Raw genomic sequence first — 116263 nt, forward strand, 5'->3', positions numbered from 1 at the left:
AGGCCCATGGAATAACATGGAGAAAGATGGAGTGAAATAAGGAAAAAAATCCAGCTGCAGAGAAAAGAGTAGATTGTTTACCCATTTGTCTGTGAGTCAGGCTAATTTAACATTATCAATTAAAGAGCCAGAGAGGAAGAAAATGAAAAGCCTCATCAGCATCCCCTGACATGATATTTTCAGTCCTCATTTCAGTAGCTTCTGTATTTGCTGGGAGTCAGAGTAAGGTGCCTCTCCAAAGCCTCATTTCAAAGTTCTATCTGCTTGCTGCATTACAGCTAATTATTGAATGATAACCCAAATACTGAAATAACAGGTGAGAGTGGGCCTGAAGTAATTTCTCCACTGTTAGCACGTTCTTCTATTTTAAGATTTTTTGTGCATTTTATGGTATGCAGCAAGTGCTGCCACATTAACATTTAAATACTTAACTTTCTATCTCTGTACTTTAATCTCATTCTTACATCCTTCAGCCTTTCATTACATTACCATTACCTGATAAATGCACAGTTCTCTGTGTCCTTTGAAGTAGTGAATTATTATACAGTATAGACTAGATTATCCATAGATTATTTTCCATGCAGCACAGTCAGGAGATTCTCAAGAGCTGGGGCAAACACTCTGCATCAAGCTGCAAGGTCTGGCTTTGCACTTGCTCCAGGATTAGGGAACTGAATTTTCCTTGTCTGGCTTTAAGAAGCAGCTGTAGCCACAGGCACCTGAAGACAGTGTGTCAGCTAAAATCTTCACAACAAGCAGCACTTAATTTATTTTCTCTGAAGTGAGATTTCCTAATCTAAAAGCAAAAATTGTCCCTGCTCTAAGCATAGTCAGTTAGTACTAGAAAGAAGTTCCAAATTCCAAAATTCTGATTTTTCAGTCCACTGTTTGATGCTTATTTTCAATTTTAGTGATAGTATTAAGGAAGAGGTAAATGTCCCAACATCCTTGAAATCATGAGGTCATTTAAGGACCTTTAGCCTTTAGTCTAAGAAAGGAAGTTTCCATCTTGTAGTTGTAAAAAAAGGGTAAAGTCTACAGAAAACTAAAGCAAGTAACCAGAGGAGTATTGATTTCTGCTGCATAAATCCTCCTGCAAACAGCAGTATGTGATAATTTAATGCCTCATGATTCTTAAGACAGCTCTGATGCATCTGGTTTGACATGAAAAGCCAGAGTTGGGACTGGAATGGTGCCTTGGTCTCTGCACTCTGGTGACATGGACATCTGAACAGTGAGATGTGCTCTAAATCTGTGCCTGAGTAGCCCCAGGATCACACACAAGTGAAATTTCCTTGCTTTTATGCTCAAGACTACAAAATCCAAACAGTGTGAAAATTGTTGCTTATAACATCTCAGACCCAAATATCTTAAAATAAAGGAACAAGAAGAGGGAAGATATTTTGTCAGCCTAAATGAAGAAAGGTGTCTGAAGCTTCATGAGCTCTGTAGTTCTGTGTGTGGCTCCCATTACACTTCTTTGCTCACAGGGCATCATCAAACTCTGTGTGATTCACAGGAGTTGCAGTGAAAGTAGCTCAGAATCAAATGGCAATACCTGCACAGCACCCCTCAGTTTCTGTTTGGAGAAAATATTCATCAGCACATAATTGTTTAGTAGAAGTGGATAACTCCAGAGACTGAGCCATTCTTTGTGCTGGACAATTGTTTAGAAGCTTATGGTCCATGCATAGTTCCTAATAACTTTTTCCACTCCACAGAAAGTCAAATGGTGCCCTTAGGAAATGTGTGATTCAGTATTCCAATTCTCTTTTAATTATTAATTTCTAGTCTTCATTTATATTTCATTGTACTGCAGAAAATCTCCACTCACCACAGTGCCACTTGCATCTCTTAACAGCCTGAAATATTTATTAAACTCATTAAGCTCCAGTCTTGGTAGCTAATTACAACAAACTTATGTTTGTGGAAGGAAATCTAGCTGTGAAGATTAAATTTAAATGAGGGCCAAAAGCTCCTTGCCTTTGGAGATTTTTGTTTTTCCTCTTTTTAATTTGTCATGCTGATTTGTAAAGCTTCCTAGTTATTCTGGTAACACTAGCACTGCTGATAACAACAGACACTGCTTGTCTTGGAGAAGTGCCAGTATTCTAAGTACATGTCTAATTTGTCCAGACAGTTTTAAAGTCTCTTGAATTAAAATTATAAGTTTATTCTGAAGAGTTACAACAGACAATTACAGATGGAAATTAGAAATGAGAAATTTAAAAATAAAATGAACTACCAGAATTCTTTGAGGTTAAAGGCACTGAAAAAGTTCAACCCCTTTAGTACAGTGAATGTCACCAACCCATGTATTCAAGCAGGGCTCTCTGAGGGTTCAGCATGTGGGCTTGATGCTATTTAAAGGTTTCAACAGACTATTGTCTAGCTGATTTTGAGGCCACTGCTAGATTTAAACCTCTGTGTGTGCATTTACTGGGACAGACAAAGTTAGTTTTTGGCTTCTGAAATGTTGTTCAAATTAAAGCTCCTTTGAAGCACCCCTGGAGGATCATCTTCCTCTCCAGAAGTGTGGATGGCTACTGGGATGAGAACTTCAGGCTTTGATAGGAGGCATTCCAGAGTAGTCTTCAATTTAGGGGCATTCCAGAGTAGTCCTCCATCTAGAAGTCTTCCACAACAAAAAAATCATGGAATGCTAAGGGTTGGAGGGTTCATAAAGATCATCTAGTCCCAATGAACCTTGTTATTTTTTCATCAGTGTCTTCCCATGAAGTTAGAAAAGTGAGTTTAGGTAGCTGCAGCAGACCTTGTAGCTGCTTGGATATGAACTCTGACTGGCTAAGAGTAATTGCCTTTGCTTCTATTTGTGAGCCTTTCTGGAAGCTTTCCCCAAAAGCATCACTGTACTTTTGTACCACAGTGACTCCCCAGGAACCACTGGAATCAGCCTGTGAGCATCAGGTGTCCAGAGCTTTCTGTGAGAGCACTCTCCTCTCTCCAACAGAAGGGAGCAAGTTGAAATTATCATTTTTAAATAGCATCTTTCAATTTGAGTGGAGCAAGCTGAAATGGTAGTTTTTAAATAGCATCTTTCAGTTTGAGAGTCAACAGAAGACAGAGATTTTTAAGAAGGCAAAAGGCCTCTCACACAATGACCTCTGTAAAGGAAATATTCACTCATCTTTTTAATACAAAACTGTATTAAAAAGATGTATTCCTGTATTCCTTCTTGATTCATATGTCAATGACTTTGTCTTCACATTTTTGTATAAATTGGATTCAGTAAATGCCCTGAAAGGAACAACAGCAGAGTGTGTAACCTGAGGATGGGTGTGCGAGTCTCGCTGCTGACATCTGCTGAGGGGAATTTCAGGTTTCCTGGCAAAGGTAATTTTGTCTTGACTTGCTCCTTGGCTGCAGTGGAGTCAGGATGTAAAATGTGATGGTGGTGCAGAGCAGAGACATTCCTTTATGCACACAGTAGGTGTAGCATAACCTTCGGATGCGCTGGGTCCCACCATTCCAACACCGACTGCTGTTCAGGCTTAGCACTATTTTCACACTGTTCAAAGAATACTTGTGGGAATGCTTTGAGTTAGATTATGTAGATAGGCTTCAAGTTGAACAGGATGCATTCCTCTGGCAGTGTATGCTGTAACGAGGCAGACTTTTAGGTAAAGTTGCCTTTTTTTAATCCAAAGAAATAGGAGTTAGATAAGACACTGTAACATCATGGCCATCAGTGCACATTGGAATTGAATGGAATTGAAATCAGATTATGTCTTAGAGTGCTTCTGTAGCTGCCAGTCAATCAATATGTGCAGAACTTGGGTCCCGGCCCAAGAAAGAGGTGACAGAATGTGTCTGCTTGGGTTGTGCTCAGCCACCCTGGAGCATGCTGCACTGCTGCTCCTCATCCTGTTCTTGCCTTTCCTCTATTGAAATACTAGTGATACATTGCTGAGGATATAATTACTTCTTCATTCAACTTCCAAGTTTTGTAGTTCAGTTCAGGGAATGTGGAGATATGCAGCAAGTGCACATTGTGGAGCTCCAAAAACTTCTGAATATGAAGGACTGTCTCTACCTGAGGACTGCAGAGCCTCTTCAAAATACAAATACTTCAAAGTGTATTTCCAAAAAGCACAGAAAGCCCTTAAAATCTATGGTTAAGATTGTTAGTGTATATTAACAATACACATATATTAGGCTGGAAGGAAAATGGCTTATTAGACTTTTAATGTTTCAAGGAGGATCCCTCTGTCTTGAACAGCAGCACTTATTTCTGTCCCATTGTAAACAAGAGTTGACAATAACATATTTTTCTCATCTCACTCTGTGGACACTCAGGACAATAAAATTTCCAGTATCTGTGAATACCATTCTTTTTACAAAAATTCTGATACTAATGATATCTTCAAATGTTTCTCTAAAGATACCGTTAAGCGCATTAAATGAAACTTCTACTTATGCAGTTTACCTAGGACTGCATCTGACTTTTTCCAGGAACGTTGTCCTTTTCTACTTAGATATTTTGTCTAGGAAAAGCCAAGGTTTAGTCACCTGATGAGCAGATCAAGGCCATTTGCAGACACCTCCATTGCACAGGGTCAGATCTGTTCTGTGGCATATGGACAATGGATCTCCTGCATTTGGGATGCAATGGGATCTAACGTGTGTGCACTGAGTAGGTGATCTGTGTGAGCACAGTAAATCCAATTCACCCTGAGCTTACTGTATGGGTATAAATCAAGGATGCATCCCAGACACATTAGTCTCACTGCATTTCATTTTGTCTGGGAAAACCTGGACAGAAATATGGTAGCCCTAAGCTTCCCACATTCCACACTCCACACACACACATAATAGGTTCATGTCTTGAACCCTTGGTCTCTCTCGGGCTTTCCATTATTGTTGATACAACACATAAATCTCAGGTTAAGTGTTCTCCTGACTTTGCAGTTATTTTCCTTTTTCCTATAGGCCCAACAGTCTTTAAATCCTTCTGAGTTGCTTATTAGAGTTTTAGGTGGGACATAACAGACGAACCTTGGTTCAGCTCTCAGGCTGATTCAGGAGAAATCTCTTCTCTGTGTTATGCCCTGGTCTCTAACAAACCACTCCCAGTGATTTTTGCAGACGTGGGCATTGTTCTTTTTGTTTCATGTTCTGTGTTGTTTTCTTAGCCAAGTTGCTTTGGTATTTATTAATTGAGAGTTGTAAGTAATTCACTTAATCTAACACTTGATCAGCAATTTCAAATCAACATTTGAGAGGGAACATACCCTCAGGCAGTTGTTATTTATTCTGGTCAGGTAATTCCTTTCTGGGCTGTTTAAACAGCAACATGTTTTTTGTTACAGGGAGACTGCCTAACTTAGGAAAAGAGTTTGCAAAAGTCTGCTTTTCTGTTTCTTTCAAAGTTTAACTAAGTAGACTGCTCAGTGTGATAATGATAACCAAGTACTGAGGTGGGCAGATAGTAGCATAATTAAGAATATGCAACACTGCAGTATAAAGTCCAGGCATCTGGTAAGGATTAGATTTGCTGGTTATACAAAATCATGAAGACACAAACCATTCTGACAGATCTGATAGAAAGAAGAAAGATGAACACATTACCATCTAAGCTGCCCTTGTAGCACTGAGAAATCCTGTAGTGCTGTCCACCTAAAATATTTCAACATCAAAAGCTAAACATTTGACTCTCAGGGAGAAGTTCTATCACCCATTGCTAAATTTTCCCTTAAGTATTTTAAGCATTTTATTCCTCTGTGGAGGAAATATTGACTATGCAAATCACATTTGGGTTTTAGGCAACTTTTCTTCTCCTTTTGGAGTTTTGGAGTATGAGTAATCCTGACTTTGTATTCCAGAGAAGTCCAATTGTTATGAAGCTCCACAGCAGAGTTCCTTCTGGCAGCCCATGAAGAAGAAGTCAGAAGAATCTCACTGAAATATGGAAGACTGAGCTTTAGTAAGAGCAATGTGATAATTCAGGGGCTAGCATCTACAAACCATATTAGTAGTTAACAAGTCACCAAGCTTCAATCATTGCAAGGAGATGGATCCCTTTAAATCTATTAAAAAGTGCTTTAAAAGTTGCACAGGCACTCAGTGACAACTTTGGCCTTACAAAAGCTATCCCTCATCATAGTTATCAACAAGGTAAAGGCATAACACAGGCCTCCATTCCCCCTTTCCTTCCTCCTCCCAAAAAACAACAACCAGCAGCTACCAAAGCATTAAGGTCTATTTAGGGAATCCTTAGAGCAGGTTTGTCCTGGACCCAATAAGGCAAGTGTCTGCAGCTCCAGAATAAAGTGGGAAACTGAAGAAAGCTTTGAATTTCAAACATCTTTCAGTGAGGAATTAGTTTTAAAAGACGTACAACAATAAGCCATGAAATAAGTCCAGACACCATAATTCAGGGATAGAATATGCTATGAAACTGGCAGGCATCCAGGCCAGAGCCAGGTGCCTGTTTTGGATTAGATTCAAGTGGCCTTAGGCCACCTACAGAGCTTTCAGGTAGAATCTGGAATCCGCTCACCTCAATAGTACCTTGCTTCTATTTCAGGTACTTGTGAAGGATTCCCAGATGGCTGGCACTCATCCAGACCCATCTGCTTTCACCTCTCCTTGTCTCTATGCTGTCATGAGACAGGCTGCAGAAAAAAATGTATCTGGAAAACAGAGACTTAATAATTAACTGCCCATTTTCCTCAGTTTGCAGTGAGAAAATTCGACTCATGAGAGCTGCATTTATGTCTTGACACCCTGAGTGTGGGATTACAGATGAACAAGGCACAAGTGTGTATATATATAATCAAGGGGAAACAAAAGATAGATATTGAAAAAAAAATCTTCAAGCTTAAACTATTATAGGCCATAAAAAATAAAACTGCTTTGTCAATCTAATGAATATTTTACCTGTCACATTCTTCTATTTACTTTTAATTCTATTTTATACTGGGCTATGAAAATAGGCCAAGATAACTCAAGTCCTGAATGTCAGTTGTAGAATTCTGACTGTAAATGGTTTTTGCCTTGATGTGCTGCCTTCCATGTTTCTCTGGAAGATCCTGTGCATGTCCTGCCATGGGACTCCAGTTTCATTCCATGAGGGTGGCTGGCTGGAAGGGCAGAGCTGGAGCCAGCAAGGTTCTTCCTGCTAGATTCAGTACAATTATCCTGGAAGCATGGGGGAAAACTGATCAAGCTACCCTCAAACAGACTAATCAGTCTGAGTTTCTGTTATGAAGCTCTAGTACAATGTTACTGTGTCTGCCCTGCCAAGGAGGTTTAAATCTCATTTAAATTCAAGCTAAAATACTCCTTCTCTCATTAAAAGTAAAATGATTGAAATGGCCATGAAATCACTTTTATTAATGTTACAGTCTTAAAGAGTTCATCCATGGAGCAAAACAAGATCACTGTCACAGTATCTGCTATTCCTTAAAGGGGAGCAAGGGAAGGATTTTGATTATGAGGCACCTCCCAGCAAACATAAACATACCTGGAATTAGACTTGTACATAAGGGCTTGCCGAGGAAAGCCTCAACCTTCAGGACTCCAATTTTCATGAATATTCTATTCCACATTTCTCTTATTGTAATAGGACTAGAAATCACCCTCACAGCCAGCTTTCATCCATGCTCCACTGCAGCACTTTTCCTAAAATGCTACTATAAAGGCCCAACTGTTGCCTTACTAAATTCAGTTTAATAAGAGCTGCTGATTTCAGTGTTACAGGCATACAACATAAAATGATCTAATTCCTTTTTTTCCCAACATCCTGCTCTATTGAAAACAGGCAAAAATCAAACACTTTCCACTCAGTACACACACAGAGTAAGATATTATTAAATGTTGTCACAGCAACTGGTGCAACACTGAGTTTGTAAAACAGCTGTTTGATTCCTCAACATGCTGAAATCACTTTGGAAATCAACACCACAGTCGGGGAATAGTTTTGTTTGCAAATTAGGAATGCAAAGAAGGTTGTGGTAAATTAAAAACAGTAAGCTGAGCTCTTGGGATAGGGACCAGTTTTCTGTTCTGCATGTGTTCGGCACCTAGCTCAAGGAATCCTCTACAGCTACTGCTACATATTCTTCATCTGTTCTCATAATCTTTTGGCATAAAAATCAGTGGTAAAAAATAAATCTCTTTGCAGAAAAATAAAAGGTAGGTCACGAAGGCCTTGTTTTCCTGATGAAAGAGTATAAAGCAATCGGAAGGAAATTAATGCCCTTATCCAAAGCTGTGATTGCTCACTGCCATTGTGGTGCAGTGCAGTCCTCAAGTAATGAGCTCTGGTCCTCAAAAGACACCATGTTCCAGTGTCTGACAAAAATCCCACCCTTGTTATGGAACAAGAGTTTAGAGTCTTTCAGTGCACAGCAAACAGAGTATCTGTGCAGATCTTTTAGACAACACCTTCTTTGTACAGTATTGCATGGTGCTGCAAGCCCTTTCTTATAGAAGCAAATATGGAACAGCTCCATAATTCTGTGGGAGACCTTTTCCTGTTTGTTTGCCAAGCCGTGGTTAAAATTCCCCCAGGGAAGTCCAGTTCGGGTGAGAAGGACATGAAGGTGGTGGGTCTGGGCAGACACCTACCAAGGGAAGATGAACAAACACTGTACCAGAAGCAAAACCACCTAATTTTCATAGGAAATGGGCTGATACTTAATTGAGAATGGTAAAACTAAGGATTTGTGAGTACGCCTCAACTGTTCCACAGAAGGGACTGAAAAGGCTCCTGAGCTCCTTTGCAATCTGTGTTCCCAGCAAGAAGGCTGAAGAAACAAAGGCTCATTGATGTGAGAAGGGAGGGAAGTTTTTAATAGAGGAATCCCAGGAGCCAGCCAAAGAAGCATTATCTTGTATTAAAAAAATCTGCAAATAATGAATTTCAGAGAAAAGAGAAGCCAATTTTCTTTGCCTGGCCCATGAAATGAGCAGCAAATAAAAGAAAAAACACATTTACAAAGGACTGGAGACGAAATCTTCCCAGCAACATTCTTCTTGGGGTATGTTGCTCAAAAGCATACAGGGATCCATGTTCAGAAATGCTCAGGAGGTTCAGTTCCTCTTGAGGCCAACTGGAGCTGTGAATTCTTGTTACTGTGGAAAATTAAGTCCCAAAATTTTCATCCCAGAACTCAGACTCCCAACCTGAAACTAACTGGGTACAAGCAGGAGAATTGTTATCAGAGATCTTATCTTCAAACTGATGCCAGGACTTGTGGGAACTAGTCACATCAGCAGAAGTTACCTTTCCAGTCCAGTAATAAAATGAAAAAGCAAGATAATATTGGCTTGGGTGTGATGAAGCAACACTACCAGCAATGGGGGAGAAAAGCACAACTTTTAGTCTCTGTTGGATGAAATAAATATAAGTTGTTTACGGACATGAAAAGAAGAACTACTATGAAATGAATGAGGAACCATTGCATCCCAATGCCATTTGTTTTGGGGGTGGAATAATCTCATACATTCCTAACATGGAAGACAGAGGTGGAAACTTCCATGTGGATTTTGTTTCTTGGCCTGGTTTATCCTTTTCTGGGGTGCAGATGCTGGCTGACTGTAACAGGGACTGAGCTTTCCTTCCTGCACGTGATGCCAGAGTACGTCTGAAACCAATCCTAGTGTCTTAGAAGTAATTTGCAGGGGTTTTAACTGTGTCTTTGTGACTCTGAAGGCTGCCCAGCCTTCCGGGTAGAGTGCAAATCACTATTTATAAAAAGCATTTTCAAAGTGGATCTTTGAACCTGCTGGACTGCACAGTTTCTCCCGTGCCATTTTTGATCCATTGTATAAATACAAATTTTGGCACGTGCACAACATTATAAACTGCATAATTGTTTTTATTAGAGTTCTGTGAGTTTGGAGGTACCTGTGCTTTAATTACCCCTGGCATGCTTCCAGGAAAACTCTTCTAAAATGTAGTGCTTGCAAAGCCTTTGTTGGGCCACCCACAATGACAGCTTTTATTTTTCCTCTATTAGTGATGGACATTTTCATTTAATTTCAGTCTGGGTGTGTGACAGAGCCCCCGTGCACTGAGCTGCAGCCTCCCCCTGTTCACTTTCCAGCCACAGAGTGGTCGGGACACCGTGGCAGCCACTTGTGACGTTTGGATCCGAGCCAAGCGAATGCTGTTTGCAAAGTTTTTTAGGTTGTCTGTCTTGCTTCCTTGGTCTCCCCTCCCCCTTCCAAAAATTGCTGGTGACACTAGAAATGCAAGTCAGTTAATCTGTTCTAAAATCTAAGCACCAGCCTACAGCAGAGACGGCTGGAGAAATGCAGAACATTGCTTGGAAGGTGGGTTTAGTTCCGCTCCTGAGCCCAAATCTCCTGTGTCGCAGGACAGAGCAAGGACAATGGCAACAAGTCAGCAGGATAGCTGGAACTTCATACTCCATGCCAGAAAATGGGATGTCCAGCTAGCACAAATAAATGTGTAGAACTAATCAAATTAGGATGGACATGCTGTGCAATACAGAGAAATGCATGTAAGCAGAAAATTGTGTTTAATATTTGTAATCAAAAGCATTTATTTGGGACTATAACAGCCCAGTGCTACGTGCAAATTGGGTGAGGAAAAAATGTAAACATTGTTTTTTTGATTTCACGGAGTTAGGGTGCAACAGGAATGTTGGATGGAGCTCCTTTTCCAGGGGCTGTGATTAAAAAGCTATGGAGGCTTATTGACAGAAAATATTACTGTAAATGGTGGTGGAAACCTATTCCACAATGATTACTCTTTATTGCAAGGCATTTGCCAGACTTTATAGGATGCAAACTGAAAACTGTGGGTTTAGGGACAAGCTGAGGTTATGACTTCCACCCTAACACCATGTTTTAAGGCAGCTGCAGAGAGCAGAATTTAATAGAGAAGCTGGTGAGACAGTGGAATTTTATTCTGTGAACTTTCATGTCCTTAAGGATCAGGAATTAATGGAGGAACTACACTAAGGTAACCAGTATGTGTTTTTGTTACTTATGAGTTTTAATGTCAGCTGAAATATAGTTACCCATAAACAGAATAACCAGTGGCATGGTATAGCCTGTGCCACGTGTCACTGAAAAATGCAATTAACTATCAGGCAAAAGCAACTCTATTCCAGTGGCTCATATGGTAAACTGAATACTGGTTAGAAATGCAAAAACATGCTTTTGGGAACATGCTAAACTAGCATTTTCCATTCCTCAGAACACTGTAGTCAGCTTCAGATTTTGTGGAAGTAGACAAAGGAGTCCTCGGAGTTTCTATTTATGAGAGTAGCCTTTTAAAATTTGGGGTGGAGGGGGGAAGAGGACAGTGCAGGAGTGGATCTGCTGTCAGCTGCCATTCCGGTGCTCTCTGGTACTTTATAACCCTGCTCTGTGGAAGTCAGAGCAGTGCAGGAGGTTCTGCAGCTGTGGGGAAGCTGAGCTGTGTCCCCAGACCATCAGTGTGTCAGGATGTGCCCTCACCCCAAACCTGAGGGGCACCAACTCTCTCTGTTCACAGCCTCCTGTCTACACAAAGGATCTTTCTAGCAGGGAGGGCACAAAGATTATCTTCTCAGGTTCTCTAACCCACCCAGAGAAAGGAGCTGTGGTCAGTCATGCCAGCTGGCTGATTTGGCCTCAAATTGTACAGTATTGCATGGGTTTAGATAATGTACAGAGAGACCAATGGGATTTGATACCAGCTGAGCACATCCCTGCAACTCCACTGAATCTAAAAAGACCTTCCCCAAGGTCTTTTTTAAGTTGTTCATATTTTGCTCAACCAGCCATCTCATCCTGCTACAACTGAGTAACAGCTGCTGAACTCTTTAGACAAATTATATAAATTCACAAAATGCCTTGAGGTTATTGAATGAAAAATGTAATGAGAAAGAAAAGCCTCCTTAGCTGTTGTGTTGAGTGTGGAACACAACCAACTTTGGAGCATAATTTCACTATGGGGCCTCTTCAACTTGTGACAAAGATGAAACTGATGGGTTTTAAACACTACCAGCTCATTCTATAGAGGGTCATTTGTAAAGGGGATTCTAAGAAGACTTTTATGCAAAGAGTTTCACCCAGCATGTGGTTAATCATCCCTCACTAGAATTGAAGGCAAAAAGCTTCTGTGCCTCCCAAGAGGGAAACTTCATCGTGAGGATAAACATAGAGAGGGTAAAGATGGAGCTGGACAAATCCTATGGAGTGCTTATATGTATCCTGAGTAACCCAACAAGTATGTAATTTGGCAAGAAATGGTCCCAGAAATGGTCATGCAGGAATGGACAGTTGCAGAAACTGAATGCTGAGTTAGCAAAAGAAAATTCTGCTCTGATTCTACTATGCATATTCACTGAATATCCATTAAAATGAGCCCTCCCTGCACCATTTCCCATCAAAAGCACTCTGCCTCCAGTCATCCAACCATACGTGGTTTAACTCTAGTATAAATTATATAAATTAATTTTAAACACAAATAAATCTGGAAGATAATCTAGATTGACAGCTCTCTGTCTTCTGTGAATTGTTCACTCAGGTCAGTGGTCACAAATGTCCCACATGATGAAGAGCTGCTCTAACAAAGATGGCAAAACAAACATGGTGGGGTTTTAGTCCAGGGCTTGTTTCTCCTGCGTGCCTGTCAGTCATGTTAGCAGGAAGCGCAGAATCATAGAACCATGGAATGGTTTGGATGGGAAGGGATCTCTCCTTCCAACACCCCTGCCATGGGCAGGGATACTTTCTTTCAGATAAGGTTGATTCAAGCCCCATCCAACCTGGCCTTGGGTAATTCCAGAAATGGGGCAGCCACAGCTGTGTGAGTTCTGTGTGCAGTTTGACTCTATCATGATGGCCATGACAGCATCATTCTTGGGGAAAAAAAAAAAAAAAACTAGGAAAGTTTATTGGAAAAGAAGGATTCAGAATTAGAAAGAATAGACTCCTGAAAAATAGTAATCAGTTTTCTATGATTTGCTCACAGGTCGAAACAAGAACATCTACCATCTTTGCATGCAGCCATCAGGACAGTGGACAGACACTTTGCTTTCAGGTGTGGTCTGTCTAGAGAGGGGGTGAGACATCCTGGTGAAACTTGGGCTCTGCTCTTGGACCTTGGTGTGGGGAAAGCGAAGCAGTAACTCACTGCTGCTGTGGAGCAGCAACATCCTCCTCTGCCTTGCAGCTCTGGGAGCAATCCTGACCTCCCCACTGGGGTTTGGAGCTGATCTCTTCAGGCTGGAGATCCCTCCCCAAGAAGGTTATTGCTACCTGTAGGGCAATGCTGCTCCAGAGTGACAACATTTGCTGGTTGCACAGTTCCTTTGCACAATTCCTTGTATTCCTAGGCAATAAAGGAGATTCTCACACGGGTGAAAACAATTAGAACAGGTGGATGCAAACTATGCAGGTAAAATAATGAACTTTTGAGAACCTGATAAAACTGATCAGCATAAAAAATTGGTGGGAGCATCCATCCTGGGAGCTTAGGCAGGATAGAGCCCAATGAGACTGCAGTGTAGTAATGGCTCTCTCTGAGGAAATCTGTGTTTGTGGTCATCTGAGGTGGGACTTGCTAGGGAGAGGGGGGAGGAAAGCCCCCCTCTGACTGCATTGTTTACTCCACTGCTGGCTGAGGAGCTTTAGCTTTCTCTGATGTTTTGCATGGTGTGTTTGCACATGGAACGAGCTGCCTTGCAGGATTCTCTGATGTTTATGACCATCACTGCTGGGATCTTGATTGACTTGGGGAGCAAAGGATGATGTTGTCTGAGCATGTTAACTGATCAATGTTGCTGCCTACAGGCCAGGAAAGGTTGGAGTCCCCTGCCTAATGCCAACTCAAATTTAGATGCATGTCATTTATAGTCATGCAAAGCAGTGTCACATTTTTTTCTTCTTCTTTGATCATACCCAGAAACTATAAATCCCCAGGGTGAAATCTTAGCTCTACAGAAACCCAGAGCAAACCTCCTTTCAGTGATGCACAGTTCATGGTGGAAGTTGTTTTTATTTCTTAAATGATTCTTGTAATTGCGGGAGAATTGTATTTATTTCTCTCCCCTCACAGCAAATGAAATGTCAAATTTCGTTGTCAAGTAGCCTGCTGAAAACAGTCAGGTCTGTCAATTCAGAGTGCTGAGGACTGATAATAAAATTACAGCCCAGTAATTTTATATTTTTCTCCTATTATCTGCCATGCACAGTATTTTTTATGTGTTCTACTCCACTGGGACCATTGTAAACCTGTGGCTAGCTCTTTCATTTGAATATACTCAGTGGGAGGTGGCAGGTGTACTGTTACAAAAAGATTTTGAAACTTTATCATAATATATTCAGAAGGTGATAATGTAAAAGCTGCTGGAAAATGGAGGGAGATGAAGGAGAAATTCCACGCCTGGGAATTTATTTAATGTTTAAACACAGGAAATGCTTTAAAAGCAAAAATATCTCAGATCTGTCTAATAATCCACTGCCCCAGACTAGTCACCACGATACCCCTGGCGAAGGGGGCAGGTAGAGGAGATGACCTCTGTCTCACCTCAGCTTCCATAGGTGCTCTCCAGCTCCTGTGCCAACTGGGGCAAAGAGGCACCTTAAGCTGACACAGTTACTGTTTATTTTCTCTGTGTGACTGTTGGACAAGGGAGATTTTGAGTGAGATTAGACTGAGACACACACTGGAAAACTCTCTGGCAGAAAAGAGAGATCATGAGGTGAGGGACACTTCTCCCAAGTGCCAAAATCATCAGAAACAAGTTCTGTGTTGATTTCCAGCCTGGACCAGTCCCATCCACTTCAATACTTGTTTGCTATTAGATTATTTGGATCTTTGATCCTTTCCTGAAGTTTTCTGCAGAAAGGAGTGTGCAATAGCACAACTACATTGGTTGGGACCAGAATCTGGTGCTGTGTTTGGCTCAGTTTGTGTGAACCACTGTGTGAAAATCAGCTCCTTGATGGACATCAGTGTCCAGTACCTGTCACAGCTGTGTTCACTTCCCAGGCACCTTCATCTTTGTGTGATTTGTTTCTTTGTTTTCAAATGATGCAGCTTTTAAAAATAATAGAAAATAACAGCACATTGTCTCCAAGTGAGTATTGGAAGCTGCATGGCTTGTCCTGGACTGTGCTCCCCCAGCATGCTTACAGAACTATCTTTGTAAAGAGAGGGAATCTTTGTGAATAGAGAGGATCTCATCAATGTATGAGGACATAGTGCCAAGCACCTGAAGTGTCTGAAGGAGGAGTGCCAAAGGGATGGAGCCAGGTGCAACTTGGAGGTGCCCAGAGATGGGACAAGAGGCGCTGAGCAGAAACTGATGCCTAGGAAGTTCCACCTGGTCATGAAGAAGGACTTCTTCCCTGTGCAGCGGCTGAACACTGGAAGAGATTATCCAGAGAGGATGTGGAGTCTCCATCAATGGGGACATTCCAAAACTGCCTGGAGACAACCCTGTACTGGTGCTTGGGATGACCGTGGCTGCACCAGCTGATCCACCGTGATCCCTCCCAGCCTGACCATCCTGTGCCCGGTGCTTGGGATGACTGTGGCTGGATCCACCATGATCCCTTCCAGCCTGACCATCCTGTGCCCGGTGCTTGGGATGACCGTGGCTGGATCCACCATGATCCCTTCCAGCCTGACCATCCTGTGCCCGGTGCTTGGGATGACTGTGGCTGGATCCACCATGATCCCTTCCAGCCTGATCATCCTGTGCCCGATGCTTGGGATGACCGTGGCTGGATCCACCATGATCCCTCCAGCCTGACCATCCTGTGCCCACTCCCGCGGGCCGGGCCCCATTGTGCCCCTCACCGCAGGTCCCCCGCTGTCTGCACATCCCCTCAGGTGCGCCCTGCCGTGCCGTGCCGTGCCGTGCGCGGCTCCCCCCGCCCGCCGCTCCTCTCCGCTCCGCCGTGCCCGGCCCCAGGTGCCTCCCGCCCGCTGTCCCGCCCGGCCCGGCCCCGCTCCGCCCCGCGGGTCCCGCCCGCCCCGCTCGCCCCCCGGGTGCGGCCGCTCCAGACGCGGCGCCGGAGGCAGCGCTGCCCCGCGGCGGCGGCGGCGGCGGCGGCGGCGGCGGCGGCGGCGGCGGCGGGGCTTAAAGCGCTCGGGCGGCCGGGGCCGCGCTCACCTGGGCGCCGCTCCCCGCGCTCCGCCGGCCGCCGCAGCGGCTGCGGGGCAGCGCCCAGGTGACCATGCGGGGCAGGCGGCCGCACGCCCCGGGCAGCAGGTAGCACTCGCCAGGTGCGCGGCGGAACATGGACTGTCTCCTGCTGGCCGTCTGGACTTTACCTGCTGCGATCCTCGGCGGCAGCTCCATGCAATTCCAGACTCTCCCGTGGCTCGGAAGCGCTGTAAAGGCAGGTCGAGAGCACTTTCTTTTGCAGTCGCCTAGTGTACTTTCATACCAGGTTACTGCGGTTTCTGGTGCCTTGTCTTTCTGCCTTGCCTTGTCAAGGAAACTTCACCCAATGCTCCTTTTCTCTCTCTCTCTTTTAATTTTTCTTTCTCTTGCAGACCCTTCAGCTGTGTTGCCTCTGTTGCATGTCTCATGCGGCAACTTTAACCAGTGACAGCATCAGTGAATTGACTCATGGTTTGTATAGCTCTTTCTGTGTCTGTATGTGAACATTTGCATGGATTTTTTTTCTTTTTTTTTTTTCGTGGAGTGAATATTTAGAGGGGAGAAGTCACAGTGTTTAGGGAGCATAAAGTGCAAGCACTCTGGCTACTGCGGGATGGTGAACCATGGGCAGGGATTAACTTGTTAAGCCCTGTGTGCTAAAGCTGAAAGGAACAATATGTAGCAGCAAAGCAAATGAATTAGATGGTAAATACATCCACGTTTCCATGTGCGATTAGAAAGATGAATGTGTGTGTGTGTAGCCACAACAGCAAAACCTCATGTGTCTGTTGAGGAAGCAGTGAGACAAAAGTAATGAAAAGATTTGTGAGGGGGAGCAGGAGAAGCTGTGCAATGCAGGCTAAGGGGGGGAAAAACCTGGAGAGAAAGGGCTCGTGTGAGTGGGAGCTCAGGAGCCGTTTGTTCCCAGGTTGGAGTGACTAGCACGTAGATGCTGATGGCTTTGGGACTTTTGAAGTGCAGTATATGCTTTGTATTGTGTGTGAGCAGAAACAAAGTGCAACAGAGAACCACACCAGGGTGCAGAAAGGAAACCCCTCCTGCACCCTGTGCTCTGCTCACTGGGGGATTCCCTCTCTCCAGCAGCTGCTTGCATTTTTTGGCCACCAGCCTGCTTAGCGCCCTCAGCTTCTGCCGTTGATTAACACCACTCGAGGAAAGTGAAAGCTCTTGATGTATTGTTTCCACTGTCTAAGGAAAAGCAACCTGTCAGTGGTTACGTTTTCAGCCTAATGTGTGTCCAATAAAGTCTATTCAGGCAAAGAGATTGATTGAGAGATTTTGCAACATCTGTTACAACACAAAAAGGAGGGGGTTTTCTTCTTTTTTGATGGTGTTATTTCAATTTAGGAAGAGAAATTAATTGCTTGTCAAGTGCATGGACAACTCTAAGTGTCCGCAGAGAAACACAGCTCACAAATTAAATTAAATGAGGTTGGGAAGCAGTTTTTTCAGCATAATTTCTTAGGCTACCAGGAATGGGTGCAAAGATCTTAGTTCAGGAAACAGCTGAAACTCAGACCCTGGTTCCAGGACACAGGTAACCCCTGCATGGCTAGGTCAACACCAGTGGTAATGTACTGCAAGTGAGGCACCTGCTTGTACAGCCAGCTGAATTATGGCCTCTTTCACCCTCCTTTTTTTGGGTGATTCTGAGTAGATCAGAGTGTTCTCCTCAAAAACAGTTTTGTAATTTTTTGCATATTTTATCCAAAACAATAAACTTCTTTGACATGCAATTAGCAATGGCTGACAAAAGGTTATTAGGTAGGATGTAATCTCTTTCTGCTGGAGGTCAGTTACAATTTGAAACCCAGTCTAATCAAGTCACTACAAAGAGATGAGGTCTCACTCAGTTAAGGCATTAATAAATTAATCCTTTAATCCACTTGAACAAGTGGTAGAGTTCTGCAAGGTCTCAGTCATGGCTACCCCTACAGTGATACAACATTTGCTGCATTCTTAGGGAAGGGAAAAGCCTCTCAAACCAGAGTGGCCTTCACATTTGACAACAATTAATATAGGGGGAGGGGAAAACCTCCAGATCTGCTGGTGATGACAAATGTCTTCAGAGGAGCAGTTGTGGGAATGTTCACAGCTATGCTAGTTAGTCTGTGCCTCTCAGTGGGGCACAAAGGAAACAAACACAGGCTGAGAGCCTTTGTGACTTACGGGGGTGAATTTATGCAGGCGAGACAGCACACACAGAGCCTGCAGGCCAGCCCCAAAGTGAGGGAATGCTCCATGCCATAGGAAATGCCTGATATTGTGTCAGAGTGCCTTGTTTGTGGGATGCCAGAGCTGATGGCCAACTCTTTATCGTTACAGATTATGTGTTTGTGACACCTGTCAGAGTGGATGCCAGCGGATCGTACATTTCACATGATGTTTTGCACAGTACTAGGAGAAAGAGATCAACTCAGAGTTCAAAGAGTTCCTTGCACTACAAATTTTCAGCATTTGGACAGGAACTTCACTTAGAGCTTAAACCTTCAACCATTTTAAGCAACAGTTTTATTGTCCAGGTATTCGGGAAAGATGGACTGTCAAATTCTCAGGACCATGAAATTGAGCAGTGTTTCTACCAGGGATTTATAAGGAATGATAGCACCTCTTCAGTAGCAATATCTACGTGTGTAGGCTTGGTAAGTGTCTATTTAAAACAAATCAGCATTAAAAGTATTTTTGTGTGTGCAATAGTAGCTGAAGGTATGTAGTTCACGTAATAGTCAAGACACCATAAACCCTTTTGTGATTTTTCTAGTATCACTAGTTGCTATTGTATTTAACAGAAGAGACTTCATTATAGCCAATGAACAGCATCAAACCTTTGTAATTTTTTATGACAGTCTTTCAGGAAAAAAAAAACAAGACTAGCTGGTAGTCCTAGTAATCATCCCATAGCAATTTGTTACAGTTTGTGATAGTTTATACATTTCTGCTCACTCTTAAGTAAAAGTTTTTCCTGCTTTTGTGAAATGTGGTGAATAAAGGAAAAAAGCCAGTCCAGAAGCTTGTGAAAAACAATATTATATCTAGGTTTGTCAACTAATTTAAGGAAGGGTGAATTTCCTAGCTTGGCAGGGCTTATGAACAAATTTCCCTTTGTTTCCTTTGATAATTCAAGCATTATTTGGGTTTACTGGTCTTCATGAGTTGATCTCTTATGAATGTGTTAAATAATATCATTGTGTATTTTCCATTTATGGCTGTCAGCCAAGTTCATGAAAATCATTATTCACAGGTGATTTTTTCTAAATAGATTTGACAGTGCTCCTTGCCTGCAGAGAAGGCTTTACTGATGTAATTTAGGAGAATTGTTTACAGAATTGATAGCTAAGGATGTTTTTTAAGGCTTAATCACTTGCACTTGCAAAGCAGTCTGCTGTGGCTGCAGAGGAAGGCAGTGACATTGAGTGGGAAGTCTATGAAGTCATCTGTGTGCTTTGTGGTTGACTAAAGGTCCAGAGGATATGTTGGGTCACCCTCTTGAAATCTGTTTTGCAAAGGTACTTGTCTCTGAGGGCTATTAAACTGTGTGACAGGACCAGAAAGGAGCACTTGAGACATCCAGTGTTTCCTTTGAAACTGGAATCAGTGACTTGAGAAGCCTGTTCATTAGGAAGGGATGTTGATAACTGGTTGAAGTGGTCTGGGTTATATTTTGAATGCTGTGTCCTTTTATTTTTTTTTTCCTCCCATCAGGTTAGAGGAATCTTAACAGTTCATTTGAACAGTTGCAAATGTGAGTTTGGAGCAGGTGCCAGGAACTGGGTTGAAGCTTTCCTTTCTTTTGCTTTTAAAGCTGTGTTTGTGATGCTGAACTGTTAATACCAAATGTGTTCAGTTGTTTTAATGGAAGCTTCATGTCCACAACTGCCACCTTTTATCAGATTTACTCAGAAAAATACCCTGTTTTCACTCATTGCAGTATTTTGTCTTTTTACTATGGGAAGTGCTCTACCTACACACAGCAGGTACAGTTCGGGAGATCTCCCCCGTTTGCCCACGTTTTGATTTTTAACATGCTTTCTGAGCTAAGTGAAGTTGAGCTTGTCAAGTCTTGTCTGGAGAAGGAAGGTTCAAGCCTGCCTCAGGTCACAGAGGAACAGAATGTGGTGATCTTAACTGAGAATGAAATGGATCTTTTACCACTGTCTCGACACAGAGGTTGTTATGACTGGTAAGCTTCACTTAGAAAAGATCCAGAAAGTGATCAAAAGAGAATAAATATTGTGGTATGAACAAACTTATTATGGAAGTACCTAAATTATCAACAAATAGAATCTCTGTTTAAAATTAATTTCAAGGTTCAATAGATTTTGCCTTCAATTGTTGTTTTAAACTGGCAAATGAAGTAAACCTTTACTTACAATAATCTCCTGTAGGGTAGGTATCCCAAAGCATAATTGTTCCTTTCTCTCCCTATCCATCTATTAATTTCAGTGCACCTAATGAATCCCAGGCAAATTACCAACAGGATTCTGAGTCTTTCAGTTTACAAGGCTGTCCTCCTAAAGATGTCGTCAGCTGTCTGTAATGACACCCACGTCACTTTTCCCTGGGATCCAAATTCAGTAATCATATGTTAAGTCTGGACGCTGTGCTCTGATCAAGAGAACCTTGTGAATAGCTTCTATATCCTTTTGCACCAACTACTTTTGTCACTTGGTTGCCCTTCTTTCCTATTTGCTTTGTTCACTGCAATTAAACCGAAAGTGGTGTTTCTTCTATATGGTTGGTAGCACTAATCTTTCCATTGTTCCTTTCATTAGCAATAGCTTCTCTACAATAAAGCTGCAGTGACCCATTCTTTCAAGCCTGGAACACCACAATGTGATTTGGAAGCAATTGCATTTCAATAGACTACGGGGACTCTTTGATCTAATTTTTTGGATGACCTAGAGTATTCAGTCATTCAGCTGTCTGTTATCTGCCAGTGCTGCAGAGGACACTTTGGGGAGAGGCTGTATGAAATGGCTTGTTAGGCAGGATGACCTTAACTTAACACTGGAAAGGAGCAAGAATTTGTTGCTTTGGTCTAGATCTGTTAAGAGATGTGTGTATATTACATTTTAATGGCTTAGTTGACAGGAAGGCCCCACGTTTTTATGCTGATTTGTTGATTTGAGACCAAATGTTTCCATCAGTCAACACGATTTTCTTGGTGTGTCAGAAGGCAGAACTGGATCTTTATCTGAACAAGTCTCTAATAGAGTAAGTGAGCATTTCAGGAGAATATGCACAAGTTTACTGTGAGTACTACTACTTTTCATCATCAAAGTGCTTCAATTTTCAAATGGAAACTTGTTTTTTCTGTCTTCTGCCCTTTTTCTGCTTCAGTCAGCATCCTTTGCTTGCTGGAGCATTGTTATACAGCAAAAACCCAGTGCTTTTACTTGTTTTGTAAACGAAAACTCTGCTCTGGACCTTCTGTGGAGAACATAATATATTTCTTCCACAGAAGTTATCATTTTTTCACATATTATTTGATGCATTCTCACTCCCTGGGATCATTTTTTCACTCTTGCAACTTTGGGACAATGAGTTTATGTTAGTAAATGCAAGGCTAGTTTCTCTCTTTAGCGCATCTTAATGTGTCCCAAATAAAAATTAATGCAATTTTTTTTTAAATTTTCTTCACTGATTTTTCATGATTCATTTAATAAACCTCTTGTTTTATTCCTGCATGACTTTTTGGAGTTTCCTTCAGTGCTTTGTGCTCTCCCAGTTGGTATATCCAGGCTACTGGTTTGTCTTGCTGTTTCATCCTGTTTGCATTCTCCAATTCAAACTGTTTGTTCTTTCCACACTCAATCTTTTTTCCCAAAATCCTGATTTGAACTAATTCTTACTTACTTACTGTAATCGTATTTTTATTACAATTATTATTTAGCAATTTTTTATTACTTATAATTGCCTGTAGGTGGCTCATTGAGAGGCAGACTATACCAAATCCACAGACTACTGTGGTTTTTCAGGTTTTTCTGAAAGAGATTATGCTGGCCACTCTTTGAATAAGAAATTGGTTTTTTAGGACCCACGCAGTATGGTTGTGTATATTCCAACCTCTTTCCCCCTTTCCCATTCTCATCCACTTTGTGCTATTTAAACTGCATTAAAAAGGAGATCTGTTGTATGTTCACCATCTTTAACTCCACTTCCATGATGGCATCTAAAAGATTTACTGCTGCCTTCCTAGTCTGTATCACAGTGTGTTGTTTGCCTCTCTTTATAGGCCAGTTTTTGTCTCCTTACCTTAGGTTTATGTGGACAGAATCTCCTGTATAAAGTGAGTTGTTTGCAGTCACACAGTAAATCAGGGCAGAACACAAGAGAACCTCAGAGATCTCCAGTTGTATTGTAGAGACATTCTCAAAAGTAATTTATAACTGTGCTTTTGGGAGCAGAAGTCGCGTTCCCCTTGTGAACATGAACTCTGGCAAAGTCAAACAAGTTTATAATCCAGTACACAACCTAGGGCTTGGTGGGCCTAATGAATGAGGAGTTTGTTATCCAGCATTTGTGGGCTCCAGGACACAGGGGAAGGGTCTAGAGCAAGTACAAAATACATGCCCAGAGGAAAGACCTGTTTATCCAACATAAGGAACTCTCCCGCCATTCCATCCCAGGGAAGATGTGTGTGTATTTTGGGTCAGAAAAAGGAAGTTCAGTTCAATGGAACAGTTCAGGTCCTTCATATGATGCACAGTGTTATCTCCCAGGATAAATTTATCAGTGGCACGGAGGCCTGGGAGGCTGCATCTGCTCACACCAGAGGTGGGTTTGGGCTGTTTTCTCCCTTTGGTTTGTGTACCTCAGTCAGAAGTAGTGGTGCCCCCCTCTGGTTTTGGCAAGATGTGTTGGAATCTGTCATTATAAAGAGCCTCTTGTCTCAAGCTGTGTTATGTTTATTAGTGTCTAGTCAAAGGAGGAGAATGAGTGCAACATGATTCATCCCTCCCTCCTCTTTGAGCTGTCAGAGGATTCTAGACAAGGGTTATAGACTGAGAGATAAACAGGAGATGTATTAATTCAATGGAGGGAGGCGTATATGTGTCTGAGGGCAGGGCTTTGCTCAAAGTATCAAAGAAGCCACAAAATTAAAGCTTCTTGATGCAGTCTGACCACCTAAGAGGCAAGCAGGCCAGGCAGCTCATGTACCCACTCTTTGTAGTCATTTAATTGCACCTGGTATTAGCATTATTTAAGTTGATGCTAACAGCAGCCTCCTATTCCTCCTAGAGCTCACACTTTAAGTCCAATTAAATATGTTGAGACAATTCCCAAGTTTCTTAGGCAGACAAACTGCCATTAAACTCATTGAGCCAGACTGCTGGTGAAAGTACAGAATAATTGCTGTTTGCAATGAGGGTCCTTTAGCAATTGACAGCTGTAAAAATACAACAAAATTTGGCCCAGTGGGACCTTGAGGAGAAGATAAGTACAGAGCTGCTGGTTTTTCTCATTCTTAAAGGTGTTTTTAGTCCACCCAGGAACCAATACACAAATCCTATATTTTCTGCCATTGTACCAGCACAACAAGAACAGCTTCTTTCATGGGAGTTCTATGATTTTCTTTGTATTCACACACTATTGCATCTCCATCCTTTATAAAACATAAACTGTGTTTTACAGGATCATACTTTTGTCCACTATTTTGGTGAGGGTTTTTCCACTATTGTTCCATTACTCCATATTATGGTAAATATGAAAATAAGAAAAATCTCTACAGGAAAATGAGATGACAATGGAAATAGTCATATTCTTGAGGATATTTTAGGTTATACTGGAAAAATACAAGGCAGTGTTTCTGGTCTCAGCATTGACCTGACTGGTGATGAATTGTGTGATTAGGTTATTGATCAACCTTTTCCATATCTGTCTGATAAGCTTTCTGTTTAACCCTGCCTTTAGCTCTGCAAGACAAAGGCTGTGTTATCCCAGGTGTTTTGGCACTACTGATTCCTGATAGATAAGAAGTGGAATTAAAGAGGATTAATGATGAGAAAGAATCTGCTTCTGCTTGGTAGAAAAAGCAATAGAAGTTGTATTTCTTCCTGTTTTATGTTAAAAAACCTGGAATGTACATAGAGGAAACTGAGCACAGTAGGCTGTGGCTGCTCAACTGCTCTTGAGTGTCTACAGGAGCTGGTCCTCTGTCACTTGTGCCTGCTCTGTCATTGCTCAGCTGGCAGCAGTGTGAAAATAAATGGTTCATTGCTGTATTTCCAACCAAACTTCAGGCTTCTGTGGGCACCATTGCTTGAACTCTTTGAGTGGTTTTCCAGAAAAAGGGATTATCCATTTGTACAGAGATAGGGCCAGGATGAACTTCTTGTTAATCAGCAGTCTTATCATCACTTCCAAAGGAATCAGCGGTCGCTATCTGTGCTTGAAACATCAGTGTTTTTCTTGCTGTAGCAAAGCCTTTCCACTAAACCCAGTTCCCACACTTTGCCTAGTCCATTATAGACAAATGTCCTTGTGAGGGTCAGGAGTGGATGACCTGCCTGCACAGACGTGACCCCTTCATAACAGGATGTCTTTGATGTCGTGAGGATTTTTATTTTCAGCGCCACTATTTTCATGTGGGCCAAACCATCTCTGCTGCTGAGAGGCAGTGTATTCTCTTCTGCACAGCTGGGAACTGCTGGATATCACAAATAGTTCTCTTTTTGGAGGCAGATTTTAATAACTAATAGAAGCTTCTAGTCACTAATTAACCTAAACAGGAGTTAATTTCTGTCTTTCCCCTTTTCTTCCTCCGCTTTGGAAGTGTTTGAGGAGGATACCAGGTTGGCAGAGCTGGTGTGTAAAGGCTTTTGTTTACCCAAAACACAATGACAGTCTGTGAAACTGCAGCTCAAGCCCAGCTCAAGCAGCCCACTCCTGGAGATCTGTACCTGACACAGGGCACGGGAGTGGGAAGCACAGAGGTGTCTTGGTTGTGCCCTGACCCGACACAATTCACCTAATTTGAGCAAATGCTGCCATCAAAACTCTTCTTAAAGAGTGCTGCTTTCCCAAGCTTACTCTCTGCTCACCCTGTGCAGAAGCATGGCCCTGATCATGATGACAGCTCTGTGACACACTTGCACCCCCTTGGGAGTTGACTTCAAGTCGCTGTAGGCTGCTCAGTTGTAACTGCTCTGGGTGCTCACTGGGAGTCCTGTCACCAGCTCCAGAAGTCCCTCATGTGTCTTGGCTCCTCAAATTTTTGTTTGTTACAGTATTGTGCTTAAGTCCACAAGATATTTATGATAATTCTTTTAATTTGCAGCTTCTTAGGGAGGGGTTTGTCTTCCTGATGTACAGCAGGTTCTCTACTCTTTGAAAGAGAGGATCACTGGGACTGCTGTCCAGTACTGCAACAGGAGGGAAGATTGGAGGTCTAAGACCTGTGCTTTGGAAATGTGCAGCACATGGATCAAAATAAAAGCTGGAACTATGCTAAATAAAGGCATCCACGGTGGTGATGCCCATGATGTATCAGTCAGTTCCTCAAGGTCATTTTAGAGCTCTTTGCATCTGATTAGCACTGTTGTTGACTTACAGAGATAGAGCCTGCTAGGGATTTTCTAGAAAATATCTGCTTTCCAGGATCTCTGTGTGCCTCACTTTGACATGGTCTTCTCCCAGTGAGCTGGCAGGGGAGGGGTTAAACTTAATTATCTCTGCAAGGAGAGCTGGCAGTGGACCTACAGTGAGTTTTAGCAGCTGAAACCCAGACTTGAATTTTTTTTCCCCAAAAAACACTTATTTTGTCTTTGAAAGGCTCTGACTAGCCCTTAAGTGGTATCTGAATTGAATTTTAACAGATAATTCCATTGCAAACAAGTTTTTCTTCTGTCTTTTTGATCATGTCACTAGGAGCAGAAATGTTGGTTCTTTCTTGCCTTTTCTTATCCCATTTTAATCCCAATTCTGTTGCTGCAGGTCTACCATAAATTACTGTATGCTAAAGGAATTTCCTATTGATTTGCTCTGACAGTGATTTGACCAGCTATGTGAATAGCTGATGGAAGCAGAACTTATCTTGGGTTCAGACAGTGGAGCACTGACTAAAGCTCTGAGGTAAACATTTACAGAAGAAACCTGAAATTATAAAGCCTTGCAGCTCAGCACAATTTACAAACATGTATTAATTAAGCTTCAGGGCTGGCTCTGCTCTGTGTTTGATGAGAACAACATCCTGGCACACAATGGGTTGACATCAGTAACCTTTTATTGTTTATCGTGCTCGGAAGTCACCAAGAATGAGGGTGAAGAAATGTCAAATAATCAGGGCAGATGGGAGGGAATGAGTCTTGATGGTTGAAGCTTGGTACCGTGGGAACCATTATTGTCCAGAGTGATTTCTGGAACATGCAAGTTAATTTCTTTTTTTACAATGTTAGTTCATAAGCTGGGGAAATCTGCAAACAACTTCTACAGTCAGATGAAAACCCTTTTCCTGAATCTCATATGTGGCTGCCCAGCTAGTGACTGCCAAAAAATGGGAAAAGACAAAAGCTGGATGACAAAGATAATAGGTCTTGAAGTTATTCCTACTGCAATAACAAGGCCCAGCACAAACCTGCTTAAGAGAAGAGGAAGCTGAGGCAATAAAGTGATATTTGCTTGCAGAGACAATGGGGTGTTGCCTTTTCACTCCCCTGGGCATTTGCATTTCAGGCTGCCCCACTCTGTACACAGCACACTTGGGGCTTTATTCTTTGAGGGCTGGATTCTTGCTGTTCACAGTGGGATCACTTGAATGCTTGTGCCTGCCTGCCTAATATATGTTAATTGAGAGACTTTTGTGTCTCAACATCTTTATTAATATTAATGGAATGAGATTTTTAATGGACTTATACAAAATATGCTTGACCTAGCTTGAGCCCTCACTTTTGTTTTCATACTCTGCAGCACAGTGTGGCTTCTGACTAATTTCAGAACGTAATATTATATTCTGTGGCAGAGTACACAAACTAATGAAACATGGATTACTCTTCAGACCTACATTTTCCTTGCCATGAGATATAGGATTTATAGAACACCAGATTGTAATCAGTTCTAAGTCATGAATTTAAAAAGAGGTTTTCTTTATCTTTGTGTGATTTTTAAAAGATTTTTAAAATAATTCTTTCTTGACCAGACCTCTCTTATGCTATGCACTCTTTTTTTTTTTTTTTTTTTTTTTTTTTAGCAAGAAGTTATCAAACTAGTAGGCCTTCAAATTAGGCTAGACTAAACCTCAAGAAATATTTCAAATTAATATTGCTGTTAAAGTACCAGCTGGTCATGGTGAGGGATAGCTATAAATGCTGTAATGCAGCATCAGACAGGAAAGTTTAAACTTCTCTAATAAAGTAGCTACCCAGTGCCATTTCTGTTAGCACTTGACAGAAACCTATGTTACTTGTTTTGTTAGATGCAGATATTAATTAAATGTTAAAATAACAGTCTTGGACTAGGGCAGAGATTATTTTTGTTTTGCAGTCTGCTGTGGATGATTATGGCATATACAAGAAAAATGCTTCTGTCACATTTTCACTTTTTTGTTACATTTTCTGATAAACAATAATTCCTTTTAGGCTGCTCTACATTTCATTGTTTGTAATAAACATCTCTGCAACCACTGTGGAGACCAGTCTGCCACAACAGGAGCTCTGGGCTCACTCTGTCAGCTGGTTCTCTCCATGCTGGAGGCCATATGGATATTTTTTTACACTACATCACATACTGGTGGTGGGATTGTTATCCTACCCCAAGCAGCAAAAGCTTGAGCAAAGGGGCAGGAAAAAAGAGTTTCCAAGCTGAGAGAGCAGTGAGCTGCTGATGTCTGCTGATTGCTGCAGCCCTGTCCCTCTCATTGACAGGTGCTTGCTGGTTGATGGGCTTCATCTAAACCTTCTTGTGGTGAATAAAAACTTTTCTGCTGACTGCTTTAGATCTGAACCTGGCTTTGGGAAATGTCTTTAATTCCTTCCTACATCATCTTGGCCCTTGAGTCAGTAGGTGTACCAGTTTTTTGGGATACACTGCTGCAATTGCTGTTTGGTTTAGCAAGATATTTTGAAAAGGGGAGGCACCACTGGCTCATCAGGAAAGTGAAACGTGTCTGTTGCTCCTGGCGGACCCCGAAATGCTTGTTGGACATACTCCAGGGTGGTGCTGTATAATCAGATTTCACTGAATCAGGAGTTAGATGGAGGCAAACCCCATCTGCAGGCTGAGCCTTGCTGCTCTCATGGACTGCTCACACCAGAGCAGCCAGCAGTGAGACGTAGCAGGAGCTCAGGCACTTTCCAGAGAGTCAGATGCTGCTACTACTGCTAGAAAGTGCACCCAAGTGCTTGGGATGTAGTTGCCAGATAGGTTTCAGTGCCCTGGTGCCAAGTGCTGTCATTCCACTCTGCTGCCAGAGCATCCCCACAATGAGGAGCGAAGGAAGCACAATGGCCACCAGAAAATGCAAAGCCACAAGGAAATGTAAAGAGTTTATTTGGCCTAACCCAAATCCCGTCCTGATAAAGTCAAGTCTGGTGATGGGAATAAAAGAGGATGGTGCCTTTTGAGGCCTGTTGAGGTGCCTTTTGAGGTCTTTGTTAGACAGGGGATGGACTTGGCAGGTTTTGAGCTGTGAAATTGTGAGGGAGTATTATCAGATATCATCACCTGTAGGGGACAAGACCTCATTCATCTCCTGCTCATGGTAGGAAAGCTGAGTAATTGCAGAGAGGGAAGCATGCTACAGAAATGGTTAATTGATCCCTGTGTTTACCAGAGAGAGCTGGGTGGTCATTTGAGCTGCCTGAGGCACAGAGCCCTGCAGGTCTGGGTAATGAAGACCATGCCTGATCCCAGGGACAGACCAGGGTGCAGGTGGTGCCATGGCTGTGAGCATCAGGATAATGCTGTGGTGACAAAGGTTTGTGTTTTCCATCAATGGGATAGATGAAATACCAAGGAAAGGACAATTTGGGCCAGCAGCTGAATCAGAGAGGGCTGATATATTACCATATATTACCGGTTAAAGCTACGAACAAAAATGTGCCAGACTGTGCTCTTGGCCTCTGAGTACTGCACTGATTCTGTTTACAGGTTCCCAGCTTTTGGGTTATAGTGCCATCAGAAGTTTATTTTTGTTTTAATTTTCCAAGCATTTCTTGAAAATTAGCTTTCTGGTGCTCAGAACAGCACCACAACACTAAATTAGTTGCAAATAGCTCGAGGGCTGAGGGAATAGTATATTTTTTTGTTGTAGCTGTTCACATGATTTATTTAGTCATTTGAAAGACCACAGTTTGGGAAAGTCAGGAACCCACTCTAATGTGAGAAACAAAACAGAAAGAAATGTTATTCATACAGAATGAAGGTCAGTCTTCTGCAAGCCAGCATTTGTGCAAAGCCAAGGTCCTTCTGCCTCCACAGCCCTATTCCTGTGTTAGCATTAGCAGAAGATGGGGAGTATTTCCCATTGGGAATGTTCCCTGCCCACCATCAGCCTGCTCAGAACAGTGCCCATATGCTCCAAAATATCTCCATGGATATTCCACATCCTTTAATGACAGCCTGGCCTTTGGACCTAACTGGCAATAAAGAGGAAGAAGAATTTATGTACTGATTCATTCTTTTCTATACCAATGCACTGAAACTGGTGCCTATTCTTTATTAAATCTTTATCTTGCAACAGTCAGTGCAATTCAGTGTCCACTGCATCTGAAATATGAATATATCTGTTTTTCTATAAGGGTGCACATGACAATGCTGTTTGTGGCTGTAGTCTTTTCTGCTGTTCAATAATTTGTTCAATCATTATTATTATGATTTAAAGCAACACTGTTGTGCTTCTTGCAGGAAAGGAATTGCATTTTAAAGAGAAGGTTGTTGTAGTTTGCCTTTAATTTTTGTAGTAAATGGAGGGTATAGGTTTATTGCAAAAGTTTATAATGTGGAGGATGTATGTGAATGAGTCTCACATGATTTCCTTTATTATTTGTTAAAATATGTTAAAGGAATAAGTCACTGTAAATCTGTAAAGTATTTTATAAAATTTATTTGCTATTGAAAACAAAACCAATTTTATTTCAGATTGGAGAATCTTGTCAGAATTACTGTAAATAATCTGAAAAATTATGATCAGTGTCCTATTTTAGTCCTTTTGAGGGGCTCAGTGGAGGTGCATAAAGAGAAGCCCTGGAGAGGGGTGATCAAATGTGAAATCTTGGGCTGAAACTATTCTGACAGGATGGGGAGTGTAGCTTAAACCCTCTGTTATCTTGCGAGTGTTCTTGTGTGTGCTACCTCTCCCCAGCAAGATGCCTGACCGATTCACAGCAACTGATGGGCAGTTTAAAATTACAAAGCTTTCAGTTTCCTTGCTCCTAACAGATAAAGAGGGTGGGCATTTCCTGATTATATGGTGTACACTCAAAATATTTAAGTTCCCCATGGTGCTATTTGTGCCTAATTTACTTCTCTAGCACATTAACACTGCTGGTTTTCTGCAGGGGGAGGAGTGTGTGGTGTAACATGCTGTGAAGAGAGGAAATGTTTCACAAGAGCTCCTTCTGGCTTTTCCTCTGTTTGCCTTACCACCTGGAAAGAAGAAAAGGTGGAGGGACTGACTGATGATCCAGATGGATTGCAGGAGCAGTCAGGTCTGTGGTCAGATGTGTTAAGCCGGGCAAATCCACACGGGGAAGTGGCAGGATTGCACTGCAGCTCCTAAAGCACAGGGAACTTCCATAGGGAAGTGTGCAGGCATGAGGAGGGCTGAGCTACCATCAGCCAGCAACCCTGGGGCAGGCTGGGCCCCTTCAGAGGCCGCTGAGCAGCCAGATTATTTTGGGGAAAAGTTGGGGATACACCACTGTGAGGGATGGGGCTTGAGGACAGGCTGCAGCAGAGCAGACACGATCTGAGAGTAATAAATCAGGGGCTGTGCAGGTCACACGGAGCTTCAGAGAGACTTGGAGTGGGAGGACCACACATTTATCACTCTTCATGTTCACTTTTCTAGTTCTTGCCTATGAAAGCAGACAAATTATCTCCTGTTTATGGGAGTTGGGTGCTTTGATGTACTAATTATTCCACTCATGCGGGACCTCTCAGCAGAGCAAGCTGTCCTGATGCCTGTTCGGGGCTCAGATGCAGGAGCAGCTGAGCTGTGCAGCACCTCTGCCACTGCTGGCTGGGCTGGGCAGCCAGCTCAGGTCCCTGTGCTGCCAGGATGGAGCAGAGAGCACTCCCAGGCCCTGGGAGCAGGAGCTGCATGGAGACTGGAGTGTCTGTGACTCTCACACACTCCCCGATGTCCCAGAGCCTCTGTGACCCCAGCAGCACATTCCTCTTCTTGGAGCTTTTCTCTTAACCTGTGCTTAACCTGACCTTTGCTTAACCTACTGTTCAGTAGATTCATTGCAGAAACAAGGTCAGGCTGCTTAGGAAATTTTGCCTCCTAAATCTTCTGCTGATGCAATTTTTTTAACCATCCCTTTGTAACTCCGCAGCATTCTGAGCTGTCAACAAATATCTCCCTTGTCTTCACTGTATCTTTATTTCAGTCAGGAGGCCTGTCGTGTTTAACATAGTGGCAACATCTGTTCAATTGATATTTTGTTATCTAGGACCAATTTCATGCAAAGAATATCACATAGAATACAAAGTTGCTTTCAGGCACTACCTTCCCTTTTGCCGCTTGCATTTTCCCTTTCCTCAGGTCTCAGAGAATATCACAGGGCTACCTTGAGCTTTGATCCAGAGACTACTTTGAGAGCCTTATATGTAAGGTACTGTGCTGAAAACACTCTACTGAACAGATGCTTTTGTGAAGAAATGCTGTTCACTTGCATGAAAACCCTGGCAAATGGTGCTTTGCTGACATAACACGTAATTGAATGGATTTCTTCATTGAAAAGACACAACTAAATGCTCCCACACTGTCTTTTTTCCCACTGTTTTCTTAACACTCATCCCTGCTAAACAGTTGCATAATTCAGATGCTTGTACTAAAGTCTGATGATGGCAAAATCAGTGTAACCTTTCATGAGCAGTTTAGTTCTGCAGACCTGTTCAGGGGCTCCAAGTCAAACGTGGGGCTGAATACCTGGAAGTCATTGTTTAACACCCAAATGCTGCTTTAGACCTGTGTGTTGGGCTCTGACCTTGGCACAGACAGCAGGGCAGGAGGTGTAAATTGATTCATTGGGTTAAAAAATGGATTTACTTCACCTTACCACCACCTGGGCCAGTATTAAGTAGTATTTCTGTGTCCATTTTAAGACAGTTGTGGCATTATGTTTTATTTTATACCAAACCAGGACCTTGTTGTGGTGGGTTTTGCATGTCATCAGAGTTATTTCTACTACAGAGATTTAGAAAATAATACTGAAAATTATTTTTCATCGACCTTTCATTTATAATATTATTAAAAGCAGGAAATCTGGCTGGATTTTTCACAGACTAGCAAAGTTTTTAATTTACTCCAGCAGAGCAGTTATAGCATGTTCACCCTTGGGCATCATTCCCTCAAAATAGAAGCTGAGGCTACTATGTGGGAGAGGGGTGAATGAGTGTACAGCTTTAAAGCAGGCCCAAGGTGGGTGTAGAATGGCTGAGCAGTGCAGATTGGTGGCATTTGGCTACAAGGAGGGAAACAGAGACTCTCTGGACTCAGGGTACACTTGGCAGTGTAATATGGTGAAGGCAGGTTTTGCGACTGCAAGCAGGGCCTGCAAATGCGAGGCTTTTCCATGCCATGGAATGTAGATGTATCTTATTACATTTATCTTAGTAAATAATTATTTAAATGCCCATGTAAAGCAAGCCCTGAATGCTGAGGGTGTTTGTATGGTCATGGAAGTGGAGTTGCCATTGTGCAGGTTTTTAATGTTATGGGAAACAGAGAAAAGGATGAAGTCTTATTTCAACATGGTGGATTTCTGGGACGCTGCTGCCTTGTGTGTTGGGTTTAATTGTGTGAATTACATTCAGTGTGTTACTGTTGTACCTTTTCATGGCAGCAAGAAGAGATTCAGACACGCCTAGGCTGCTGTTCTGCTTCAGAGAGATTACTGCAGCAAAAGGGCAGGGGATGGCATTGATGGTCCCCTGCTCTGCCTCTCACAGTGGTGCCAGCCTGGGCAGAGGGAGTGGCTGTGTGGTGTTCCATCCCCAGCTGGACACCAAGTGCCAGCCTTCCTCTAAGGGCATGTGGCAGTAGGAAGCCCCATGGCACAGGAATTCCCAGTGGTGATCACAGCTCCAGCCCTCCAGAGCTGGCTGTGCTGAGTGTTTCTGCCTCAGTGCTGGGGCCACCTGGCATGAGCCTGTCCAGGATGCGCTTGGGGACGGTGTCTGTGACCAGGCCAGTGCCAGCTGGGAGCCCTGTGGGGTGGCACACACCTGGCTGTGCTCTGGGTCCCTGTGCTCCTGGATCACAGCTCTGGCTGGGGGGTGGCATCCTGAAGGCTACTAATGTTTACTACTGCAGCTTAGTGTAGAGAAGGTGGAAGAACTTTACCAGAACAACCCAGCCAGGGTCAAATGTGAGCCTTCACGAGTCCCTCATGAGCATTTTCTACATTGATTACAGAATCCTGCCTATGAAACTGATAAATAAGGAACAGAGAAGCTGAAATGCTGAAGAGCAGGGAGTGTAATCCAGATAACGCAGGCGCCAGCCTGACATTCTCACTCTTGGGCCATCTTTGCTTCTTGTTTTCCATCCCTTAATGTCCTAAGCTCTTTTGTTCCACTCCCTTTCTCCTTCCCACATAGATATTTCAACATATGGATATGTCTGTGTATGTGGAATATCAGCAAAGCTGATACTTTGCTCCCTACAGAGTTCCTTGTGACCACTCTCTCATGTAACTAATCCATAGCAATGTATACTCCAACAAGGAAAATTAAAAGGTTTGGAAGCACTGACCTAACTTCTTAGTAAGCAATACAGCTGGCAATCAGATGTAACCCGAGCTCCTCGTTATTGGAGCTGCCTGAGCTATTCATAGCAAAGCAAAATTGCTATGGGAATTGAGCTGGATTTATTTTGTTTGAATGCAAATTATCCCAGGTCAGACAGGCTCAGATCTTCTGCCCCCTCAAATTCATTTGCATCAGCTCTGGCAGGGCAAAGCTGGTATCTGGAGGATCTGCACTGGGGAAATGTGGGTATGGGTAGGGAACCACCAGATGTGGAGAGCATTTGCTTGGGGCTTTGATGCAGTTGGGTGCAACTCATTGCAGCCCAGAGTCCCACCCTGAGGGAAGGTTCTGCCATCAGGTAGCTCCAAGTGGTGTCTCAGTGCTCGGGAAAGTGTCTTCTCTCTCTATTGTCTGTAAACTCAACAGGGTGTCCTGTAAGGGAGAGGGAGTATGAAGCCTTGCCTAATTCTCACTTACAATATGAAATATTTTTAAGGGTCCAGCTGCCAAAGTCCCATCATCACAGCAAAAGCTGTTTTTTTACAAAAAAAAAACCCAACCCCACTCAACTTTGATTCTAGTATACATGATTATAAGGGATAAAAAAAGCTTTTAAAAACTCAGCTGAAAATGGTTCAAGAAATCAGAAAGAAAATAAAACACTGAAGCCCTTTGGCATTATTTTAAAAAATCTCATAATTTATAGTTGTGTTTCCTACAAGGCCTGATTCATGACTTTTAAAGTTTGGAGTTGCCTGTCTGATAGGGAGGAATGTTGCTGATCAGAAACACTCAAGCAAGCATCTGTTAATGCTAAGTACCTATGGAAAAGGAATTTCCAAGTACTGATTTTTAGTTCTATATCATCAGTTGTTTGGTTCTTTTGGTTTTTTGGTTTGTTTTTTTTTTTTAAGCTGTTCATTTTCAGTGTCACTCTGCCCTAATCTTATTGGGTTTGCCTTTATTACCACTCCAGGAGCAGCAGCTTCATTAAGAAGGCATGCACTTTCTCTAGAATATTGGTACATCTGAACTCCAGCCCTGTAAAACTGATTAGCTGTACACAAAGAGGGAGGAGAATCTTGCCAGAACATTTTCATTTCACCTAATCCTTTGTGCAGTATAAATAATTCATAGCAAACCCACCTTAGGGTGAAACGCTGCCCTGTCTGAAGATCTGGGCATCTCAAAGGCACATTTCAGATATTTAAGAGGGATGTAAATGGTACTTTTGTTTTGTGCTGTTACAGAGAATGACAGGACAGAGAGAGCTGCATTTCCTGTGCTTTTGGAGGTTTCTAAAGGTAATCCTGCTCTCACCTGGAGTGCTCTCTGAAGCTGTGCACCTAGTTACAAGGGGTGTTAGCTCAGGGGACACACTGAGCTACCCTCTGAAGTCAGTTTTTCTGTTATTCTTGAGGTACCCTAAGTAACTAATCAACTGTCAGCACACGACAAATAGTGGGCTGCCTCTTTTTAGGGAAAGTGAAGCATAAATGCACTCATTAAATAATCCTGCTGTTTCCTGTTTGCTTTGTGATGGATTTCAGAACTGTCATAACCAATAAAAGCTCTAGATTTTATCTTACAGTTGCAGGGATTTGCTTAAACGGGCCATACCCAAGTGCTTGTACAGCTACCAAGGCCAAATTTGAGCTGTTGGTTTTAGTTAATTGCCTTCCAAAACCTTTCTAGGGAGTCAGAGCCCCACTGATGGAATTGTAAATGAAGTGATCCTGACTGTAACTTGGTAAACCTCTGGCACTTCACTTAAAGATTATTGGTGTATAGTTAGTGTGGTTATGCTGTAGTTTGAATTAGTATTTTTCTTCTATTCATTTATCATGCCTGCTCCTGGGATGGTTTCTTTTTGGTTTTTGGCTTTTCTTTTAAACCCAAAACATGAGAAATGAGCGAGCTCACGTACTGACAAGCAAGTATTTAATCTGTAGCAAAGCAATCAACTTTGTGTTAGTTCTAGAATATCTCATTACCCTGCAATAAATACCAATTTAATACATTTAAATACCAATGTGACTGGTTCAATTACCGTAAGTGGAGGAACAAATAAGAATATTTCCTTATTTGCCATATGCTGACAGGGGGTTGCATAAAGACATTTGAAACAAGCTCAGTCAACTGCAGAAATACAAAGGCACTATTCAGAGATAACTCTGGCTTTGTTCATATAGGAATAATTAAAGACATGCATTTTTGTTACCTTGCTTTAATTGCTGACTGTTCTGCATAGCACTTCTTTTGAGCAACCAAACAGAGTAGTCTTTCATGGCTAACTCAGACTGGCAATTTAAACCTTGTACTCTCCTCCTGTCAGATCGTCAGGTAATAAAATACTATATTGTTAAGAACCCTTAACATTTTACATTGGCAAGAAATCTATATGATGTTAGAAAACAGAATAATTGGGTTATTTTTCTGAGTCAGATTCTAAAGGAAAATGCCATCTGCTGACAATTCTCAAGTCAGAAAAGGCAACCAATGATTCTAATGCTTCTTTCATGATAAAAAATATTTTACTGTGTATAAGGGCCATTAACTTAACCTAAACATTTGGTGTGGTACAGAGCCAGGTATTCCAGTCTGGTGAAAATCAGTAAAGGTCTGCTGAGGTTATTCTCATCAGCCAAGGACCCAGTCCCATAAAACATCACTTTGTACTTCCCTGACTCTGGGGCCAGCATCAGGAACTGCCCATTTACAGGCTTGATACTTTTCTGGAGGATGGGTGAATTTTTTTGGCAAACATAAAAGCTAGGGAAAAGTTTAGTTAACTGAAATTCTCTCTTCCCTTCAGTGTGTTCACATGCCTTTGTGCTGCCTGGTTTGGGAGAGGATCAAAAATGAACATGCCCTGAGTTTTACTCGTGGGATTTCTGACTTCAATAATACATGTGTATTATTGGAAACCTCATGAGAGTCCATTCTCACTAGTTTCCCAGAACATTTTCTTTCCCAAATTGGTATAAAAGCGCTCTGGAAATGCTTGCACAGACAATGTTCAGCTCAATGGGAGCTCCTGGGTGCTTAACACTCTGTAAAAGTCTGTCATTAATTTAACAATCTGTGTATGGATTTAGGGTCCAGACTTTTCACTTTTTGTTGGTGGATCAGGGATTGTGTCTCTGTCACGGTGTCTCAGAAGCTTGTTCCATTGACCCAGTGCATTCTGTAAGTGCCCTTCTCAGGGGGACAAAAAGAGGCAGAAATGCCCCTCAGCCTTGTGGCTGCTGCTGTCCCCTCTGCAGCTACCTCCCAGAAAAGGGGCTGTGGGTCAGAGTGGAGAGGGGAGGAACTCCCTTAATTGCCATGATTTACTGCCATTGGCTTGGCTGTTTGCTCCTGATGCTTCCCGAGGGTAAAAGTATCTTTCACCTCAGCAACACTTTCTGCAATTCAGCCCCTTTCTCCTTTCCAGATATGCTGCTTGTCATTTTTTTCTACCTAATTTCACATCTTAATTTGCTCATTTTGATTATATTTTCCAGAGCATTGACATTGTGACCCTAACTTGAGAGGGGCTCAATAAGCCATCTCTCAAAAAGTCAGTCAGTGCTATCGGGTATCTGCAGTTCCAGGTCAGGCTGTACTATCCTGCTGGCTAGAATTCTTGGAAGTAGTTTTGCTTATGACTGTAGTAAGGTTATAGTCTCACATATTTTTCAGACTACCAACTTAACCCATCCCAAGAGGTGAGTCTACTTCATTACACATTCCCTAAAGAAACAATCATTTATTATTTAAACTGCTTACATGATGCAGGAGTTCTCTGAGCAGCCTTGTGATGGTATTGGTTGAACACTCTTGCTTTGGAGGAAAGAGGAATTCATAAGGTGGATCTTGGCAAACTTAATAGGACTTTATTCTTCCTGGGATTCTTTGGCATAAGTGAGAAAATGATACATTCACCACATTTTCAAGGCTTAACCCAGAACCTTGAAAGGAAAGGTAGCTGGCACTTTCCTTGCTGTCTTGGCAGGCTTTAGTCTCTGCTGGTGCACAGGGACTGCCACCTCCTCACGAGTTTCTCCCTGGGGACATTTGAAGTGTTTCTGAAATCCCTGCTGCCCTGAACTCACTGTTATGAAATGCTCAGCACAATGTGGATGTTGAGCTGTGTCCAACGTGGAAGTTGTGCTGTGCTTCTCTCAAAGCCAGGCTCTGGGCAGACCTGTGGCTCCTGGGCTGGGCTGCCTTGCTCTGGCTAGTGTGTGTTCCAGGCAGGAGCAGAGGGATGGTGGCAAACACCAGGGTGGTTTCTGTGCTTGGTGAGGGCATTGCCATGATGTGCTCATGAAAGCCAAGGGAATGGCCTCCCTCACCTCCCCTGGGTCTGGGGTGGAGTCTGAGCAGAGTTATGGGACTTAAAGGGAGACCTCTGTCCCCTTCTAGCACGTGCTGCTGTATGTTGGTGTTTAAAAATGGACATCTGCCCCATTCCAGAGACCAGTCTTGGCCAGAAGGAAGCTTCTGGCTGTTGTCAGGGAGCTCTAAGCTGTAAGAACAGCTTTATGTTCTCTGGGTCTCTGCCACACCCTCTTTGGGCTTGCAAGCTGCCCTTGGTTCCATGTGGGAAATGGTCTGGCAGGCAGAACCCCAGGTGGGACAGCTGAGTGAGGGCAGTCTCTCCTCCAGCAATGGAAAGCTCTGGTGACAGAGCTGGGCCTTTTGTGTTTCCTTTGTGGTGCCAAAGCACTGAAGAATTAACAGAGCATCGGAGCAGGAAACAAGAGTTGGATGAAAATTAGCTGCAGGTAAGGTGATTTCATGAGTTTTCTCTCTGCAAAGCGAATGAGCAAAGACTCCAGGATGCTGTAATGTGAGATGGCCCCAACCACACTGTGATGTGCATATTAGATTTCTAGGAATCTTTGGCCTCAGATGGTTTTAAATAACCAGCAACCATAGTTCATAGGTCATCTGCTCTCCTTAGTCTTTGTTTTTCAGGGAAGTTGTTAGTTTACATTTTTATGTGTTTTGAGTAGATCTTAGACTGTACTTCATGTCTCTGTACTTCACGTTCTGTAATTCTTTTTGGGATGTGTTTGAATGAATGATTTGGGTTTTTTTAGGAGCGGGACAGTTGGGAAATAACAGAAGTCTTGGATCAATGTCCACTGAAGTTTGTGGAAAGCTTTATGCCAATTTCAGTTGGCCTTTTGTCAAGTCTTTTAAAACTTTTCATGAATATTTGGAACTATTTTAATGGGTGTGAAATGACATTTAACTCTTCCCTTTTAGTGATTTTTCACCTTGAGCACGCTCACATCCACATAATGGTATAGATTTCATGGATTTCTTTGGCCATTGTTTTAGTTAAGACACACTGGGTTTTTTAACACCTTATTTTATGTGCTCCTAACACTGAATAAAGCATTCTGGTTATGAGCAGTATTCCTTAGGAAATATGTGCATGCTTTTTCATACCTTGTTTAGTTGAGATACTCTTGTTCTTGTGCAAACTGTAATTTAACTTTACATCAGTCAGTATTGAGTAGTTACACTTAGGAGAGACACTGAAGTTCAATTATTCATCTGTTTTAATTCTCAATTTAATTTTGTTAGGCTTTTACCTCATTATTTGCATCTAGTTTCTGAAACTCCTCTAACTTTAATATGCATAAAGCTGTTGCCTTCAGTTTAATTAGCATGTAATCAAAGTGCCTTGTATGAAAACAGAGAACCCTCAGACACAAGGCCTTTCCAGTCTGAAGTGAGGATTGTCAGCTCTCAGCTTTGTGAAATTATGGGAGAGAAGTAGGAGTTCTGCAAATCCTTCACTCACTGTCATTGATCTACTTTTTATGGAGGGTCTGTTTTTTTCTGGAGATGCTGAAACCCCACAGTGAATTAGGTTTACAGGCTGGTAAGCTGCCAAAGGCTCCGCTCCCAGTCTAAGAACACAGGGGAGCAAATGGGAGCAGCCTCTGCCAATGAGATGTGTTAGAGACAGATATAATAGTGACTCTGAAAATTCTTCCTTGTGGATTGAAAATCAGTGGAAAATCTACCCGATTTTGTATAGTTAAGATGATCTTTTTCAGTGGTTTAAACAAATTCTCCTTATTTTTCAATTTATAGTCTATGTTCAATTAAAAAATCCTTGAAGTAGATACCATGTTGTCATTGCCCTTGTCCAAATCTCATTTTGAAATTCTTCTTCCTTTTGAAACATGTCAAGAAAACAGAACAATTTCCTTACTTTGGTGATTACAGCCAGATACTGAGGAATTTCACAGAGGTGTATTGGATCTGAAAATTCCTTCAGCCCAGAGCTAAGCAAACATTTCATAACAAATAACAAGAGGAGGAGGAATGTTGCCTTTTTATCTCTTCTCAACTTTTCCACAAACAAACCGCAAGTTCCTCTAAATTATTGATTCAAAATTATTTGCTAACCACACAGGTCAACTTTTGTCTTTCCATTTTCTTTCCAATGGCATGGAATATCCCTTCCAGAAGAATATCAAATATGTGTTGTGAGGGAAGAAGAAAACAGCTAATTCCAACTGAGCAATCTCTTGGGTGTTCCTTCCCACCATATTCTCACAATTATTGCTATTATTAGTGATAGCCACAGTGGGATACAGAAGGGATAGACAGGAGTCCCTGGCCTTTTTCATGCTGTGTTGTCTAGACTTACAAGAATGTTAGATTTTGTCATCCTGCTTCCTCTCATGGTGTTATAATTGCAGAGAATCTGAAATAAAAATGGAATTTTGACCTATCTGACCTTCTCCTCATTGTGTCCTGAACCCATCAAGGTTAATGGAAAGTCGTCCTTGATTCAGGGAAAATCACATGTAATGCATAAAGGTAAAGCAGAAAACCCAATGCAAAAATTTCCATGTCAGTTTTGACAGTATTTGAGCTGGATGAATACATTGAATCTAACTCACAATTATGGAGATGTTTCATGCATTTGTAGAAAAAAAATTCCCAGCATACCCAGGAGTACACAGTAACCAAAATCTGGCCTTCAAAAACTGGAATTCCTTCTTGGTGTAAAGCTAGAAAAGATGAATCTGTGCCTCTGAATGAAGATGAAAAAGAATGAAAAGATGAATCTCCTGCCTCTGTGCCATGGCATTTCTCAGCTGGGATGTGTGCCAGCCAGCACAGTGGAACAATTGGCCAACTTTGCTTCACCCAACACTACAATTTCAGAACCTGCAGGAAAAGTACCTGGCAGCTGTTGTGGCACTGCCCGCTTTGCAGTGTTCCAGAGGACTGCAGCTCTGTCTGAAACCAGGTCAGCATTCTCTGCATTGCTTTGGAATTCCCAAAGTGATTAATTCAATGTGAATGCTTGAAACCATCCCATGCCTGGAAAAAATGGCAAATGGTGTGTGATTGAATGAGTGTCCAGACTGCTCTGTGGCACTTCTCCTTTCTTCTTGACAACTTCACAACTTCATAAAACTGGATGTTATCAAAAAGAAGGTATCTTTCATTCACACAGCATTTTTCAACTTGGAGGATGAGTTTGATGTAAAACCCAAAGGAAAAATGTCTTATTGGAGATTTAAGGTCATTTCTGTTGGAAAAAAGTGACTACATTTGCAAGGCACTCAGTCAGCTATTGCCTCTGTAAAGGTACAGCAAAATATAAGCAGGGCCCAGAATCCAGTCACTTCTTCCCCCACAGCCAGGAATTCTCAATCCACCCTTATAATGTTAAATACAGAAATGATGTTTGGGGCTGAGACTTCATGTGCATCAGGGGCAGTTTCTTACAGGAAAATGTAGAACCCCCTTTTTTTCCATATGGTTTGAATCATTTACAAAATGAATCCTATAGGAATAATTTCAGATGTGGAAGCCTTTAAAATGGGGAAATAAGAACCAGATTCACTACATTTCTGTTTTCCAGCTTGAAAAAAAATCTCTTAGCAGTGCCCAATTATCAGTGCATTGGAGATAAAGATTGTCTCTCAGAACCACTTGTAAATTGTGTGATGACACACATCATAAGGATTAAAATATTGGTCATCTTCCCTACAGGAAAGTACTTTGTCATGACCAAATGTGATCTGACATTTGAAATATGCCAACTTATTGCAGTGAGCAGGCGAGTTAAATTCCTGTCAATTATTTAAAACCTGTCTTTTATTGATGGAGGCAACTTTAATTTTCTTTTAGAAAGAAAAGGCTGAGATACATAATTATGAATTCACGTTGAAGAGAGGAGAATGGGAAAATTGTGTATCAGAATATAATTTGTGGGGGGTTTATTATTATTATTATTATTATTATTATTATTATTATTATTATTATTATTATTATTATTATTATTATTATTATTATATTTCAGAGGGAAATTAGAACCTCTCAGTTCATAGTGTGGAATCTCTTCTATTGCCAAAACTGAGATCACAGTGTGACATTGTGAGCATCTGGGTCCCTGTGAAAGGTGCTTATATTGGGGAGTACTGCAAAGCTGCCTTTGATTTGGATCAGCAGAAAAGAGTGGAGTAGATGACTGTAGTCTGTTGAGGACCTGTAGATCTTTGATAAATCTTTCCATCTGGAATAGACTTAAAATCAGTTTCTGCATTGGTTTAGTTAACGGTTAAAGCTGTGAAGATTCGTATGTAACTTTCAATTTTCACTTGCTTTTCACTGTGTTGAGTTTTCCTCTTGGGAAACAGTTCTTAAAGCACAGAAAATTCCACAAATCCTTTAAAAATACAGTGCTTACATTAGGCATCCAAACTGCTCTCCTTGTCATACCCATGGCATTCAGGCCCTGGGAGGTTGCTCTGAAGAAGAGCATCCATTTCAGAAGGGAAGAGGTGATACATGCGGCATGTCTGCATTTTCAAAGATATTTTTGAGGAAGGAGGTTGGAATCATGGTCTTGGAGGATTCAAGATGTGGGGCAAGATGGTTTGCAATTGACATTTGTTTGTCTGCACATATTTTTCTGAAGCCTAAGAGATATGTAGTTCTCGTGGGATGTCAGTTTTGGCAGGAGGGTGTTGGCACATGGTAGAGCCTCACTGATCCAAACCAAAAATCTGTATCTAGTATTATGTATATAATGTAATAGAATTACCTGATGAAACTTCTTTTTGGTTTTTGACTTGGTAAAAAAGGGTGTTTATTACAACATGTTTTACAAAACCAAGAAATGAAATAAAATCATAACTGATTAATGAGCTGCATGGAAATACTTCCTCAGTGCCACCCACATTTCCCTGGCCCTGATCCTGAAAACACTTCATCACATGTGCAGTTTTATGCACAGATCCTATGTGAAAACTACAGTGTAGTTTTCCCATACTTGTGTCTTTCAGAGATCCAAGAAGGAAAACAATCAGATACTTGCCTTTACTGATTAGCTTTCCCTTGTAGGAGGATATACATTTTACATTGTGTTTAAATTATGGTTAAATTGCAGGGAGTTGATTACTGAATGATGGTCCTTAAATGTTCAGATGCTTCAGCTTTGTGCTGCTGACCTGTAATGTCATTTTCTACTTGGAATGCCCTTAAATCTGGGACTTCTGTTTGGTAATACCTTGTTGTGAAAAAGCTGTGAAGCTTAATTCAAATATTTTCTTCTATGATACGTGCACCTATGAGAAGTTGTGTTTTCCAAAAGCATTTCCTTTTTATGTATATCCTGTACACAAACAAACCTGTACTATGAAGAATAGGTTAATATTGCATATGAAACTATCCATGCTATTGTGTGAAGGTGCTGTGCTGCACATCTGTCAAGGTTTTAATCACCACCTCATCCCACAATCTCTCTGGTTTGTGTTTTTCCAAATGGGAAACCTGGTCATCTCCAAAAGGAAACGATGCATATTTAAATGGGAAGAATATCCAGATCATCACTTGAATATTCTGTAACTTGAGTAGCTAAGCAGTGCCAAGGTGCACGTTGTGCTCAGTGTGGGCCTTGCAGGAAGGTCAGTGGCTGTGAGCTGACAGCCTCCTCTCTAATGCGTGGTGCCGTGTCTCTTTCCAGTCGGGTTTGATACGGACGCGGCAGATGGAGTTCCTGATCTCCCCGTTACCTCAGCGCCTGGCCCGGGAGCACAACTACACGTCCCCCGCCGGGCACCACCCGCACGTGCTGTACAAGAGGACTGCAGAGGGGCAGGTGCACGGGCCCCCAGCCCAGCCCCATCCCAAATCCTCCCCCCGGGGCCGGCGCAGGACGCGCGCACACCCCGCGCGCCCCAGCGGGTACCGCCACGGAAGGTTCCAAAAGCAGCATTTTTGTGGACGGCGCAAGAAATGTATGTAAGGAAACTTTCTCTCCTTTCTTGAGGTAGTGGCTGTTTCAGGCTAGGTCCTGTGGTGGTCCCAAGGAGTTCTTCATATCTCCTCACATCCCTTTGGGATGGAGGAGTAATAACTTTAAGTTATATATTTCTAACATGAAACACATATGAGAAACTTGAGTTTTGCTCTAAGTTCATAGAACCACCTCTTTTATTAAGCCATCAGAATCACTGTTTAGTTTTTGTGTGCTTTGCCTAGATTAAAAGATCCCAGTGGTGATTTTTTTTTAACATGGAATAGTTTTCAGTAAGCAGTTCTGCACAGTGATGGATGCCAAGTCCCTGAACTTCTCTCTGTTAGATTGGGGATAGAAAATTAATTAGGCTTGAAGATGGAGAAAAAAAGCTTCAAAATCATTAATTTCTGAGAGGATAGAGAAAAAGTCTTTCAGAACTCACCATTTGATAATGAAATTTTCAGCAACTGACATCTTCAAAAAGAACCACCCATGTAAATTGTTTAAATAAGATTTTGGAGCCATGTCTTAAAAAATATATTGAAATATATTATCCTGCCAAGATCCATTCTGAGTCCTTCATTAGGCCTTCAAATTGCAGAACATTTTAGAGCCCCCTTGGACCTTATATCTGTACTTTTAGCATTCAGTTGAGTCTTTTTGAAAGCTGATCAGCTTCTGAGCTGAGTTTCTTAATGAGGGTTTCCAGGACTGCAAACAGTATTGAAAACAGTGCCTGAGTCTGCTTATATTCTTCCAACTTCCTACAGAAGTTCTGAGAAAATGAGCAGCTTCCTTTTCCAAAGGTGTGTAAGGAAGAAGGAGAAAATAAATAGAAGGGAAGGAATGAGAAAGGAGTTAGTGGGAAGGTGGCTGGCTGAGACTGAGGGCTGAAAACAAATGGCTTGTTAAAATTTCAGAGATCCTCCCCCCCAGGTTTAAAAGCCAACCCTCAATTGCCAAATGCACAAGCCTGTAATTCAACCTGTAAACATTTGCCTTCTACTGCAATCCCAAACCGCCTCATTACATCCTCCATTTCCCTCCTGTCTGGTTTTCCTGCTGCAGAGCAGGGCTGATGGTGCTCTCTTATCTCCCCTGCTCCACACTGGCCCATTTTGTTTGGATTGTCCACTGTGAGTGTGTGCTTTGTTTACTGCTCCTCCTGTGACTGCTTGTCCAAAATGAGAATTATCCACGTCCTCTTGAGCTTTTACACAGTGCTTATCCCTATAACAGAGGAGAGCATTTTGAACACTGTATTTGTATGACCTCCTGGGATCTGAGAAGATATTATTGTTATTCTTGTCTTATAAATGGGTCACAGACACAGGAGAGGTCAGAAGTAATCAGTGATTCTGGGAATGTAATTGAGAAACTGAATTTTCTTTAAAATACTTTGTGCTTTTGTAAGTCTCCATGTATATCTATTTATTCAATCATTTCACTTACAGCTATGAGCCCTTAGCTGCATATTCAAGCAGATTTTATGTTAAATAAAGAACACGCAGTTAGCATCCGACTATGATGAATTTAGTAAAAGTGATTTACACATCATTGTTTAGGAACTTGATGTCAGACACACTCTTAGGATCGGATTCAGCAAGATGGCATTTAACTACCTTACCCACAAAATTCTTTCTTTTCACACCCTGTGATCTTTCACTTTGTGCAGTTCATACCTGTAACTTTTTGAAAGTAAGGAAGGAGTTCTAAAAAATAACAATTTATTTCCAGACCCAGTCATGGTTAATTTACAGAACAAATCAATCTCATGTTCACCGAATGAAATACAAATAAAATCACATGCCATTGTTTAATTGAGTAGAGGAAAATACAGGATGAAGAGGAAACTACCCCAGCAAAGAGAACCCTTTTTCTATGAGTATTTGGTACTTTTTTTCTTCTTGCCTTTTTTTTCCCTCTTTTTAAGTTTTTACATTTTTTTCCTGGTCTTATTCTGAGATCTGGAGTCATATAAATTTGAAATTTTCAGTGAAATTCAATCTGGTCACCTGGAATAAAGTTTCAGCTTGAATGAACAAAGGGATGGAGAATTCAGGCTGACAAAAGGGGGTCCTCTGCTATTAACCCTGCCTAGTCAGGGTTAATTTATCCCAACCTAAGAATGAAATCAAGCTTGCTGAGCACTAAGAGGAAAGAGTACATTGCCACTTGGGTGTCATAAAAATAACTTGTCCCATCAACTTGTATGTATCATCTTTTAAAATTTCATGTGCAGAGACTTTGTAAGCACTAGAAAAGCCAGTTAATCATCTTCCAAGCTCTTAGTCACAACCTAAATGCTTTTAGATCACGAGAGTTGACTAGACTGTAGTCAGTAAAACATGCATGAAACTGCTGCTGCTTAGGTTTTCTGAGTAGCAATGAAGTAAATTCAAGAGCAAAACTTCTCTGCTCCTGGATATATTCAAGAGCAAAATGTCTCTGCTCATGGATATGTATGTCAAAGCACTGGAGCTGTATTGCCTTCAAAACAGTACCTGGGCACTGATGTGCCTTGAACTGAGCCCTTCCCTCTTGGGTGAGGCCTGTCCTTGTGTCTTGATGTACTTCCAGAGTAGAAAAGTTCTTTGAGCTTGTAAAGGATGGTTGTGTATAATGAGTGATACACTTGAAAATCACCATAACCTGATCGTTTGTATGCTAAATGCACATCAGAATGCTGAGTTCTTGAAAGCAGACCACTGTTGTGCATTCTGTGGTTCTTGATTCCCCAGTTTGGGAGGGTAGAAAGTAGGGTCTGCTTTAGCTCTCTGGAATAAATTTCTGATGAGGAACAGGCAGGGTTTTTTTCATTACCTGTGGCTCCCTCATTTGTCTTGTTACATCCTGTGTCAAAAAAAACCAAAATCATTATTATCCAAAGAGTTTGTTAAAGTGGCCTTTGAGTTAATTCTTGATGCAAAGGCAGTGTAGGTTGATGCAGAAGAACCTGTGGAGGGATAGCAGGAGCACTGTAGGATGTGGGAAATGGATTTCTTTTCCCGATTCCTGGTTCCCTGAAGAACTGGAGCAGAAACCACTCTCCAGCTGTGCCACTGCCCGTGCTGCACCAGCACAGAGGGAGAAAATGCTCCCTAGAACTGGGATGTGCACTGCCTGTTGTCAAGCCATCCTTGGTGTTGCCTGACTTTATAAGTACATTCCCAGCAGGAACAATCTCCTGGCAGTTTGGCATGGAAAGCCAATGTCAGTCCCAATATCAGGCTGGCAGGAATCTACTTGTGGTGTGTATCTGATTTCTGTACTGCCCATGGACATCTGTTGTGGAAAGGACTTTTTTGCCAACTGCTTTGTAAGTAGCACATGCCAAACACCTCAGGAAGTTATCAAAAGGACAGGAAAAATGCAGATACTCTGTTAAAAATTCTGTTGTATTTTTTTGCACAGATGCTACCATTTTATTAGATTAATTCCTTATTTTAAACTGCTTATTGAATACGAATGTGGTTCTCCCATTTCCTTCTCTCCCTGTAGCAGTCCTTCCCTCAGGAATGAATCAGGTCTTTTTTAATAAATATGGAAGAACTCAGCCAGAAGTATTAAATCACATGCTATAAAAATAATCTAAGGCTTTAAACCTGTGATACTTCATTTTCTGATGAAACTGTTCATGGGTGATCTGAACTCTTTCCAAAACAGTTTTGTTTCCTTTTAGATGCACCCAAGCCACCCACAGAAGAGACCTACATTCGCTCAGATGAGTACGGGACTTCTGCGAGGTTTAAAAGATCATCTGCTAAAATTCAGAAAAATGGAAGTCTGAATGTCGAAACCCTTGTTGTGGCAGATAAAAAAATGTTGGAGAAACATGGCAAGGAAAATGTAACAACATATATCTTAACAGTCATGAACATGGTAAGGTGGGGTGTCACTGAGGTGTCTGTCTTTTCTCTGGGGAATATTGGTGTGTCAGAGTGGGATCTTTCATTGGACAAATACTGATAACAAAAAGAGCAGAGACACCTCATGCAAGCCTTTCTTCAAGCCTCATCTAATGTAGTACTGTTATCAAAAAGCCTTTAAATACACATCTTTAGAACATCACAGCTCTGGCAACAGTACTGTAGAGTAAAGAAAAATAATTAGAAGTATTTAAAATGTTAAATTTTAAAATACTTCCTGTGTAGTACAAAAAAGGCAGATACTCTGAAATTGACAATTTCATTCAATATCATGAAGCTTTATCTGTTTCATCTCACATCTCCTAGAAACACTTATTTGAGAAAGCACAAATATATTTCTATAAAATTGATACCATTTTACTAGAAATATGTTTTCCTGCATGGCCTTGCTCTTTACTTTTGTACTGCAAAACTTGAGCTTGAACTTTGGCCTTAATTACATTTGATCCAGGAGAGCAAGAACAGATCAAAGCCCATTGAAGTCAATAGAAGGTTTTTGACTAAGTATAGTTTGGGGCATAATTGTTCCGGTTTGAGCTCTTTTGGATTAATCCTACAAGGTATCTAACTCCATAAGTTAGTATTGAAAATTGAAGTCCAAGGTAATAACTCAGTACATATGTTTAATCTATTAAAAAGGAATTATTCATGTAGGTGATATTTCCTCTCCAATAATCATTGCAGGTCTCTAGTCTGTTTAAGGATGGAACAATTGGAAGTGATATAAACATTATTGTTGTGAGCCTGCTTCTTTTGGAACACGAGCCTGTAAGTAGTGTCAGAATTTTTGTCTGAGCTACTTCATTTGCTGCTGTTCATTGGGAGCATTGGGTGCTCCCACGTTGTGTGCAGGGAGGTTTCTTAAGGCATAGAGTGTGAGAAGAAGATTTAAACGGCCAAAATCTCCAAAATGACACTTTCTACTTTTCACTGCTTCTTGGGTTTTGATTCTAAATTCTTCATTTCATATAAATATTCTTTAGAAACATTGAAATGCTTCCAGTAGGATAAAACCTAACATTTTCTAGTGTTTCCTTGAGGAGAAATGGCTGGAATGAGAAATCTATTTAATGAGTATTTAAATAAATGGAATAATTTTGAACTGGGCTTTCCAATGTGTGGTGATCAGAAGTGGCAAGGAGTCAGAAGTCCCAAACTGAAGAAAACATGTAACAAAAGGTGGGAGCAGAGCCCATTCTTGTGTCAAGGGTGCTGAGACAAAAAAAAGACAAAAATCTCTTTTGCTGAAAAGAAACTTGTGAAGCTCAATCCAACTTGAGCTACTTGGATAATACTCTTCTTCCCCCGAAATTACAATGCATTATAATCACAATACTGAATATGGCTTGGTGTTCAGCGTTCTCAGGAATCAAATATATTTGTACACTAATTCCAGCCACCAGCTTTGGAAATATCTGTGTTTCTGGGGAGAGGCCCAGTTTTGTTTTACAGTTGTAAGAGATTCCCTCATCAGCTGACTCAGCCATCACTGACAGTTAACATGGGAATACATAAGCTGATGTGGAACAAATATGAAATATTAATTCCCTTTTCCCTAAGCAGCTGTTACTCTTTCAATCTCCTTTCTCACGCGCTGCTGGAAACACCTTGTCTGAGTGTCTGTGTGTCCATCCCTCCCTGCAGGGTGGGTTGTTGATCAACCACCACGCTGACCAGTCCCTGAACAGCTTCTGCCAGTGGCAGTCTGCCCTGGTTGGGAAGAACGGGAAGCGCCACGACCACGCCATCCTCCTGACAGGCTTTGACATCTGCTCCTGGAAGAACGAGCCCTGTGACACTTTAGGTGTGACACCAAAACACGGGCTGGGAGACCTGGGCCTGCCCACAGCAGGAGCTGAGCTGGCTTCAAACAGAGAGTCCATTTTTGCACATTGTGTGTCTTGTTGTTGGTCTTCTTGAAGAGGACAGGACAGTATTATTTTTGGATTGTCACCTCTTCAAGGAATATTTTTGATTTTGAGAATATATCTGAGCCACTCTATTTTTATTTTCTTTTTGTGACTGCTTCCCTTTTTTTTGCATGGGATTCCTCCCTAATTGGAGAGCAGTAAAAGCATGGTGGAATGGGTTGGGGGGAGAATAATTTTTACAAATAAAGTGTAGTTGGAGAGGTTAGATTTGATTTATACTTTTTATATAGGAGTTCCTTAATTGTCAAATAAAAGTCTGCTGTAATTCCTCCATGATAAACCTGATGGAGTAGACAAGTGTCTCCATGTGCCAAAATAAACAGGCTTATTAGGACCAGTGCAGATGATATGTGAATTTGGAATTCTGTAGAGGAACAAGCTATTTTACTGCTTCCTTCCTTCCATTCCTCCAGGATTTGCACCCATCAGTGGCATGTGCAGCAAATACCGCAGCTGCACCATTAATGAAGACACAGGCCTTGGACTGGCTTTTACAATTGCTCATGAATCTGGACACAAGTAAGTTTCTTCTTCGCTAAACAAATATGTAAGTGAATGGAAACATAGCCTATTTAATATAAATCAGTTAAATATACATCATTTGGATTGGCACATTCTAAATATAAATCATTTGGAAGCCCAAGGAGTGGTAGTGAACAGGGTCCCATCCAGCTGGTGGCTGGTCACCAGTGGTGTGGTGACCAGGCTCAGAACAAGCCAGTCCTCTTTAATACCTTTGAGATTCCCACACTGCTCCCATATTCTGGTAGACAAATCCATTCTGGTATCCCTTTGGTTGCTCCAAAAAGAGAGGGGGTGCTGCAGGTTACTGCAGCCTCACTGGAGAGGTGATCTCTCTGAGTCTCTTGGAGATCTCCTTTTCCCAGAAAATCCAGTGTTTCATAAAACACTTTGAACCTGTCCTTTGTTCTCTCTACCTGTTTAATGAGTGATTTGGGTAGAACCCACCTTTGAAATGGTTTCTGCCTTTCTGTATTTATGTCCATTGGATTTCCATTTGTTTTCTACTGTAGAAAGACTGTAATTTTCTTAGAATATGGTGTCTCTCATACAAAACCAGTAATAATCTTTTGTGGAGCTTCAGCTATTCTTCGGATTGTTGAATTAAATCTAAACAAGGTGATCAGGTTTTGTTCTGCTGGTTTTTTCCCCAATAATTTTGAATTACCTTTCCACAACTTTGTGCATGGTTTTGATTTCCAGTTTAGCACAGTTCAAGCTGGAGTCTGTCTCCCCACTGGCAGTAGAGAAGCAGAGTTTCTCTGTGTGGGACAAACCTAACATCAAGGCTTAGTTAGAAGGTCTTTATTTTACAGCAACATAAATACACAGAAAACGTTTGGAAAGCAGTGGTGCTGCATTCTGCTGATTGGTCAAGGCATGAAGCCTTCCCATTCTGCCTGACTGCTTCAGGACTATTCAGTTTTCATTGCACTGATATGCTCTGCAGTGCACACTATGACCTAATGTCTACACGAGTGACCCTTTCACAGGTTTCTGTGCATCTGAAGGGAAGCAAGGAATTAAAGAGTAATCCAGCTGCCACTGAGGCCTGTGGGAATTGTGCCAAAGCATTCAAAGAACCAGATATGTAATGTGAATATTGTGTGATCCTCCTGTCAAGCTAATGCAGTTTCACTGACCTCAGTACATTTTTAATGCCCTTCAATCAGCATTAGGAGAGAATCAGGGCCATAGCTTATTTTTCAAGAATTATCCCATTTAGTCTCTTGATGTTCTCTTCCCTTTTTATTTCTTCTTATTTGCTTTGAGAGAGTCAAATTGGAATTTTTTTTTCCTTTTTCACCACTGCCTTTGATTCACATATTATTCCACCTTTTCTTGGTATACTTTTATGCTCCTAATAAAATGCTTCTTATCTCTTGGGAAAAGCCTGTGCCAGACACAAAATGTCTTTATGATCATTTGTCATGTTCATGGTCCTGAGACTACCTGAAATGTCATGTAAGACAACAGAAGCTGGTTTCTGTGATACAGAGATTCTTGGAAGGAAAAAAACTGTGACAGCTTTGGGGGTGCTGAGGTCCACTGTGAATGTATTAACCAAAGGTTTTACAGGGGGGAATATCACACACTCTGTGATCCACTTGAAGCTTCAGTGGTTAGACATTTTACTGTTTTGTTAGACATTTTAATGATTTTCTAAAGTTTGTGTTTTTACCTGACACCTTAACAGCTCCTCTGGGTGTTCAGAGCCCATTGTGTCAGTGGGATATAAACTGGGGATTCTCTGGCTGCAGTGCAGGAGAACACAGTATTTTATGAAGGGTTCTTAAACACTGTCTCAATTGGTACTTTTTTTGTCCATTTATAGGAAGAGCCATATATTTTAGGAAGTTTGGAGCCTCAGCTGGTGGCAACACATGCAGTAACTCTGATCAGCCTGTAATGATTTATAGCAGGGGAGGCTTGAGTCCAGTAAATGAGATATTCCCTGCACATGCACAGATTACATTTATAAAGTTGCCAGTGTTCTACAATATTGAAGTAACAGATGATGAAATTTCTATCCCAAACACATTGAAATTCACAGATGTCCCATATAGTCAGTAAAATCAGAACAGGGAAAGGAAAACCTCTAAAAATTAGCTTTATTACATCAATAAAATCTCTATAATTTGTAATTATAATGTGATTTTTTTATTATTGCTTATTATTTTTTATATCATCCTAACCTCTCCTAGTGAAAGCAGGACCTCCTGATGCTCAGACTGAGCAAAACACCCTATAAGAGGCAGTATTCCCAGTAAGAGGCACTGTTCCCATTAAACAGTTCCAGTCTAGACAAAATGACACTGTATAACAAAGGTGAGGAAACCAATGTGATTTGCCTGAGATAATATAGCAAGTTAGTGGCTAAAATTAGAAAAAATAATAATATTTTTGTATTCTATTCATTCACACCCATTTCCTTTGCTACAGATGGAGCTCTGTAGCTCTGCCCTCTGCTCAGGAAGGCAGTTATGGTGTGTAAAGCACATTCCTGTGGTTGGTGTTTCCCTGGATTGTGATCTCCACAACATTCATGTCAGCAGGCATTGTCCCTGCAGAGACAGGCTCACACTGCTGTGCAGGTTTTAAGCTGACAGATCCCTAGCAAAGGACAAGTGTGGCTGAACACAAGATCTGCGGTGTCCATCCACCCCACCATGGAACTGTTCTGCTTTGGGAAATGGGTAAACTGGGAAACCTTGGGCACAGGCTGCAGCTCCTCTGTGCAGTGTCCTGTCACTGGCTCCCTGTGCAGCACCACTGTGGCTCTTCCTTGGAGCCTGACCATCCTTTCCCATCAGTGTGTGATGACAAAAATTGCTGCTAATTGGAATTTATTCCAATGCTAATTTTTATGGTGCATAAGTTTTCATCTCTTTGGAATGAACAGGATGAACTCCACCTTCCCTGTGGAGTTCAAGCATAGAGCTGTTACCAAGAAAGTGTTTCTTTTCCCCCGTATTTTTTCTTGCTTCTGTTTAATCTAGACTTTCTCTCTCCCACTTGGTTCTCTTTCCAGCTTTGGGATGATTCACGATGGAGAAGGAAATGCTTGTAGAAAAGCTGAGGGAAATATTATGTCTCCCACACTCACTGGAAACAATGGAGTGTTTTCTTGGTCTGTGTGCAGCAGGCAGTATCTCAACAAATTTCTCAGGTAGGTCAGATGTAAATCTGGGCCAGTGCCCGGGAATGCAGCTTTAGTAACTGGGCTTGAATTCTTGAACAGCATAAAAATTACTGAAGTGTGAATTCTCCTGCTTTAAAATGTGCTCAGACCCTTGCAGTGTGTGGGCCCACAGGCTTGGGCTGCTGCACCAGTGAGGTGGTGTGGCCTGGAAGGGCTTTTTTGTCCTGCCTTGTCTCAAAAGCAGGAGTTTCACCCTCCAGGAATACCCTGCAATAATGACTGGCATGTCATTCTTTCCCAGGCATTCCTGTCAGCAGCTGGGTTTATTAGAGAATGAGTAGGAAGCGTACACGAAGGAAGGCAGACACAGTGGTACCAAAGTCATTACAAAATGTGAATTAACATCAGTGGCCTTTCTCACTGGACTTTCTCTCCTGATCTAGCTCATGTCACGAGTAAAGGCCATTTTACATTTTTCACATCCTGTTTCTGGGAGAAACAAAAAAGGAGAAAGGGAAGGTTGTCAGGTTTTTTCCCAGTGTGTTGTCATTACTCAGTGATGCCTTTAGAAGAACTGTTCTTCAATCACTGTTTAATTCACAATTATATTAATCTTTCCCTTATTTTTTTTTTTTGGTCATTCATGGGTAGATTATATAGAAATATTAAAAAAAGTGTAGGAGGTATTTAGAGCAAGAGCAACACAGGCATTTTAGACATTAATTCCTTAGAGTGAGAAGCAGGCACCTCGGTAGTTATGTGGATCTGGTCCTTGAATTCCCAGTCAATATCTTTGACTTGCAGCCAGAAAAGGTAATGGAGTTCTGGGGCTTTTTTCATGCTGCAGTGATGGAATATATTTTTTGTATAGAAGCAAATTGCAAGCTTAAAAGCCCTCCATCCTGCCATATGGTCCCAGAGACTGACACTTGGGAGGCAAATCCAGCATGGAGTGACCTTCTGTACACAGGGGCTGCCAGGCAGAGAGGAAGGGGACAAGGTGGAGCTGGGAGCTGTGCTCTGCACAGCCCAAAGCACACGCCCTGCTACAGCCCCCTGGCAGCTGCACACAGGGCAAATGCTGCAATGGGACACTGTGCCTGCTGCTTCTGCTGGCTCCTCATTCGTGGAATCCACTGATGGGAAAGAGGCAGAGGAGGGCAGCTTGCTCTTGGTTATCCAGGAATACAGGGAGACAAGGAATTTGGCATCATTCTTTCTTGTTGTCACAACAGTCCCAAAGCCTGGAAATTCCTGCTTCCTTAAAACTTTGCAGATCAGGCTACCAACAAGATGTCAAGAACTTTTGGCTCCTGCACTTAGATATTCTTGTTTCAGAGCATACCTCTAAAACTAGTTAAAGGTACTGTATACCATATTATGTATTTGTGCTGGTCTGTAGCAAATTAAAATATTTTGATGTCAAGATCATAGTCATGATTAATTTACCTTCTCATTATAGTACAGCTCAAGCTGCCTGCCTGATTGATGAACCTAAGCAAACAGGACAGTATAAATACCCTGACAAACTGCCAGGGCAGATCTATGATGCTGATACCCAGTGCAAATGGCAATTTGGAATGAAAGCAAAACTATGCAACCTCAGCTTTGTAAAGGTACCTATCCATGCACTTTTGGGAAGTTACAATGGCATGAGAGAACTGCAGTGCACTGAAAAAGTACAAGTACAGGGCTCTTCTGAGGCCTGGGCTATTTCTCTGCCTTATCTGTCTTGGCAATTTGCTTTGAAGGTACTGGCCTCTTTTGAGGAATATCCCAGCCCCAGGGGAGTTTCAGAAGGAAATGTGTTCCTTCCAGGAGTCATAAGGGGGGCACTTGAATCCACATGAGCCATGAACCCTTGCCTGCTGTGCTAAGGGAAATTAGCAGGCAGTTGAGTTTTGATCAAAGCTTGTGTGGGGTAAGAAGGACTCAGTTTCTTGTGTTTTACTTTTATGACAGCAAAAAGTCTGGGAGAGATCTATGGGGTTATTTTAGAGCAATGAAATGTAACTTATACTCTTGACTTCATGATGAATGATTAATTTAGATTAACCTATTGTTTTAATGACTGTTACATTCCTTACTGGTCTCTTCAGAGAGGGCATTTTTTAAAATAAGCTGGAGTGCTCATTCTGAAAAAAAGGTATGGTAATTTCTTTTACTCCTGTTATTATCCTGGAGTATTTTGATTTATTACATACTAACTACATTATTCAAGGGGTGGCAGCTGTGTTTCTTCCACAGCTAATAGACAAGGAAGAGGGAGTGAACAGCACTGTGCACAGACTGCCTTTCCAGATATCTTCTGTGGTTTAGAAAAATCTTGTCTCTTCACAGTGTTATAGTCCCTGCAGACACGATGAAATTTTAGCCATGAACTTTTTAACACTGTTTGTATTCTATTATAATCTCACACTCAATATAATTTTAAGAAATATATAGTGAAATAGTGCATAAACAAGAAGGCAATATATAGGGTACATCTGTGCTAGGAAACTTTAACCCAGGCTTTTCCGAATTCAGAAAAGTTTATTTATATGTCTTTTAAGGTAGCAAAAGCATGTTTCATTGGTTACTCTTTTAAAATACCAGGAAATAATGGAAATTATGAGCACTGCAGTGAGTACTGTTTCCTTTTCAGGATATCTGCAAATCCCTTTGGTGTCACAAAGTGGGTCACAGGTGTGAGACAAAGTTCATGCCCGCAGCTGAAGGAACAGCTTGTGGTATAAGTATGGTAAGTTGTTTTATAAATAAAATATTGTCATCCTACCTTGAGTTTAGACTGTGTTTGGTCAAATACAAGGTCCCATCAAAACCAGTTTTAGCCAGATCCCTCCAGATTTGCCATCCTAGACTTTGAGATTGCTTTGTAAATGATTCCACTGTGATGCATACTCAGGATGTGGCCTCCCAGTGGCACCTGGCTGATGGCAGGGCCTGGTGCCTCTCCCAAGGAGCTGTGGGATCAGATATTTTCTGGCAAATATAAATCAGTAAGAAAATGCATGAATAATAACAGGAGTTAGATTAATGTTTCCAATTCCACTCTGATATGAGCATACCTTAAGCCATACTGTTTGCTGTACAGACTAAGACCATATTTTCATCAGAGATCACCACTAAAAGAGCTTATTTGTTAGAGTCAAACCACCTAATTTAAACTTCCACTCATCTTATTTGTTTGTATTTACCCTCATTTTTTTGCATTTATTTGAGTTGAACCTTCTAATTTATTCTCATCTATAGTTATAGATATTTATCTATATATCTATAGATATAGATAAAGCTAAATATTTTCTTTACCTGAAAAATTTCTTCCAGCAGAACATTGTTTTGATTTTGAAGTTACTGACAAATATTCTATTTTGCTTTTTCTCTTTGTGCAATATTTCCAAATTGAATCATGAAAGGGAGACATGTTAGCAGAATTCTGGGAGGCTGTGTGTAAATTACACGGGAAGTGTTGAGGCTCTGCAGCTCAGGATCATAAAGTAACATGGATTTTTGGGGGAAGAGTAAGGCCAAAAAGCACTCTTCAAGAGAACAGTTTTGAAAATTTGCTACCCCAGGGATTTTCAACTCAAAACTTGGACAAATATTAGAACATTAGTTATGTGTGCCACTGTATGGATCAATGTCCCACTGCAGAGTCCTTGTCCTGCTGCGTGCCGTTCTTTGGGTTCAGTGGTGACTGCATTCGAATCAAGCACAGGAGCTTTTAAATGTTGGGTGTTTTTTTTCCTTTTGTGCATGTCCCAGGTGGTGCTGACTGTGTTTTGTGTGCCTGTCTTGCAGTGGTGCCGCAGAGGACAGTGTGTGCAGTACGGGGAGCACGGGCCCAAGCCTGTCCATGGCCAGTGGTCTGCCTGGTCCCAGTGGTCCGAGTGCACTCGCACCTGCGGAGGGGGGGTCACCTATCAGGAAAGACACTGCAATAATCCAAAGTAAGACACAGATATGGAAAGGTAGTGTTTGTGCTCCATTCATGTTCCTAGGGCAGAAAACAAGCAGGGTCCATTTCTGCAGGGAAATGTTTGTAAGGCTTTCGCCCGTGTCCTGTACGAGCAGCCCATGGGTGGAAGACACTTCTGTGCCCTGACACCAGAAAGCAGAGCCTGGCTGCAGACTGCTGCAGTTCCTCAACATCTCCAGCCCAACTTGCTTCATTTATTTTGGGATGCTACAGTTTATCAAATACCTGCAGAAGTAAGGAAGCACTGTACAGACATTTTTACATTTTACACTTTTAAATTTTGCATTTAAGGAAGCACCATACAGACATTTTTACCCCTAACAGCCTACAAGCAGGAGAAAAAGATCTTAAAAGCTATTAAGACTTCTACTGAGATCATATAATCCAGGATGATAAGGACAGATGTCTTTGCATGTCTGTCTTTGCACGTTCTTTGTATTCTTTTATATTTCATGAGTCAAATGAAAGTTGCTGAACCCTGGAATTGTGTGCTAACTCACGACACATTTTTTTATTTGCCTCTAATTAATATCTTATCTCTGTAAATACTATTCATTATAATAAGCATTTCAAAGTAGATTAAAAGAGTTAGCTGGCCAGCATCTTTCCCAAGTACTCAACTCACTGCAGCTTACAAGAAAAGAAGGATTTCCCTGTTTTATTTCATACACAAATTCAGCAGGCATAGACACATGTATTCCTCATTGCACACAGTAAAAGCAGCATTTAAACTGCAGTAATAAAAAACAGAGAAAATATGACACAGTTTATATGAGGCTGTAAAGAAGCCTCTCATCTACTGTACAGTGCTGCAGTATAATATCCATGCTTCATATACTATGTTATAGGAGAATGTGAGTTAGTTAAAATAGTCTTTATTACCCTCAGTCCAGCCAATTTTTGCAGATCCGTAGCAGAGTGTTTTGTCAACCTTTTTTGCTGTTTCTCAGTTCATTTTCATAAATAAAATTACTTGGATATTTTCCTTTGTTAAGCAGTTTAGCACAAGAATGCAGGGTCTCAGAGGCCATACGTGTATATTTTGGTTTTCCTGCTTTGGTCTCTGCTTTTCTTGCTGAATGGGTATGGCTGCACATTGTTCTCTGCATTTATGCATAAGCTCCTCCTTGCTCTCCTTGTGTGACAGGAGAATGTCCAGTAGTGGAAATGGTTCAGTTTGGTGCATAGTGTGATTGATAAAGATTTCTGGGACCTTCAAGCAGAATCTCTTCAACATGAAGCTGTCATCTGCTGTAGCATTTAGAACTTTCCTTCAGAGTGAACTGTCTGTTCTAATGAAGTAAGAATTGATGTCACCAAGTCATACTTGGTACCAGAGCTGGATCATGTTTTCACTAGATTTAATTCCATTGTCTTAGGGGTAGTCCAGTCAGGGCAAAGAGAAAATAATTCTCTCCCAGAGTTACACTGATGGAATGACAGGAGTATAAATAAGCCACACAACAGTGCACAAATGTCCAGGTAGCTGTATTTGACATCACAGCATTCTGTATGAATGTGGAATCAAAAGAAAAATAATATCATCGATTTTCAAGGCCACACAGAATGATTTAAGGACTAGTCCCTGTTCATTGTTAACCTCTAAAAATTCAGAATAATGATTCCTTTCTTTCTGAATTTCTGAGACGTATTTCAGATGTTTATATATTTTGATACATATATGTATGTTATTTTATATGTTATATATTTATGTCACCTTTCCTAATCCAGATATGTGTAGGAGCTGATGTTTGTCTTGTTCCAAAGCTTGATAGATGATTTTGGATAGCAAAATTTTGAAAATGACAAAGAACAACATTTCTGAAAATTAGGTTAGAACAAGGGTGTGGATCTGTGAAGAACTGACTGGACTCTAAAATGAAATCACAATGATTGACACCTTATGAACATTGAGGAAAATATCTGTTTCTGGTGATTTAAAGGTGACCCATTACCAGAAATTTAAGGGCAAGTGAGGAATACAGCATGAGGCTGCTGTGTGTGAAAATCTTGTTACCTGTGTGAGTTTGTGAAATCCTCCTCTTGCAAATAATATCCAAACAATTCAATTCCCATCCTCCTGCCAATTTGCAGGCAGCCCTTGTGACCACACCCAAGCAGCTCTGGGTATGGCTTTGGAATTCCCACTGGAGCTGTGCACAAATTCTCACTGTAAAACACCCATGGGGATCACCTGCAGTCCACAGAGCTGGGCAGATTTGCTAAAATCATTATGTTCTTGTATATTGTCACAGTGTAATTTCATGGATCTGGTTTTCATACACCACAGCACTTTACAGTTGAGGTACTTTTCCAAGATAGAAATTGATTGCATAATTTAATAGTTTGGCTGGGAAAGAACCCGAAGAGTGCCCGAGAGATTTAAATTAGTACCTGAATCATATCTGTGGGACTGCATCCTACACCTCACAATAGTGCGTTGTTCAGCAGAGCAGAATGGAGTTGTAGGTGTGTGTGCAGTCAAAAGACTGAACCAAAACTGCTTGAACACACTTTTTAAAACCTTTTGTATATAACATCTGTAACAGTGATTACAGAAAATGTGAGATGCAAACTAATGCAAACTAATGATGCCATTTAAAATACTTCTAAAAAACAAATACTGTGAAAGGCATTGTAGACCTTTCAGATTCATGCAGAATAATAAAGCTTTGTAATACTATCATAATATTGGCACAAGATGAGCAGAAGGGTTCTTACATGAAATTAAATTATTACAAAAAGTGAAAATTAGGAGTCTGGAATTTCAGAGTCTTAATTCATTTGGTATTGTATGAAATACTTTCCTTGATCACATGAATTTCAGGATTTCTCACTCTGTGTTGTGTTGCAGTTAATGCCGTGGTTTAGGAACTCTACCCTTAAAAGGTTACTCTAGAGTTAATTTAAGCTACTCTTGTAGCATTTTAGTATTTGAGTCTTATATGGAGTGGAGCACTTACCATTTTGCACTCAGACTCCTTTTCCAAATCTGTATTTGGAGACTTTTTCTTGTTGGCCTTTCTCACCAAATTTCTCCCTTTTCCAACTATCCTTAGCCAGACCTCGTGCAGGTCACCCTGTTTATGTCAGTTCTGGAGGGGGTCACAGAGGGGTGAAAGCTTTAGGCTGTATCTGTACTGGGGGAACTGTACCACTACAGAAATACTGGAATGTCCTTTGTGCTGGGTATTCCACTGTAAGTGTGGATACACCAACAGCTTCCAGTCCCAAAACCTACTGGTGTTACAAACACCCTGAAAAAAAGCATGATTTTCTCAGTGTGGATAATAGTATTTCCACAGGAATATGTATTTGTAGATCTCCATCTCTTTTCCTGTGAATTACTTAACTCCTACTGACATCTTGTTTGTAAAAATGAAGGTGGAGAAGTTTCCATCACTCTCAAGCCAACAGTTTCAGTAATGGGAATGTACTGTAATATTAAAATGCTGTAATGGAGCTGGGAAACAGAATGCCTCTTTCAGAGCTTTCTTAGTTTGGAGGAATTTTGTCCCATCCTTAAATGCAAGAGTGCGGCTGGAAATCACGATCTAGCCATAAATAATTCTATTATATTGCTTATTTGGTGGCGTTTACTTGGAAGGAGGTTGCTTCTTTTCCTTACACTAAAGCAGATTTGTTCTCTGGGGTTGAAGGAGGTCAAAAATCCTCCATGTGCTGAAGCTGTAAAGAAAGTCTGTAGGGAATTGAGTCAGCACCCAACAGTTTGGCTGCCCTAACTCAAAGCTCTCACCAATTGCACAAAGTCAACACAAGCACTCCCTGATTTCACTGATGTTCCATATCCTCCCTGTCCTTCACAGGCTGGATTGCCACCAACTAGGACAGAAAATTTGACTTTAAGACCTTCACCATCATATCCAGTATCAGTGTAGCTGGCAGGTGACCTCAGGAAAAGTCAGTGGAAGTTGTTGTGGTTTTTTCCACAGCACTGGTGATTTAACACAGTTTTAAACACTGTAACAGGTGGGTTTCCATCTCTTTCTCTGAAAGACTGTTTTGCAGCCCAGAATTCTGGAAAAGGCTGATATTGTGTAAGTAAAACATAAAAAAGGCAAGTCCCAGCTTGATTAGAGGGTTAGACATATGAGAGTTAAAGCTGATACCACAGCAAACAGAAGCACCTGGATTTTCTCCTCCATGTTGCACAGAGCTGTCTCCCTGCTACTCCAGGCATGAGCAAGTCAGGAGTTGCATGGGATCCTTGGATGTGGGGAATAAATTACAGCATAGTGTTTAGGGATCTCAACAAACAATATGTTTCAATTGCACATTCCATACTCTCAGAATTTTTAATTTTTCCTTTTAGTTTATATATTACTGTTATTCAGTATGTTTTATATTAGTCTTGAGTTTTTTCCTTACTGTGTGTATAATATAGGCAAAGCTCTCCACTCAAAGTTTATATCTTGTCCTTCAAGTATATAAGTTCCCAAATTTTTAAAATAGTCATTATATAAATAAGTGCAAGCATAGCATTGGTACATTTCTTTTCACTTGATGCCAGACATGTATAATACAACAAAGGGTTCTTAGAATTTGTTATTTTGAAGACTTGGCTCAGTGCTTGCAGATGTGTATCTGAGCATTGTGAAACTGCCCAAATGACATCAGTGAATTGCTAAGTTCAAAAGAGCAACTCTTGCATTTTACATTGTTGAACAATATCTGTGCACAGAGCAAATGGTTTAAAAAATAATATTCTCATAATTTGAGGTATGAGCAAAGGAATAGAATAGGCTCTTTCCATTCTGGACAAGATGAAGGGAAATGCCCAGGTGAGGTTTGCTGAAGTGGATGTGACATGTTTAAAATTACCTCAGAATTCCGGCACTTTCCTAAAGCAGGACAACTATGCACAGTCCTTGTTTCCTCTGACTATTTAAAAGCACATTTTTTCAAAATGATTTACAAAATAAATGAAAAAGCAAATGTAATCATTCATTCTCTTTTTGTTTGATCAGTGTTATGTTATCCTTTATTAACTCTAATTGTGATAGGTAATTCTTTGCACATGTTCATTCCTTGGTTACAGCAGAGTAAAAATAGCTGTATAAGAAGGTTGAACCCGGCCAGTACCAAATAGCCCTATAAATTTAAATTAGTGCAAACATGACTCACCTCTAGATGGTTGCATCTTTGCTGAGTCTGCAGTGATCCAAGTAGATAATTCATGTCAACTGCTTTGCTTGGTTTTAGCAACCATGAAAATTAATGGCCCATATAAGAAATACTGATCTCCCAGGGCAGAATGTCCTCTCCTGTTCCCTGTATTCTCACACACGTGTAACATGCCAATCACACAAAAGGGAGGCTTTGCAGAATCACCTTTTTCTCTTTCCCCTGCAGGCCGCAGTACGGCGGGAAGTTCTGCCAGGGCTCCGGCCGTGTGTACCAGCTTTGCAATAAGCAGCCTTGCCCAGCAGGCAGCCTGGACTTCCGAGCCCTGCAGTGTGCAGAGTACAACAGCAAACCCTTCCGGGGCTGGTTCTACAAGTGGAAGCCCTACACCAAAGTGGAAGGTGAGAGTGGCCCTGCTCTCAGGGACAGGGAGCTCTGAGCGCCCATTCCCTCCTGTGCTCTGGGTGAGCATCACCCCCTGTGAGCAGACCCAGGCTCCTGGGGCTGGCTCAGATGTGTTTGCTGTCTGGCAGAGCTGGAGCCAGGCTGCTGTGGGATCCTGCCTGCAGGGATATGCAGGATTGATTTGGGCTGGGAATTGGAGTCCTTGTCCTCACCGTGACTCCCTGGCTGCTGCTGCCCCTCTCTCTCTCATTTTATATTCCATATTGCTTAGTCTGAAACCCAAGCAAAACAATTTCCATGGAACTTCCAGCATGGGAAATGTAAGCTTCCACAATAACACTACCAGAATCTTCCTTCTTTTGGAATGTTCTCAGATTTCAAAATGTAGCAGTAAATCAACCTTTTGACTTTTCTGCTGGTATGGTCCCATGAGAAGGGGAAATGCAAACAATGTACCGCCATACATTTTTTAAAGTCATTTTTTACTAAGAGATCTTTATCAAGTTCAGGTCTCAATAACTATTTCTGTTATTTTGCACAAGCAAGTTTATTTTTACTTTATGCATCTTAATTTTGCAAATATTTTGAATCAGTATTCACTTTTATCAGCTAAAACAAATATTTTCTCCAGTTTGAAAGCACTACTTGAATAAAAGTGTCTGAATTTTCTCACATCATAGCGGCTTTGTTCAGCACATGAAACAAATTTGCTTTTGATGATAATGTATATAATTAAATGTATACATGCACAATCATTCATAGCATGATTATATTTTCTTCAAAAGTTTTTGTGGTCATTTTCACGGGTATTTAAAATATCCTAACAGGCCAGTGAACAGAGGAAAGACGTTTCACAGCATGTAGCAGCGGATGTTGTATAATAAGGGGCAAAAAATACATCTTGTTTAATAGAAATTAAGGTGGCCTACATTGGTTTTAAAGGGAGAAGTAAAAAAGTTTCGTGTTTAGTAAAAAAGTCCTAAAATTAGGGACAAGGGGCGTAATTGTCAAAAGCAAGATGTCCCCAAGTGATTCTGAAGTTAACAATGCCCATCGTTCCTCTCAGCTGCTTTGTAAAAGCTCCTCCAAGATCTGCATTTATCGTCCTGGAAACATGATCTGGTTTTCAAAATTGCCACAGATTCTTTGCCTCTGTAGAAGGGAATACTGGAAATCCAGCTACTGATTTAAAAATAAAAGGATTTTCTTTTGAATCCAATTTCATGTTCTTAAAAACTGTTTTATTTGTTGCACTTCAATTTGTATTAAAGCTCTGCTTTTCAGCAGTTGTGATAATATTTATAATTTCATGACTGGTTTTGCATCAGTCCTTTATAAGCATAACACACTACCCATGTGTGAGGACAAATTTGTCAATGGTTGCGATTTGTTGGAGGAAAAATACTTTTGCTAGGGGGAAGTCTGGCTGCAGTTCTAGCTTTCAGCTGAATTGGTCATTTGTGCCATGTTATCTCTCTCCCAAATTTTAAATAAACTTCAGATAAAATTATTGCAGTCTCCCATTTATCTTAATAAAAATGAAATTTGATCCTGTGAGGCAGTGGAACTGAAAGCAGGGTGCAGCAGCAGGGCTAAGGCAATGCTTTTACATTGAGTTTGAATTCTTTATTCTTTGTGTGGACAAGTAAACTCACATGTGCTTTTAAAAAAGCATAATATAAAGTACTTTATTTAGCTATATTTCTATTTAGCTACATTCTGGTGTCCTAAGTTGTCATCATGCACAGTTCATCCTTGTAGCTTATCTTCTAGAATACAGGAAGAAACAACAGCCAAGATGCTTTTTATCTCTTTAACAGTGCAGGTGTGCTAATGCTTCCTTGTGTTTGTTTGTTTTCTCCCCAGAGCAAGACAGATGTAAATTGTATTGCACAGCTGAAGACTTTGACTTTTTCTTTGCAATGTCCAGCAAAGTGAAGGATGGAACTCTGTGTTCTCCAAATAACTATGATGTTTGTATTGATGGAATATGTGAAGTAAGATAAAATTAAGTTTCTTACAATCCTAATGTCTATCTTTTTTTTATTAGTGGGCAATTGACCCCTTTAGGGAAAATGCAGCTGTTTCTTCAAATTCCCTTTTGTCTGAGTCCTTCACTTGTGCCTTTTGGTTGCAGCAAGTAGGGTGTGATCATGGACTTGGTTCCAAAGCTGTGTTGGATGCTTGTGGAGTTTGTAAAGGAGATAATTCAACGTGCAAGTTCTTTAAAGGCCAATACTTGACCCAGCACAAAGCTAATGGTAAGGAAAACTGTTCCCCATGACCATCAACTCAGTGCTCTGCTGTGTCCCCATGCAATATATACGACTCCTTACTCATTCAGGCAGTGGCTGAGGGTCCAGATGTGAGCAGAAAATCACAGGGAGAGTGAGAGGAGAGTTCACATTTCTCCTGTTTCTTGGTAACAAGAAGGCTCTGAGCATAAGTCTTGGTCAGTTAAACAATTCTCTTGTTTCTTAAGCCACATTTTCCCTTTACACATGTGAATTTCCTCTGAAAAGAGATTTTAGGATTCAGGCAAGTGAAAAAATAGCTGTCAGCAGCTCTGACTGGGATGGGACTGTGGAACATATACAAAGTAATACATAGCATAATGCCAAACATGACAGTATTTCCATGTCCATTATCAAATTAAGTAGTCTGGCAGCTGTTTCAGTGGAAGCTCCAGGCACTGGGAGGTCGACTTTTCCTTAGTTGACTGTCACAGGCTTCTTGGGAAATAATCTCACCACTCTGCAGTTTTTCAGGCATAAAACTCAGATAAGATTTCAGTATGCACAGGGGTATTTTGAGCATCTCTTTGCTGTTGGTCACAAGACATGTCCTTACTGCAGTAATATAGGCCAGGAAATTGTCCAGGATGTAGTAATGGAGCCCTGGCTGGCAGCAGGGAGATCCTCTGGTATCCAGGGCTTTGTGAAGACTCTGCATCCCAGTGCACCTCACCTCACCTCACAGCCCTTGTGCTTGGCAGTAGTACCTTCAACTACTGCAGGGAATGACAGCAAAAGCTACAGTGGGGCCACCATTAGTGTGTTCTGAATTTTTCTGAGGTGAACTTGCTTTTTCTTGCCTTTAATCACAAGGAAAAATTTCAGGAATTGAAATACCTCAGAGTTCCTCTGGTTACTGGCTGCATGGGGTGGGGCGAGGGGGGGATGTTAAAATCAGAACTGCTTTTTCCTGGTGAAAATGGTTGGTGGGTCGGAAGAGCTGTGCATCTTCTGAAGTGTGCTGATTTTGAAAGGGGCTCGGGGAGATGAGCCGGCTCAGTGTGTGCCAGCTGCCAACTCGTTGCTGCCTGCTCTCCTCACAGACTATTACACGGTGGTGACGGTGCCGGCGGGCGCGCGCAGCATCCAGCTGCAGGAGCTGCACGTCTCCCCCAGCTACCTGGCCGTGCGCAGCCTGGCCAGCAGGTACTACCTGACAGGAGACTGGACCATCGACTGGCCAGGGAAGTTCCCTTTTGCCGGGACAGTTTTTGATTACCAACGCTCCTTCAACCAGCCCGAGAGTCTCTTCGCGGCAGGACCCACTAATGAGACGCTGGTCTTTGAAGTAAGCCTGGCTTCTGTTTGTTCTTGCCCTGATGTCCATTACAGAGTTGGTGACGACAGCTTCAGCTCTGCACTGGGGCTCTCAGAGAGATTAGAGAATAGTGTTGAGTCATGATAGCATTCAGACTTAATTGAGTGGTCAATCATGCTGGATTGAAAGGCCTTTCACTGCTTTACCGAGGTCTGAGGTTTACTAAACTGTCACAAATTCAGTGAAAAGGAAGGTGCATAAAACACCCTATAGCATAATTCCTGAATTGCACAGTGGTGATGGAGATTATGAATGCCTCCCATACATGGCCTGCATTAAAATCCAATAATGTAAAAATTAAAGGTACCATTATGTCAATGCTCAATGGTTACAGGTTCAAATAATGCTTCTGAAACTGCAGGTGAGTGGAGCCATTTTCACATCCACCTTGGAATGCAGTCAAAATACCACATACAGGTTCCTGCAGAATGAATTTCTGTAGGTTCAGTTATTCTATTATATCTGTTTATCTCACAAGCAAATTTGTGTCACCTGCTTTGTTTGCTAGATGTCCTGTGTTGAAACTATTGTAAGCAGAAAGGAAACTTGGTACTTACATGGTTAGTTCAAGTCTTAAAATTTTAAAATTGGCCTTTGCTACTGCTGTTCTGAGAAAAACCTCTTTCTGCATTAGGTTGCTTAGTTAGATTTTCTTCTAAATGCATCAGAATATATGAGGGGCCATTTCTGGCTGAATCATCCAGGGCTTTGCTTCCTGTTAGCTCCATTAGTTTGCCCTTTTCAACTCTAGCAGCTTTTTGTCTCTGTAACTCAGCTGTTGGATCTGTTTTGGTGAATCCTTCCTTCCCTGTGAGAAGGAAGGATCCCTCCCCAGCAGGGATCAGTTCCTTCCCACACCTTCCAGCAGCACTCTGGAACATGCATGCCCCTGGGGAGCGTGGCACTGGGTGCTGTGCCCCCTGGCCATGGCAGCATCCTCTGTCCTTGCCCCCATCCCATATCCCAGGCTGTGCTGTGCCCCCTGGCCATGGCAGCATCCTCTGTCCTTGCCCCCATCCCATATCCCAGGCTGTGCTGTGCCCCCTGGCCATGGCAGCATCCTCTGTCCTTGCCCCCATCCCATATCCCAGGCTGTGCTGTGCCCCCTGGCCATGGCAGCATCCTCTGTCCTTGCCCCCATCCCATATCCCAGGCTGTGCTGTGCCCCCTGGCCATGGCAGCATCCTCTGTCCTTGCCCCCATCCCATATCCCAGGATGTGCTGTGCCCCCTGGCCATGGCAGCATCCTCTGTCCTTGCCCCCATCCCATATCCCAGGCTGTGCTGTGCCCCCTGGCCATGGCAGCATCCTGCTGTCCTTGCCCCCATCCCATATCCCAGGCTCTGGGATCTGCTCCCTCGCCCAGCTTGGGCCTGTTAAACCCAGAAAGAGCAAGCACAGACTGGGACATGAAGTATATCCCTCAAGGGTTTTTAAAGCTTTCACAAGTGTCCAGAGGAGTGTGTGTTTCGAATAGTGAAGAGCTTTGCTGCTCTTCCTGCTGGCTGAGTAATGGACTGAAATGTGTCCTTGGAACTACTGAAGGCCCTGGAGCATGGGCATGTTAGACCTCTGTAGAGGGAACACAAGTTTTAGAACAGGCAGTTTGACATGGGCTAAGGGTTTGTCTCTCCACAAATTGCCATCACAATTCACAATGGCTTTTGCAACATTTTTCTTCATTGAAGAATTTTCATTTTGGGTGTGTGTGTTCATAGGGATCTTCCTTTAGTCCAACCAGTTTGGTCTCCAAAGCTCCAGACATGCTTCCCTCCCTGCAAACCATCTGCCTTACACCAAAACCACCACACTTACAAATACTATGAAATGTTAAGCTGAACTCCCAGGAATCTTATTTGTCATAACCCAAAGTAGATTTGAGCTCTATTATTATTATTAGAGAGCTGAAGTATGAATAATAAATGGCCTGCAGGAAGACTTGGCTGCATATCAGGCACATACTTTGCAGAATAAAGATTAAAGAAAAGAAATTAATGCCAAATAACACTTCTATTTTCATCCTTTCAAATTATGCTAAACAGTTTTATTAAGATGTAACATTTAACTGGAGGCTGTTGCTCCTTTCAGAGCTTATTTAACTTCCCTTGCATTTTTATTGAAATACCTACACCACTGACATTGGTAGCTGGGGATTCTAATGACTAAAAATGTTATGTGTTCCCCAATTACACACATCTATGAACTGGATTTAAAATGTTTTTTTCCCCATTTAATAATTTAGGAAAATTCAGCAAGCTCAATTTTGGAAAAAAAAAAAAAGAAGCAGAATTTTCTGTTCAGAGATCCGCATTATTTATAACTTACCAGTAACTCTAAGAAGCAAAAATGACAGAAAACTGAAGAAATATGTTTTGAGAAACAAGATTGCTGAATGTCTGCTTGCAGCCATAATAGTGAAACAAATCCTGCTTCAGCTCTAAATACCAGAAACTGATAGTAGGCTGAAAAAAGGGAATGTTTAAGCATACTACAGTTTAGCTTTGTTTTCATTTTTATCTCACCTATAATTTTCAAAGAAGCACACAAAGCTGTCCTGCTGCAATTTTTTATTCAACTAAATTAGTTTTATGTAAGATAAGGTTTTCCAGGGTTTGGACTTCAACTTCTTCCTGTAATCTTTAGATTTTTAATTTTTTTTTTAATTAGGTTGTATTCAAATTACATTTAATACTTTTTTTCCTAGATTAGGGCTGTTGTTTTTCTTCCAAAATAATTCAGTGTGAGCCCTAGTTAAATGGTGCACTGCAGGTATTGAGGACATGGATAAATTGTATATATAATACAGGAGCTTTTACTATTCAGGTGGGCTGAAAATAAAAGGAAGGTTTTTCAGCTGTATTTATTGCCATCCACCTATGACTGAATGCCAGATTAACACAGTTCGTGCCCATTTCATTCTGCAGTTAAAATTTTGGTAGAGATTTGTGTGGTGGCTGAAATGGTCCAGGTTTTTGCCTTTGTTTCTGCATGCAAAGCAGGCTGCAGGTATCCAGGAAGCTCAGGCTGTGCACGTCCTCTGAGCAACATTCCCAGGAGAGGATGGGACCAGACAGGTCTGGCAAGTCTGTGCTCAAGGCAATCACTTCCTTTGAAATGCAGTCATTCTCCAAAATATTTTCTGGAAAGAGACAACTGAAGCATGTCTTGAGAGAGCAGAAGGAGATGCAAATAAGAAAAAAAGAATCTTTAAATTTCCCATTGCCTTGCACACCACAAGTTCAGCCTTGCAGTTCTATGAGATGTGGTGTATTTATATTTTATTGTACACTGTGTTCCTATGCATCTGCTTTTCCGTCAGGCTTTTCTATAGTTCAGCTGAGCACGTTTCATTTCATCAGACATTGCTGTCCTCAACACTATTCAAAAATGGGTGAGAGACCACAAAAAGATATAGATTGCTCTTCTTATTTACCCTAGAATTTCACCAAACCCTCCCCTCCATATCTATACTTCTATATAATATAGATATGTAATTATGGGAATGAATCATACTAAAAAAGACAAAGAATAGTGACTCTGTAATTTAACTGGGTTGTGGGAGAAAAAGTACAAACTGTAGTGGCCAGATATTTTCTGAAGAGGAGAACATTGTGAGATGAATGTGGAATTAATATGCATGACTAGTATTTCCTGAGCACAACTGCTGGGAGGGTGAATGCATGATGAGGCTTTAGGATTCATCAGGATCCCTTCTGGATTGTTCAGGAATTGATTTCACAGAGAGAGGGAAAGGAAAACCCAGTAAACTGATGTCCTTCAGAATTTGTGTATCAGTGTCCTTCTGAAGTTAACATAACTGATATTTTTTGTGGTTATGGGTTTTCAAAAGCCAGTAAAAGCTGAAACAAAATATATTCATATATTTAGAAGACAGTCACTGAAATGGCCCAATTTAGATTGCATGAAATACTGGTCAGTGGTCAGAGGGGTAGAAATATGGTAGATGCTAATCTAGAAATTGATACCAGCTTTTTAAAATATAGTTTTCGTAGCATATTTGTCTCATCTTAAGCAGAAACCTTTTTAATTTTTTTTACTGTAGCTGAATACTTCAGCTCATTTATCTCTTATTTAGACCTAGGTAATCCAAGGTCAGTTCTTCCTGTTTAAAGACCTTTTCAAGGTTGTTATGTTAACGGAAAGATATTTAACTTGAGGAGAAACAGTCAGTATATTTATCATTAATTATCTAGCTTTGCAAACAAGGGCTGCCAGTGGGCACCACCAGCCGCTGAAAATCCTTTGGAGAAGGAGAGTTCCCACAGGGCTCTGTCACCTGTGGGGCTCACTGGGGACACTCATTTGGTGAAATATTCAGTCACCCTCCACAACTCACTCAAATGCTGAGAAAGATTCTGAAAGGGCACAAGAGAACAAAACTTTTTGTGGGCATGAAAAAGGCTGCATGGCCAGGGATTGAGGAACTAATTTAAAAACATGAGAGTTTTGTAATTTTTGTGTCCCATTCTGTCAATAAGCAGATGAAGGAAGAATTGACTGGTTTGAGAAGTAAAACACAATTGGAGAAAGCAAAGCTTTCCAGGATGAGAATCCTCCGTGAAGTTTACCTCAAAGTTGGTGAAACATTAAATCAAGAAATTGTGACATCTTTGTGAAATAAAGAGAGTTTATTTTAACATCAATAAGTAACAGATGGAAAGGATGCTTTGTAAAGAGGCAGACATCCACAGGAAGAGAAGGTGAATGGAGCTTCAAGGCAGGAATACATCTAATTAAATCCAGTAAATCACTTCCTCTTTATCAATAGGGGAAAACAGGAGAAGGGAGGCCAGGTGGAATGGCTTTGCTGATGATGTAGCTGCCACTGGGAGAAAGCCAAGTTGCAGTTATAAAGGATTACATTTATTATTAGCTACTAGATGATAAATTTGTACTGATTTCCCCTGAAGAGAAAGTAGGCTAAAGGGACCTAAGATGTACTTATAAGATACAGATGTTGACTCAATACAATGGATAAAAGGGTTCTCCTGTAGTGAGGAGAGATTAGCTGGACAGCATCCCTGAAGGTTGTACATTTAGCATGTGAACAGTGAAAAAATGGAGCATAATAACAATGGAAGATAAATTTGAAACAGCTGAAGTAGAAATGAGATCATATAGGACCCTTTCAAGGATACTTCTTTTCTTTTTTTTTCCTTTTTTTTTCCTTTTAATGACCTTAGTGGACTTGAAAAACAGTAGTTTGTCATAAGCTTTTAGTTAGGACTGTGTTTAAAGTTATTTTAGAAGTACTGAAGAGATAAAACCCCTTTTGTTTTAAGGTTTGGCTTAAGTACCCAGTGGGTAATTCTTCCTTTACTGCTTTCCAAACAGGTGTTGTCTCACTTTCCTTTGAAGCCCTGGTTCTGCCACTGTCAAGGATCCCATCCAATAACTGCCCATTGAGGACAGCAGACTAGTTTTAATACTTGTTTTAAACATTTTTCCACTAGAACCATGCTGCATGCTTAAATATACCAGAATAAATTCATATAAATCCATGGAATTAACCCTGATTGAACAGAGAAATCAGAATGCGGCTTAGGATATTGGATGTTACAATATTTATTAAACACCATGTAGATCCCCAGTGGATGAGAGCTGCAGGTGGCAAGCAGAGCACAGCCAGGCATGTGTCCTCACAGAGACTTCTCTGTCTGCCCTCCCTGCAGGCTGGTACATCCCCCTAAAGACATTATCCAAGGCCTCCAAAGCATGGGGATGAGCCAGGAAGTGTAGATAATGTTTGCAATGTAGGTGCAGCTTGAGGATGCAGATCAAAGACATTCTGGATGCTGGGATTCAGAGTTTGGGCTCTTGCCCATTTTGTGAACTGGGCACATGCAGATGAAAATAGTTCTTTTTACCTGGATTATTTTCCTCTGTGCTCAGCTTCTCTCTGTAAGTGATTTGTAAATGTCTGTTAGTCCTCCATAGAGATAAGAGAGATTTTTTTCCAGCATGCTACAAGCCAGGCATTAATATTCCTTCCTATACATGGAACAAAACATCATGGAAGGAATAGGAACTTTGCTTGTATCAATTAATCTCTCTTAATTCAGTGTGCTAAAAGTAACTTCATATGCACATCTTACAATAAAAAACTACTGGAAAGCACCAAGTCAATCATAGCAAAGCAATGTTAGTAGACTCTTTAAAAATCTGACCTGCAAAATAGAATATTATATTGGAAACTTAGGATGGCCATGAGAAAAAAAAATCTCAAACAAAGGAGCAGATGCACAGCTAATGTAGAGAATTTATTCAAAATTAGCAGCAAAAGGAAAAGGTTCTTTTCTCAGGAGAGTTCAATTTATCCATTGTTTTAACATTTTGTGCCGTAAGCTAAAGGCACAGCTCCTTTCCTTCGGAATAGATCCAGCAGATTCCAGCCACAGAGCTGTGGTTTTCCAGCTCAAGAAGCTGTAAATTTTATAACTCTGCGCCCTGCGGTCAGAGCTGCTGAGTGCTGTGTCTGAAGTCAGGTGGTTGGTGTGTTAAAGGTAGACATTAAACAGTTCTGTTGAGGAACTGGAAATGTTTAAGGAGGTTGTTTGCCAGCTGTAAATTTGGGAGCAAATGCCAGTTGGCTGAAAAGATGCTGGAATGAGTCCAGTTAAGTAGACTAGCGCTGGAGGTCTTTCCAAATTTGTAGGTCTGATAACTTGGCTGAATATGCAGACTTCAGTTATTGGGTTGTTAAGAAGGGGCTTTATAATGAATGTTTGAAAATACGATAGAAAACTTTTTATATGCTCGTTACTTTGGCAAAATTGCAACTTTGCAATAGTATTGCATTCCTGATGAAAACTCAGTCAGACATTATACACCATGTACTATTTTTCAGCTGAGCACCAGGAACTTCAAAGCATATGTTTTTTGTGCCCTGCAATATTTTTGTCTCCAATACTGCTTCATAGTTTGATTTTGCCCTTTTTCTGCATGGCTTGGATGATACAGGAGGAGAGACAGTGATGCTGCTCCTGCTTGGTAAACATTCCCTCTTGTTGCCTGCTGGGTGGGAAGGGGCTCTGGCTTCGGCTTCTGGCCAGGAAATGGAGAGGAAGTTCCCTTCTCCTGCCTCCTGTTAGAATTGTGGCAACTTCCCAGCGTGCAAGGAGGGGCTGTGGCCCAAGGTTTTAAAATGTGTATGGCCCAGCTTGCCTGGTGTGAAGGATTTGCCCCCCAGGCACCCACCCAGCTGTGAGCTCCTTGCACCATTGCCTGCTCTCTGAAAGGAAGGATTCTCATGGGACTTGCTCCCACTTGTCCCAGACCATCCCCTTCACTCTGCTAAAGCACCAGCAGAGTATTGCTCTAACAGGAGTAAAACTGCCACTCTTACCTTCTCATCCTCCCCCTTTCCTGCTCTGAACTATGTGTTCAGAATGCATTCCATCTGTTCCTTGCCTCCAGTGTCACAAAGAGCACTTTCAGAAGACAAATGTTCAGTCTAATACTTCAAGATATTTTTATTAGAAAAGTTTTAAACTTTGCTGCTTTTTGGCCACTGGCACAGCACAGTTTTATGACAGTTGTCAGAGTCAAATGAGATGAGGACTAACCCTTACACAAGGTTTTGTGGTATGGACAAAACCTCCTCCTCCTTTGACAAAATTTATTAAAAGGCCAGACAGAATTTCAGCCTCTGCTCTTGAAGGAACACAGAGCACCCACTGAAATGGGAGAAAGTGTTTCTGGCTGCCTAAGATGCCGAGATCTGTGCTAATACCTTAGACTTGGAGGATGAGTAAATGTAAATTAAAATATTTTGCCTGTAAGAAGAAGCAAGGAAGGCATTGTTTTAAATGAAAAATAGTGTTAGAGGGCTCAGTTCTTACTGCAGTTAACACACTGCATTTTTTCTGAAGAACATGTTCTAAAGCTTTATGCTTCAGATATTTGTCTCAATTTGTCCTTGAGAGGAGTGAGCACATTGTTGCAACCTGTTTTATCTGTAACACCAGTGGACTTGGATTTCAATATTCAAACTCTAGAGCAGCTGTTTTAACAGCTGGACTTTTTGCTGTCAGCAGTCTGATAGATTTGTGAAAATAAAAACATTACTTTGGCAAAATTGCAGCTCTGCAATAGTATTGTGCTCCTGATGAAAACTCGGTCAAACATTATGCATCCTATAGTATTTTTCAGAAGAGATGTGCCCCTTCATCTGAAGGGGCTGCTAAATCTTATCACATTTACATCAGATAAAGATGAATAAGCAAGGGAAAAAGAAAAGTCCCCAAAAAAGTGACACTGGGAATGGTTTGAATAGAGTAGAGCAGCTGGGGTGCAGAAGCACACCCTGAGGAAGGAGCCTGGAGTGAAATACAGAGCTTTGTGAGCTGCTCCTTCGTGAGCCCCATGCGCTGGACACTGTGGAGGTGTCCTGGGGTGCCAGAAAGAGATCCTGAGGTCTGGGGTGCATCTGTGCAGGGCAGAGAGGAGTTGCACAGCAGTCTCAGTTCTCATGTTTCCTAATTCCTGAGTATTCCATTTTAATCCTGTTCTTGTAAAATAGCTGTGATATATATTTGCATTTATAACTCATCCCTAAAGCGGATCTGGTAATCCTATTTCTACCAAGAATTTTCATTCAAAAGAGAGGTCAGTGATCACTCTTATATCTATTTCTTCCATAACCTCACTGTTATTTTAAGGTGCTCATGAATTAAGCTTGGATGGCTGAAAAATTCACATGAAATACTGGATTTATCTGTGCTTGAAGGAATTTCTAATATGAATCCTCCCAGGAGAAGGCACATACTCTTCAATTCACTTGGAAATGTTTGCCTTTTGCAGCCCTAATTGCTGTTTTCTCAGTTTGGATCATTATTGAGGTTTCTTGACTGAAATAAAATCTTTGGCTACTAAGAATAGAAATTATAGCATCCATTTTTTCTTTCTTCTAGAAAAGTAAACACTGTGCAGTCCAGATCCTTCATGTGTTCAACATTATTGAGCTGCAGGTCATGTAAATTTGGTCTGAATTTTCACTGTCATGGGCAATTTCTGTGTTCCAATAGGTACATTTGCAGAACACTTTAAAACTCTTGGCTACATTTCCAAATGTTATTAGATTTCTCAGTCTTAACATAAATGCAAGTTTGTTGCTATTTTATGAAACCAGTCTCTACAGAGATGAGTTGTACTTGTATGGATTGCTTAAGTTCTCAGGTCAGGTATTATGTAAACTTCACTGATAAGTTATTAATATTTTGAATGTCAATTATTAAACATAGACTTCAATTGTACTTGGAATGCTAATGCTTATGAAAAAGCAAATTTAGGAACTGAGGTTAACTGCACCTGCTCTTTATGTTACTGTGACAGGATCCATATTGGTGAAGAGTTAAAAGTCATTAGAGCTCTGTAACTGTAAACTCCCACACTGTTTCTACTAAGTGTGGATATGAATGCACTTTGCTGCCAAAAGTTTCTAAAATAAATTTTGTTAAGTAGAAATTTCTCCCCAAATTTAGGTATGTGTCAGTTGTTCGTGCATCTTGCAGTGATTATAATTCAATCTTGAAATTAATACAGTGAATGAAAACTGCAATATAATTCACCACTAAAATAGTACACCCTTGAGAGCTGGGCTCCCTGAGTTAGATGACAGAGATTGTTATTATAGTCACTAATCACACTTTCTATAAATTTTCCAACACATTATGCTGAAATAGTGAATAAAATATTCACTATTGGAAAACAGGATTTTTCCAATCCTTTTTTGCTCTGTAGACATCTAAGGACAGGTTCTCTCCTGCACTGAAACTTTATCAGCTTCAATCACCATGAGAAAAATTCCAGCTGAGGGTCTTACAAACAAAATTTATCACCAGTCTGCATGGAAAGAGTTTTTTTACAAGAAAGAGACTTGTGTTTCATACCCTTAGCCCCAAGAACTGAGGAAGCAACCCCACAGATGCTGCTTTGCTCAAGCTTCTGCCAGGAAAGCATCTGAGTCCTGCTTGGTGGGCAAAGGCTTCCTCCTTGCTAGATGTTGCATTAGGGGTAAAATAAAGGGATAAAAGGGAAGGCCTTGTAAACCATGGCTCAGGCCAGCTAAGTAGGAAAGGACTGTGGGAAAGTGACCCAGCTGAATTAGGCGTAGAAAAACAAGTTATATAACCATTAGGTGTTCACATCATGGTGTATGAGTGTTGGTTGAACTGTGTATGTTATGATTTAAAGCTGTGTAACTGAGAAAGGCCTGGGTTTTGCAATAATGCAGCTCTTCTTTGTCTGCCTGGGGACTCGGTGTCACCAGGGACCCTCACCCACAGCTGGAAGGATCAGCCAGGGCTTTGCTGAAGAGAGGAGATGCCTCCCATGCCCAGATGCCAAATCCATGTCCTGCAGTGCCCCAGGCAGAGTCCAGCCCCTGCTCAAGGGTGATGTTCTGGGGGTGGTGTTCCACCTCTGCTGGAGGCAGTGCTGCTGCTCTGACCCAGTCAGGTGCCCCTGATTGTCAGGAGGGGATTCTGTTTCTGCACCCTCTCTTTCAGACCTGCAGGTGTTTTTCCAGGCAATGATTTGCTGTTTAGGAATTGCTTTGATGGTCTTTCCTTTGGGTCTCCTGAAAATCCTCTCACAAGCATGCTTTGTGTCTGTATATTTTGTGTGTATCTTGTTTAGTTCATCTTACTTCAGACTGACAGAATCCCTTCTTTTACCTCCTCCCCACCTTTTTTTTAAAAAAAACGACAACCCCCAAATATCCCTCTATAGATCCTGTTACAAGGCAAAAACCCTGGAATTTCTTGGGAATATACACTTGCCAAAAGCATCATTGAAAACAAGACATCTGTCAGGAAGCACAGCTACTCCTGGGTGACGGTGCAGTCTGAGTGCTCAGCGACCTGTGGTGGTGGTAGGTGACTTTCCCATTGCCAAGCCTCTTCTTTTTCATTTTTTTAAGCATCTCAAGGCTTTTCAGCTGCCTTTGATTTTGCAAATATATATTCATACATACAGGGGTTTACACTGAACACCTGGTCCTTATTTTTTTCATCTGATAACTTAGAACACAGAGGAAATAACTTGGTATGGCCTTTAGAGTAAAAAATAGTCATGCCAGTGAGTCAGTCTTTTTTGTTTAGGTCAACTCATATGCATATCATATCTTCCCTGTTGAAGTAATGTGGAAATTAATTATGCACTTTGATTTCCTCTTTTCTTGCACAGACACCTATTTCTTTTTATAAATCCTGCATGTTTTGTCAGTGAAAGTATATCTGGGATGTTATGAAAGCAAAAAGCTGGCATGTGGGAAGTCTGTAATACCAAAGGATACAACTGGGCACTGAAGGAAATGCTCCTGTATTGGCAAAAAAGTTCAGGTGAAATTCAGGAATACCTTGCTGGTGCAGTGTCAGAACTTCACAGCATCTCAGTAAATGGTTTATGGAAGAAAGATCCACCAGGAGCCCTGTAGCCATAAAATATGACAGCTGTATTTTCTTCCTTCTCCTTAAAAGGCTGCAGCATGGATATAAAAATGATGAAAACAGTCTTGTTTCCAAATTTGATTCACTGTGCCCAATGAACCATGTGTGAGGTGAATGATAGATCTCAGTTAAAAGATAAATCTATAAAATCACTTAAGGCATTTCTGTAATTGTCCTGCTGCTGACACTTGACTGAGTCTAAGGTACAGGTACCTGCAGAACTCTGGAGTCTGTAGAGATTCACTGTAAAAAGAATGTTAATTTATTATTTACTGAATGTTTATTTGCAGTTTCCAAGTGTGTGAAGAGGGCTCTAAGCAAGCACTGTTAGTGTCTGCAGGCAATTAGGACTTGAATAATTACTAATTTTTGCTGGGGGAACAGTCTTCAAATCTCTTGTTTATAGCTAAAATATTTATCTGACTTCAGTAGTATCTGTGCTACAGAGAGGGAAATCAATGCAAAAAACATGTTGCCACATAAACCCATATTTTATTTAGTTCAAGTCAGCGCATTTGTAGCAAGGATGAGTTTAGATTGTTTAGTTAAAATTGTTCCCTACTACTTTTTTCTCTTACATTTCAAATACAGGTTTATTATAGTGTTTTCTTTTCTGACACTTCCACAGGACACATTACAGCAAAAGCAATTTGTTTGGAAGATCATCGTGCACGAGTCAACGCCTCCTTTTGTGGCCCAAGGACAAAGCCTTTGACTGAAACCAAACTGTGCAACACAAACCCCTGCCCAGCCTAGTGAGTTCTCTGGGGTTTTGTGCCTGCTGCCTGTGCCTGTGCCTGGCTGTGCCATGAAGGGAATCCTCTCAGGGGGAATTGTTTGCCTGCTGGATGAACCCCTGGTGCTCTGGGAACCAGGAATTGTTGAGGATGCTCTGCCCAAGGCTCCCAGAGGGGTTTTGGGTCTGGTGCCTAAAGCAAAGGCTCCTGAGGGCTCTGTCTCTGTGCTGTGGTGACACAGGGCAAATCCAGCTTTCTCAGGGGCTCCTTCTGCCACCTTTCCTCATCTTGAATCACTAAGCCCATTTCCTGAGTAAAGTGCTACTCCCTGTGTGGAAGCTCGGCCCCATGACTCACATTCCACGTATTAGATTAGGCTAAAAGAGTCTTGTGCAGTGTAATTAGTGATTTTTTGGACAAAATATCCCACAGAGGATTGTGATGCCACAAAGAGGACTATCTGAACCAAATGAGCTGTCAGCAAAGCTTCTGGTGCCCACAAAAATATCTATGAAGGCGTTACCTTTGTGAACAATCTTATTTTCTAAAAGATGTAAGAAAGGCAAGATGCAAAGGGAGACATTGACATATAGATAAGCACTTAGAACCCAGCTGGTCTAAATCAATTTAAAAACCAAGGGAGTTAACACTGATTTATAGTAGCTGAAGTAGGGGTCCTTTGGAAAAAAAAAAGTTCTGTGCTTATATAATTAAACACAGTATTATGTGGCTTAGGATAAAAATGGATAGATTAAAGGACACTGTGGCCATCTTTCTTCCACTGGTTATTTCTCTTTTGGATTCCTGAATTTGCAACCTCAGCATTATTTTAATTTTATATTAAAGATCAGAAGAGCTGTATTATGTTGGATCGGACATTTCAGCCTCCAAAACAGGAGATTTTCTAAAGGAATATATTGAAAAAATTAAGAGTGTTTCAGTCTCAGTGGGAAGTAAATACACTTGAAGGCGCATTGAAGCAGAAGAAGTGGAGGAAGGGTCCAGACCTGGCGTCATCTGCTGGTTTTACTCTGGGGTGATAAAAGCAACAGTAAAAGCAGTTGGCTAAGCCTGCTCCCATAGTTCATAAAATATCCCATTTTATGATGTTTAATAGGAAGCATTCCTCATCCCTCCCAGTCTAGGAGAGCATGGTGGGTCAAAGCAAAAAGATGAATATGTTCTGTAGTGACTTTGGTTTTACTTAAAAATCCTTACTTTGCAATATGTTGAACATACTGAAAAATAATTCAGTAATAGTTTGGAATTTCCTGCAAATTTAAAGAGTACAGCAGAGTACACCAAACCCAAATGCCAAATTACACACTATGACCACAAAAGGATAGAGATAAGGTTTAAATAATGATACCTTGTGACATGAGAGCCCCATGTTACTGCTTCAGCAGTTCCTTTAGATTGCGTTTAGCCACATGATTTTCTCAATACCAATTTTAAGTAAACTTTGTAGCCAAACACAATGTTTTCATGTGCAACTTATCTTCTGCCAGGACTATTTTTATCCAATGAACACAGAACTGTATTGTCTGTGATGTCTGCAGGAGTCTTTCTAAGCTCTTTCTGCTTACCTTTGTTTTGATGTGGCATCATTATGCTATAAAGCTCCACCCAAATCAGATTTACCTTTATTGACCACACACAAAATTTCTGTTTCTGATAACCTGAGATCCTGACATATTTTGAACATCCTCTGATATATATTTACCATGAAAATGCTGAATATTCGTTTTGACAAACAGTGCAATGTTTTTGTACTGAAATCACAGCTATTCTATGATTTACTACTTTAAAACAAAATTAATGAGTTGAACCATAAAAGGAGTACAAAAAAAACCATGTAAAAGCCCCAAGAACCTCTAGGGAAAAATAGTTCAACTCACTAATTAATTATTCTTAAAATCCTTAGGATAGATTAATGCATGGAGGATCTACATGTAGGAACATGCCTTAAATTAACAGGTTGCCATTCAGCTGAGTGCAACTGTGCCAGGATATCTCTGCTGAGGAATCTGCCCAGAAACTCACAGCATGTAATATTTCCCATAAACCCAAGACTGCCAACAGAAAAAAAAATAGGATTAATAAATACCATGGAGGAAACAAAAGAATGTTTAACAGCCAGCAAATAAAGCAAACCCAAATACACCAGGCAGAACAGGCAGGGGAAGGAGGTGACAGATGAGATACAAGTGTGTCAGTTTGGGGACATAAAAGAGGCTCCAGACTTGTAAAGGTCAGTGAGGAATAATTGCTGCATAAGAACAAAGGCTGATTAGTCTGAGAGAGCCCAAACTACTGTCCCACACAGACAGGCACCAGCACTGCACACTGCTGTTGCTGGATTTCAGAGCTGCCAAATCTGGTCATAATTATTTAGTTATTTGAACTAATGAAAGATATTCTTGGATCACAGCCCAGATAATCTTGGAAAATGGAAGTGTACTAGAGGACATTAAAGTAAGTTTACTGCCCTCTGCTCTGTGAAGAGGGGAACTTTCTGGGCAGTTATGGTGAATAAGCTCTTAAAATGAACACTTTTGGTCACTCCACCAATGGCCATTGTCAGAAACATCAAGGCAAACTAATTAGAAGTTGTAAAATGGATTAAAACTCTTTTTTTCAGAAGTCTGTAGTTCAATGGTCCAAATATTTATAAATCAGACAAAAAGGAAACTTCTGACATGTTCTGGAATTACATAATGACTGACTTTTCACATTAATATTTCTTTGTCCTTAAATTAGTGCCTTTTACATTTCTCACTACTTTTGGCAGTTTCTGAAGTTGCTAGATACTGAGAGCTGGGATTTCTTCTATTCCCAAAGACATTTTTCAAAAATTGGCTTTTCATAAATTTTTTACAATTAAAATTAGCTTTGTTTTCAAGCAGCTGTGAATAGACAGGCAAATGGGACCCTGTGCATCTTTCACACAGGATGAAGAAGATTTCTTGTCACTAAAGCTTTATGTAAGCAGCTATTCCTGTGATCACAGGATTGATGCTGTGAGAAACTGTGGAAGCAGGATCGGCCAAGTGGTCAGATGTGAGAAGAAAACCTTTTCCATGACATAAATTGCTAAAAATTTGTCAAACTGTTTAAAAATCTTTAGTTTAATTTCAGTGCTGGGTCTTTGAATAAGAGTTCTCAGTAAGTAATTATTTAGTCATTCATAATTCCTTCTGCTTTTTCACTTCTGTTTTCCTATCTGGCTGTGATTATGGTCTTATGTTGGAAGCCTTCAAGGACAAAGACACTTGGTTGCATGTTTGCAAAGTGTCCCACAACACCTGGGGACCCTCAGAGCTTCAAGAATAGAAATAGTGAGCAGCTCCTGGCATTTCAAAACTGAACTTAGCCCAAGCAATTGGCAATAACTCCTCAGACTTTGTGTCACTTGAGGGACATGGCGTGTAAACTGCAGTGTCCCCGTGCCTGAGCACACATTGCCCAACAGCTTGTGCTGGTTAAATTGCCTCTGTTTTATTTAGATTCTGCATCAGCTGTCTGCCAGATTTATTAGTCTGAGGATATGTAAAGCATTGAGTTAGAGAATCATAAAGTCACAGTGTGCTTTGGGTCAGAAGGGACCTTAAAGCTCATCCAGTGCCACCCCTGCCATGGCAGGGACACCTTCCACTGTCCCAGGCTGCTCCAGCCCCAGTGTCCAGCCTGGCCTTGGGCACTGCCAGGGATGCAGGGGCAGCCCCAGCTGCTCTGGGCACCTGTGCCAGGGCCTGCCCACCCTGCCAGGGAACAATTCCTTTCCTTATATCAAATCTAAACCTGCCCTCCTTCAGCTTAAAGCCATTCCCCCTTTTCCTTGTGCATTCCCTTGTGAAAAGTGCCTCTCCAGCTCTCTTCCAGGCTTCCCTCAGGTACTGGAGGGATGCACTTAAGTCACCCTGGAGCCTCTGTTTTTCCAGGCTGAACGGCCCCAGCTCTCTCAGCCTTTCAGAGCCTTTTCATTTCCTCAGGACATCAGGGCCTGCTGCTTTTAACAAGCAAGTTCTTTTTGATGAATACCTGTAGGGCCAGTAGGGTTTGACAGAAATGCCAACATTTGTCACCCTGTGTGAGTGGAGTGTATCTCAGCACAAACACAGTCGTACATACTCAACTAAATTCTATCTTATCTAATTCTACCTTATCTAATTCTATCTTCTAAGTACTCCACCTGCCTCAATAGCAGCATCTCTTTCAGTCCCTGTGGAATTCAGGATTCCAGGTCAGATTCAGAGAAAAGCTGGTTCTAGTGGGTAAAAGCTATAAAATAAACAATACTTGTTTTTCTAGTTGAGTGACTTGTATTTCATCCCTAGCAGAAAGTTCCATGCTTTGAAAATAGATCATGTGACTGCAGCTTTTTGATTGCTTGAACAGATACCAGTACACCAGGAGACGGGCTGAGCAGGATCCCTGGATAATTCACATTTGATAGGTGGCTGTTTTTATTGATTTTCTACAGCTAATTGCACTCCTGTGTTTCTAACACACGTTTCCTCCTTTAAGCTGGTCAGCAGGTGAATGGAGCACATGCAGCAAGTCTTGTGGAGGGGGACAGCAAAGTCGTCTCATTCAGTGTGTCCAGAAAAGGGCTTTCCAAAGAGAGGAGGTGGTGGCCCATTCCCTGTGTCCTGTCAGCACCCCAGCACAGGTGCAAGTGTGCAGTGCTCAGGACTGCCCACCCGAATGGAGCCTTGGCCCATGGTCTCAGGTAATTTGGAGAAAAACTTACATTTTTGTCTGCTGGCATAATGAAAACACTGCAAAAAATTCTCCCCCAAAAGAACACAGCAAACTTTGTGGAGATCAGTGTTTTGCATGTAGTTTTTTTCTTGAAGATAATATATACACCATGTTTGTATAAACATGTAAACTAAATGTGCATTGTAACCAGCCTTCAGAGGAGCTGGCACATGAGGGCTTGCCAGAAGTGGGCATGTGGTGTTCTTTTAGGTACATACAAACAGATGGAAAATTCCTTCTGGATTCATAATTTAAGGCTCTATGACCAACAACCATCTATGAGATTACTTCCCAAGCAGTAGTGACTTCTCTTAGAGATGGTAGGCAGTCAAGGAATGGAGAAATATTTGGGGTTAGAGTTGCATATTAATGCACCTGTGTCTATGGATTGTGGATTGATAAATTTGTGATTTATACATTGACTACTCACTTCTGTGCTTATGCCTTTGCTAGAGTAACTCTCCTGCAAGCAGTGCTGCTGCAGCTATTGCCATGAGGACAAATTCCTTTGTGCATACCCTGCTTTACACACTTGACACTGAAACACCTAAGCTAAAAACACACAAAACTCAGCTCTGCTCCATCTTTCACTGCTGTTGATGCTGTTCATATAAGGATAAATGAAATTATCCTTCAAATAAATCACACATCTGGGTTTTAAGAGAGAGCTGACAGTACCCTTATAAAAGGATCTACGTTGATTTTATTTTTCTGTCTTCATTTAGTGAGATTCAAGTAATACATTTTTCAGCTAATTGAAATTCAATCAGCTAAGTGAATTTCAATTAGCTGAAAAATGTATTACTTATGTGTTTTGTTCTTGGTGCTGTCACTCTTTAGGTGTTCAAGAACATCTTGACCTCAGCACCCCCAGCTGAACACAAAGTGCCCTGTAATGTTCTCTAACAGATGAGTAACTATTCAGTAGTCCAGCACAACTCTCAAAAAAGGACTTTTTCTTTCAGTGTGTCTGAAGAAAACCTGAGTGTAGCAGAAGATTTTATAAACCAGGTCTTCAAATACATTCACACTTACAAACTTTCTTTCTTCTAAGGCAAATAAATAAATAAATAAACAAATAAATAAATAAGACCATTACAAAAAAAATCTGTTTTCCTCCTCTTTAAGAGGTGTAAAATTCAAGTTGCAATTCTCAAATAAGGCCATAAAAATTAAGTTCACCAGTCTTGCTGAATATAGTGAACAGGCTTATTGCACAAGTTAGTAAAGGTTTTAAGATTCAGCTCAAAACTGTTATATTACAGACTTAAAGGTGGTGAGAGGAAAAAAAATGTAAAATCATAGAATCATAGAATGGTTTAGGTTGGAAGGAACCTTAAAGCTCATCCAGTCCTGCCCCCTGCCATGGCAGGGACACCTTCCACTGTCCCAGGCTGCTCCAAGCCCTGTCCAACCTGGGCTTGGGCACTGCCAGGGATCCAGGGGCAGCCCCAGCTGCTCTGGGCACCTGTGCCAGGGCCTGCCCACTCTCAGAGGAGGAATTTCTTCCTAACATCTAATCTAAACCCAGGCTCTCTGCAGAAATCAGTGTCATTTTAAATGAAAAGATCATTTTTTTGGGGGAAGGATTAAACCCACGGATTTTCAGCATGCAGATATTTGTTACACCCTCAACACAACGGTGCTTTCATGAAGTCTTTTAAAGACATTTGTAATTTGATACACTGAGTGATTCTGCCTTGGAACATGCCCCATAATTATTAGTAGAAAGGACAATTAGAAGAGGATGCAAGAAGGTAGGAAGCTGGCAGCATTATTTCAGGGCTCTTTGCTTCATTTCCTCACAAATGGCTCATTCAGGCATTTTGTTGTATGAAAGGCAGTGCAAACCACAGCATGTCTGTTCCACTGAACCACGGCTCAGCAATGCATATTTATCCTGGTGACTCGTCCTACGCTGCAGTTGGCAACTAAAGCATCTCCTTAACCATTGTCTGTATCAGATTCTGTCTCCTTTGGTGGAGTTATGTATCAATTCCCTGGGCAGTTTCCTCTGCCTCGGTCTCATCCCTCTAGGCCAAGGTGAGGACAAAATGACAAATAGCTGAGAGCATCTTGCCATGGAAGATTCTGTGGTGGGAGCTTAGGACCAGCTTTCAACTATGCTGAGCAGGGAAAAAGCATTTTGCTCACAAGTCCAAGTTACCTCATCTATGGAAAAGAGATTACTTGTCTGTTCTACATGGGGGCTGAGAGAGTTCACAGCTTACATTTAAGAAAGCACTTAGGACAATGTTTTAGAAGTGACACACAGATGTTGCTGTTACTTATTTACCAATAGAATTTCAGGTTTACTTATATCACGATGGCAGCTGTACAGCACATTAGGCATCCTTTCTGTGCTCTGCTGGAAAATGCAAATGATGCCAGTTTTCATTTCCTCCAGTTCAAAGAAGTGTTTCTTCCCATCACAGTGCTCCAAGACTTGTGGGAGAGGTATTAAGAAACGAGATGTCTACTGCAAGAGTCCTGGTTCTCCCAAGGTGAAAATCTTGCCTGAAAGCATGTGCAGCACAGAGCCTAAGCCTGAGTCCCAGCAGACCTGTGTGCTCGGACGCTGTCCCAAAAATGACCGGCTCCAGTGGGTGATTTCTTCCTGGAGTGAGGTAAAGTGGTGCAGTTTCATGGCTCACTGGCTTCCCTGGCTGCTCTTGGCAATACTGGCTCAGGGACAAACAAACCATGGGGAGGAAAGACAGCTGAGCTGTGGTTTGAAAATCAGGTATTCTAGGTGAGGGGCTGTAAACCCCAGATGTAGATGGATGGACCCCAATGTCTTTGTTAATCACTGTCTGGGGTTCATATTTCAGTTTACCCTTTATGGAGCATGGGCTTTCTGGGATTAGTTCTGAGATGCTTTTACAATGCACAATTTGGGGTGTCTGACACATCACAAGTTCCCCTTTATCTGCCTGTGTTTGTGAGGCTGTAGAAGCTGTGCTTTGCCTCTGCAGTGCTCAGCCTCCTGTGGGCCCGGCCTGCGGCAGCGAGAACTCAAATGCGGCGAGAAGAGCGTCCACGGGAAATTGGTCACCTTCCCCCAGAGGAGATGCAGGAACATCAAGAAACCAAACACCAGCCTAGAGGAAGCTTGCAACAAGGGAGCCTGTCCATCACAGACGTTGTATAACATGGTGTCTGGCTGGTATTCCTCGCCCTGGCAGCAGGTAGGAATGGGCAATCAGAGGTGGCATGGCACAGAGGAGCTGCCTCCAGTGCTCACAGGCCCCAGGTGCCTCCTGCACGGGGCCATTCCCTGAGGAGGACCACACCACTCAGACACTGAGATGGGATGCAGCTGGTCCACATCCATCACGTACTTTGGTACAGCTCAGTGCTTTGTCCTGAAACTGAAGAATGTTATTCTTAAAAATGTTATTCATGCTTGAGAGGCACTACATTCCACACCCATTTTCCAACACTTTCTTCTCAGTCTTCTTCAAAGTGCACTGTAGTTTAACTACTGCATATCTCTATGCACAGTGTATTTGAGCATCTGCACAGATTGCCTGGAATTCCCTAAATACTATGATTAATTGTGGGATCAGTCTGTATTTGTTTCTACATTCTTGCAAACAAGCTTCTGTATTTCTGGAACTTATCTACTTTATGAGTCATATATCAATGAGACACGCACCCATTTAATAATATTTACATGAAACAATGTATGCCTGACAATTGCAATCAGATGAAAATGATCACATTTATCTTAAAGACAACTTTTCATGAAACACATACAAGTAAAAGGCTTATTAATTTTAAAATACTTCATAGCTCTTCCTACAAACCCATAGTGGTTTTCCCCAGATACCGCCATAATTATGGTTCTGATGGGATTTTTATCTGTGTTCAGGCAGCAGGGTTGGGTCCAGAGGCTTAGAGATCAAAAGAAATCCATGCAAACAATCAGGAACAGGTTTCTAAAATGTTCAGTTTCTGTCTTGATGTCTAAGTAAGGAACCAGATTTTCAGCTGAGTCCTTAAATAACCACAAGAGACACACGTCTTTGAAAAGTTGGTCCTGATGGGGCTTGGTGGACAGCAGCACACCTGATCCTGACCTCTCTTGCTTTGAAAGTCTCACCCAAGGCCCTTGAAAGCTCTCCCTTTGGCTCTCAGGGCTCTCAGAGTCTCTGCAATGAAGCCAAGGTTTTGTTTTCCCTCTGCTCAGTGCACGGTGACCTGCGGCGGGGGAGTGCAGACGCGGAGCGTGCAGTGCCTGCGCCAGGGCAGGCCAGCTGCTGGCTGCCTGCCCCAGCAGAAACCAGCTGTCCTGAGAGCCTGCAACACCAACTTCTGCCCAGTCCCCGTGAAAAGAGGTAAAACTCAGCTCAAGATGCTGTAGCAGGCTTGTTGCTTAGAGTTCTATACCCAGCAAACATCACCTTTTCTCTACACCACTGATCTGGCCTGTCTTTTATAGATGATTTTTATCCCAGACTTCCAGATTTACAGTAACTCTCTGATATTAACAGTATCTCTTCTTCACCAAGTGAGCCCTCTTAAAGCAGACTTGGGAGTACAACTGGTACTGGAGATTTTTTTAAAAAAGCATATGTTAAAAGTATGTGAAAAAGTCATGCTGTTTGGTTCTGGACTGCATCTTTATTACTCTCTTGTCAAAAAACACAAGCATTCTATGCTGGTTGGTACTGCTTTTGATGAATAACAGCAACTTTGGAACTAAACAATAAGAATTTGCCATATATTTTTAGTCTTCCAGACTCCACCCAGCTCCTGGGACTCCAAAATTGCTTTACCTAGAATGTCCTTCTTACTGCTTCTGACCAGTGCATGACAGGCAGTCAGGGAACATGAAATTAGGGTCTCTCTCCACTTTCATGTCTACTCTATCTCTCCACCTCTTCAATGTGAGAAGGGAGGGGGGAGCAAGGGGTTTTGTGTCACATGAAATGAGGGAAGGGGAATTCTCTCAGCACCACCACAGACAAAGAGTGGTGCATTACCCTGTTCCAGATATTTGCTTACAGGGTGATTACTGTTTGTGACTCTTTCCTAACTGCATGAAAAATGCTCATGGAGGTCCATGTTTGTCCCACATAATCTGCTTATCTAGGTATGCTATAGCACTTTAAACTGTGACTTTCAAAATACTGCACATTAATTGACCTTTTTCAAACTGGGAGCTGAAAGCAACCTCTATAAAATCTAGGCTGGACTGCGTGAGGAAGGTGGTAATGGAGCTGGGAGCAGAGGTCAAGCTCTGGCCCTGCATCTTGTAAACTGACATTAGCCAACCACCCCCACGTCTGTCTGCCCAATTCCTGGCATTCCCTGTGCACAAAACCCCTGTGAAACCCAGTGAGATCCTAGCAGACCTTTCTGCTGCATCAGCCTGAGACATGCAGGCTATCAGACTCATCTATCAGGGGACCTGAATCCAAACAAGAGTATGGAGATGAAATGGTCCTAAAAGGGATAATTAAATAGTTCTGCTGTTTTTATCAGTAAATGTTCCTAACACTTCAAATTAACATTCCTAAAAGGTTCTGCTGTACTTCAGAGTTTCTGTATAACTTCCTTTTCTGTTAGGATATAGCAAGGACTTTTCTTTCACCTCTGTTTTCCCCTGCTATATTTCATGTCTGAAGTACTGTCTGCAATTAATTTTGGCCTTGGCCTGCTTCTCTCTCTCCTCACATCTGCAGGAGCCCTTTCCCCTTTATTATACCTGGGCCTTCAGGCTCTAGAGATCAATTATCTCCTTGCTGCTCTCTAACTTTCTGTCTAAAGCAGCAAAAAGAGAGGAAACCAGCTGGGCTGGAATCACATTGAAGCAAATCAGTCTCTATATCAGCCACGCAGCTCCAGCTCAGTGATCACAGGCAAGAAATTAATGTTTCAGGGAGAGTTTGCACACTTTCCTAGACAAACTGGGTCATTTCCATCCCTCTCTAGATGCAGTTACGGTCACCGTAACTCAAAGTAAATTCAGCTGCTTCAAATGAATGAAAATCTAAACAACTTATAAATACTTGGGTAAATAGAAATAAGGACCTGACTGCCTGATCCCCACCCACTGAATTCTGTAGGACTCTTTGTGTTCCTTCCAATAGTCCTTGGATTAGGTCCCAATTTCAGCCATACCTCTGCAATATTATCATTGCCCTCTGATCTTCAAAGGGGACACTTAAGATTTATTAACGTGGCTTCCTTAGTGCTCATACTTTTTTCTTAAACAGTAATTTCTAATTTTTTTTTTTTAATTCACCCTTTCATGGCAGGAGAGCTCCTTCCTGTCTTCATCAAAACAGCTTTCCTTCCTATGTGTGGTGTGCACTTTTCATCTCTTGTGTGCTTTGGGCCCTCCCAGTTTCTGTCTGGTGGCAGCAGGTGAAGGAATGGGAAGTCTGGTGCTGAACTCCCAGCTGGATCCCTCCTGACACTCCATGCAGAACAGAAAGGCAGTGCAGTGGAGTGGGAAGGCTGCAGTTCAGTCCTGAGCTCCCCAGTTCCTGTTCAAGAACAGTATTTTTCTTCCCTACCATTAGAGTTTAAAGACTAGTTAATGTTTTTTAAACCTGAGGAAAAATGGCATTTTAAAAGAACTATTACTATTAAATTATTTTCTTTTTCACTCAAATAAATTTTAGGGTGATAAAGGTAGGGTGATAAAGGTTTGCCATCATATAAAAGGAAATAAAAAAAGAGCAGTGGTGATTAAACCAAATAAGTTGCTATAGAGAGATGGAGATGCCTCCTGGCCCATGGAACACGCAGAAGTGTCTGTGCTCTGTGAGGGAGCATTTATCTACTGACTCAGTAACTGATCTAAGAATGCAGACAGTGGTGGCTAGATTTTTGTTCAGTCTCCTTGTAAATTCCTTTTATTGACCATGTAAACAGTAGTTCTGAGAGCTGAACAAAATCTTTACCCATGCTCGCAGGAGATTTCAGTTTAGCTATAAATTTTGCTAAACCCCATTGAGTCTTACTGCTCTCTCAGACATGGTGAATTTGTTTATAAATCACCCATATGAATAATCACTCTCCTCTTTTAAAGAAACATAAAGCATCCACTGCAAAACAAGAGAGAAGCAGCTACAAGGTGTTTTTAAAGCCATGGAGCTGTGTGTATAAATGATATCTGTACATAAATTGAAGAGTAACAGGATTTTAATTGAAAACTATAATTTGGCTGTATTTGTAAAGAAAAGCTGGGCTTTTGAGAACTAACCATGGTTAACAAGTCTCTTCTCCCATTGCAGTTAATTAAGATTTTGCCAACATGGCATAGTGAGGACCCTAAAAGCTAAATCATGACACCTAGCTGAAGTGTCTGAGAAAAGAGATTTCTGAGGTTCCCTGCAGAGTAAAAGGGAGAGAAAGAAGTGTCTCCAGAAAGTGCAGGAATACAAGCACAGAGCAGAGCTCTTTGTGCAGGGCCCAGGCATTCTGAGTTCCATGAGGTCTGTGTGCAAGTGAACTCCACATGATGATGATGATGATGGCAGCCAGCAACTGGTACCAAATATGGAGTAGGCTCATTTGTATGAGTACCTGGGTTTGGAGCAACTGTAATCAGAGATGTAAAACACAGATGGCTTTTTTTATCCTCTAATGTGGAACTTCCTCCTGTCTTCCTGAGCTACGAAGTGTGATCCAAATTTTTTAATTCCTTCAGCTTTTGACCCCCCTATAATATTTGTTCTATCTTGATCAAGTTAACAAATCTCTTGGCAAAAATTTAATGGCTCTTAAAATAAAGCAAGAAACTAGTATTTTTGAGATGAAAGCTCATTCATGTTTCTTCTCCTTTGAATCAAGTCACCCATCATGTTTTTAATATTATCAAAGGCATACAAGGGCGTGGGACTATTGCCCGACTTGCAGACTTGCTAAAACACAGTCTTACCACATTGCTTGGTTTTCTCTCCTTCAGATGATCCTTCTTGTGTGGATTTCTTCACTTGGTGTCATCTGGTGCCCCAGCACGGTGTCTGTAACCACAAATTTTATGGCAAGCAATGTTGTAAATCATGTACGAAGAAGAACTGATAGCAGCGTGTTATCTGAACCCTTCAGTGACAGGATTCTCTTCTTCAAGTTATGTTGGATTTGTCTCTGCTTTGAGGCAAGACATGGTGCCACATAAACCACTGATGGGAGAGACATTTTTTCTAAGGGAATGTCTGAGGTACAGTAATTGTTGGATTTATGTTGAAAAAGGAATGTTTCTTTCTTATTTTTTCTTAATTTGCTGACCTCACTAAAGCACAGGGTACTATGGATCACTTGAACACTGAGACTCAAGGGGAAGTTCTTCTTTCTTTCAAAGTGTCATTTTGCACTGTCACATGTTACAAGGAAGAAATTAAGGCAAGGGAGCCTTTTCTGGCTGATTTACCAGAATGCAAAGCAGGAGAGCTTGGCAGCTGGAGGAGGAAGCAGCGTGGCAGCAGGACAGAGCACACCATCAGAAGCGTGTCCTTTGCTATTTTTTGTGACTGTTGTCCCAGGGTGAGGAAGCTGTTTGCTGCCCTGAAGGGACATCCATGGCTGAGGGCTGGAGAAGGCAGTGTCACACGTGTGGCCACCAGAAGTAAATAGTGCACTACAAAGATATTATGGTGCTTCTCTACCAGACTTGCTGCTGGAAAAGCAAGTTATGCATCATGCTAATGTTTTTTTATAATTTTTGAAGAATTCATTTTCTGCTTTGTGTAGAAACTCAGAGGTGTAACTAGTAACTTGAAATGTATTCCTAGAAATATGCAGCAGTAGAATATTTGGACTTTTAATGTTGCTGTGTTACAAGTAAAATAGAATTGCATATTTCAACTAACTCAAGGAACTCAGATTGATTGAGCTCAATGGTTATGTTTTCAACTTTCTAAGCTCATTAGATATGTAATTTTAAATTTTAAACTTGATATTTTAAAGTAGTTTTGTTTCAGAAGCTAGATTGTTTGAATGCCAAGATACTGAAGAATGTCTTCCTTCTAATCTCAAATCTCTCTGCAAATTTTTATTCATCCATTACCCAAAGCAAATAACAAGAATACTGCAGTCCATTAATTCATGCTGAACTTCTCTAAACAGTTATTTATTCATGTTACACAAAAAAAAAAAAAAGCATGAAATGATAAGTGGATTATTCACTCTTACCAAATAAAAGTCAATTCTATTTTTATACACCCTCCTAATACTTGTATTTAATTCAGAATCTACCAGCAAACTAAAGAATTGTAAAAATGCTGATATGTGTGGCCGTTCAGTATCGAGATGTTTGATGGCACCATGTATCAAATGGTGCCATTCAGAAGGTTTCTGCATTGAAAAAATCCCAACGTATTTGCCAAACCCATTCCGAGACAGAGCTGTGTCCTACTGTAATTTTCTGGGGAGTGCCTATGAGGGACATATTTATCTAATTCCACCCAATCCCACAACTTTTTTTGATGAATGTAGTTCAGTTTGAGTGTTTTTTTAAAGTACGGTTTCAGTGTAGGATTAGCCAGCTCAGCACTAATGCCAGACAGTGGTCACTTAAAATTAGCAGTTCCTTCTGAAACAATTTAAATTAAAAACATGTATTCTGTGTTACTTTAGGAAATGATTGGAAACATATCTCAACCTACACTGCTCTGTCTTGATATTGGACATTGTGTAATTATAACCTTTTTTCTAGGAAAACTAAAAGGTTGTTTTTGTTTTGTTTTTATAATTGTGTCCTTTTTATTATTTGATGTAAAATAATTAATTTATTAATGCATAGCTTTTCCTTTATATTTCTTTGCTCACTTCCCTAAGTGAGAACTGAGGAAAGAAAAATGGTAGTGTCACAAAGTATGAATTATGGTGTAAAAAAAGCAAAAACTATAAGTGTAATATTTAATTATTTTATAAGCTTTGTAATAAAATACTCTAACTGTTTCATTATATTTGGAATTGTAAAATTCATGAATAAAATATGGAGGTTATAAGTAAATATCAAGTGTTACAAGTGCTGTGTGCATTCCCTTGCATCTTTGTTGGTTGTCCCATAAGGAGAAGGTTATCCTGTTTTTCTGCTGCTGTGTAATTGGGAAATTGGGCCCAAAAAGGCAAAACGGAGCAAAACTTCATGGTTTTATTTGTATGACAACACAAAAGCTAAAATACACAACAATACATGTGCAAGACAAACCTGAGCTGTCGCTCCTCTCAGCAAAGACAGTGGGAATTTGTGTATCCCAAAACCAGCAGGATTCTTCCCTGTCTTTATCTGCAAGGTGGTATTGGAGATAAGGAGCCTCACTCAACACAGCAGGAGGTTTTACAGCCTCTCCCATCTGCCTGGGGATACTTGATTTTTCTAAAACTGGCTAAGAACCTTCCAAGCCAATCCCTAGGAGGGAGGGTATCATTTCACTGATCGTTTCAGATATATTCTCCAACTGTATATTGGTGCTTTTCCCTTCATTCACAACCACTCAGTGCTCTCACAAGAGCCAGATATCCAGAGGGCTGTTGATAGAAATACTGAGATGCCTCTGACACACAATACAATCCAGTAAGCAATAATAGATCAGTCTGCTCCTGAAGGACTCCCAGCAAGAGATCTTTGGAATGGGATTTGGACTAGTGATTTAAGTAATTAATATGCCCACACAGGAATTCAGACTATAAACTGCTTAGTGTTTGGGGCTAGAATTTTGGAATTCAAATGAACCGATGGTTGTCAGTGAATTACAGTGTTGGAGGGGGATGTTGAAAGAGGAAATATTGCATAAAGATGTGCTATTGTGTGCTTGGATCCCCCCCAAGTTCATAACTGTTTTATTGCTGAGCCCTTACAACGGTGTTTGGTACACAAAGCTTGGCAGTTTTCTGGAAGTGTATTGCTGCAAGGCTCACTTTATAAAGCAGAATGGGGCCTTTTCACAAAGGAATAGCTCAATTTCCTGTGGTCAGATTTCATCACTCAGGTAAAGGATGCATCTGCCCCAAACTCAAACAGATATTTAATGAATAGCTTGATTGTGTAAATCAAACTCAGCTCTCTCAGATGCCCAGAAGACATGAAATGCTGGAGACAGATGAATGTTTCACTGCATGTGGTTTTATGGTAACATGATCCATATCCCATATTTCCTTTATTTTTCAGCAAATCCCATTCAAAAGCATCAAGAAAATAAATTAACATTATTCTTTCTATTGTAATTGAAGTGCAGCCTTACAGAGTCACTGGGATTCCGTTGTGTTCAGGGCTGTGTGCACAGGTCAGGAGGGGCTCAGAGTCCTGAGTGTGCCACAAGAAACTAAGGAAAAGATCACGTTTTTAGGGAGTTCATGGTGATTAGGAGAAACAGTGCTGCTGGTGGCTCACTGTCTGTGTGGACAGTGCAGGACATCTCCAAGGCAGCTCTGTGCAGGTGAGATCTGAAGGAACAGTGCTGAGGAACTTTATCCTGACACTGCTTTGAAAGCGAAAATGAGGCACATTCAGTGCTGAGTCCTAACCAAGATAGGGACTGTTCCAAGAGGAGGGAAATCCATGAAATCACTCACCTGCCAGTTACTGGGGACTGAGGAGTGAGGATCTGGCAAAGCAGTAAACCTCCATCTTGTTGAAAAAGTCCTGAAATAAGGAGATGCAGCTTCCAGGAGATGCTTTAAATTCCTCCCCAGGCACTACTGTATGAACATCAGCCAAATCAAGCTGACCTCCCTGCCTGCTTCCTGCTCACTGGGCACCACCACTGTGGGTATTCTTCCTCCCTTGCTCTTCAGGACAAATCCAGGTCCAGGCTGGACTGGAATGTGTCCTTTGATGTAGATCACACTCTGGAGTCCTTCCCCTTCCCACGAGTACAGTCTGTGACAGAAGGGCAGTGGGACCAAGCTGACCCTCAGCCCTGCAAAGGTTATTGACAGCATCTGCCTCCCAGTGCCATGGGGAAGCCACAGCCCCTGCCTGGAGCACAGGGAATCAGAAACACACTCTGGCCTTCCAGCAGCCAGCACACACCAGGCAGGGCTAAGGGAAGGGGAGCAAACATCTGCCAGCTGGACTGAGCTAGAGACAAAATCTGAATTTCTCAATTCACCATATGTAGTAACATCAAATGCAGTATTCCTTATGTTCCCTGAAGAAAAACATCTATTATGGGGTCTATGCTTCAAGCTAGTAAATATTTTATGTACTTTCCATTCAATAATAAGAATTATTCAGTCATGAACAGAACCTGTTTTATAATTTCTGGATTCTCCCAATGGAAGCAGGAACCTTCAGCTAAGTTCTAACTTCCAGGCTTTGTAATCATTAAATCAAGCTATACATGTCAGCCTCAACACTGCTGTGTGCCTACTGCAAATAATGACAGATCTTTAGTATCCCTTGGGCTGCCAAACATTAATTCATTATGTTCTGTTGTGATAATGTTCACTAATCCTTTCATAATAACATAGCAAAGCTGACAAAAAAAAAGCCCATTAAAGAGAACTATAAATGGATTTTTATGGGAAATATTTACTTCTGAAGCTCTTACCTGTGGAGACCAAAGATACTTTGGAGGAAAGCACACACAAGAATTTTGTTTTTTGGGACCTTCTCAAATCATCACATCTGAATTTTGTCTGTCTGATAGCACAAACTGAAGGGATTCTCCCCAAAGCAGGAATGCCCTACCAACACTCTGCTTCCATGGAAATAATGGTCCTTTACTGATGACCATCTATGTCACTCTACTGTCTCTGTTTAGATTAATTGAAAATAGTCAGGATATCTATTAAAGGAATGTTCACTTCCAAAGACCTTAACTGTACAGCTCTCTCCATTGATATTTTAAGTGGATCAGAACATTTCACTCTTAGAGAGATACTGCCTGTCAGCAGAAAGCTCATCAGCTCAGGTTTTGTAAAAATAAACTGCAGATGCCAAGTTGCCCAGAACTTCCATAAGCCTGGGCTTTGCTGGTGTATGAGGAAAAATCAACCAACACAGACAGTAACAAGCTGTAAACACAGCTCTTTCCCATTAAATATAGGATATACTTCATCAAACTGTATCATTTCCCACAACTTTACTTGGAAGGGTTTGGTGTCCACTTCCAAACTACTAGTTGCAAACCCAAAATTGTGTATAAACAAACTGGAACATCTCATTTGAAAAGCATCCAGCTGTTGACTGAGGCTTTCAGAGAGTGCAAGTGACCATGTCACACAAACCTGAGCTGGCCTCGTGTCCTGTGGCCACTTAACATCTAATGCTGACTTTTTATTTTGTCGTTTCTCAGTTGCAATGGGACTTTTAATGAAAATCATGAACTTGGTATAAGGTTATTTCTCAGGTAAAATCAAGTGTCAGGATTAGCCTGTTAATCTCCACCTCCAGCAGAGCTGTGTGACATTTGGCACATGGACTGGGGAGCAGAGCAGTGCAGCTCCCACAGGCTGGTACAAGCACTGAGCTCTCTAAGACATGCTGTACATCTGTCCCACTCATCAGTTATGCCATTTGCTCCTTAGCACAGTGACTCCACCCTAGAACTTGCACACTATTGAGAATCCTGCCCAGCTTCACCAACCTTGCTACTAAAGACGTGCTAAGGCAGAGTAAGGTAATAGTAAGGTAGTGCTGTGAACAGTAAGGCAGAGCTAAAGCACCTGCGCCTTCATGCTTCAGTGCAGGTTGGGAAAAATCTCCACCAGAGGATACAGAAGTTCACAGAACTGCTATCCCTGCCCTTGGTCAGTGGGCAGCCATTCCCCCATGTCCTGTCACTCCAGGCCCTTGCCCAAAGTCTCCTTCCAGCTCTCTTGGAGCCCTTCAAGTAGTGGAAAGCCTCAATAGGGTGATCCCAGAGAGATTCTGGGTATTGGTGCACGTATTTTAACCTCTTCTAGAATCTCCTGTGAATTGGAATCTTTGACCTGCTGCATTGACTCTCCTGTAGGGTGGCAGATGGTGTTTTTGCAAGTCCTTCGCTTTTGTTGAGGATGGGAAAGGAGAACTGGAACAGAAGAGTGGATCCTATTTAAATTCATTCTTTTTTTTCTATACCTGTGACATAGCAGCCTGCTGTGGTCAGAGACAGGATTTACTAAAACCAGTGATCACCTTCAGCATTTAACCACCTCTCTCTAGATCACTATATCCAGTATCCCCTTTGGTTAAATGGTTCATTTTATTTAGGGCAGAAGCAATTCACACCTCATTTCTGTATAAGGGCAAGTGCTGTGGGTCCTGGTGTTAATGTGTAATCATCCTGCTGGCAGCCCTGATCTGCTGAGAGATCGTGACTTAGAGGGAGACTAAAACTTTTCTTTTAGTTCAGAGATTCCTCTAATCAGGGCAGTTTTAGAAACTGCTATTCAAATTCATCCGCATACATATATATACAAGATATAATACAAGATGTATTACAGACTGCTTATCTAGATCTTGTTTTATGCAAGGAACAAAATTAAGGGTGGAAAAAACACCCAAACTATTCTTTATGTGCTATGTCTTCTTATCAGGAGACAGCCAGACTGAAGTAATTCCCCAGCTTCCTAGATTGCACAATCCCACTTTGCCCAACAAGAGAGTGCTGCAAGAACTGGGTTGTTCTTGGTGCTGGCTTTTGTAGACGCTCTTCCCTGAACTTCTCATTAACCTTCTGAACCTCATGCCTACTGGATGGATCCCAGCCAGCATCCTCTACTACCAAAGGACTCTTTGAAAGGAGAGTTTACACCTCAGATTCCAAACTGATTTACTGCAGCACACTAATAACACAGAAGAGGAAGGCAAACAGTGGATTTGCCTTTTTAAAAACAGCAGTTGATTAAAAAATAAAGTAACAATAATGTGAGAATCACACTGTCCTGAAACCTTCAGACATTTTGGCACATAGCTCTGTCTCTCTCGGCATTCCCTTTTTCACTGCTTCCCTCCTCCTGTTCCAGAGCTCCCCCCTGAAGCCATTGGGGGGTGAGAGCAGAGTGGGTTGTGAAGTGTCCTGGGATAATCCACTTTGACAGGGAACTGCACTGATTAAAAGTTATGGCTTTGGAACAGTAAAGCTCCCACTGCTGTCCACGTAAAAGTTGCTGCTTTCTATTCAAACCTTAACCGTCAGATCTAATCAAGAGAAAATAAGGACCTTTTTATGAATTCCATGAGAAAAATTCCCCTCAGGTGTAGGTTGCACGGTTTGATCAGCTCCAGTATCATGTTTTAGCATTTCATATTAATCCGTCTGACTCTGAGCCAAGAATTTAACTTTCAAACTTGCCTGACGGCCAGGCAAAAACATTTTGGCAATTTGTTATTATTTCAGCTAAATTTGAAATATGCAAAATAAGATTTATGGCAAATGAGGGTTTAAAACTATGCATTTATCTCCACGTGGAAAAGGTATCGTGTAGCTGCAAGGTGCCAAAAAATACCAGAGCTGGGCAGAGAACAAGCAAATTACAACTCCCAGAAGGCACTGGAGAGTTGTACATCAGCATTTGGTGTCCTGATGACAGGAAACAACTATTTCACAGTCTGAGATTTTCTGGAAGATATGGAGTTGACCCAGCCCTCAGACTAAGTATCTCATGTCACCGTTTCCAACTGAAAACTGTTAAAGTGTCAGGTAAATCTGGGTTTTTCAACAAGGCTGAACTAAAAGAAGAATTATTGCTTCATGGAATGCAAGTATCCTGTTAAAAACACAGTGATGGGAAAAAACTGATCAAGTACAGATAATATTTGTATTCCTTTCTTTTCTCCCATCCTCTCCCTCATTTCTCCATGCATAAGCAATTAAGATCATTCCCATGTGCCAATTCAGCTTTGCTGCAATCCCAGTAAGGCAAAGAGACAAAGACACTGCCAATTCCCTGCCTCCTCTTTGTGGGGTAGTCCAGAGGAGCACAAACCATGCAAGTCAGATCCAGAGGTGCTCTGGAGAGATGCATTCGTTGCTGTGTGGTCTAATTCCCTGCTCTATATTCTGTGGAACTGAAGACAATAGGATGACACATGGACTGGAGATAGATCCATGCATACTTTCCTTCACAAGTCAGGGTTTCCAATGAAAAGCATTGGAAAACTGAAATGCATTCCCAAAGTTCAGCTCAGCCTGAGCCTTGGGGTTCAATTCTCATCTTAATCAGAAATAATTTCCCTTAGGTTAAAGGATTCATAACCACACAGCATCAGTGCACACAGGCCAGACTTAAACCACATCTGGCAACAAGGGCTTGAACATCAAGAATGTTCAGTGAACAGTACAGATCTTTTCTCAGTCTGTCCCCTCACATGTAAACCAGAATTTCCAGATTCTGGAAGTTGATTTTCCTCACTGCCCTAGTTTACTGGAAGAAAAAAGCAGCCTTAATTATGCACCTTATTCCCTATTTTTACCTAACTCCTAGAAATACCTCATAGAATTTGAAAAATTGTGAGGAACTCATTCAAGCAGGGTTTGAACTTGGTTGATATAAATACATAATTCTGCCTTGGAGAACAAAACTGGTTTAATCCAAGGGATCTGGTGCCCAGGGCGTGTGGGGCTGGGTCTCCTGAGCCCTGCCCTGGCAGTGGCAGCCGGTGCCTGCCGTGGCTGGGGAGAGGGTGCTCTCCAGTGCCCCAGTGGGAAATGCAGCAGGAACAGAGCAGGGCACAGCTCATGTGTGTTCTTAGACAGCCACCTAGTGAGTTTAGCGAGAAAATAACAGCTCCAAGGAAATGCCGTGAATTCTCACAGAGGCTGGAGTTACTCTACAAACGCAGTGCTAAAACACTGCCAAAACTTTGCCATGAGTGCAGAGGGGCTTTGCCTCAGTCAGGGCAGTAGCAGAGCAGAAGGGTGCTCCAGTTAATGAGCTGTGAGATAAGATTTATCATCCCTCTGTGATTCTTGAAGGTAATGTTGGGGGCAGTATTGAAATTGCAGGGCACCCCCACCACGGGAATGATGAAGCATCTGACTACAAGGCTGATGGAATGCTGAACACTCCCTTTATGAGAACTATACTTTGTTACCATAATACTATATTACATTAAAGAGAGATACTATACTATACTGTACTGTAGTATGCTATGCTATGCTATAGTACACCATACTATATCATGCTTAGTTACTAACTTCTAACTAACTGAAGAACTCGTGACTGTCTGCAGACCAGACAGTCAACACAGCTTGGACCTGATCAGGTAATTAACATAAACAATGTCCACCAGAATCCAATTAAGAACTGACTTCAGGTAAACAACCTTCCCAACACATTCCACTGGTGCAAAACACCAGGAGCAAGCAGAGATAAAAATTGTTTTCCCTTCTGTGCTTCTCCAGGAAAAAATCCTGAGAGAGAGAATTATGTCTCTCTCTGTTCAGAGAATGTGAATGTCATAGGGGAGAGTTCAAGCACTGAAAAACATGCCTAATGTTTTAGTGAATTTCAGAATTTTGTTCAGAACAAGAAAATGTGTATAGTTTTATTTATAGATGTGTGTGGGTGTGTGCGTGTGTGTATATATACACACCTCACCTTTTTCTTATGCACCCAGTGCTAAATCAAAACATTTCTATTGACTGAAAACAGGACATGATGGACACCACGCAATATAAAAAAAGGGGCAAAGTCTGGAGGGATAGAGTGATTCATAGAATCATTAATGTAAGGATCGACAGAAAAAATATTCAGGTATGATTTTCGGAGTTTGCTTCTGGAAAATTACCCCAGGGAGATGTCTGATAAAGCTACACACTTACTGTCTCATGCTCTGGGCATTCACAGAGCCACAACATGCAAATTTATCCCTGTGCTAGAAGGACACAGAATGTGTGGAATTATAATGAAGCAGCCAGAGTCAGCACCTCATCAGTCCAGTGGTTACCTATTAACCACTGCTTGCTAAATTGCCTTTTGCTATGAAGTTCCCAGATGGTCTCTAGTTATAAATGGGATCACTGAAAGGAAAATTTAAAAAAAAATAATCTGAAACAAAAAATTAAGATACTAGTGGAAAACCTTGTCAAAATTGTGGTTCACCAAAGTTCCATCCAGCTTCAGTATGCCATAGATTGGGTGCAAGGGGGTGAGTAGGTCACAGAAGATGATGATTCTCTGTTTGGGATGCTGTAGAGTTTCTACTTAGATATTTATTGCCTCCCAAAACTCTACCAAAACAGAGAGCTGCCTGGGCTGCAGATCATGTCAGTCCTGATCCACTGCTGCAGACTTGGCCATACAGTTTCTTTGTTCTTATGGACTTGAAGTGTTTGTAATCCCCAAGCCTAACAATGTAATAACATATTAAAAATAGCTATGAATGTGTTTTGAATTCCTCTTAGAAACATCAGCTCTACATGCCTAATTAAATATCCTTGACACACACACAAAATAATTGCAAGGAAAAGAAACCTCTCTCATGAGGGCCAGATGATTTTAATTAGGTCTCACTCAAAATCTTCCTCAGCTCAACATGGCTCGGCTCTCAGAAAACATTCAGTCGCACTGAGGTGCCATGCTGTGCTCCCTTCCTTTCCCTTTCACACTGCTTGCTGCTCCTGTGTCCCAGTTTCTCCCTCTTCCTTAAGAATTTGCTGTCCTCCAGCCCTCAGAGCTCTGGTTCTGAACGCCCCAGGCATGTGGGGCTGTGGCCATTTACTGATTTCTTACTTTCCATACCCCAGAGAGCCGCTCTGCTCATATGGTGTGATTCTGTGTACGAGCTGCACATATGCATAGAGGTTACACACCAAATCTGTGGAGGAGCAGAAACAGTACTTATTTATTCATTCCAGAGGAGAATTACAACCCCTTTATCATAACTCCCACAGCCAGCAGCAGCTCTGCTCTTAGCCCAGCAAGTGGGATGTGAACTCAGATCTCTCTGCCTTCCTTGGAGGGCAAGAGGGGCTAAATCCTGATGGCAGCTCAGCAGAGCCCGAGGGCATTCCCAGATGGAAGGTGGCTCCACCCCAGCTGCAGAGAGCCTGACTGCTGCCTCCTCAAACCTCCTTCTTCTTCTTTTCTGTACCCATGGAGGGATTTGCTGCCATGGTGTTCTGTGACAGTGCCCAGACAAGAGACAGGCACTTTTCAGTGTCTCACTTGCAGCTCAGATATTTAAGGTGTTGGCACTAAAGAACTGGGGTATCTCTAAAGCACAGTCCTTCACCTCCCCAGTTCCTAGCCATAGATATTAATAGTTTACAGTAAATTACTCCTTGAGAATTGAAATTATGTCGACACCCAGTTTGCTCTAAGGAGTTATTTACAAATACTAGAATTATTTAATCCACTTCAGCATAACAGATATTGGTTGTCATAGTTAGCAAAGTCCTGCAATTCTTTCTTGTGGGATTTCTCCTTTCTTGACCCTGAGCATTTTTAAGCCTGGGCTCTTGATTTGATATTTTTTATGTGTGTGCTATGGGTTTAAACATCATTAAGTGTAACAAGCCTCAATCTGGCCCTGAATGGCTTGTGTTCACTGCAGTGTTTTATGCGACATCTCAAGGGGTCATTCTAGATCTTGAAATGACTTTTGAATGTTTTTTTTGTTTTGTGTTTTGTTTGTTCCTTGGTTTCTAAATGCCTGATCAAGGAGTCTGGAAAATTGTAACTTACAATATTAAGCTCCAGCTGTTGGACAGACTTACAGCCCATAAACCTTCTGAAATGTCTCCACTGCAGTGTCATCCTTCTCCTCCACCGGAGGCCACCCACAAGTGTCCCCCAAATGGCCACTGCTTCCCAGCACTTCCCTGCTGCTGGAATTCAGCACTTGCAGGTGCTGCCTGTGACATTTGGGCCTGAACTTCTGCCAGTCACTTCCACAGCCTCTGAGGTTTCCAGCTCGGTGCTGGGAGTTGTCTTCCCCCATGCTGGGTTTTTGTGCTTATTTTTTATCTTCTTTCTAATACAGCAAGGAATTTTACCCAGCAATACGCATCCACCTATTGTTAAAATACACACAAGGTTCTTTAAATGGACAGTCTCCACAGCCTTCATGATTCCTCCTGTTCAGTACACATATCCACACAGAACTTATTAGTAAAATCACAAGACTTTCTCTTTCTTTATGAGAAAAGCAATGACATTAGATTAAAAGTTGTATATTAAATTTGTCCAAAGAGGCAGAGCAGCTCAGTGCTGTTGTATTAAGGCAGTGGCATACAAGTGATCACAGCTATCAAAATTCTCAGACCTGCAGCAGTTCCTCTGACTCTGAAGCCATGGCTGCACTGAGATTCCTGTCTGCACAGATCGTTCTTGCTGTTATTCACCTGAAGCACGAGTAAAATTCATGCCAGTCAGACCATGAAGAAGATATTGCTTTTTGGGGATGTATAAAATATATTTCCTCTGTGTTAAATATGCAGATACATTTTTCTCTCAGGTATGTATGACGCTAATTTCTACACTGTGTATTTAAAATCTTTTCAGTGATGATCCCTGGAAAAGTCTTCCCAAGTACCTAACCCCTGGAGTAGTGTGTCTGTGTGCTCCCAATATGTATCTAGAGGTCTCTGAAAGTGTGGGAGCCCTGTTCCTGACAGACACCTGCTCTGGTGGAACATCTCTCCGTGAAGCCTGATTCAGAGCTTGTTGTTTTTCTTCCTCCATGATCTTCTGTTCTCACACAACCTTGTCAGCAGAATCACCTCATGGAGTGCCCCTTAATGGCCATAACACATTACAGAATTACAAGAATGTAAAACAATTTGTAAGATTTTGCATAATTGAAGCATGTAGAAACAATGGTGATAGGTTCAGGCATAGCTGCAGGTTTGTTCTAGGGCTTCTGTTAATTTGACAATTTGTTCAATACCATTGCTCCTCTGTATGAAGTGAAAGATCTTGTCAGGGACGGAAAGGATTCAAGGAACTGAAAGCCAATCAGCTTTGTGTACCCTTGGAAAAATAGCAGACTTCTCATATGAATAACCATTAAGCTGCATCCATTTTTCTGTGGTTTGAAAATAAGGCAGGACTTGATTGAATATTTTGTGATTGTGGGTTTAACCTTTAATGATTCAGAGCAAACATATCTCCCCAGGGTCCTCTAATTTATAAAGAGATGTTCCATCATCTCCTGTGAACAACCCCTGTAAAGTGAAACTTGGTATCCCCAAAGCCTCTAGAAAATACCCTGAGCAGACTGGCAAAACTACAGCCATGAATTCTCTTGCATAGGACAGTTTGGTGAATTTTATTGCTTCCCAGATTTTAACTACAGAACATTCCTTTATAAGTCTTCATTGACCTTTCATAACCCTGAGTTTGGGTTATATTATTGTTTCTATCCCTGATGAACTAACTGCAGGTTTATTCTTTAATTTTAAGGGCAGGCAAGAACATGGGAATACAACTGAAGCTGCTGGGAACTTGAAGCATGGAAATACTAGAAATTCACCTCTGATGTCAGAGTGAAGCCATTTTACAGGAATCACATTGCACATTGACAGAATGCTCCCAAGCCTAAAAAATCAAACATTTACTGGCAATTCTTTTACTATGCTTTAATTTTTTCAAATCTGACATACTGACAGCCTGTGGCAGAGTAACCAATGGTAGCAGGAAAGCATATGGCTTTTTTTTATGGCTTTTTTTTTTGTGTTGTCCTGTGAACATGAGATACACAAGAACACAAATATAATTAGGATTTGCCTGAGTTTTTTGACAAATTCCCTCGAGCTGCACCAACCACACCAATGCAGCATGTGCTGGGAAGAGGTGATCTGCAAGCAGGACATGCCTGAGGGGCAAAGCCATATCAAAAACACAAGAAACAAACCCTTACATTTGCTGGATGACTTGCTAGAAAAAAACTGATTTGTTCCATTTTCATGCAAATAACCTCTGAGACATGAAGATGTCACAGTTTTCATAACCAGGAGGAAGGATGACCCACCTGAGAAGCTCAGATGGAGCTGCTGTTTCCTCCCACTGCCTGGACGAGTGGAGTGCTTGCATTGATAAAAATGCAGTGCTCAGAGGACAGAGCCAATGAACCCCATTAGTGAGCCTGCAGATGGCATTTCTCTCTGTCAGTGTTGCTCAATGCTGAGCCTACCTAGTTTTGAAGAAAGTCTCATATTTTGGTGAGGTAAAAAAAAAGCCCAACCTCTGTCTCCATTTTCACAGATTTAAGAGATTCAAATTCAAGCTGTCTGTGAAATTTCATAGGAAGAAAAACTTCCCACAGCTCATCTAGAACTTAAAAGAGGTATTTGCTCATTCCATTGACGTTTTACAGTCTCCGTGTGAGACAATTCTCTCCAGTGATCTCCCCCAGTGGTCCTAATTTCAGCAGTGAATTGTTGTATCACAGAAACCAACCTTATGAGGAGATGTAGAATAACTTCTGGAGAAAGTCTTATGTCACATGCAAAATCTTTGAAAGCAAGTGACAGGTTTTAGGTTATTACAAAAGGAATGATAAACCCTTCCTTTATACATTTTTGGACACTATCAGAAGAAATGCTATAAACAACCATCCTCAGAAGTGTGCTATCCTTGCTGCTCAGTAGCAGTTGCCTGTAAAGTTTTTACCTTTTCTCCCCTTGTTGCTATAATTGCACATCAGGAGGGCTGTGGAACAGAGCAGGAAAAGGCTGACAGTAGCAGGCCCTGAAAACATGGGAACAAAGACCTTATTGAGGTGCTGTGGCTGGAGCTCATTGCTGTGTAGGAGGAACTGGGGAAAGGTGGGGCTGGAAAAACACATCATGGGACACAAGGCAGGTGTGGAACCACGAGACAATTGTTCTGGTAGATCTGAGTGGTATGAGCTGCCTGCTGGATTAAAATGTGTCAGTGGAAACCCCAGCAGAGGAGAGTCTGTGCCAGGCACACCAGGAGGGCTGGCTTTGGTTCTGGTCTGGAGAGGAGATGCTCTGGTTACAGACAGACACTTCTGGGGGCTCTTTTCTGAAGAGCAAATACACACCAGAAGTACCTTAGGCTTAATTCAGGTCATGGTGCAATAATCAGGATGATCCACAGGGGAAACCTTGCGTGAAGGATGGCAAAACTCTTCAATTAATGACTTCATCTTTCTGCCTGTGAGATCACTGTAGCTCTCCCCAAGCCTCTGAAAGCACTAGAGATGTACACACAGCAGCTGCACTGCTATGAGAAGCAGGATCCTTGTCTCTTTCCATGAGCAAAGTCTCCATAAACACAGTTCAAATGCTTCCTGCAGGTGAGGTGATAAAACCCAACAAGGAACCCCTTAACTCCTTCATATTATAGTGTATTTGTGAGCTGCCTTCACCAGCAGCATCCTCTCTGAGTTAATAAAAACTGAAGCAAGTTTATAAGCGTTATCACCTCCAAAAGGTGTTTAATGAAAGTGCCTTTCCTAGCCTGTGACCAATCCCAGTAACCCCACTGCTTCCCTGGACCAGGCACTGCACAATGCTTAAATGGGCAAGTGCATTTATAATGTTTGCCTCAAGGTTTTCAGCATGTGCTTAAGAAAAAATACTCCAACAAGTAAAAGAATGAATGAGTATTTAAAATTGCCCTTCTGGAATTAGCTCAGCCTATTTGTAAGAATTCTTGCAACTTAACACATGCTTCATCTTCAGCTCAGAGTGTTAGCCAAATAATAATCAGCACTCAGCAAGAATTAGAAAGCCAGTTTGTCACAGTGAGGTCATGGGGAAGATTATTCCTGCTTTATGACTCCATTTTTAATAAATATTCCATAGCTGTCATGGAAAGGATGTAGAACATATTTATACTTCCAACCTCCCTTTTCACATGAAATTTATCAACTTGTCTGGTAAATTCAATAGGAGCCTATTCCCTTTTGTTACTTTTTACATGCCTCCTGCTCAGGAGAACCAATAATCTACGTCAGAGTGCAACAGAGATCTTGTCTGCCTTTGAAAATTAATGTGGCACGGATCTAGATTAGGAAAGGTATTTAGGTATTTCCTTTTCAGGTAGAATATAACTGCATAAGTCTTCTTCTCAGAGTAAAGTCAAACATCTGATGCACTTACCTCATATTTAGGCTGCTTATTGCCATCTGTTGAGGTATAAAGATTTACTTTCACAACATCATCTTACTCCTGTCCAAGTATTTACTGCCAGATAAGTGTGGGCTTGGGAAATCAGCCTACATGGCAGTGTAATGCCTTTTTCCTCCTCCTTCAGAAACACTTGAAGGAAAATCCAGTGCATTTCTCAGAACAGAAACATTCTCTTCTCTGAAAAAGGCAACAGGAAACGTGAGCTGTGTCTCACTATGTGACAATGAGACATTTGAGTCTTCACAGCCAGCAACCAGTGTAACCCTGGCTCCAACAGGACCATCCCACATCCAGATGGTCAGAGTGCAGCAGAATTTAGACAAAATTTCTCTATGTCCTCAGATTCCCTGAGGAAATCTGTCACAGTCACTGGTTATGATATTTTTACACAGACCAGGGGCTCCTCACACTGGGCATACCCTGGAGAATATTTGGAGAACAGTACATGCCAATGCCAGTCTCCTGCCTGGTGTTGCCAGTTTTGGAAGACAGGTTGGAAAAAAGCTCTAGGTTCCTTTCTTTTTTACTCTGTACATATTAGGAGACTGTGGTGATGACACAGTTTAGAAAATAAAATAACAAAATAAATCAGACTGAGGAATGTGTTATAATTCAAGACCCAGACCAATGAAATGTTATAAAAAGGCAGAAAAGAAAACATGTCAGCTAAGATTTCAACAGAATGGTGTCTCAGATAGGCTTAGAGCATGGAATTGACCAGAAAACAGGAAAAGCATTTATTTACAAGGCATAAAGACACACTTCGTACCTGTGTCCATGCTAAATATATCATGAATATTTAAATGCACATTGTTGAAACAAATTGAGTACAGATAGCTATTTCTTTTTACAAAACATATGGAAATGATCATGATGGAATTACTCTTTCCAGAAAAAGCTTCAAGGAACTAACAGTGGTACTACAACAAAATAATTGCTTAGAGAGGAAAAAAAAAAAAAGAGAAAAAACCCAAACACAGCAATTTTTTTTCTAGTAAGAAAGTTTCTAAACCTTTTTTTGCTCCCATAATTCTTATGCAAACATCTTTACTGAAGTCTATTGCATGAAGAAGCTTTCTTAAGTTAGTGAAAAATGATAATAAAAAAGCTAGTAACATAATTTAAGCTTCACAAAGAAACATATTTGTTTTGAGACGGTAAATGAGAGGTTTGAGCAACAAACCTGAGAGAAATAACTTGCATATGAATTTTTTTTTCTACACCAGCATAGCAGTTGCTGCAAGGGTTGTGAGGCATATCACAGGTGAGCTGATTCAATGCCTGCCCAACAAGTACATAGATATCTATATAACAATGTTTCATAAAGCTTTTTTATTTGTTCAATTAATATCCACCCTGCTACTTTTATCCAAGAAGGATAAAAATATTTAATGATATTGACTGTCACTTTTCTAGGCCATATTAATAAAAACAAATCAGTAGAGGGATGCTTCATTAAACAGTATTCATTATAACTGCTGTACAGAGGGAGAGAACCATCCAGAAACTGTGATAAGGTTGCCCAGCAGCACCAGGTGTGTGTAACTCCAGGCAATTCAACTCCAGCACATTGTGAGGACACAAAGAAGTCAAATAACTTATTTAAAGTAGCTGCAGAGATTGCAAGCCCAAAACATCCCCTTCACAGAAATGTTGTAAGCCCTTTTATGGTCCCTACCCTAGGAGATCAGATGACACAGATATGCCCAAGTAAAAATGCTTGAATTGACACCTGGTGCTGTTTGAGCAATGTACAAATTGCTAAAAACAACTGTAAATGACAGAAACAAAACAAACAAGAGGCACAGATAAGACCTAATCATATTTATTATCAAGAGACAGGCTTCAGACACCAATCACACAAACTGGATTCCTTCCAAGCAGTGCCTGAGAAAGCTTAAAAAAACCCCAAAACAACCAAAACCTAAATGATCAAACTGAGACATAAAGGATCATGCAGTCTCATTTGTGTAGCCTGCAGTTCACAAGAACAACAAGTAAAGATCATGTTTCAAACCTTAGGTCATTTCCAATTGCACACAACTTGCAGGGGTCCATCCAATTGCTTAGAAAAAAAATAAACCTAGTTAGATAAAAACCTCACATCTTGTTATACATGTCAACAGCCATGAGTCCACTTTGGTCAACAGTAAATATGGACCAACAAAGAATTAACACAGTTAGAGTCACTGAATAAATGTAAAAATCCATCTTGCCCTGTGAGAACTGCGCAATAAATGTTACATTTTTCATCAGTTCTGGGTACTTTGTTGTGGTTCATGTGATGACTTTTGTCAACACTAGACAAAATATTAATTTGTGTAGATATGTCTAATTAAGCAAGTTCACATTTTAAGAATTTTTTGATTGCAAGAGGAATGGCAAACTAAAATCTTCATCACTTAAAATGTGTTTTATACTGAGCTTAATTTTCTTGCACTCTCTTTTTCCCTCATGATGTTCTCCATCTCTTGAAGTGGCTATTATAGAATTTATCTGTCCTTGAGAAAGTGTTAGATGCCAAACTAAGCAACATGTCTGGAACACAGCAATCATTTTACCCAGCCTCCTCAAGTGCTTTGCCATCCTTGGAGCCATTCTTCCAGCTTTCCACAGCTTTGCTTCAGTCTGCAGTTCTGCTAAGGACTGTCCTCACCATTAATCCAAATTCCAGTTCTCTGCACAATATTATCACAAACACAATATTTGCTCTTAAAACTCAATTGCAAGAAATAGCTAAATCCCCCATTAGAGATGGATAAATACCATATGGGCTTCGGTGAGCTCCTAGGATCATAACTTTATGAATAAACAGCTCTTTTCAGTAACTGCACAGCCTGTTTCTTTCCATAACTTAAACCAAATAAACATTAGCATGGTTTTTCTATTCCTTAAGAATATGGATTTATTTGTTTCCATTAAAAATATATTTCCAACTTCAAGTTGGTCACAGTGCCAACAATCACCTGAATGCAAACAGCTGAGCCTCAAGCCAGATCTGGGAAATGTGTCTCAAATAATCAGTTCATAAGTGTTTTAAGACAACAAGGATTTTTTAAATACTTCTGATCATTTTAGATAGGATTAAAATAGTGTTACTATAATAAAAAACCTGCTAATTTTTCTGAAATGAAACACTGAGGACTGAGAAAACCACCTCAAAACATGAATGAGACAGTTTTCAGAGAGTTTTTAAGAGAAGAGTTGTGACATTTCCATTCAAAGCAAAAATCAACTTCAAACAAAAAGAAAATTATAACTTTTATTTCAGTCTGCATTTTTTAAGAAATTTTCAACCTTTACCCTGAAACACAAAGAATTCCCACTGAACAGGTCTCCTTTCCAAAAATGTGCAATTTAGAGTTAAGCACTTACTGTAGCAGTTATACCACTCTATTAAAATCAGCGGTGACTGGTGAAGTTGGTAATCATGTTTGCACTTCAAACCACAGAACAAACTTCATGTTTTTGTTTAATTCAAGCAGTTTCTTTTAGTGCACTCATGAGCAGACACCAAACTCGTAAATGTTTGATTCTGTGAAGCAAATAACAGCAAAATAAGCCTGACCACAAATTTAATTAGGATGGTGAAATGGCTCCAAAGGAAGCACAGTGGTCTGCTGTGAGAAACCACAGACCAGGGGAATCCACAGGAGAATTTAACTCAGTGCAAATCACCCAGCTGAAAAGGGCAAAGCTGAGGATGTCTTCAAGGAATGCACAGCTAACAGCTACAGAAAGTTGATGGTTCATTTTTCAAGTGAATATGAGTATGTTTAACTGCTGCATAAAGAAAAAAAAATATATGATACAGCTGCAGTTTTATGGTTCTTCTCCAAGGCAGGATGGTACATTTGTGGAATCCAATGAAAATGGTTTGTTTTCCTTTGCCTACAGAAAGAACGTGGTTGGTTTGCTTGTCTGATGTTTGGTGGTTTCTGTAGTTTTCTTTTTCTTTCCTTCCCTACTCCCTCTCTTCTAAGTGGAGAGGTCAAATTTAGCTGGATGTTTTATTGGAACTCATAGGGCTTGGCTCAAACACCAACCAACCGCTGGCTCTCGCTCATTACTGAAATGGCTCATTATTCACTCAGTCTGATTCACCTGCTATCAGAGCTCTGGTGCCTCTTTAAAGCTCCCAGGGTCTCCTTCAGTCCTAGGGGACAATGCAGCACCTCCTCTCTCACTTCCTCTGTGCTGCCTTTAATTCTCAATACACAGAAACACAACTCACTTCTGCAATCACAGCTTTCAACTTCAAGTTGTTTTTATTTTTCTTTTACATGCTTTGGAACCTTTTTTTTTTTTTTTTACTCATATCACAAGGCTATCTGGAGTAGTAAGACCTGTGATTCCACTCACAACAATTTGTTGTATACCTGTGTGCCTCAACCCTCCTCTTTATGATGAAGTGAGCAACATAAAATTTTAGCTTATAAAACAAATCCAGTCAAAGAGTCAGGTCTGTGACAGACAAGAAGGGGCTTTACTGACTTGTAGTGTCAGTCACACATGCTGAGTGTAAAATATTTCACAGGAAACGGCTAAAAGTTCTTTTACATGGTAGTTATCCTTGTTCTGGGTTTTCTGACAAGTAACTAAATTTCACCTTACCAGTATTATTTTAATAATCTGTGCTGTTGTTCTTTTGCACAATATATTTCTCAAATTCCCTCTGCATTATCTGCAGGAAGGTGAACACACACAGTGTTCCTACAAAAACCTTTGCTGAGATCTCTACTGTCCCCAAAGCTTTAGTGCCTCCAATGTTACTCTGGTAAGTAAGTGTGCACTTGTTTCCTTGGAACACCATTCCCAACCACATCCCAGGATAGCACAGCATAACCCTCTCCATCAAGGAAAAGCTAGGGCCCCTGTCAGGGAGCTTTTCTTTAGGGCACTGAAGCATATTTTCTCCACCAAACCTGTCAAATCGTGTTCTTTATACTCCAGCTTGTTTTTTTCATTTCCTGTGCTTTAAAAATACCCAAGTAGATTTCCAAGCTCCTCTGCAATTGTTTCAGATCTACATGGGGTGAAAAAGCAATCCATGCTCCTATGGAACTGTGCTAATAAAGTGACCATTCTACACATTTACTATCTAATACATAAAACTATTGTTTTGTCTATTCCATATGTAAAATGTACCTCATGTCAGAGAGCCAATGACATTGGAAAATCCCTCCCAGCCCACGGAGTCCCAGCTGCGCCCGATGCCCACCTTGTCCCCAGCCCAGAGCCCTGAGTGCCACCTCCAGCCCTTCCTGGGACACCTGCAGGGATGGGCACTGCAAAGCTCCCTGGGCAGCCCCTGCCAAGGCCTGAGCAGCCTTTCCATGGGGAAATTCCTGTTGGTGCCCACCCTGAGCCCAGCCTGAGGCCGTTCCCTCTGCTCCTGTCCCTGTCCCTGGGAGCACAGCCCGACCCCCCGGCTGTCCCCTCCTGGCAGGGAGTTGTGCAGAGCCACAAGGGCCCCCCTGAGCCTCCTTTGCTCCAGGCTCAGCCCCTGCCCAGCTCCCTCAGCCCCTGCTGGGGCTCCAGCCATCCTAGTGCTATACAAAGAGCATCCTAGTGCTATACAAAGAGCAGTGTATAGACCTGCCATAGGTGCCTTTATCACCACATTTTAAACTTTCATAAATACAGAAAGACCCTTCAGAAAGCACTAAAGTCAAGTCAGCAGCAAAAGTGCCAATGTCCTCTGCAAAGCAGCGCGGCCCAGCCCGGCCCGGCCCCAGGCTCGGTGCCGCGGTTGCCCGGTAACCGCGCCCGGGCCCTCAGCGTCTGTGACGGCGCCGTGGCCTCAGCGCCTGCAGCCGGCGCTGCTGCTCATTCGCACTCGGCATTAGCCAAGCGAATGGTTCGCAGAGATCGGTCTCTACCAGTCTTGTGATTTCGTGGAGAATTGGTCTCTGTGAGCAACTCAGAAACTCGCAAAACATTGGTCTTTGTGAAGGACTCCTAAATTCACAGAACATTGGTTTCTGTGAGGGAGTCCTGAACTTACAAAGCATTGGTCTTTGTGAGGGACTCCTGAGTTTTGTTTGAAGGTAAAGACTGACTCAGGTTGTACTTTCTGGTTTTGTCACATCTCTGCTCTGAAAGAGAATGCCAGAGGGAAATACAGGGTGGGATAATGCCAGTCTTCAGTTTGGTGGCATGTATAGCTGAGGGGATGAAAAATATATGGTCTGCTGATGGTGCTTTTTGTCTCACTGAAGAAATGCAACATCTCCTAAATATACTAGTCTATCCTTTTTTTCCTATAGTATTTATTTAAACTACTTATAGGTGAATGAGTTCTGTTCAAGTTTCAGGGGATTGTTATGATCTGGTTATTAAAATTATTAAGGAGATGCCCCTGGATTAAGGTGCAAGACATGACCATGTGCCAAAGTCAATAGTTTGGATTTTATGGAACAGTAAATGTGAGGAAGAGAAAGGGAGAAAGAAATAGCAAAAGGAGGGGGGGGAGGGAGGGAGCTGGGAAGGGGGGAAGAAAGAGAGCGACAGAGACAGATTTAGTAGAAAATATCACCATTCCATGGATCCCATCCCATTCAATCCTCTTCTGGTCTTCTCTGTGGTGAGGCCTCACAAAATGTAAGACTCCAAAGGATTAATGCAGATTTGGGCAAGGTGGGACTGCCCAGGTACCTCCCTGGGGTGGGGCAAGTTTGGCTCTGTCTCTTGCTACTCTCAAATAATATAAAATCTTTAGCACTAGGATATCCTTTGAGTCTGCCCTGAATTGGGTTGTGGATTTTCAGATCTGTTGTGTTACTTTGCACGCCCTGCAGTCGTCTGGTGCAAGGCCTCAGGAAGGGCTGTGGGGGCACTTTGGAGGTCTTTGATGGGTTATGACACCCCCTCAGCTGCCCCTCATGGGAATGTCCCCTGGATGTGGCCTTCTGGGGCTGGCTGGGGGCTTTTAGAGCTGAGCCAGTTTGTCTCAGGGAGGATGGGTGTCCACTGCCCCTTAGCAGAAGTTGCGCCACATGCCCAAAATTTCCTCCTCCCCCCTCTGTTGATGGGAGGTTTGTGTGCAAACCTGGCCTCAGCAGACGAGTCTGTGGCTATGACTTCCCCAGCCTGAAGGCAGACAGAGCTGATTTTCAGCACAGCTGCTGAGTCTGGCTTTAGTGGGGATGTATTTTTCTCCCTCAGCCTTGTTCACTTCTCCCCAGACCTGAGCTAATGGGACAATAGTGTCAGCTTTATCTTGTCTCAAGTTCCCTTAGGCAGCTTAACTCACAGTGCCAAGTTCCAGTCAGGAGGCATTTTCAGGGAAGGGTGGGCTTGGGGGTCTCAGCTTCTCTATACAGTTTTGTCACAATGGGCAAAAATGTCACAATGGGCGCATTGTGAGTCAGAGAGGAGCAGAGGGTGGAGCTTCCTGAGTTGCTGCTGAGTGGCTGATTATAAGAGGTGTCTGGGGAGCGCGGCGACCCGGAGCGCGGCGAACAGGAGCGGGCAAACAGGGGTGTTGTGAGTCTCTGGGAAATATACGAGGCAGTTTGCGCGGCAGTTCGCGCAGGCAGGGCAAGCAGGCAGGGTTGCCAGTTGTCTCACTAGTAAGGAGTCCTTTGTATTGTTTGAGGTCTTTCTTCTGCCCGGTTGTGTTTGAGGTGTTTGTCAGTGATGGTCTCTACAAGGTCAAAAGCTGTGGCTGGTACAAGTGACCAAGTCGGGCCCTCCAAAAAGGATGTGTCTGTACAGACCCATCCATGCCCAGAATGTTTGAGCTTATCAGTGGCTTCAAGGAGTGTTGTGGAGGAGACCTGCCTGCGGTGTGAACAAGTGAATGACCTCCTTTCACTGGTGGCTGAGCTTAGGGAGGAAGTTGAAAGGTTAAGGAGTATCAGGGAAAGTGAAAGGGAAATAGACTGGTGGAGCTCAGCCCTTCCATCTTTAAGGGAGGCCTCTGACCAAGAGACTGAGGACTTATATGCCTCCCACCCTCGGGCAACAGAAGAGCACCTGGTAGATGAAGAGGAGTGGAAACAGGTCCCCATTCAGGGAGGTAATAACAAAAAGTCCTCCCCCTCCCCATCATCCAGCCAAGTGCCACTTCAGAATAGGTATGAGACCCTGGATAGAGAGACCCAACCAGATGATTTAGGAGAAAATTGTCTGACCAGTGAACCCCCCAGTTATGATTCATCTGTAAGACAGATCACTACCTCTAGCATCAAGAAGAAAAGAAGGGTAATCGTAGTAGGTGATTCCCTCCTGAAGGGAACTGAGGGTCCCATATGTTGACCAGACCCATCCCACAGGGAAGTCTGTTGCCTCCCTGGGGCCCGGGTACAAA

At 41.6% G+C, this 116263-nt stretch overlaps 1 protein-coding gene across 1 annotated transcript; it reads left to right on the top strand.

The window, feature by feature from the left end:
* Window positions 1-16236: 16236 nt before the first annotated feature.
* ADAMTS18 (ADAM metallopeptidase with thrombospondin type 1 motif 18) lies at window positions 16237-93662 on the top strand. The gene is made up of 23 exons (XM_066557388.1): window positions 16237-16338; window positions 16496-16574; window positions 18450-18766; window positions 44038-44311; window positions 47996-48195; window positions 48927-49010; window positions 49887-50046; window positions 50587-50692; window positions 53727-53864; window positions 55300-55453; window positions 56482-56577; window positions 57639-57787; window positions 63190-63362; window positions 65233-65363; window positions 65504-65627; window positions 66704-66948; window positions 77731-77872; window positions 79078-79204; window positions 83714-83918; window positions 86386-86577; window positions 86926-87138; window positions 88143-88290; window positions 91875-93662. Exons 1-23 carry the CDS (start codon window positions 16237-16239, stop codon window positions 91988-91990), a joined length of 3675 nt encoding a protein of 1224 aa, XP_066413485.1. The 3' UTR covers window positions 91991-93662.
* The last annotated feature ends 22601 nt before the right edge of the window (window positions 93663-116263 follow it).

Source organism: Molothrus aeneus, chromosome 11 (assembly GCF_037042795.1).
Source record: "Molothrus aeneus isolate 106 chromosome 11, BPBGC_Maene_1.0, whole genome shotgun sequence".
Taxonomy (NCBI): Eukaryota; Metazoa; Chordata; class Aves; order Passeriformes; family Icteridae; genus Molothrus; species Molothrus aeneus.

What these genes read in the sequence shown, in the direction of transcription:
- ADAMTS18 (XM_066557388.1), top strand. Translation starts at nt 16,237, where the DNA reads ATGGACTGTCTCCTGCTGGCCGTCTGGACTTTACCTGCTGCGATCCTC. An exon ending in CAGCTTGTGGTATAAGTATG is followed by an intron (nt 56,578 to 57,638) that starts GTAAGTTGTTTT and finishes CCTGTCTTGCAG; the next exon opens with TGGTGCCGCAGAGGACAGTG. An exon ending in ACAAACCCCTGCCCAGCCTA is followed by an intron (nt 79,205 to 83,713) that starts GTGAGTTCTCTG and finishes TCCTCCTTTAAG; the next exon opens with CTGGTCAGCAGGTGAATGGA.